The following is a 138,385-nucleotide window of genomic DNA, read 5'->3' as shown; positions in this document are numbered from 1 at the left end:
GGCAAATGTGTTACAGATCCTGTATATGTGTGTGTGTATATATATGTGTGTAGGGCCTGTACAGAAGCAGCAGAGCGTCCACAGCAGACAAGTGGAATGTGAAGTGCTCTCTCTCGCTCTCTTGTTCGGTTCTGCCTCTCTGGAAAGGACGGCGTTGGGCCCTGCAGATCGTGGACGGTTCACAGGGGCATGAACCGGGTGGTGTGCAGCAGCAGGGGGTTCAGGTCCTCTGTGTGTACGGCCCGGTGCAGAGAGGGTTCAGAGGCACTCCGCTCGATTTTTGGCAAGAGGTCCTGGACCTGTTCAATGCCCACTAGGATCTGTGGAGGGCAAAAAAAATAAATAATAAAAATTAAGAAAATGTAAATGTGTGCATTGCAACTAGGGCTCTGAGATATTAACAGTATTCACCAATGGGAGAGATTTTGCGAAAAAAAAAAAATCACAAAACCTACTTTCCTACTTTCAGCATGAGCCATTAGTTTTTGGCGAGAGCACAGAGTGCCCGCGGATCTTTAAAAAAAAGTCCTAAATTACTAGTAATCCATAAATCTTGGGTTTAAATGCTGCAGACACAGTAAATAAAAGCCTTCAATCTGTCAGTAATCCGACGGTCGCTGCGCACTTCCGGATTCACTAAATGGGCACTGACACGCATGTTGCAATCCAGACCACTTGCCCGTTCGGCTCCGCGCAGGTTTTTAAACAATATTTTTAATGTAGATGAGTCTACATGTCTGCAGATGAGTATATAAGGATTAGGATTTTCTGTAATCAATCAATCGCGTTATACAACTACCCAATATTTCACTGGCATTGTGGGTGTGACAAAGTGTGACTTTGGGTGTGACTGAGTAGAATTGCCCAGATATTGTTTTACCTGGTATATGGTTGTGCTATATGTTGACGTATCTGTAAAATGTTTATTATGCAACTTCCTTCTGCAGTTCCTTTGCTATGGTTCTATGTAGTGCTGCACGATTAATCTAATCGCAATCGTAATCGCGATGTCAGTCTGTGCGATTACAAGAACGCAAAAAGCTGCGATTTAAATGATTAGTACATGGATTGGATCGGCAACATATCCGATCCATTCTCTCAAAGTTTGCGAGTCTCACTTCAGTCGGATGTGACGTATTTGGTCACATGACTTTCGATTCAGAGACATATGGTTAGACGCCGCATGACGCGCAGCATCGTACGTCAACGTCGCCGCCATATTGCGACAGGCTCTGCTGTGCCGTGAAGCATATACATGTCTATGGAGAGAAGTGCATAAAAATGCCTCACTCTTGTGCTGCTTGGGGCTGTACAAACCGCTGTATGCTCCAAACCAGGGATTACATTTCATAGGTAAGGCTGGACAATTGTTTTTAATATATTTGGCCATTATAAAAGTCTTAACCTTAGCTAAGATAGGCTCAAGTCAGCCTCCAAACAACGTTTTGGTTAAACGTAAGAACTATAATACGGGATTTTATAATGGCCAAATATAATCAAAACCGTTGTTTAGCCTTACCAGGGTTTGTCGTTCGACAGTAATGTAAAAGAGTTTTTTGTGATTTATTTAATTTTGTAGAATATTGTATTTTGAATATGTCTTTTCCCCCAAATCGTGCAGCCCTAGTTCTATGACTCAATTTTTTTTTAATAATAATATTACTATACTCAAATGATAACACATTCTGTCTGCTTTATAATATTGGTAAATAGCAAATCATTTTCAAAGATTCATTCTTAAACAAATGCCCATCTGTTCAGCAAAACCAGTTTGACCATAGTGCTTCTGGCACCAACCACCAAAACGTCAGAGCAGGGCATCAACTGCCAGATACGAAAACTCATAACGACCCATTTAAAAGCCACATAATGAGAAAGAATCATAGTGGTCAGTTCATCGGCAGGTACGGAACAGACTGAATAATGAATCCTTTACTTAAAAGCATATTGACTAGTAATGTGCTTACAGCATCTAAGGGCTTTTGATTTTTTCCTCATAACAGGCACATGTAGTTAAAGCAGCAAATGCACAAAAAGAGCTGAGGTTCTACCTGTGGGAACAAAGGCCTCTCTTCACGCTTAAACTTCAGACAGTCAATGATGAGCCTCTTCATAGATTTGGGGCAGTTAGCATACAGCTTACTGAGGTCTGGAGACATGTATCCGCGGCCCACCATGAAGATAATCTGTCAGGAAATACACATTCAGTTTGCTGATTTATCCACACTACTTGTCTATTCTAGACTGTGTGTCTTGTTTTGGGGGGTGTTTTGTGTTGAAGGATGGTAAAGACCATTGAGACTGATTTTGAAGAATACAAAAAAATTATTGGTCAATAAAATTCACTCTTCATTTTAACATGGCTTTAAGTTTTGCAAAAAAATTGCAAAACATAGTCCAACTGGATATTTAAAAAAAATAAAATAAAAAATAGTAGCAGTGGTTACTCACCTGATCCCGGTTGTTTATGTTGGAGTATGGAAGAGTGCCAGACATCAACTCGAAAAGCACCACTCCATATCCATACACATCAGACTGGAAGGTGTACGGGTTGCTGTCCTGCATTCTGATCACCTCAGGAGCCTGAACACAAAGAAGATGATTGATTAAAAAAATTAAAATCCAGTAAAAACCTACAAATCTCCACTTTCGCAAAATCATTGTATGTTTGTGAAATTACACACACATTGTTTTTTTGGGTTGTTTTTTTTATTTTTTATTAGGGTGGTAGTAGCCTAGAGGGTAACACACTCGCCTATGGACCAGAAGACCCGGGTTCGAATCCCACTTACTACCATTGTGTCCCTGAGCAAGACACTTAACCCTAAATTGCTCCAGGGAGACTGACCCTGTAACTACTGATTGTAAGTCGCTCTGGATAAGGGCGTCTGATAAAATGCTGTAAATGTAAATGTAAATGTTATTGCCTCAGCCAATTGTGAAAATGCTAAATAACACAGCCGGAAGGCTTTTTGTGCTTTTGACTGTTGCTCTTCGTAACAGAAAATAACCGAGAAGCACTCGGCTAGCAGGTAAGGAGACAGATCCGTAATTGGAAGGCAAAGTACTGTCCCCACGCACTCCTCCCTCAGGGTTAGGGTTGCACATGTTTCACATGTGACAACAAATCACATGAAGCAGCAGCTCACAGACAAAGTCATACGTGGACTCACCATCCACAGAATGGAGCCACTGGGCTGCTCAACCTGCTGGGAGCCACTCCAACGCGACTTCACGGTGGCCAGGCCAAAGTCTCCAATTTTCACCGTCCAGCCCTCATGCAGGAAGATATCTGAGTAAATGAGCTCAGGGGTGCAGCAGAAAATCCTACTAATATGGTTTATTAACAGAGCTGCTAACCAATCCATTCACACTTACACATGGTCACAATTTTAAATGGCAAAATGTTCTAACAATTACATATTAAAATAGTTTTTAGTTACTGTGCACTGATTTCTATTTAAAGGTCATTATTTCAGTGACATTGAAATAGATCTAAAACAGGTACAAGATATTGGTCAGTGAGATTTAGGATTTGTTGCCATACTAAAAAGTGCAAACTAAAGGATACTGTTTGATTTCATGTCACGATGAATGATGTTCTTGGCATGAAGATAACTAGAGGGTGGTTTAAAAAAAAAAATCTTAATTCATGTGCATCCAGACTGCATATGACAGCATAATACAAGGTGTAAGGTAAGAGCTCTTACTCCATGCCTTGCGCCGTCTGCCTGGCTACGTCCGTGCGCCGCATGGTGTCAAATTTGGTCTCTGTTACATGCAGGTGGCGATATAAGCTGCTCCCTTCACACCACTGCGTGATGATGGCAAAGTTAGGCTTAGTCATGAAACCCATGAACAGCAGGATGTTGACGTGGCGTGTCTTTCTGAAAAGGTCAGCCAACAGAGGAAGGGAATGTGTGAAAGGGAGCTAGAGAGTGCTGTATTAGTCATTTATCATGCAGAGTCCAATCTTCTGTCTGGTCGAAACTATATTCTTTTTTTTTTACTTTATCGAAGGCAAAACCACTGCTTCTCACCGTAAGACCTGCATCTCGTTTTTGAAGGCCTGAAGCTGCTCGGGAGTGGGGTCAGTCACTTTGAGGATCTTGATGGCTACATCTCCATGCCACTTGCCTTTGTAAACTGTTCCAAAGGAGCCAGCTCCAATTCTCTTTATCCTGGTCACCTCTGTCGGATGAACCTCCCAGTAATAGCTGGAGTCTCTAAAGCCACGATGCTGAAACCAGTGAATGTTCAATATTCAGTTAAAAGCAGAGATCACAGGGGATTTTTTTTTTATATTTAAAGACACGGACCACTTTCTTTTTCTCATCAGATGATTGTGGCTTGCGCTCCTTGTGCTCTGATGGAGATTTGGGGGGTCTCCTTCCTGGTGAGCCCAGAGATGGAGGACTGGTGGAGGGCTTCGGTGATAGCTCTGGCCCTAGAGGTCGAACAAAATTTAAGTATTTATAACCCAACTTTTGAAATAAATCATTAGCAATACAGCAACCATGAAAAGCCGACCTAGATGAATATGACGGCTGTTAATATCTGACTTACCTGGCATGTTGTTCATTTTTACTGGCTCCTGAAAATAAAAAGGTGGAAAAATAATAGCAGATATAAAAAAAATATAATAATAATAATAATAATGGCAATGTATCTTAAATAAATTTAAAAAAAGAATGTGGAATGGAATGTATCTGTCCAGTGCCCTCACCTCTTTGATTATCATGGAGACGTTTGGGGTGGATGTGGAACGGTGCCTCTGCAGAGAATTCCCATCAGGCCCCAGGAGAGGGAATTGGAAAGAAATATTGGAAAGCAGTCCCTGCCTTTGTAAAATAAAAGATTTATGATTGGAAAAAACAACAAAAAAAGACTTGAAATGAAACTTCATGAAAGTGAAAAATGAACATACCCAGGGGGCTCTGGAGTTACGGTTAATTCACTCTGTGAAATGGAGCTGTCCGTCATGACCAGTATTGGTATCTGTGGGCATTCGTCTTGATCAGGGCTGCTGGGAACACAACTGTTAACAACGAGTACCTTTCCCATTTTTCAGGTTCTGTGAAACTTTTAAATGTCAACCACACATTATATTAAGACAACTGCTTTCCAAGTCAAACTTATGGTATACTGCCCCACAACCTTGGAATAAGTCCAATTTTATTACTGCAGGTTCACGATAGCTAAAAATATAAGTCTGCATCTGTAAATTACACTAATCATGTGTTAAAATATAAAAATAGCACTTTTGGAGTTGGAGGGACTCACCGCTTCATAGTATGCATGTCAAAACAAACTGTAGGAACTTTGCTGCTACAGTGCTGGTGAAACTTGTAGCCACACGTCTGACATCTGAAGCCATTAAACAGAAACTTGTGACAGAAGTCACAGTAGGCTAACTTAAAGAATGTCTTCCGGACCTGCAAGAAAACCAAAGGTAATTAAGCACTAGAACCTCATGGATTATAACCTGACTGAAATGCTTTTTGCTGTTGGTTTGTACACTAGTGATAGCTGCAGGAGTTTTGAGACAACTCGATATCCTTTCAACTAAATCAAAACTGCAGCCATAGACTTGTAATGTGTCCTTGTGTTTTTCAAATTTAGAACAAGTGATCAACTTACATAGTTATGCATGGTGAGGGGAACATCATCAAGCACCTCGACTAACAATTCTTCTCCTACAAGTGGTGTAATGTCCGTGTCCCATTCAGTCAACCTCTTACGGCTGTAAGAGGCCAGAAAAATAAATTCTGTTTTTAACACAAGTTCACTTCAAATGACAGCCTGAACAAAAAGTCCGGGCAAATTTTCATGACCATATGTTCTCTGAAATTTCTGTTCAAATTTGAGACAAGAAAATTATTCATTTTTTATTTATTTAAAAATAGGGCTGCACGATTTGGGGAAAAAGACATATTGCGATTATTGAGATCAATATTGCGATATGATAAAGGACACTTGCTTGTATATCAATGAAAAGTCACATACTAATAGTGAAATGTTTCATTTCAAAGTGAAACATACAAACTACTTATAACAACCTAAAATGCCCAGTTCAAAATACAATATTCTACCAAATTAAATAAATCACAAAAAACTCTTTACATTACTGTCGAACGACAAACCCTGGTAAGGCTGTTTTGATTGTTTTGATTATATTTGGCCATTATAAAATCCCGTATTATAGTTCTTACATTTAACCAAAACGTTGTTTGGAGGCCGACTTGAACACAGGGATGCATAGCTTTGCTAACATAGCTAAGGTTAAGATTTGTAAACTGAGGTGAATTTCTTTAGGAAACCTTCAAAGTTTGAGAAAGTTAACTAAACAGCTAAGAACAGCCTAAATAGTTAATGCCTACGTTTAGCCAAAACGTTGTTTGGAGGCTGACTTGAACACAGGAATGCATAGCTTCGCTAGCTTAGCCTAGCTTAGCTAAGGTTAAGACTTAGAAATAAAAACGGGATTTTATAATGGCCAAATATATTCATAACAATTGTCCCCCGGGATCTGGTTTGGAGCGTACAGCGGTTTGTACAGCCCCAAGTAGCACAAGAGTGATGCATTTTTATGCACTTCTCTCCATAGACATGTATATGCTTCACGCCACAGCAGAGCCAATCGCAATATGGCGGCGACGTTGATGTACAACGTTGACGTACGATGCAGCGTCATGCGGCGTCTAACCATATGTCTCCGAATTGAAAGTCATGTGACCAAACACGTCACATCCGACTGAAGTGAAACCGTCTGCTCGCAAACTTTGAGAGAATGGATCGGATATGTCGCCGATCCAATCCATGTACTAATCATTTAAATCGCAGCTTTTTGCGTTCATGTAATCGCACAGACTGACATCGCGATTACGATTGCGATTAGATTAATCGTGCAGCACTATTTAAAAAGAAACAAATAAATAAATTACAAATTTACCAAATTTGCTGGGAGGTGCTGGAATATGTGAGCAACGCGAGCAAAAATACTATAGACCTGCACCAGTTTGAAATATTGTAGTCGTAAACATTGAAAATCGTTTCTGTTACAGGAACTATGTACTTCATTATACATTCATGTGTCAGATTTCAATGACGTTTCCATAACTTTATATGTTTATTTTGTATTCCAAACTTTTCCAAGACCTGGAAAATTCTCTTTTCAAGTGTTTATTGACCGTAAGAACCCTGTAAAGTGCAAAATGTTGAATTCACAATGTCTAATTAGAACATAATAAGCCCAAATGTCTTTAAATGTAAGGGTGTGTACTTACCCTTCTAAAAGTCGATAAACTGCACAGCAATCCTGGCTTAGACCTCGTACTTTCAGGGCTTTGTCTAGACTGTCATAAACAGTTTGGCCTGGTCGGACATTGACCTATTAGCATAACAATGAAACCAGATTAACAGCCAATCTTAAAAAGGGGTTATTTTTATTGCATTTTTTATGGTTAAATTTACAACGGTCCCATGCCAAACATAACCATGTGTCATAAAACTACTAGGCATGAATTCAACTCTAAATTTGCACATTGGCTCACCACTGTGCGCTGCTTGTTGGGGAGGTAGACGCGAACTGTGCCGCCACCACGGGGCACATCCTCAGGGCTGGTCTCCCCAGAGGAAGAGCAGGAGGAAGAAGAGGACATGACGAGACAACAGAAGCAGGGGAGGCAGTGAAAGAATATTGCTGCAAGACAGCGTCATTCACTATAGCACAGGTGGCATGAGCCCTCACCTGGAATCTGTCAGAAGAGAAAAAAAAAAAAAAAAAAAATCATCATCATCATCATCATTCACATCCAATCACTATGCAATTAAATGAAAGCGTGTCCTCTGCTTTTAACATCAACCTTAGTGAAAAAAGCAGCTGTGATGTGGGTGGGTGATTAAACAATCACAACAATCTTCAAAATTAAACTATAATAAAAAATTAAAATAAAAAAATAGCGGATAAAAAAAAATATATAAGGACGAAAGAGCTTTGGGTTGCAGACCCCTGTGCTAGATCAAGATAAAAAAAATTCCATTAGGGATGTACCAAAATTTTGGATCAAATACCAAAATTAAGACACAAGGAAAGACAGAAATAATAATGAAATAAATAATTTTGTCAGTTTTTGTACCATTGTTGTTATGCCTGGAACTGTTTGCGTACCTCACAAGAGATTGAAAAAGCATAAACCTACACCAACACAATACTACCTAGCTACACTCCTGCACGCTCTCTCAGATCAGCAAACGAAAGAAGACTAAAAATTCCTTCTTCACGGGGTCTCCGATTCCAATCATCTCTGTTCTCCGTTGTTGTCCCTGGCGGGTGGAACAACCTGCCCTCCTCCACATGACTAGCCGAGACTATCACCAAGAAGCAGGTGAAAACCCTCTTGCTCAAAAAATATTACAGACAAATCTAACACTTACACACGCACATGCGTACACATTGCACAAACAATACAAAAATGTATAAATACATTATAATTTTTCTTCGTCTAGCACCTAACAATCTCTGAGCATGCTCTTCACTGACAAGTTTGAGCCTTATCAGGGCTCTTAGTTTGTAAACTCAATATTGTATAGAAATCGAACAAGAATTGCTGGTGTCTTCCTCTTGTAAGTCGCTTTGGATAAAAGTGTCTGCTAAATAAAGTAAAGTAAATTAATTCATACTTCAAAGAAAAAATATATCTAAAATGATTAAAATATATATTGAGCACTGAATGAACAACACACAGTATAAAACAAAATTTCAAATAAAATTCTTGGCCCAACTGTTGCTGACAGGACTGCTTAAAGACTGTAAACGGAAATATCTTCTCATAAAACACGTACACAGTGTGGAAAACAGTGAGTTTCGGAGTGCAGCAGCTTTTAGTGAAGCACCAAGCTTCTGCGTACAACGTGCTCAGAGTTTAATTTTGACCTCTGTGATAAATGCACATTATGTGAGAGATTGTGAAGCTGGTACACAAAGATGGCATAGACCACGCCTACTTTTTGAGCTAAATCCTGTGGCAAGAATGGTGCTTTCACTGCAGTTACTGAGGGAAGAGCAAACCCACTGCCTGCATGTCGCAGCGGGTTTGTTTTGGTGTATAAAAATGCATTGGTACAACTTTTTAAATCACAATGAGCCTTTCTAGCATGGAAAACTGGAAATCTAAAGCACTATCTTTGTTTCCACAAACTTCCACAGAAAAAAAAAAAGATGCAAACAATGTCATAAAAATATCATAGATCGCTGGAAAATAGGATAATAAGGAAAATGGGAACTGGAAAGGCACGTAATCCTATCTAAAGCAGGAAACACCTCAGATCAATGTTGTAGGGGGTGTGGCCTTGTGCGACTACCTCTAAGAACCACCTCCCTTCATATTAATTACAATTTATTGGACCCCTGAACCTAACCATACTACAATTGAATGTGAATTTTAAATTTTGTACCTGTGGTGTATCTTTAAATATCTAATGGTATCCATTATATGACAACACATAATTATACACAATAAAAAATTAAAAAATAAAATCACAAATGACATACTGACTTACTGATATCATCTCTGCTCTGCATTGTGCTTAAAGAATCAGAATATCTTTATTGTCATTGTAACAAGTACAATGAAATTAGGTGCAGTCCCTGAACCAGAGGTGTCTTAAACACTGTGTAGAGGGGAAAATGCTAGCTTAAAAGGATACATAGAATACAAATATAATACAGAATATGACACAAAATATAACATTTAAATTAAAGGGTGAGGTAGAAGTAAAGGGAATTTTTACTTCTACACATATACCACGGTCATAAAAATGGAAATTGAAAGAGAAGAGCCAAATCATTCTCAGTCTGAGCACACTGCATACTGATCCAGACACGAATCAGTCTGCTCTACAGCACTTTATAACTTGCTAATTATTCGTCATACTGCCTCACATCAGTCATCTGCAGCCAAGCCTCACATCAGTCATCTGCAGCACTCGCAGTATATTTATTTAATTGTACATGTGGAGGTTTGTGTCTTATTCTCTACGACGTGTAAAAGCTAATTATACACACACACACACACACACACATATATATATATATATATTCTCCTCTATGACATACAAATGTATAAAAAAAAAATAAAAAAAAAACTGTATAATTGTCTTTTATTGCAGACATCAATCCAAATTCCTCTCACATGGCTGGAAAAGTTGGTTTTGAATTGTAACGATGCTGGCTGCCAGATCGTATAATATTATAATATTAAATTAACACCCCGTTATCGATATTTGTCGGTGTCGATTTAAATCACAAAACTGGCAAACTTAAAACAATTCACATATATTTTACAAATAACACCATAGGTCAATATCAGCCCCCCCCCCCACCCACACTAGAGTCAACTAAGGAAGAAATAACGCATTAATATTCATACTTATCGCAACACAAAGAAACTGACTGACATGACAGCACAGACCATCCTGGTTAGCAAGACAAAGCTAGTGGACGTACCTACTGCGTTACGTTTACGTAAATACGACTACGGACTTCGTGACACGTTGTGACAAATCCGCTAACGCGCCGTTAATTAGAACCGGGACACGTAATATAAACGCGACCAAACGTCGCGCCAGAAAACTCAGCAGAAGTTTCCCTGCAGGCTAGCCTAGTCACCTAGCTAGGCTAGGCTAAACGGGACTTGAACTCCCCGAATCAATATTCGCAACAGAGGCCAAACACAACAGTGTTGCGGGACCAAACAGCTCCGCGCTCCGTCGCGCCACCCCGCCAGAAATACCCGCAGCCCATCGACCGACGTCTTCCCACTTTCCTCACACCTGCCGCGCACTTTTCCCTTCGCCTTTTGGAATGCTATTTTCACAAGGCGGAAAGGGATTAGACGGCTGCCTACTTAGCCAGCTAGCAGAGTGCCGCCGCTGGCGCCAGCAACTCGTTTCAGACCGCTGTTTCGAAATGGCACACAAACCGGCGGAACCCCGGCTGCCCGAACGTAAAACCCCACGGACCGACAGCGGGACGGCCGCGTAACTTTTTAAACACGACACCGCTCACCTGAGGCGACCATCTTGAATCCTCAGCCTGAAGTCGGATCAGTGAAGAATCTCAGGGAAAGCGGAACACCTCCACAACGCGCCCTGATTGGTCAGGAATCTCGCCGCCGGCCTCCTATTGGACGCCTGCTCTCGTCACACCGCAGCAAGGCGGTTATTACGGTATATACATGTTGTACAGCGCGGCCGAAGAGCAGGAACAAGAACTGCATTTGCCAGACATTACATCCAGCGGCCTAATGTGAAACTGCACTGCAAATGCCGTTTTAAACCAAACGAGGTGTCAAAAGAACAAAAAAAATGCAACGGCACCCAAGACTTTTTATAAATGAAGGTAGCTAAAAGCAAACATTGGCTTTTAAGGCGAGCATTAGACAGGAGATCCTTCTTCAGGCATGTCAATAAAAGGCTTTTGCGATGACAATTTTGCAGTTCCACAAGCATGATGTGACATGGTCAACAAGAACTTGATATAATACTAGCATGATTCTAGCAAGTTCTAGCATGATACTAGCAAGTCACAAAAAAAAAAAAAAAAAAAAAAACAACAACTCATATTTCCACGGTACATTTTAAAAATGCTATTACAAAACAGTGTGATCATTCAGGCAGGAATAATGTAAAAACTCAGGATCTTGTCATCGTAATATTCATTGTTTAATTAAAAACGTTACAGAACAGCCAGCAAATGTTTTGTACAAAACACACCTCCACACACACATTCGGTCACTAAAACACTTCTCCCACTATTCCACACTGAGAAATTTCCTCTTCCTGGCAGTGCGTACGTAAGCGTGATGCCGCCACTCCACATCCGCTGTGTTCTCATTCTCCAGCGTGCCAAGCTTGATCATGTACACTAAACAAAAAATGAAATGTTTTTCAACTGAATCCATGACATCACACACACAACCATCATTTCTAAAAACAGGCAGTAAGTGCTGTTACAGAGTTGAGTATCTCTCAACCAATCAGATTTCAGATCTGATTATATGACTACACTTACACTTCATTTCAAACCTGGGTCCAACTTCTGACAGCTCAACATTCTTGTGGTCTGTTTTCTTGTAGGTGTGATGTCTGAAAGAAAGGAAAAAAGAAAAGATTTACACAGATTGCCAGGACTTTAGTGAAACACTGCAGCACGGCATACAGTGATACAAGGAAATGTCCTCTGTACCCATCACCTTAGTGTGCAGAGGGTAGCCAAATTTTACCTGAAAGAGATGAAGTCATCTTTATTGGCAAATGTAATAACACGTTTGCTGTCTTCTTTCGGGACTGGAAACAGATACTTCAGGATGTTGGACACCTGTGTGTGACAGAATACTAGCACTCATCAATAATGCATCTTAGACAGAAATTCTGTCCTGAATGCACCAGTGACATAAGATGACAGTTAAAGGTGCTGTAAGTAATTCTATTTCAAACCCACTAAAAACAAAGCCCCAGTTCTGTAAATGTTCCTATCATGGACAAGCATATCTGTGTTAGAGCTTTGTTATTCTTAATATCCCCAACATAACATTACTACTATTTAACTGTTTTTGATGTTGGTCATTACAGTGGTACTATGATAATAAACCGGATTTCCTGGAAATACCTTTAGGATCAACATCTGGTAAATCTAGCAAAAGCTAATGGGAAGGTGACTGTTTCTGATACACAGCACACAGTGCAGATAACAAAATGTGTCCTCTAGATTTAATCAATCACCCTAAACATGGGCATCCACTGTGCCAGGAAAATGACCTGGACAGTCCACCTGGAGCAACTCAGGGTTAAGTGTCTTGCTCAGGGACACAATGGTAGTAAGCAGGATTTGAACCTGGGTCTTCTGGTTCATAGGCGAGTGTGTTAACCTCTAGGCTACTACCACCATACCAAGGTGCCACTGAGGTGCCCCTGAACAAAGCACCATCCCCACACACTGGTCCCCGGGCGCCTGTCACGGCTGCCCACTGCTCACCAAGGTGATGGGTTAAATGCAGAGGACACATTTCACTGTGTGCACCATGTGCTGTGTATCATAATGACAATCACTTCACTTTTATTTTTTATATATACACACACACACACACATCCCTCCCTCTTTGTTAACAACTGTCATGAAAGCCATTGAGAAGCTTTTGTGCAACAATAACTATTGTGAAATGTTTAGTCTGTGTTGAGGAACTTAAGTTTACCATAAAACAAAATTTCTCACCCGTTTTCCCAAGCGTGATGTAAAATTGTGAAAGATGAGGTGTGGGTAGGCCTCTGACATGGTGCCAATGTCTGGAACATCATGTCTCATTACCACGTTATACAAGGTGAAGTACGCCGTTGGTCCAAAAGGCAGATGACACACAACCAAGCCATCTACAAAATAAAAACTATTTAAGCCAAATTACAATAACAGATGAGACAACTAAACAATGATTACTGCGAGGCCACAGCATAAAAAGTCATTACAGTCATCAGTGATTAGGCTATGCAAATATTCAGAAATGCTGTCAAATCAGTTATTGATCAGAAAAATGAGTCAATTTAAAGGTCAATTTAAAAATTAAATTCAGGCTCATTTGAATTAACATAAATCAATTCTGAAGACACTTAATTTGATCCAGTTACTGTCTTCACGCCTCAGTTGTTCAAAAGGTTATCCAATGGAAGGCATCTCTTTTTTTTTTTTTAATCCAATGGGAGGAATATTTTTATACAATTGTTGAACTACAGGTAGTGCAGAATTATTAGGCAAATTAGTATTTTGTCCACATCATCCTCTTCATGCATGTTGTCTTACTCCAAGCTGTATAGGCTTGAAAGCCTATTACCAATTAAGCATATTAGGTGATGTGCATCTCTGTAATGAGAAGGGGTGTGGTCTAATGACATCAACACCCTATATCAGGAGTGCATAATTATTAGGCAACTTCCTTTCCTTTGGCAAAATGGGTCAAAAGAAGGACTTGACAGGCTCAGAAAAGTCAAAAATAGTGAGAGATCTTGCAGAGGAATGCAGCACTCTTAAAATTGCAAAGCTTCTGAAGCGTGATCATCAAAAAATCAAGCGTTTCATTCAAAATAGTCAACAGGGTCGCAAGAAGCGTGTGGAAAAACCAAGGCGCTGAGAAAAGTCAAGCGTGCAGCTGCCAAGATGCCACTTGCCACCAGTTTGGCCATATTTCAGAGCTGCAACATCACTGGAGTGCCCAAAAGCACAAGGTGTGCAATACTCAGAGACAAGGCCAAGGTAAGAAAGGCTTAAAGACGACCACCACTGAACAAGACACATAAGCTGAAACGTCAAGACTGGGCCAAGAAATATCTCAAGACTGATTTTTCTAAGGTTTTATGGACTGATGAAATGAGAGTGAGTCTTGATGGGCCAGATGGATGGGCTCATGGCTGGATTGGTAAAGGGCAGAGAGCTCCAGTCCGACTCAGACGCCAGCAAGGTGGAGGTGGAGTACTGGTTTGGGCTGGTATCATCAAAGATGAGCTTGTGGGGCCTTTTCGGGTTGAGGATGGAGTCAAGCTCAACTCCCAGTCCTACTGCCAGTTTCTGGAAGACACCTTCTTCAAGCAGTGGTACAGGAAGAAGTCTGCATCCTTCAAGAAAAACATGATTTTCATGCAGGACAATGCTCCATCACACGCGTCCAAGTACTCCACAGCGTGGCTGGCAAGAAAGGGTATAAAAGAAGAAAAACTAATGACATGGCCTCCTTGTTCACCTGATCTGAACCCCATTGAGAACCTGTGGTCCATCATCAAATGTGAGATTTACAAGGAGGGAAAACAGTACACCTCTCTGAACAGTGTCTGGGAGGCTGTGGTTGCTGCTGCACGCAATGTTGATGGGGAACAGATCAAAACACTGACAGAATCCATGGATGTCAGGCTTTTGAGTGTCCTTGCAAAGAAAGGTGGCTATATTGGTCGCTGATTTGTTTTGTTTTTGAATGTCAGAAATGTATATTTGTGAATGTGGAGATGTTATATTGGTTTCACTGGTAAAAATAAATAATTGAAATGGGTATATATTTGTTTTTTGTTAAGTTGCCTAATAATTATGCACAGTAATAGTCACCTGCACACACAGATATCGCCCTAAAATAGCTAAAAATAAAAACAAACTAAAAACTACTTCCAAAAACATTCAGCTTTGATATTAATGAGTTTTTTTGGGTTCATTGAGAACATGGTTGTTCAATAATAAAATTATTCCTCAAAAATACAACTTGCCTTATAATTCTGTACTCCCTGTATGAGAGTGGCAGTGAATATAAAGACATGAGGCCTTCCGGGATAGTAGAGGGGGAATAAGAAAATGCCTGCAAAATATCTGCACTCAAACTAAATTTCAAATGTTTAAAAAATGGTCCATTGTATTGTAATTTATAATGGCTGTATAAAAACGAGTGTGGTGTTTTCTGTTTCTTCCAAACATGATGGATATTTGGCTGCTGGTATTTGTCTGCCTGTTCTTTCCATAGCCAGTAGGCTACACTGTGGGTTTTCATTTAAAACACTAATAAACCGGATTTGGTAATCCTGAAATTTCTGTATCTGGACAACAGTAATTCAATCTGGTGATGCTTTGAAAAACGAGCATGAAAGTAAACTGAATTACAAGATCCAGATAATTTTGAACAACTGGGCCCTGTTTTTGAGGTGAGTGTGATACCCACTAAACTGGTCCTGTAGCCAAAGCTCAGAACAGTTCCTTATGCTAAGGTGTACATTTGTAGTATTTACAGTAGTGGACAAAGTCTCCATTAAATCAAAAGTAGATAATAAAGAAAATCTGGATACCTGGCTGCCCTCTTGTCTCATGGACTATGATGAGATCTGTGACACTGTTTGCTTTGCAGGCATGGACCAGTGCATTAACTTCGTGATTTCCTCTGTTCATTCGCTGTGCTCCAGGAAAAATCAACTTGACTTCCTTTATTGCAGAACATATAATCATCTGTGCTGCTTGCAGAGACGCAGAAACATGGAAAAAACAGAATTCATAGGATACACAGACTTGCCTTGGCAAACATTTTTAGCCTGGAACTGGGATCTCTGGATGTTGTGACCATGATTTTTGGATCCTCCACTCCAGCCCACTTGTATTCATCGTCTACATGGGAGCTAACTCCTGCACAGAACCAACAAACAGTGTGAAGACCATGGAAAAACAAGTGGCAAAAATAAAAAAAACAATTTAATAATGTATTACCATCTCCACCCTCGTCATCAAATTCTACTAATTTCTGTAGTTGCAGGGCATCTTTCCTGACCTCGGTGGGAATCAGACGATTCTCTGCAAAAGAGAAAGAACAAAAACATTAAGAAGAATTAATGACAGTTTTACCCAACATGTTCTGAGGAGAAAGAAAAAGCCATTGGTACAGGCAGGAAGCATCTATATACTTGACTTGATATCCAGTGGTGGTGGCCTAGCAGGTAAGGAAACGTAATCGGAAGGTTACCGGTTCGAATCCCGAGCCACCATGGTACCACCGTCCTGGGTTAAACTCAGAGACCACACCTTCACTGTGTGCTGTCTCATGTGACAACTATGTATTCTTTTCAGTTCATAAGGTTGAATTCTAGGAATTCCACAATCAACAGCATTAGTGGATTATGCAATACATCCTGAGGAAAATAAGCCAGTAAACGCAGAGTTTTTTTTTTTTGGTGATATTAGAGAAGGTTGATGGACAAGGCGATGACTTCCTGAAGTAGAATAGCTAGTGATGCAGACCTGGTGGGGTTGCCAGGAAAGCTGGCACCCCTGCATTGACAGTCTGGTCAGGCATGGCCTGAAGCAGCACTTGATGACTGGCAATGGAGAATCATTCATCACCCCCTGCACCCAAGTGATCAGTGTCTGTGAGATTCCATCTTTATGAAAAGATGAGGTTTTGAGCACAGGTTTTACTAAAAAGAACTTAATGAATTTTTTTTGATGGCGCCGGTGAGGTCAGCAGCCGTAGCGACTGCTCTGACCTCGTTTACTTTGTTTTTGTCTTTTAAGCTTATTTTTAGCAACCCTTCACCGGAAAATCCAAATTAAAGCATTTCACTGCATATCATACCGTGTACGTGACTGAACTGAATTTGAAGTGAAACACTGCAGCACAGCACATGGTGACAACAAAATGTGTCCTCTGCCATCACCCTTGGTGATCAGTGGGCAGCCATGACAGGTCCCCATGGAGCAGTGTGTAGGGACGGTGCTTCGCTCAGTGGCACCTCATCGGGATTCAAACCGGTAACCTTCCGATTACGGGTCCATTTCCTTATCCTTTAGACCACCACTGCCCAACCACATAATCATGGTCGTTCAAATGAACACCAGAACTATTTAGAATAAACTGTGGCTCGGGTCTACCATCAAGAGCAGTTTTCAGCTTCTGTTTTTTGTCTTCAATCGTGTGCAGTCTGTCCTCTTGGGCCTTCCTGTACAGGTACTCCCGTCGCAGTCGAACCTCTCTCCGCAGCTGCAATCACAGATTAAAAACTTCTCTCAATCCTTAAAACAAAGAGCTAAATTAATCTGGCACATTAACGAAAAAAAAAAAACTTTTTACGTTTACATTTATTTACTAAGACAATGAAAGTGCTGGGATAATTAATATTTTAAATCTTTGGGCATTGCACGTATAATAAGGCTATTTTGCGCTTCACGTGACCAGGATCCTTCCGTTAAAATAAAACATTAAAAAGATGTAAAAGGATTCCAGCTGCAGCAAAAAACAATTCCATATTTACGTCGCACAGGAAAGTCGGCATTCCCCCCAAGAAAAAGATGCCACCTCCCGCCTGAACAAAACCCGTATTTCGAAACCCTCCCGTCAACATATTACTCCTCAGATGAGGAGTCTACACTGCCGCAGCTAGCGCGCTAGGCTACAAGCTACCATGCTGTCGGATCAATTAGCCTAGGCATAAATAAAACACAGGCGCAGAACGACACGTAGTCAACTTGTATCGTTTATATATTCGATAAAAAAAGAGGAAACGGGCCGATTCTACAAACACCACAAATGAACGACTAGATCTGAACGTACCATGTCGGCGTTCGCCTACAAAGTAGCCGCTCACGTGGGGACGGCGGAGGCGGCGCGTACGCGTCACGCCAAATAACAACGGTTTTCATTGGACAAGCGACGGACCAATAAGAACCTTTCCAAGTAAAAACTCCGCCACCTGTCTTTGCCTGTTTACGGTTTGTTTTTAATACTCAAAAATACTCTAAAGGGCCCGAACAAGTAAACAGACACCCAGGTTCCTAATTACTTAGACCTCATCAAACAGTTTTTACACTTTCAGTGTACTGTAGAATATCTCAATATGTCAGAATATATCATGATATATAATAGTATTTTAAGATCCTTGCCAATACACAATCCTACTAGCGGGTTAGACCCTTTCCTGCTAGGAACCAAAAGTCCACAAAGTCCCAGGTTCAAACCACACTTACTACCATTGTGTCCCTGAACAAGACACGTAACCCTGAGTGTCTCCAGAGGGATAGTCCCTGTCACTACTGATTGTAAGTCGCCCTATATAAGGGCATCTGATAAAGGCCATGAAGGTGAATACACATGAACCAGTTTTACATTGTGCCCTTGGACAGAAAAACAGAAAGAATGAAGCATGTAAGAACCAGACAGATTAGGTGCAGTTTTACCTTTAAATTTACATTTAAGGCATTTGGCAGATGCCCTTATCCAGAGCAACTTACAATGTGCTTTCATGTTACCATCGATTAAGTGATCAATTCTGGTTCACTAGGACCCCCAACTATGAATACCATCTGTTTATATACTATGTTGTAGTTTCTATACATACATCTAAATATTCTCTAAAGAGAAAGATTGAGGTCTTGATCTGCCGTTTCAAAGTGCTCAGTGACTGTGCTGTTCTGACTTCAAGGGGAAGTTCATTTCACCACAAGGGACAGAGACAGAGAAGAGTCTAGATTTACATTTACATTTACATTTACGGCAATTGGCAGACGCCCTTATCCAGAGCGACTTACAACATGCTTTCAAGTTACCATCGATGAAGAGATCAATTCCGGTTCACTAGGACCCCAACTATGAATACAATCTTTTTATTCACTCTGTTGTAGATTCTGTACACAAGTTCGACAACAAGAAAATTATAATTTAATCGAAATATTCTATAAAGAGGAAGGTCTTGAGCTGTCGTTTGAAGGTGCTCAGTGACTGAGCTGTTCTGACCTCGAGAGGAAGTTCATTCCACCACCGAGGGGCCATGACGGAGAAGAGTCTAGATGAATGTCTTCCTTTTACCTTCAGAGATGGAGGGTGCAGGCGAGCAGTACTGGAGGCTCGGAGTATACGAGGTGCAGTGCGAGGTGTAATAAGGGCTGTGAGGTAGGATTGTGCTACTCCATGATTGGCTTTGTAGGCCAGCATCAGTATTTTGAACCTGATGCGTGCAGCTACTGGGAGCCAGTGGAGGGAACGTAGCAGAGGGGTGTGGGAGAATTTGGGAAGGTTGAAGGTTAGTCGTGCTGCTGCATTTTGTATTAGTTGTAGAGGTTGGATGGTACATAGTGGTAGACCAGCTAGAAGGGAGTTACAGTAGTCCAGTCTTGAGATTACTAAGGACTGAACCAGTAGTTGGGTGGCCTGTGTTGACAGATAAGGGCGGATTCGTCTGATATTGTAGAGAGGAATCTACATGAGCGGGAAAGGTTGCTGATGTGAGTTGAGAAGGAGAGTTGGTTGTCTATTGTTACGCCAAGGTTGCGGGTTGTTGCAGAAGGAGAGAGCTGTGAGTTGTTCAGGTAAATAGCAAGATCCTGATGTGGTGAAGAATCTGCTGGAATGAATATTAGTTCAGTTTTGGTGGGATTGAGTTGGAGGTGATGGGCTGCCATCCAAGACGAGATGTCGGTTAGACATGCAGAGATTTGGAAGCAGCATGTAGATCAGAGGGAGGAAAAGAGAAGATGAGTTGTGTGTCGTCAGCATAGCAGTGGTAGGATAATCCATGTGAGGAAATGACCTCACCAAGTGATCTCGTGTAGAGGGAGAAATGGAGAGGACCTAGCACCGAGCCTTGAGGGACACCAGTGGAGAGTCTACGTGAGGTAGAGGTGGATCCTTTCCAAGTCACTTGGTAAAATTGCTCATCAAGGTAGGAAGCAAACCACTGCCATGCTGAGCCCTGAACTCCAACCCTCTTCAGGATAGACAAGAGAGTCTTGTGGTTAACTGTGTCAAATACTGCAGAGAGGTCAAGAACTGATGACAGTTTTGCTGATCTGGCCGCATGTTACTTCTCAGAAACAGCCAGAAGGACAGTCTCAGTAGAATGAGCTGTCCTGAAGCCAGACTGGCTAGCAGTAGGATTTGTGGTGGAGGACGTCTAACAGATTTGTTCAATCTTCCCTGTGAAGAAGTTGGCAAAATCATCAGCAGTTAGGGAAGATGGGGCAGGGGGAGTCGGAAGGTTGAGTAGAGATGAAAATATGTTGTGGGATTTTGTGGACAGGGGCTTCCAGTTTTGCCTTGTAAAAAGCAGTTTTAGCAGCAGTGAGGTTAGTGGCGAATTTGCTTAGAAGATTCTGATAATACAGAAAGTCTGAGTCAAGTTGTGATTTCTTGTATATTCTCTCCGCTGCTCGAATTACTCTTCGATTGCTGTGCAATGTATCGGAGAGCCAGGGCGCAGGGGAAGAAGTCCTTTTGGGTTTAGAAGATAGAGGACAGAGGTGATCCATAGAAAGGGAAAGAGAGTTGAGGAAAGAGTTAGTGGCTGTCTCTAGTGGAGAAGAATGAGGTAGGGAGATGTAGGATGCAGGAAGATACAGATGAAGGTGAGACAGTGTGAAGGTTGTGTCAAATGAAGTATGGATGGGAGATAGTCATGGATAGGTAGAGTGAGTGAGAAGGTCAGGAAGTGGTGGTCAGAGATGTGAAGTGGAGTGGAAGAAAGGTCGGAAGTTGGAGAAGGACGACTGAAGACAAGGTCCAGGACATTCCCTCCTTTGTGTGTGGGAGAGATGTTGCTGTTGGTCAAGGGGGTGTCTAAGGAGAAAATGCTGTCCAATTAATCAACAAAGGTCCCAAGTGACCCTGGAGGGCGATATATATGACAATGAGAAGGATGTTCACCGGAGAAGAAATTGAGATTGCATGGAAATCAAATGAAGAGCTGTTAAACAAGTGGGAGAAGCAGTGGTGTGAAGGGAATTGTGAGGAAATTGCCATGGGTGGTGTCCAGGGAACCTTACTTCCTCACTACATATGAACGTGCAGATACGGTACTGTGACCACAGTCATCTAGAAGACAGATCTGTGCAATGTGAATGCCTACATTGATGCAATCTTCTTTGCTTGTTGCTGAAGAGTACTTCTGCTCATATCGAGGAGTGAGAAGCTTTATGGGCGCCTTTACAGCCAAGCAGTAACAAAAAACATTTCTTTAAACATTAAAAAGAACCGCTGTGGCTACAGAAATGCATACGTGATGTATGGGTCTGACTACTGAGTTTGCATCGCATGGTTTTCTTTGTAGTCCATGTCATGAATTTATTAAATTCTGTAAGGTTATGCCCATTACCGTCTGTGAAATCCACAGTGTGAAAATTTACTGTGCAACTCATTAATTTAATTTCATGTTACACCCCGCCCATATGATGTCGTTTTATTTGATACGTTTGTGTGCATATGCCATTTTTTAAAATCTTCTTTGACAATAATTGGACAAATTAAAAAAATACAGCTGCGTAAGCATATGGTGTGTAACAGGCAGAAACATGATCAAGTGGTTTAATTTATTTAGAGTTGACTTGTTTAAAAGTTGACTTGTTTATTCAGCCTGAGTGCGGGCATAAGAACTGAAAAACTGCGCAGAAAGTAACTGTTGCGCTTCCTCAGTGACTTTAAGAAACAGTGTAAAGAAAAGTGTGTCTGTGCGTGAGAGAGAGAGAGAGAGAGAATAAACAACAAAAAAAAAAAGAGGTAGTTGCATATACTATTTAAGTATGCAGCATTTCCTGTAAATCTTACTTCCTACCTCTACATGCAGTTCTTTGCCTGAGGGACCGGGGCCATTGGGGTGATATTTGAGTTGTTGCAATGGACACGTTTTTATCTCTGCTCCTGCTTGTACTCACAGGTAGGGCTTTTTATTATATGCATTTTTATAGCGCCACGACTTACAGACTAATATTTGGATTTTACCAAATTCACAGGAACGTGTTATTCAAAGAATTCAAGGGTGATAAACTGCCCCTACAACTCTGCATATGAAGCCCTGCCAAGAGTCTGGTGTAAGCAGGACTCAGAGCTGTGCTGCACCGGCATTGCCTTTTGGTCAGAGGTGGAGTTTGTGGAGGACAATAGTGTGTCGGTCCAGCAGGACAAAAACAGCTTCACAGTGACCGTTGAGAGCCTGCCGCATGGAGAGGGAGTGTACTGGTGTGGTCTGCTGCTTGGGAACCAGACCCTCATGAAACTTAACGAAATGTACTTGGCCCATGGTGAGTGCTGCTCAGTCGTACGATTTTTGCCATTCAAGATTCAAAATCAAAAGTCTGATCGTGGACACCATTGCATTAAACATATATAACATAGATAACATGTAATTAGTTTCTTCAATAATATGAAATGTAATAAACTCTGTGGAGCATTATGTCGTATAACATATAAAAACCACATCTTCATTAACACCATTAACACCATAGAGGAATATTGGGTTAGGATCTATACGTCTACCTTGTTGACCCCACTTCTTGTAAGAATGGAAGATTTGTGCCAGAATCCTCACACGTCCCCCATGGCACATTCAAATCTTCTGTACTACTTCTACTTTCACTGACCTCAAGTACACTACCCTGTCAAAAATGGTCAAGCGTTCTCTATTAGGTAGAACAACGTTTATTTTGAGAGATTTTTTGGGAGAGGCGATCCACTGCACAAAGTGTTCTCCAACGCAGCCCGAAGACAGGGTTACCAATTCATGATGTTTCCTGCTCTGAAGCACCATTACACAAACATTGTCGTCTAGAAATGCCCCCAGGGCCATCAAGAAGGAAATAAAATCGCTGATATAAAAGCCTGAAATTTCTGTACATTCAGGTAGTCAGATGACTTCTTTTGATTGCACACATTGTCAACATATCTGTTGATATGAAGGTTCTCCACTCAAATCTCTAATCATGCATTTGAAAGTTCTTTAATCAATATGTTGATATTTTAGTTTATTATTTATTTATTTATTTGCTTAAATGGGCGAATAATTTGAACCTTCTGAGAAGCAATTAAATCTAAATCTCCACCATGTAATCTTTAAGTCCATCTGAAGGAAAGTCGAAGCTGTGGTCTGCTAACAGAAATGAAACTTCTGCAGCAACTTGACAAAATATCTGTCTTGCTGACCTTGTTGGTGCGTGTTTCTCTGGCAGCCGTTCTGCTGAACATCTGGGACATCCTGCGCTGGGGTGTGTTCCTCCTGCTCCTGCTGGCTCCGATTGCTACATGCTTTTACACAAGCAGTAAGTATATCTGCCTTATGTTTCGTAAAACATTTGATATTTTATTCATATAGTTTCTGCCTGTACACAGAATTATCCCATGAACGGTCAAAGTTCTACTTCATAAATTGTAGAAATCGCTTGTTTTATTGCTTTTAAAACAGTTTAAACATAGGAATAAAACTTATTTATTAAAAAAATAAAAAATGACTGCGTAAGCAGTAGTGCAGAAATTGTGGTTTTGGGGTTTGTGGTTTTTATATAAGCACACACAGACACACACACACACACACACCAACCAGTTGATACATCTGATAAGGTCTGTGCAGAAAACAAGCTGTTTCATAAATATTAATCTGGCAGTAATTTTCAGTAAATTCTATTTCTTTTATTTTTATCTCCCCATCACTCCATCATAAGGCTATTTCCTTCAATATTTCTGCAAATATGCATTATATAGGCATTTAGTCTTTAAGTTTTAAATTGATTGTCAATATAACACGTGCTTATGTATACATGTTAATATACATTATATAACATATATTATTTCATGTAGATTATTTTATGAAAATATAACCTGAATTAGCAAATAGTTAAAATAATTGTCCATTTTGTAATTGTCACGCTGACGGGGTAAGGAAGCGCAGAGGCGGGACATTCTGGGAGAGGGATTTATTAAGAAAACACAAATAAACGCACCCTGGTGGATGAAAAGCAGTGAAACTTAACAGGGGAAAATTACCGCAGGAGTGTGGCGATTGCCAGAACTCAAAACACACAGGAACAGGTCAAGTTCACACACAGAGTCCACGAAAATGCAGTCCCTGCAGAGGGGTGGAGTCACAGGCTTTTCATGGCTGTCCGGATTGGGCACAGGTGATATGTCCAGGTGCCGTCAATCCTGACAGAGTCCCACCCCCAAGGGCTATGTCCTCGGAGCCCCAGTAGTACCATCAGTGGAGGTGGCGGGGCGGGTGGAGGCAACCACAGTGCTCCTGCCCAGCTGTGTCCTCCCCTTGGAGGACCCGATCCCTCAGGCTGGCTCCCCAACGTGGTCCGGCATGGCGGCCCCGGTACCTCAGGCTGGCACCCCGGCGTGGTCCGGCATGGCGGCCCCGGTCCCTCGGGCTGGCTCCCTGGCGTGGTCCGGCATGGCGACCCCGGTCCCTCAGGCTGGCACCCCGGTGTGGTCCGGCATGGCAGCCCCGGTCCCTCCAACCTGCACACATAAATCCAGGTCTTGCATCGTTCCCTGCCCCGTGCAGGGAGGTAGTCCCTCCCATCAGGGCACCCCTGTCTGGTGCGTTCTGGGACCATGCAGCCTCTCTCACTGCACGTCCCCACTGGCAGAGCGGCCAGCTTCTCTCCCTGCACCACGCTGGGAGGCGTTCCCGGAGCCTCCGGAGACCATTCACGGCACCCCTATATGGTGCCTTCTGGAACCATGCAGCCCCTCTTGCTGCACGTCCCCACAGGCAGAGCGGCCAGCTTCTCTCCTGCACCGTGCAGGGAGGTGGTCCCGGAGCCTCCGGAGACCATTCACAGCACTCCAGGCTAATTCCTTCTGGGCACATGCAGCCCCTCTCGCTACACATCCCTGGTGCCAAGGTGGGGGCTTGCCTGTCCCAGCTGGGTCCTCATGCATACCAGTGGGCTCTATGGCACACTGCCCCTCTGGAGACGGACCCAGGCCCATGCCTGGCCTGCCCTCCATACCGGCTACCGGAGGACCCAGCTCTGTTGCTTCCCCACCCACCCTCCCCTCCTGGACCAGCACAGTCGGGTCAGGAATATGGACACATATGGACACATAAACCATACACACACAAACAGACAGAGACAGACAGAAGAGAGGGTCATCTGGCTCCCTCTCTGGGCTCTCCGGGACCTCCTCAGGGGGCACAGTCAGGATCTCGGAGGGCATGACCTTCTCACCACCCACCAGTGCTGGGCCTTCTTACACCGGATCCTGACTGGTGCTGGGTGTTGTGATGGGGCAGAGTTTGATCCCTGGCTCAGGCTCTGGCTCTGGCCGATCAAACTTCGCCCTCAGTCTCCCCAGGAAGTCCCGAAAACTCATTTGGTCCGCCTCTCACTGATGCTAAAGGGCTGCGCCCCAACCCCATGCTGACCCAGTCAGACCTGTGAGGATGGTGGTGATCTTCTCCACGTCTGAAAGGGAGGGAAGAGCAGCAAAGTACACGCAACAGGATGTTATAAAAAACTGGCATGTACCTGCTGCTCCACTGAAGGGTCCCGGGACCATGGGTATGTCCCACAGCGGGCTGGGCGCTTGGTGAAGATGGTGGTGGGTGTGTGGCATGGAGGGTGGTGGACGTCCTCTACAGCAGGCGGGGGAGCTGGTGCTGCGCTGCCGTTCAGCTGGGGAACATCCGGGCAGAGGAAAGGCAGGTTCGTGACTGGAGTTGGGTGGGCAGATTCCCTGCGAGTCAGTCATGGCAGCGCAGTTGCTGGCTGACGACCTCCCGCCGCCTTGTTCCACCAGCTTACCCTTGCGTCGCTGTCGTCTTCCTTGTGGTCCTCACAGCTCTGGAAGGGACTTGGGTCTCCACGAGCCTTGTGACGATCCTGGACGGGCACGATGGGCGGAGCCATCCCGGCCCCAACCGCCCACCAATCCACGTCATCTTCGCTCTCGCTGTCTGTGTCCTCCCACCGGTGCTCCCGAGGGTCGTCCACCCTGCATTGCTCCATTCTGTCTGGAGCCCGCCCATCTCTGAGCTGGCGGAACGCCTCCGTTGCCGCTTCCTGGTTTCGCGGAGTCTCCCGGGGTTGACGTCATCACACGGCGCCGCGCGCCATGGCTCGCTGGGAAGAAAGCATTCAACCGGGACAGGAGGATCATATACCGGCACGTCTCGCTGTGCATCTTCCCGCCTTCCCTTGGCTGAGTTCTTCTCAGTCGTTCTCTTCCTCTGCTTCTTTCCTCTGCTCTTTTGGTGAGAGGGACGGCATTGTGTCACGCCGGCAAGCTGACAGGGGAAGGAGGCGCAGAGGCGGGACATTCTGGTAGAGGGATTGATTAAGAAAACACAAATAAATGAGGCTCGGTGGCCGAAAAACAGTGAAAATGCCTGCAGGCGTGTGGCGATTGCCAGAACTCAAAACACACAGGAACAGGTCAAGTTCACACACAGTCCACGAAAATGCCGTCCCTGCAGAGGGGCAGAGTCACAGGCTTTTCATGGCTGTCCGGATTTGGCACAGGTGATGTGTCCAGGTGTCGTCAATCCTGACAGTAATATAATGTCAGTATCTCTGTTTCTGCTGCACATATAGGAATTGTATACTACAAAGATATTTGGAAAAAAAAATCAATAACTGAAAGTGATCAGTTGTCACATGGGCCACACAACAGCACAGGCACCCAGTGCACACAGGGGAGCAGTGTGTGGAGATGGTACTTTGCATGCACGGTGGACCCTCAGTGGCGGTGCCACTAATATATTTATAACTATTTAAATATATTAGTGTATAAATTATCATATAGTATTGTGTATATTGTGTATATATTAGCATATTATAGTTACATTATATATTTATATAGCTAAATTATTAGGAATTGTCCTAGCAATTTCCTTTCCTTTGACTGTGCTACTGCTGCCAGACTTTCATCAGTGGTCAGTTGGACATGTTTTCATTTGTGGACCTTTGCTGACCAGCAGTGACTGTAAAAATAAGCACCATTATGGAAAGGTGTATAGTTGTTGTCCTGCTTGCACTGTGCTTCTGCTCTGTGCTTTTTATTTTTTCCTGATCTTGTCTTGCTTTGTTTTTACCTGTCCGTAATTGTATGTAATCCTGTTGTCTGTGTTGTGTCATTTTCTGCACTGTTTGTATATAAATTGTGGTTACAGGTAATTTTTACAAACTGAATGCTGGTGTCATTGTGAAACACTGCAGCACAGCTCACAGTGACACAACGAAATGTGTCATTGTGCATTTATCCCATCACCTTGGTGAGCAGTGTGCAGCCAAGAAAGGCGCCCAGAGAGCAGTGTGTGGCCACGGTACCTTGATCAAGGGGACCTCAGTGGCATCTTGGTGGTTCGGGATTTGAACAATCTTCCAGTTATGAATCCACTTCCTTACCCTCTTGTGCCATTTATGTAGTGGCCACATTTGTAGTGGTGGCCAAATTGATAGGGAAGCAGACCCGTAATCGGAAGGTTGCCGGTTTGAATTCCGAACTAGGGGCGTGAACCTTCAGTGGTCTCACAATTCAATTATGATTATCATTGCCTCGATACTGAAGCATCATGATGAATGCCATAAATTGTTTACGATCACATGATGTTTTCAAATACAAGAGTTAAAGCTGTCATACGCCTGTGTGGACTCTTTGATTATCTACAATGAGCAGAAATGTTTGTATTGTTCTCTTCCAAGATAGCTGCCTGTGACCACTAGTAACTTTTCAAAACAACATGTCTAATTTCACTGCAGTGACAGAAGGTAAAAAATTCAACTGACATTAAAATGAAAATGAAGTGATTGTGAAACACTACAGCACAGCACACGGTGACACAACGCAATATGTCCTCTGCTTTTAACCAACACCCTTGGTGAGCAGTGGGCAGCCATGACAGGCGCCCGGGGGGCAGGGTGTGTGTGATGATGCTTTGCTCAGTGGCACCTTGGAAGATCGGGAGTCGAACCGGCAACCTTCTGATTACGCTGGCCAACACTACTAACTACCACTACCAGCACTATACTGCCTATTGTTCTACTATACAAATCGACAGTAAATAAGCATGTAAATGTCAGTTTTTCAGTGTTTTATCAACATCAGAAATTAGACATTTTCTTTGGAAAAATGTTCTCTATTCCTGCTTCGTGTGTGTGTTTCGAAGCCGGCTTGGACTATTTGTCGTGTGAAAATACGGCGCGCAGCGTGAGACTCTCTGTAGATCCTTATGACGTAATCGATTATGTTCTGCATTGTATCCATGCAATATCGATGCACATCTGCATCGCGATGCATCGATTATACAATTAATTTCAACACCCCTAGTCACCACACACTGAACAACAAAGGTGATGGGTTAAATACAGAGGACACATTTCGTTGTGTGCTGTGCTGGAGTTTTTTGCAATGACAATCACTTCACTTTCACTTTAGTGCATCATGGATGATGGATCTTTTACTTCAAATGCAACCTTAAAAGGATGTGGAACTTCAGTACTTTAGTTCCATTTTTGGTCTATGAATGCATAGATTAATGATTCTTCCATATTTATAACAACTAAATGATTTGTTCTTTCTTCATTTTAGGTACTACTAAAAAAGGAAAAGGTAAAACATGCACTTTCAGAATACTCATAAGCATGAAACATATTTCTTATATATATTTTTTATAAAACAATTTAAGAATTCATTTCAGTTTATTCATTTACATGAGTTGATTTTTTTTCTTTGTTTACCTAGATGGAAGAGAATGAAAATGACCACCATGGCTATAAAGGCATTTAATTAATTTATTTGCATGCATTTAATACCAAAAACAACATGCTTGGGAAATATTTTGGACATTTTTTAAAGATGTTTTATGGTGTGCATGAATTAAGGACTTGCCTACATCTTTTAAGGGGTCCATCTTGGGATCCAGGAGATTAAGCTCTTGAGTACAAAGTTACCAAGAAAGCAGTTCCTACACTCCTTCAGATAATAGATTACTTATTTGCACAGAACTAACGACAAGACGCTATAGCAGCATCTAATATGTTTATTTACATTTGGTTTAATCAATCTTGGATACTTATAGTTTATTGTCAAATGCATAAATCATAAACACGAAATCCTCCGATTGCAGACTTCTCATCTTACACTAGATACATTTTATTTGATAATTTGTACTGCATTTCCATTTGAAAAAGAAAAAAGAAAACAAAGAAGCCAGCCAAAAAGTAAAAATTCTATTTATTACACGCTTTGTGCAATTTTATTCACATTGCAGTAGACCAATGGATTTTATGGATGTAAAATAAATACAATGAAACTTTACGTGGCGTATTTTCTTTAGGATGTGAACATACTGAAGTTGCACTAGACAATAGGTAAACAACAAAAATATAGTTGGCTCCTATCAGAGGACAACATTCTCTATAGAACCATATATTTAGCCTGAGGCCATCCTGAAAATCTTTTGGAAGTGTTGGCAACACATTTTAGCTCCATGTATATGTTCAAGTAAAAGAATACAAAAAAAAACAAAAAAAAAATCATTTTTGAATTGATCAACAACTTGTCCATAACTACAAATTACTTCTCAAGATGGATGAGAAAGCGGAGCATTAAATGAGAGTGGTGGCAAAACACAGCAAAAAAAAAAAGTGCATAAGTACAACTCAACAGTTACACTGAGTTTTAGTAAACGCTGCAGTTTGGGTTATTATTGTTCGTATAATACACAGCACTAAAAAAAGAACAGCAGATAATAAAATCAGATTTTAGGTAGGCATGTAGCTATTCTCCGTAGTTTTTCCTTGAGATGGCACATTCAGCAAAAAGTAAAAATACAAACCACCGTGACAGAAGGCAAATGCGGACGCCTCCTGGACTCGTTTCTTTGCAAAACAAAACAATTCATACACGAATAGACAGATAATCTACAGACAGTCTGTTACTTGCACAGTGTCAGATAAAGATGGCGTCCGACAACAACAAACATGCATTACAGTCATTTCCACAGCAGAACTAACAACAGCAGCCAAAAATTGGAGTGATGGACATTAAGAAAGAAAAGACTAGTCATCTTTTTCTGGCAAATTAAAACATTTCCTCTTCTGAAATCAGTCATGAAAAATACTTTAGTCCTCAGTAGCATTAACTTTCTGAAATCCGTGCCCTTTCGCTCGGTCAGACGTGTAACAAACTCGGACAGTGCTGAAGTGAAACGGCGTTGGATGTTCCAGGGTTCCCTGGGTTACAGATTCAATGGCTTCATGACCCTCAGAGGAACCTGGGGTTCTACAGCTCCTCGTAGTCTCCGTCATCCCGCTTCATAGGTCCCTCCCCTCCTGCCAGGAAAGACTCCAGGTCGTCCAAGTCTCCACCTTTCTTGGATCTGGATTTTTTCTTCTTCTTCTCCTCGTCTCCGGTTCCTGTGTCCTCCTTCTCCTTTTTCTTGTGTTTGTGCCGTTTCTTGCTGCTTTTGTCTTCATCCTGGAAAATGTGACATGAACATGTACACAGGCAACCATTTCAATAATCTTCCATCAACGTCTTGACCATATTGTTCTTCTCATGCCAAATTACCTCTTTAGTCTTCTTTTTCTTTTTCTTCTTCTCTTTGCTAGAGTGCTTGCTTTCTTTTACTAGGACAAATGAAACAAAGGGATTCACACATTAAACGAATTCTCTGGATGGCAATCTGTACGATATACAGCAACGCTATTTTCTCACCATCTTGGTCGTCACTGCTGTCTTTGCTTTTGGTGGACTTCTCTTCAAAGCCAAGGTCAAACAGGTCATTCTCGTCCTTGTTTTTAAACGAGAGCATAGTGGGTTTCAGGGGCTCTGGCATCCTGGCAGGAGCATCATCTTCAGAAAGGTCAGACACATCGGCCCTGACTGGGAAAGAGACCTGCGAACGAGAAGCATGCACCCAATCAGATTGAACTAAGGCAGATATTAGTGTGTTTGGAGGGTTAATCTGAAATTCTGCTCTTATCCAATATAATATGTGTGTGGTAGTAGACTAGCATCTATGAATCAGAAGTGAAAGTGAAGTGATAGCAACGAAACATGTCCTCTGCTTTTAACCACCACCCTTGGTGAGCAGTGGGCAGCCATGACAGGCGCCTGGGGAGCAGTGTGTGGGGACGGTTCGGGATTTAAACCTGCAACATTCCGATCGTGAGTCCGCTTCCTTACCCACTAGGGCACCACTGCGACTAGCTGAAGTTCAGAAAGTAAAAACCAGCAAGAGAATTTAGTTTTGAACCTCTTGGCTGAACAATTCTGCTTAAAAGGAACAGAGATCGAGACCGATTTAGTTATTTAAATTTTATGAACCTTAACTATGCTCATGGCACACTTGCATAACGACAGGCATGCAGACAGGACAGAACCACAAGAGCGTGAGCAATGCATGGCCCTAATGCAGTATTTAGTGTTAATTAACCTGAGGTGTTTCAGGAATGGGTGAGGATTGTGAACGGGGTGAACCTTTAACTCTTTGCTTACCGACGTGACCTTTGTGTCTGAGCCTTCACTCTCAAAGTCAGGGTCATCCATGACAAACGAGAGCATTTGCTTTGCAACAGGCACCTCATGGTCGGTGTCGGACGACTCGGCCTCACCACCGGACTCTTTCCTGCTGCGCTGAACAGACTGGCCCAGTGCTGGCAACGGGGTCGAGCTTTCGGTGGTGCGGCTCCGGCCACTCTTGTCTGTCTGATCAGGAGGCACAGGAACAGCACTTTTGGCTTTTTCCTTGACACTCAGAGAATTTATGGCCTTACTGTAAAAAAAAAAGAAAAGAAAACAATGTTAATTCTTTTCAATGTTAAAGCTTTTATATTTTCTTTTATATCAGCCTTAGTGGTTCCCAAATACTGTATCTGAAGAGGGTGGTAAGGGTGGTAATAACCTGGTGGGTAACACACTCGCCTACGAACCAGAAGACCCAGGTTCAAATCCCACTTACTACCATTGTGTCCCGGAGCAAGACACTTAACTCTAAGTTGCTCCGGGGGGAGACTGTCCCTGTAACTACTGATTGTAAGACATCGCTCTGGATAAGGGCGTCTGATAAATGCTGTAAATGTAAAATGTAAATGACTCAAATTTAGTAGTTGTGCTGAATTACAGACACTTTTAGCCAGTCACACATTGAGGAGGAAAGCAGCCTATAGAAGCGAACGGGCATTCACGGAAATTACATCATCAACAGCTCAAGTCAAGTCGTGTCTGTGTTTTTTCAGGAAAAAAAATAAAATGAACCCAATGGTTCTACAGAGTCTCGCGTGACTGAACTAAAAAAAAAAAACATTTGTGCTTGTTTTTACATCCAATCACAGAGCAACTGCGTTTTTGAGCCATGGCGGTCGGTGGAGATAATGTTTTAGGGAAATCCTCTGGGTACACAAAGCATGAGAAACGGTAGGTAACATTTCCCCTTATGACTAATTAAGGGGACAAATTCCAGATATATCAGGACAAACCTGATAAACCTGCTCAAATTTGTTAGTTGAAATTTAAAAAGCTATTAAAAAAATCAGTAGGAATAAAACATAAGGATCTCTAAATATAAACCTTGATGGTTTACAGCAGCTGACAAGGTTTCACTAGACAGCACATTAAAATTAGGCTAAAGTGGACATTACGAAACTTGGTAATTAATCCTTATTTCAAAAAGTTCATAGAAGTAGTGTGGAACAAATTCAAATGATATAAACAAAAATCTACATCCAGTGTTTCTTACCAAATAAATAATTTATTGACAATTTGGCTTTTAAAATCTAACCTTGGTGTAGCTATTTAATACATATGGGCTTAAAATGGGCACAATAGTTAAATGTTTTAAAAGTTTGCAAAACCTGCATGAACTTGCAATTACTCCAGTTAATGTAACCTGCCATTACTCTTGTTTGCGCTTACGTGGGCAGGTCTGACTCAACGACCAGGTCCTCATCCTGGGCTACAGTCAGTCCACGCTCACCAACATCCTCATCGCTGGACAACGTGATGTCTTTACTGGGCGCTGTGATGTCAGGAGGTGGAAGGGGCGAAGTTTCTTCATCGTCGAGATCTAAGTCATCTTGGAATCCTGCAACCATGGGGTTTGCCCCGCGGCCTTCTGCCTCGCTGCGGGCAGACGGCGGCTATGGTTACTGAAATATTTACTGGGCTACTAATTTTGCTTATTGGTCAATGACACATGGTGCACAATTTTAAACATTTTAAAACTAGGGGGAAACAAGTCATTAAAATGAAAGTTTAACTGAAATGCATACATTCAACTGAAGATTAAATCACTTAAAAAGTTATATATCCATGTAGACATAATGCGTGGATTCCATTATTAACAGTAGGTCAAAAGCATTTATTTACATACACACTGACATATTTCTGATTTATATTATTACATTTTTTGTCATGACCTTCTACTGTACCTATCACTGTCCACACCATGGGTCATCTGCGGCTCCACCCTGGCTTTGGCAGGAATGCTGTCTTCTAGAAAACTTCTATCAAGGCTGTCGTCTGGCACGAAATCATCCACGCTCTGGACCTTTTCAGGGCACGCAGAAGGTGGTGGCTCTGAGGAAAAAGAACAGACTTTACATTACATGCTATGTTCATGCAGGAAAACTGCATGACTCAAGTGTCCTTCTGTGCCAGATCATTTTAACAGGCTGACAGCTTGACCACGTTCTTGAATCATTCTGAATGAATCTGATTCAGATGGGGAGTATGGAAATTAAAAATGAAGAGGATCACCTACACATTACTGGCCACTGGTGTACTTTTAAAATTAATTTATTTATATGGTGACCTTTCACTTATTCATATAGCTCTTATTATTAACTAAAAGCACAAACCCAAATCAAAGAAACCCTATTATTTGGAACGATTGTCTCTATAAACGCAATGCAACGTAATTTAATAAAGTAATTTTCAAACAGACAAATACGCAGGGTAACCCACATGAAGGAAGAGCCATCTCTGTAGGCTGCAAGACATTTAGCTTATTTTCTTAAATGCCTTTTGTACAATGAGGACCATTGATCAGCCTCTCTGCTGACTTGGCAAAAGACTGGAATTCTGGGTGGGTGAGGGAAAAAAATTGGACTCACTACAAGAAGCTTAACATTTTCTGTCCCAACAAGTTCTAAAATTCTGCCTAACTGACTGCTGAAAGATAAAGAACCATTAGCTAGTGCTTTGAAGTAGCTGTACTCCTGAATTACAGAAGGCTAAATCTTCTGGAGTCATGTGGCGTCTCTGTTAAATCTTTTACATTCTCATATTCTTCACATATTCCCATTCAGAGGCATAACATTTCCACAGTTTGGGAGAACATTTCTTTAAGATTCCTTTAGGACTCAAGTTAAGGGCGCTTTCACACCTACAGGCTTCAGTGATCTTCAACCTTCCCAAATTCTCCCACACCACCCCTCTGCTACGTTCCCTCCACCTACAATTTGTAACAAGCAGCACCGGTGGTATATTCCTAATCTGCCATAGTTTACGGCATTTTAAAGACACAGACAGGCTGTGTTTAAATTTACCGGATCAGGTTCGCCTTTTATGGATTAAGCCTAAGCCTAGGCCTAGACCTAAAAGGTGTTTTTGAATGGAGAACTTCACTGAAGGTTTAGGTCAGTTTAGGCCTACCGAGTACGAGCCTGGGATGGGATCCAGACTCACCTGGTTTGGCCGCAGGAGGCTCTGGGGTAGAAGCCGAGCCAAATAGCCGAGAAATGAAGCTTCGCTTCTGCGAAGGAGGGGCCTGGGCAGGGGCTGTCGGGGAAGGCATGGCTGCAGATGACGTAGGAGGGTTCTCTGGAGCCTGGGACTCGGGGACAGGAGGAGCCGCTACAGCGCTGATGGGAGGTGGTGGAGGAGGAGGAGAAGGAGAAGATGACGGTGACTGCAGGCCCTGGGAGGGAACGGGAGGCTGAGGGGTCCCGGGGCTGGAGCTGGGGGACTGGGAACCAGAGGAAGGGCTCTGGCCATTAGCAGGCACTGGGGAACTGTAACCTTTACGCACGTCCATCATCTCCAAGAATCTGAGTCAGAAAAAAAAAAAATGTATTACTGCAAATGAATGAGATAATGTTTATGGTCAAGTGCATCTGATGACTTATTGGGAAATATAATTATATTAAGAAGGCCTTTACATGTTGTAGTTCTGGTCCTCTGTCTCCTGCTGCACAGTCAGCTCCTCCAGGGTGGCATCGATGTCCAGCTGGTTTGTCTCAAGCTGCCGCAGCAAAGTCTCTCTCTGCAGCAGTGAGAACAATCAAGTGACTGTGGTGGGGGAGTTATTCCCCACTCTCTCACGCGCATGCACACACACACACACACACACACACAAAAAAAAACGTGATCCAAGCAAATCCACATTGCCATTACAGCCACTACTAACAAACCAGCCAATGCTGGGATCTGAGGCGCAAGAAACTCATAACATCCTGTACACACAACAAGAGAATACGTGCATAACCACAAATACGGCATGATTTACTCCGGTGAGAGCACAGCATACCTGTAGTTGTAAAAACGGGATGTTGAAAAACCTGTGCAGGTATTTTAGGCCAAATCCGTTCTTCATGGATGACTCAGCATAGTGGATGTAAGATGAGCCCAGAGGTCTTGAGAAAGAGAAGGTAACACAGTTCATTCCCAGATATATGGTCCTCTCTCACTGCTCAGGGACCAATCCAGGCCCAGCCGCAGGACTCGTAAGCTACGTATATTATATTTGGTTTGAAACCCTCTGATCAATCGAATTATTTGATTTCTTTATATTTATGCGATTCTGTTCCTTTATATGATTATTTTCCTCAAGTAATTCAGAAATGAGTTTCCCTCTTGTAGTAGTTTGTCTGGCTGCACTACATCATGCTGTGTAGTTTTGTTTCTGTACCTGTTGAGGCCTGCAATGAAGTCTCGTATGTCATCGGGCAGTATGACTCGGTGCTCGCCCATATCCCTGTAGTTGCCTAGGACGCACACCGGGACGTGATTGGGAACTTTGGGCAATTCCCGTAAAATGTAGCTGTATGTCCTGAAGAAGGACGGGAAAAACCCAATAATCATAATGCTGCCGGATGCCAATATTATATTATTAACAAATAAATAAACAAATGTTTTGGTTAAAAATTTTTACCACTGCTTTGTGATGTCGAACATCATGATCACGCCATTGCAGTTCTTGTAAACATCTAGAAACTCGGCGTCCAGGGCCACTTCATTATCAGACTGCTAAAACGTGCGAGCAGAGAATAGGTGAAGAATGCACTCCGCCACTATGTAATATTCGGATTTTCATCGCTACCTCTTTCAAAGACCTCACCTCCTGCGGGTCGTTTTCTACTTTCAAATTGTCACCCCTCTTTTTTCCTCTTCCTGCAAGCAAAGGTACATTTACACACAAAAAGCCGGTGTCGTTGTGCCGACAGGCAAGTCAGAACAAGCACATGACTTTTCTATTACGGTGAGTAGAAAATGGCCTCGGCCAGAGATATACTTGCTTTGAAACCGTGTGTTCAGTTGTAAACGTCGTTCATATTCTTATACCGCACAAGCTTTTGGAGGCTTGCACTAGGGGGCACACCAGAGGACTCTGAATACACTGATTTCTCACCAGCGTGCTAATGTCGGATTTGCATATGTGCCGGTAGAAATGACAGGAGCACGTGTGACTGAAGTTTGTAGTTGATGCAGTCGCAATGCTGTACTGGCACCATACGTGTAATGACACCAGGAAGCCAGACGTTATCCTCGGAATTAAAAGCAAGTACATCTCTGACCTCAAGGTTAAAAGAAAACATAACTAACTTGCCTGAAAAGCATTTTAAACCAGAAAAATCAATACTTTTATATATATATATATATATATATATATATATATATATATATATATATATATGTGTTGACTATGTGTCCCAAATGTGCTCATTAAAATGTATTATCCTGCATAACTGTGTTATTACTAGTACTGATTAATAAAATTGTTGTGCAATGAAAAAAGCCCTGCGCATAACACGTCTGCATTCTGTGGTTTTGATTTAGGCAGCGGGTCCACCACAAAAAAGCGGGTGCTACCTGAATCAAGCAAAGATGCAATAAAAAGAGAATTAAATAATACAAAAAATGGCTGCAGCATGTTTGCATTCAGATACGTCAGCAACACATTAGTAAGGAACACACCCAGTGAACACAAGCAGCTCTAAAAGCTACAGTCAGCCTCACCTACACCTTCAGGGAGAGGGTGTTTTTGGCCTGCATGAGTTGCATGAATGAAACAAGAAAAATAAAGTAAACACTCGCTTGTAAACCATAAACGGGTTCACCTCATACATAAAACCACACCCATAACGGCATCTATTCTCCTGGGCCACTTCAAGAATATATTAACATTGGGTGGACATACAAGCTGTTTATTGGTGTTTCTAATAAAGTGGCCAAAGGATGTATTACGAAGAAAACCAAGAGAAACGTCAACTCACCTTTATCCACCACATCCCATACCTCTACTTTCACCACATCATCAGTTGCTGCAGCAAAAAACATGACATATTTTTCATCAAAGATATGCCACCATTAAAGCCCAGCACTGTATTTAAGTGAGTCTGAAAGGCCCTGATGTTGGGAAGGGTGAATGGGGGGGGGGGTGTGTGTGCATGTGACCCGTGACCATGTCACATGCATCGGTCCGCAATGAAACCCAGCCATAATCCCGAACTTCAGCTGTAGCGCTGCTGTACCGTGCTTTTCATCTAGCAGTCCCCTGCATTGTCAAGAATGCATTATCTGATATCTAATCGATTTGATGGTAGTTGATCGGCAAAATCACCAATCAGGCTCTGAGCAAATGCAAACTGCAAAGGGCTTTAAGTATGTTAAGTATGTAATAATTGTGTGCTGCTGTACTCATGCTGACTGGAGAAAGCTTTAAATAAAGTTACTTTATTATCTGGTTCGATTCACATAGACACTTATAGATGCATCAATCATTTTCAGACATTCTAAAAAAAGGAAGTATACATTTACTTTAAGTGATGACATTTAATATGATCACGAAAACCTGATGACTATAAACAGGCAAAAACATTTCCATACACATACGGTGACGGGCAGGTTAAGCCAAAAGCCGTCTTACTTTTGTAGTTCCAGTGAATGCTGGTGACCTGGATCTCCTGAGTGGGGATATACTCCTCACCAAACTTCTTCCCCTGAAGCCGGTGCCACAGCGTGCTCTTGCCAGTGTTCCGGTCTCCCCGGACCACGATTTTCACTTGAGGGCAATGAAAGAACATTTACATTTACAGCATTTTCCAGACGCCCTTATCCAGAGCGACTTACAATCAGTAGTTACAGGCACAGTCCCCCCCTGGAGCAACTTTGGGTTAAGTGTCTCCAAAGAAATCTTTCAGAAGCACTAATCAGATGACCCGACTGACCACAACTGGCTTCGAACGGAGATACTGCTTCATGCAGAGAGCCTGATGGTATAAAAAAAGGGGGGATGCTCAGTCGAGATGAACTTACTGTTGTACTGCACGCCCTTGGCAAAGCGTCTCTGCAGGCTCTGATTCATGGACTGCAGCCCTGCAGGGATGTTCTTGTCCCTCAGCTGGCCAGGCTCCGAGCCGACCAGCTTCTTCAGGGCAGACAGCATTTCGGACCTTCTGATGACTTAAAACAGGACAGTCGGGTCAGAGCTGCGGGTCTTCAGGCGTGCGGATACCGGGACACCTTGATCTCAGAAAGTTCCCACAGCCTGCAGAGCAGAACACATGATCAAATCGTTTAAATAAGCCATTTCACACTCGCCGGACCAAAGAGACGTGCTGAGTACTTCAAGAACAACCGATGACCCGAAGCCGGCTGTTATTATCCGCGGTGCGAGGACCGCGACTGGCCGCATCCGCAGCGGCTCTGCTCCACCTGCTCACCTTTTTCTGCGGAGGAATTCGAGACGAACGTCGAAAGCATGACAGCCCTTGAATACTCACGCTGGCACGCCGCGGGGAAGTCCCTCGTCCAAACGCTCCTTTTCCATTCCGCTGCCGCCGACCCTGCATCTGATGCTCTTCACATCATTCCCCTACGCCGTGACCATCACACTTCTCACTTCCGGGACCGGAGCTCCACCGCTTCCGGGACTCTGCTGCCCCCTGCGATGAAAGCGTATGACTTCACAAATACCAATACGTCCTCCGGAGTCGTTTATCTTAACATTATATAATGTGCAATATTATATATATATGAATACATACGAATGTGTCTTCGTTTCTTGAAGTATTAATGCGCTCCTCTTACACACCGCTAGGGGGCAGTACTCTCCGCTTCACTACCCGACGCGCACTGCGTCAGGCAGAGGAAGAAGCAGCGCGAACAGTACAGACATGGCCGCGTACTGCGGTGTCGGGAGGTTACGGACTCTCTCCGGACTAATATCTAGAGCGTAAGCGTTTTATTTAAAAAGCGACTTTTATACGATCCATATAAGTCTATAGAATAAAAAAAAAAGAGTCACCCTCTAGTGTGGTCGGTTCTGACGCAGATCGGTCTCTCAGTCTAGTGAACGTCAGGTTAAAGTGTACGGTATAACATATCTATCGTAAAATATAAAAAAAATCAATTGTATGTAATAATATAATATGACTTTTGTATGTTGAAACATATCAGCTCACTTGTTGTAGTCTGATTTCTGTAACATACTCGTTATAATGCTGGTTTAAGATCAGTGTGCGTCTTTTGACAGAATTTCCAACAGTGCGCTCATTAAACGGACGGTGCCGCTGGAAATGAACACGAATGTGTTTGGTGAGTCCAGTTTGGAACGACAAGCTGAGTGCAAACACCCCCATAACATTCCTGCATCCCACTGACATGCATATTTTCCATTCATTCAGTTAGAAACATGTTCATCCAAACACAAGACACGCCAAACCCGAACAGCCTGAAGTTCTTGCCCGGCCGTGCGGTGCTGGAGTCGGGGACGATGGATTTTGCTGCACCCAGGGATGCGTTCTGCTCCCCGCTGGCCAGGTTCGGCACCGCTCGACTTTAATCTGGTGACCGCAGTAAAATTGTCATCATACTGTCTGGATACCAACTTCACCACGAAGGTTATTTGCCGGCAGTGATCTTTATGTAAAACTGCGCTCATCAATATTTCAGCTCCCTTACATTCTAAAACTATCTATTGGAAATGTACTTATCAAAGATAAGTTGCAATAAAATTGCTGTTGCACATTTTGTTGCTGCTTTGTGCCGTGTGTAAGTGGACTCTTTTGTGGCTGTATTGCAGGCAGCTCTTCAGGATTGATGGGGTCAAGGGCGTTTTTCTAGGACCTGATTTCATAACCATAACCAAGGTGACGTGATATTGCAGTTGCACTCGATGCAGTGCCATGATGAATGACGTCAAACGTATTTTCTTTTTCCGCTGTATCGCCGTTGTAGGCTGACACCACTCTGGAGTGGAAATTGATAAAGCCCGACGTCTTTGCTACAATTATGGACTTCTTTACTACGGGACTACCAGTGGTGAATGAAGATGCAACCCCACAGGCAGATACAGGTACTGACGAATATCGTTAAAACCAGAGCATGTAATGATCGAAGTGTATTAATCTGTTTGTCAGACATGATTACAGTTGTTTAAATCGACACTTTCTCCTGGCAGCCCCTTCAGATGATGACGATGAAGTAGTTGAAATGATCAAAGAGCTGCTGGACACTCGTATCAGGTAAATTCTCTGGTATTAAGTGATTAATAAAAAACCTATACAATAGTTGGAACGCTTAATATTGGGCCCTGTGTCATTTTTTTTCTCTACAGGCCCACAGTTCAGGAGGATGGTGGTGATGTGTTATATCGGGGCTTTCAAGATGGTATCGTCAAATTAAAGCTACAGGGATCCTGCACCAGCTGCCCAAGTTCTATTGTCACCCTGAAGAGCGGAATTCAAAACATGCTCCAGTTCTACGTCCCAGAGGTAGAAGGAGTAGAGCAGGTGGGTACAACACATACATTTGAAGGTATAAATGTAGTGAGTGTCATTAGTCAGTGTACAAGGATGGAGATGGTCTGTGCGATTAAAGCTAAAAAAAAATGAAAACGCTCCAAAGACCGTGAACTGATATCATGCAATGGATGTCCAAAAACTACAGAACACTGTCTTATGCAATCTCACGGTTCTTTCTCTTTTCAGGTAAAGGATGAGGATGAGGTGGAGCAAGGAGCAAAGTGCTGAACACAGTGTTTCTTAAAGGCCCATTTTCTGTCTCCAGCCATCTGTCACTCCTTTCTCTCAGTGACACTGATGCTCATTACTCCATGCAGATTTGTAAAATAGGTACACTGTAAAAAATATATATATTTATCTTTGTCTTGTCTATTTTCAACAAATAAATTATAACCGTGTTACTCACAAATACAAAAACTAGTGTTTTTGCGCTTATTTAAATGTACATGATAACAGCACGTGTATGAAAGTGAAAACTATTTCTTTTCTTGTTTGTTACCGCGGTTCCTGAGAAGGAAAGGTGACCCAGGGTGGGACGAGAGGAAGTCTCACCAAACGAACAAAAAAACTGAGCTAAAAATGCAGAACCAGTTGGAGGTGCATGGCCGTTGCGCTATATGGGGAACTGCAGTGCCGTATTATAGCACCTTCTATACACTAAACAAAAGATATGAGGCACAATTGCACAAAATAATAAATGAACAATGAAACAGATAACAGCTCGATGGCCAAAACACAACTGAAATAACAATCTCAGGCGAGGTATAACTGAACAGAAACAGCTAAGACATACTTATGTGAGAGAAGCAACAACGACATGAGTGTGCGTAGGAATTTAAATAACGAAGTCAATGAGTTAGATAATGACACCGATATGAGGATCATGAAGGGTCAGAAGACATAACAGAGATATGGTGCTACCTGGTGGACCAGAGTAACTCCAGACCTCAAAATATTATTCTAAGAATAACATCACAGTACAGTTACGAAATGTACATCTACAGCATTTGGCAGAGTTGTCTCTATCACTGAAAACCCCTCATTTGGTTGATTAGGACCTGATCTGTGTCAGGCACACCTGTCAGACAAAGCAAATATGAAATTTTGGTCAGGATAGCAAGGGGGTGAGTAACAGTGTGTTTTGCTGTCATTTGTGTGATTTCCAGGTTTTTCCTTTCTTAACAATGTTCACTGTTCTAGGTTTATTCATTCCGTAGTTCTTGAGATTCCTGGAATCATATTGACCTGGATGAGCAAATGTGAAATTTAATTAACTCCCCTCATCACCCCCTTGTGTTTGTTATTTATTTATTTAGATATTTTTGCAATTGTACTTATAAAATATTGTTTATTCTACAAGATATAGGATTTTGGAGTTTACATGTTTAATTTGTGTATAAAAAATGAAAAAGGACTAGTAATGTGGCGTATTACCCAGAAATTACTACAGAATTAACATGTATTAGAAGGGAAGAGGCACTGATTTAGCAAAAATAAGCTCCAGGCTTTGGTCCCTCCATCTCGGCCCCCACAGACTCACAGAAATCCTCCAGGCCAGGGGCCACGCTTTCACCTCTTCCTGGTCCGGCGCAGCTTGTGCCTTCTCCAAGCTGGCATCTGCATTACCAGGCTGGGGTGTCAGCATGACCTCATTCAACCGTACCCTGATTGTTGTGTTTACAAAGGTCATTGATTCGATCACCATCTGAGGATGCAGCGCCACCTGCCTGTTACCCTCATGAGACCTGGCCAGCTGGTCCCATGTCGGTCAGCCACTCTCCTAAATCCTAGTTACTCCCGCCACCAGCACCACCTCGTGGTGTATTTTAGCTACTACCTTACATGTGAATAAATGTACTACAGGTACACACACCAATTTAATTCTCTCCTGTGTGTGATGAAGCTTATTCAGTACAAGTTCGTATTTCCCCAACGTAAATACCATTATTACCTATGGCGGTCTATATCTTCTAGTGGTTGAAGGACGTATTGTGGTTTATTGTCAAATCTTATATTTTTTGCGACTATTATTCTTATTTATTTTAATATATTTTAAAGTCCCACCAATAATTATAATTTAAGTATTTTAATATATATATATATATATATATTTAAAAAATAATAATAATTTTAAGCCAATTATATGTTTTCGGATGTGAGTAGGCTCAAAACGTAAAAAAAAGTTGTTCCTTGTATTTAAAGGAAATAATCCAACTTGCTGGACAGTTCAGAATACACGACATTACTGACAGAACTAAAGCAGCATGTTGCTGGACGTTCAGTACGAGTGACTGTAACACGTGACCTTTTATATCAGTTTAAATTCAAACAAAAACAGGCACTTTTCTGGGCTTTACTGCGTTCAGCAACGACAGCGACAGATCAGCGATCTCCAAAATTCCTCACTTTGGAGAGATAGTTCAGCTTTCTCCGTCGAATAATCCCAGCTGTAAACATGGGGCTCTGTTCGAGTAAACTGGTTGGTATAAAAATCTAGTTTTGTGGGCGTCTATCACACAAACCCCGCCGAACTAGTATCCGGTGTAACCGCTGAAATGCGTTTTTATTCTGCTTTTAATGCTTTTACTTCTTACACGGTGTGTTTGAACAGTTTAAGAAGCGGCCGAAGAAGAAGAAGAGCAGAATCGACGCGGAGCCCCCTGCCCCGGGCCGGGCATGTTCCGGGCATCTTCCTCCCGCTCCACCTGCCTCCTCCAGCGGACATGAGGGCGGAGAGGAGGCCACAGAGGACCAGGCAGTCAGGTACCGTGGGAGGCGTCGGATATTATATATATATATTATTATATTATATATAACCCGTGAGGCCTGGCTGTGTAGGATTTATTAGTCAGAGAACAAAGTAAAATGTTAATTTAGGCCCATATTTTCATCCGCACGCCAGAGAATGGCGGCTAATGACGAACGTAGATTTCCTGTAACCTTTTCAGATATCTGGTGATGTCTGGTAATGAAGAAAAGAAAGGAGTAAATGTGCAGCTTTAATGCCAATATGACAAAAACACCTCAATTTGCACTTTTTTAATCCTGTACAGGAATCCTGATCCAGATCCAGACGATCGCGCACAGGCTTTCATCAAAGGTTTCTGCTTTAACAGATTTGACCTTTAATTCACCCTTCAGGCTCCTGTGCTTTACACTGACCTCTCTTAATTTGTTCACAGAGACATACCTGAGACTGCAGGGTCCCGGAGTGTCTCTGGAAGGGTGAGCAGCAGCTTCTATCAGTAGAACATCTGTTTTTAAATTTCTAATATTGGCAGTGGTGGCCTAGTGGTTAAGGAAGTGGCCTCGTAATCAGAGGGTTGCCGGCTCGAATCCCAATCTACTAAGGTGCCACTGAGGGGCCACTGAGCAAAGTTGTGTCACAATGACAATCACTTCACGTCACTTCACTTTACCCTGCTTTAATGTTCACAGCCGTGCTGCATTCCGCCGGCTCAAGGAGTCTTGTAAGGCCTTGAGTATCCCTCCTCCTGAACTGGTCTTCTCCAGGAAGAGCTGTCTGGTTTCCACTGCCTCCATCCCCTTCATTGAAATGCAGAAGCTTGGGTGAGCATTCACCGTATCTGTACAAATACAGTCTTTCAAGCTTTCATTACTGGACTGACGCTCTGCTAACTTCTGAATGTCTTTGCTCTACAGTTTCAGCAATCTGGGCAACTCTTGCTTCATGAACGCCATCCTGCAGAGTTTGCTCAGTCTCAGCTCAGTTTGCAGCGACCTCGCGACACAAGAGTCTGCTGAGCCTGAGGAGAAGTCTGAGGGCAGCCACACATCCTTCAGCCTTCTGAGGTATTGGAGAAGGTCCACCATTGCCAGACTCAGTGACCTTTCAAATGTCCACCCTGCATCAGCATTTGTTCTGAACTTGAACTGTTTTTGTGAGGGTTCGGTTCTGACACTGTTTACTTCTCTGCAGGAGTCTTGCCCAACTGCAACTGTCGAGGAAGGACAGAAACAAGGTCAAGAAGAGCATTCTGAAGGAGATGGAGCAATGGGCATTCAGCTGCTTACCAGATTTCTACGAAGGGAAGGATCAGGTATGGAACACTCAGATGGTCTGCAGAATAAAAAGTCTGCCTAACCTCTATAACAGCAGATTAGGTGGAGCAGTTCTGACTGGTCAGTTGGATGGACAGAATCAGGAAGAATTTCAGGTTCATAATTGACTTTTCTCATTCACAGGACGCTCACGAGTTCCTGATAATGTGCCTGTCCCAAATGAAATCAGAGGGAGAGCAACTAATGTCCAGCAGGGAGTCCTACCGGTGTCCAGTGGCCAACCTTGAGTTCACGGTGGACTCTGTTCGCACCTGCAAGAGGTGAGAGCTCCGAGCCGAGTGGGGATCTTCTTCTACCTGCTGCATGTAGAGCAGATGTGGGGCGTGGGGTGTTTGTGAAGGAGTTCATCTGTTTTTACAGTTGTGGACACCGGAGCACCAGGACAGAAGATTATAACCATCTTTCCCTGGATCTGACCCCAGAGGGCACGCTGCAGGGCAGCCTGGATCTGTTCTTTAAGGTTACAGAGACTCTTTCAGAACGCAGCACTACATTTTTGCTAGACAGGCATTGGGACACTGTGAGGTGAAACGTCTTTCTCTCTGTGACACAGGCTGCAGATCTGGAGTACAGGTGCGGATGCTGTTCTGGTGAACAGGCCTCAGTCACCCTGCAGCTCAGTGCACTGCCTCGGTGAGTGTTTCCTGCAGTCACAGCCATCTCTCCCCTCTCCCCAAATCTTCCCAGTGTAAGCAAAAAGCCGAATTTCTTTCAGAGAATGTAGTTGTTGTAAATGATCTAATTGTTGCTGTTAAAATCCTTTTTTGGGATTAAAACCAGACTGCAAACTCTTGCTGACTGTAACGTTTTCTTTCACAGCGTGCTGGTGCTCAACCTGAAGAGATTCAAGTTCATAAATGGCCGTATGAAGAAACTGAGGAACCCTATGGACGTTCCGACTGAGCTCAGCCTTTCCTGTGGAGAAACAGCACAGCAGCAGCGGTTCGTTCATAATTATGAATATACAATAATATAAAGATTATGTCTATGTAAGACAGTTATTGACAAAAGTAATAGCTCAAAATATTTGAACCACTGGTCACATTTGACATAAAATTCTGCTGGATTGCTACAAAAAATTACCAACAAATTTCTCCCACACTGAAAAAAGTGAACGCTGGCTAAACTTAAAAGAAATTAATGAATCTGTCACACCCAATATTTTAGCATTGATGTAATGTAAATTAACCAATCAAACCTGCTGTAACCTGTTAATTTACGTTACTTCAATGCTAAAATATTAGGTGTGACAGATTCATTCACTTCTGTTAAGTTTCGCCAGCATTCACTTTTTACAGTGTATGAATGCACTGAAAAAGTAAACCACAGCTGTTGTTTGTAGAATTTTTTAAGGTTAGCAAGTGTTCACATTTTTCAGTGCACAACAAAAATTCTAAACAAGATTTATTATGTATTGGCGTTTTAATGTTTTTTTTCAGAGCTCTATATACACAACACTATATATCAAATTCAAAGTCAAAGTCCACTTTATTGTCATGTCACTATATACAAGTACACAAAGAGACGACATTGCCAAGCTTTGGAGATTCACAGTTTGCAAAAAGACAGTTCAAAATGTAACGTAATGTAACGTAACGTATAATGTTACATTATGCAGTAAAGATCCTTAACAACTCAACACGAATCATATAGTCTTAAAATGAAATCAGCTTTGACATTATATCTGAATTCCCCTTCTGTTCCACCAGCTCTCAGTCTCAGGATGGAGGTGCCACATACGAGCTCACCAGTGTGGTGTCACATTCAGGCAGAATGTTTGGTAAGTTGGGCTCAGACAAACATGGGTGTGGCGCAAGATGGATATAATCCCAGTAACTAACAGATCACTCATTCTTTTACAGGTCACTACATCAGTGACATCATCGAAGGGTCTGCTGATGGCTGGCTCTGCCTAAATGACAAATATGCCAGCAGACTGAGTGAGCAGGAGCTTCTGCAGAAAAGAGCAAAAAAATCCTACCTGCTCTTCTATGTGCAAAGGTAGTACTGTTTTTGAGAAGAGCATGTGAACTGCATTTTGATCAATTAGTATCTTTTAGTTTTCATCTTTTCATTTTCATTTTCCCAGAGCACCCAGATGATTCCCAGATGACATCTCACTGCCTTCACGGACCAGGACACCACCAGGACCATCATCCTGTGACATCCAGATCCTAATGCTTGACTTTCATTTTGCCTCATTCCTGCAGATTCTTGAAAGGAAATATAGAACAAAAATTGCAGGAGCCGCCCAAGACTACAAACAAAATTATCGTTTCACTATCTTAGTAGAAAAATGATATTGGTATAATTAATGAAATGTATTTCTTTTCAGGGACAACAAACCAGACAGGAAGCTTTTGGGGGCTCTTTTCCAAAGTGACAGAACCAGTTTGAAGCAGATTCTACATTCATTAATGCTTTTAAAAAAAACTGGTATGTAACAATTTGTTATTGATTGGTTGATTGATTTATCTCCATTTTGAAGAACTCTTAATAACTATTTATCTGTTTTAGGAACAGTCCCACGTAATGAAGTCTCAGGTTCCGGAGCTGTTCAGCCAGAGCTTTCTCCTGTCACGGCTGCCACCATACCGCCGATCCACCAGGGGGCGCTTGACCATCTGCAAGCACAACGAACAGGCAGGAACCCACAAGGAGGACATCAGCTGGAATAAGACGGCCATTCACAATGTAACAAACTGCGAACTCATTCATCAATTCCAATTACATCTAGACTAGGCCTTTTAGATTTTCCCTGTGCCTGCTTCATCCCCATGTTGCCGACCCCTTTTTCTAACCAAGACCATGATTCCAGCGCGTCCTCAGACAATGTATCCGCTGCCAAGACATCCCACGCCCGAAGACCATGAAGACCAGCATCCTTTGATATTTTATATATATTTGATATTATTATAATATTTGATGGTTTATTGTGTGCTTGAGTGTTTTTTCTTTAAAACATTGCTTTTTCAATAATGTTTTTTATGAATTTATGAATACAATTTTATAATGTGAAAATAAATTCCTTTCAAAAACAAATCATAGTATCTGTATGTATATGTTTATATCTATGTATAGATTTTTTATATTTTTAAATTTATTTTTAATGGATTCTAGGATGGGGATTGTTTGAGCTGTTTTCTTTGTAACCTCTTGAGAAAATTGTTATTGCTCATGTTCTAATTCCAATAAACAAACTTAAAAAAAAAACAGTTCATTTTCTTTACGAACTTAACCATTTTCCATCTGGATCACACAGATCACCTATCATTACAGCCTTTACACATTTCTGAAATTATAAATCACAGCATATCACATCAGATATAGGTTTATGTGTCTACTTAATATACTTCACGCTTCGAGATCGAGAAGAAAAAGAACCCCGATAGAGCGTGCGCGCTCACGTGACGCTTGGCCCCGCCCACCCCGAGTCGAGCCGCTATAAAAACGAGGCCGGCGCGCGTTCCCGCAGCGAGACTCCGCCGCCGGCGAGGACACGTTGGTGACCAGCAGCAGGGTGGAGGACGATGTCTCCGAACGCTCGTCTTCGTGTTTATTACGTTCATTACGGGACCATGCCGGCGCTCGCCCTGCTTCCGTTGCTGTTGCTTGAGGGCGGCGCTTCGCAGCTTTCCTGCTACGAGGACTCGGGAGACGCGGTGGACTGGTTTGTGGACGTTCTGTACATTAAGACACTGTTAAAATTCACACTCCTGTGCCAAGGTCTTGTGTATCAAGATCGAGTCGAATTTTTCCTATCTTTAAAAGATCACGTACAGAGAACATCCGTTCCCGGAAATCCAGGTCCATTTTATTTTTATTATAAGAGGTCATTAATATGTTAGTAAGAATGTGAGTGCTCAGGCATTTAGATATTCAAAATGTTTGAATCTTAGTTACTATTAGAAAGATTAAAAACTTTTACAACACTTCTCACAGTGTACTAAGACTTGTGACACCTTACTGTGTGAAAGTGAAGTGATTGTCATTGTGATACACTGCAGCACCGCACACGGTGACACAACGAAATGTGTCCTCTGCTTTTAACCATCACCCATGGTGAGCAGTGTGGTAGCCATAACAGGCGCCCGGGGAGCAGTGTGTGGGGACTGTGCCTTGCTCAGTGGCACTGTGTGTGTGTGTGTGTGTGTGTGTGAGAAATATAGTGCAAATGGTATTAGTCACAACGTGATCATTTGCATTCTATATATGAAATTAGGGAGCTCTTGGAGTTTTTAGCTTTTTAATTTTCCTCCTCTTTGCAGGTTCTACCTGTACAAGCTCCCTCACAATCAGTCGGACATCGATGGGCTGAAGTACTTGTTGATGAGCGGAGGTGATGATGGCTGGGTAGATGGGAACGGACTGGTCAATGAGACGACAGGGGCACTGGGCAGAACCGTAGGCCATTTGTATGAGGTCTGTGGTCAGAATCCACAACTTATTGACAGTTGGGCCTTGCATGTAGTTTTTTTTTTTTTTTTTTTTTTTAAACTGTTCTGTAATCTTCAGAACGGAGATTATGGGTACATCCTGTATAATGACCAACCACCTGAACCAATGGCCAAGACTCTTGGAGGTGTAAGTGCTAGCAGCAGCAGTGGTGGTCATACTAAAGGTAGCTACATCAGCATTTTGTGAACACAAGAACTGCTCTCACTTCCCTATCAATATTTTGTCACATGACTCTTTGTTTTTCTCACATCCATTTTTAAAGTGCTGTCATCAGTCTATACATCTTGCACAACTGGTTAATCTCTTCTAGGTGTAGTTCTGTTCGACAAGAGCCAAGGTTTTTGGTTGGTCCATAGCACGCCACACTTTCCACCCCCCAAATCCGAAGGCCAGTTTTCATACCCAAGCAGTGGTGTTGTAAATGGACAGAATTTCATCTGTGTCACCTATGCACTGGACAAATTTCAAACCATTGGTAAGATGCACCTAGCATGCTGGTAGAATTACATTTTACCCACTCATTTACATTTTCAGGATCCAGAGTGACTTACAATCAGTAGTTACAGGGACAGCCCCCCCCCCCCCCCTGGAGCAACTTGGGGTTAAGGGTCTTGCTCAGGGACACAATGGTAGTAAGTGGGATTTGAACCTGGTTCTTCTGGTTCATAGGCAAGTGTGTCACCCACTAGGCTACTACTACCCCAGTGACTTTATATTCATTGAATGTGTGTATAATAAATAATTATGAATTATACAATTTTAATGTATTCTATACAGTGGTAATTGAATGAGTGATATTATAGAATGAATCTCATAAAACAATACATTTCTCAGTATATTCAGAAATGGCACCAACCGGGTATTTTGGGGGAACCTGGATTACATTGGGAAATTGCACAAGAAAGGGGAAATACTTAAGAGGAAGAAACTAATTCATAAAGAAGTGCATTCCAAATAATCACTCTACAACCAAACAGTACACTAATCTGGATTTCCAGTTTAAAAATGCTTTTTGTGGGCTTATTCAACATTTAATACGAGCTCACCTAGGCTGTCTGGTCCTGCAGTTGCTAGAAATGGCGATTATGCTCAGAAGGTCTGATCTGGAATTTGTCAAAAAGGGAAAGTTTACCTCCCCTTTTTTTTTTTTTTTTTTTTTTTTTTCATGCTTTGTCCCACCCCCTTCAACTTCTATAGGCCGCTCTCTTCCTCAATCCACCTCTCTCCTCCACATTAGCATTTAAAGATAGACACTGAAACTGTGCGTCCTGGGAAAACCTCAGTGTATGACTGGATCAAAATGGCTGTAATTCTGCACCACGGATGAATTTCAGAAAATTACTTCAGATACAGTATTAGGGGACCGATAAGACCGATATAAAAGCAAAGAATGTTCATAATAAGGGACCTTTTAATGCTTGTATGTCTTTCACAGGTGAGCAGCTGAAGATCAACCAGCCACATGTGTATGACTGTCACGTCCCTGAATCCCTTTCTTCCTATGTGCCGTCTTTGGTGCATCTGTGCAAAAAGAATCGGAGAGACAGGAGGAATGCCACCCTCATTCACACATCCCCTACTGCTGCCAATCGGAGTGTAGCTCTCACAACATTGGCTGGAACAGATTTTATTAGCTTTGCCAAAGGACCATCCTTCAGCAATGGTAAGACTGTAGCCATCTTTAAAACAAATATATGAACTTTCTGAACTTTTTCATTTTAAGGCACGCAATCACTTCACATGTGTCTAGATCTCTACCACTCCTGGGTGGCACCGACTCTCCTGTCTAACCTCCTTGTGCAGTTCTGGCATCGGTCCACTGGAATCCTGCCTTCGGACTGTTCCAATAAATGGAAGGTTCTGAACGTGCAGCTTGTCTCTCCGGGACAGAGGTGCACGTTTAGCACTATGGATGATCACTCTAAGTGGGCTGTCAGCGCTGCAGCTGGAGGAAGTTCTGGTGGCTGGGTCTGTGTGGGAGACATTAACCGCAACCAAGCTGAAGAGAGGCGCGGGGGTGGCACTGTTTGCCGACAGGATCCAGTGGTGTGGAAGGCCTATCGAATGGCGGCCCTAGAATGTGAATCGTGTGAGGGGGAAATTGGCAACTGCGGCGCTGAAAACTGAACCCTGGAAGATTTTGTGGTCTTCACAATAATCTGATAAAAGTGAGGGTCATAACTGATTGTGTGTAATGTTCTTATGCACTTTTAAGAATCTCTGCGGTGTGGATGAAAAGCTTTTAACAAAAGAGGCACAAATGGTGCAAATCGTTCTATTGATATTTGTGCAAAAATTATATATATTTTTAAAAGCTTGAATATTTTATTAAATGAAACAATCTGTAAAATATTTTGTGTTTTACTTTAATGTATTTAACTTAAAAATATTCAAGGTGAATATATATATATTTTGATTGGCTGAAACAAGATGTGACGTACTTCCGGTTGTATTTGCTTCCGCATGAGCCTTGTCTTCACTCTCAGGCTGGTTCATTATGAAAATGTGACAGTTTTTGACTCATGGAAGTTACGGCGAAGGTGAACGTCAGTATTTTTTTTATAGCCGATCGTCGTTCAATACAAGCGAACTGCCTAAGTGGGCGGAGTCCTGACATGCCTGGCAATTTATTTATATAAACAAGGAGCAACATCAGCTTCCCTACCTTCAGCCAGGTAAGGTTCTTGTGCTAACACGAATCAGTAGTATTAACTCGCAACATCACGCACTCCTGGACTGGAGAAGCGTGTTTGACTGTAACACCCCGGCGTGTGACCGTCGTTCACGTTTCTACTAAAGCAGTAGTCGGATAAATCTCCAGCGACCTAATTAAATACATACTGAACTGCCTGACATGCTGCTTCATGTCGAAACCTCCTCCACCTCCATAAACACGAGAAAATCCGATTGTGCCTCCGTGCATACTTCAGTGTAGCACGTATCATGTCAGTGATCTGGAATTGTAAATTTTTTTTACGCGAGTGGTTTAGTGCGCATACTCGGATAATAGCCACGCCCCTTTACCAGTACATTAAAAATGAAATGTGCTCTAGATGGTTATATGGCTTTAACCTGCATATCTATACACTACATCAGACTAAACTGACACCATAAGGATGTTAAGTGAAGTCATGTGTAGTTGACCTCACTATTAAATAATTATTAAATTCCAGCATTATGGAATTTAAATTGTAATGATCGTAATTTTCCACGTAAACTTTGAGAAAGAAAATCAGAAAGGTTACACAACAATAGCCTCTACTGTTCATTCTGTTGGTAGGAGTAGACGTCAAGGAAGCCATGGCCCCATGTACCAAAGCAGTGCTGCACGACAGCAGAGTGTGTGTGTGTGTGTGGCATCAGAATGAATGTAATGCTGTGCTGTACACTGCGTGTGGCTTCGTTCCAGGCAAATCCTGTAGTGGTGTGGTGACTCGGCAAGATGCTGGACCACACGGACCCAAGCCTGCCCCCTGAGGAGCGGGTACGTGTCTTAACAAAGAAGGGCAGCGCTGTGGAGGTCAACGACCATGTTCCGGCCCGCCGCTACTTCCGCTCCGGGATGGAGATGATCCGAATGGCCAGTGTTTACGCCGAGGAGGGGAATGTAGAACCTGCTTTCATCCTGTACAACAAATACATCACGTAAGGAAAATTCGTAGTTGTGTATATAATGCTTTGGTGAAGAACGTAAGCACACCCCTCACATTTTATTGTCCTGCAGCTCAGTTTCAGGGTGTGGCAATCTCCTTACAGTCCAGGCCATCTTTATGTAGAGCAACAATCCCTACTTTCAGATCCTCAGAGACTCTCTTTGTCATGAGGTGCCATGTTGAACTACCGTGACACAGCTGCTTCGCATTCACACCGGAAACCTTGTAACACTAATGAAGTCACATGACTAAAATGGCTAATTATGCACAATTTGGACATTGTGGGGTGTACTCACTTTTGTTGCCAGTGGTTTAGACATTAATGTCTGTGTGTGTGTAGTTATTTTTAAGGAAAAGCACATTTTATACTGTTATACAAAATGTACACTGTCTTAAGTATCACATCCTCAGTGTTGTCCCAAGGAAAGATATAATAACTCACTCTTGTGAGATACTGTGAATGAACGGACTTCAAGTTGAATGCACTTAATCAATTGATGCTTGAAAGGAAAGTGCAAGAAATGGTGTGGTATTTTTCTAGGGGGTATAACACTTAACCCTGAGTGTCTCCAGGGGGACTGTCCCTGTAACTACTGCTTGTAAGTTGCTCTGGATAAGGGCATCTGATAAAGGCTGCAAATGTAAAGCTATGACTGATAAAATGAGTCAATTTTCACAGACTTTTCATTGAAAAGCTGCCTCAGCACCCAGAGTTTAAGACTGCAAATTTCCCTGAGAAGAAAGACACCTTAAAGGTAATTTTCTGCATTTCTGCACACCTAACATGTCATCTTTCTGTGATATTTTTCATTTCCACTTCTCACCTTACTTTTCTATGATTAATAACAGAAACTCAAGGAGATTGCGTTCCCTCAGGCAGAAGAGTTGAAAAAGTTGCTTTTTAGGAAATATGAAAAGGAGTATGCTCAATATCTTGTTAAAAAGGTAAATACATTCTTTCTGATTAATACTTAAAATTATATTCACATTCTTTCGAGGCAGGACTATACTGAACAGGAATGATTGATGATTTAGCAGTTTTATGATGCAACAGTAACATTTTGATTATCTCACTCCAGGAAAAGCAGGAGGCTGCCCTGGCCCGGGAGCTTTCCAAGCAGAAGGAGCTGGAGTTGGAGAGGCAGCGGGTGGCGGAGATGCAGAGGCGTCAGCGTGAGCAGGAGCAGTTCTCCGCCTTTGAGGAGATGATCCGGAGGAAAGAGCTGGAGAAGGAGCGCCTGCGAATCATACATGAGTTTGGGACGTCAGATCTGCCACACGGTGATGGCCCACTCATCCCGGGCATCGAGGGGCCACCACTCCCATACCTGGCCTCTCCTTCATCTCCGCAGAACCCTGAGCGTCCCACCAACAATGTCCCCACTCCGGCCGTTCCGAGACCTGGAGCCCCTCCAACGTTCGACCGTTCCCTCAAACCTGCATCACTCATTACACCAAACATCAGTAAAGTAACATTTTTACCCTTCTTCCTAACCCTAGCAGTAGGTGGTAGTAGCCTAGTGGGTAACACACTCGACAGAACCAGGGCTATAATGGCCGAGCACTTAAGGAAGTGGCCCCGTAGTCAAAAGGTTGCCAGTTCAAATCCCGATCTGCCAAGGTGCCAGTAAGGTGCCACTGAGGTGTCACTGAGCAAAGCACCGTCCCCACACACTTCTCCCCGGGCGCCTGTCATGGCTGCCCACTGCTCACTCAGGGTGATGGGTTAAATGCAGAGAACAAATTTCACTGTGTGCTGTGCTGCTGTGTATCACAAGTGACAATCATTTCACTTCTAAGAAGACCCAGGTTCAAATCCTGTAACTGTCCCTGTAACTACTGATTGTAAGACATCGCTCTGGATAAGGGTGTCTGATAAATGCTGTAAATTCATGTAAGGTCTGACCATAATACATTACATATGTATTACATAATACATTACATATCACTTTGAATATGCACGTTAGAACAAAGCCCCTAGTGATCAAGCCAAAGGTGACATGGTCAAGGAAATGGAAATCATCCTCTTCTGGTCAGCACTTTATAACCCTGGGTTGTCTAGTTATACACATCAAGGAAATGATGGCATGGAGAGATTATTGCATCCCATCAGAACAATTGGAAGCCGAAATGCTAATTTCTTTGTAATGTTCTTTGTATGTTTCTAGGGCCTCTATATATATGTAGCCGGCTATTATTCTCATTCTTGTTTGTGTACTGACTTATCATCTTACTTCTTTTTTGTTTCGCTTTGCAGACACTACAGTAGAGGGGCTGCGCCAGTTGGCCGTTCCAGCCGAACTCTGCAGCAAGTTCCTGACACTGGCCAATGCCAACACAATTCGTGCAGTGGAGACCTGCGGTATTTTGTGTGGCAAGCTGGTATGTCTGCTTGGTTCATAAATTTCATGCGATTCGATTTTTTTAATGCTTGCACATAGTAGTAACTTCTTGGTTGGTCTGTTTCAGACAAGGAACGCTTTCACAGTGACCCACCTGATTGTGCCAAAGCAATGCGGTGGCTCGGACTACTGCGATACGGTGAACGAAGAGGAGCTCTTTCTGGTGCAGGACCAGCACAACCTGATCACTCTGGGCTGGATACATGTGAGCGGAAGTGTTATTTATTAGATTAAGCAGGATATCCAGACTCACCATGGCAATACGACCTACACAAGGTTCTGAATCTGAATAACTTGCATGTCATTTTATTGGTGCGTAAGATACATTTATATGCATTGTACTAATATGTCTAGAGGTGATTTGGTCACATTCAGAATACAACGTGTGCAGATACAGATCATATTTTAAACGCTGTGAGAAAATTCCAACATTATTTGTTATTCCTTAGTAAATTTACCATGTTTAATAAAATAAAAGTGCATGTTTAAATGTTTTAGCGGAGATTACATTTACATTTACATTTATGGCATTTATCAGACACCCTTATCCAGAGCGACTTACAATCAGTAGTGACAGGGACAGTCTCCCTGGAGCAATTTAGGGTTAAGTGTCTTGCTCAGGGACACAATGGTAGTAAGCAGGATTTGAACCTGGGTCTTCTGGTTCATAGGCGAGTGTGTTACCCACTAGGCTACTACCACCCTACCAGATTAAAGCCGGTCTACGCCTTTTGTCACAAATTGTATTCTAGAAATTATTATTGATCTAGACAACAACATGGAAATGGCTTCTCGTAATAAAAACTTAACATTCAGGCTTTGTGTGCAACAGACGCACCCAACTCAGACAGCGTTTCTGTCCAGCGTTGACCTGCACACACACTGTTCCTACCAGATGATGCTGCCAGAGGCCATCGCCATTGTCTGCTCTCCAAAATTTAACGAGTGAGTAGTCACACAATCACTCTGGTCTCTATGAAGGCTGTTTATGTGTGCAAAAGGGAAAAAATGATAATAAACAGATCATAAAAATATTAGACTTGATAAAAGATGAGGCTGTTTTTCCTTAGGACTGGATACTTCAGGCTGACCGATTGTGGGATGGAGGAAGTGTCTACCTGTAAAGAGAAGGGCTTTCATCCACACTCCAAACAACCTCCTCTCTTCACAGTGAGTCCTCCTTCTTTTCATTGCTGATAAACGTTCACGGCGCAGCAGGGAGATCTCAACTAAGTAAGTCGATTGGTCAGCCAGGTTAATAGAGTGCAACATTCTTTTGGCATATATGGTAAAATGCTAAAAGTCCCTTTTGTAACCTCAACTATTTGGCTTCTACAGGAAGGAAGCCACATCAATATTACACAAGGGACTGTCACAATGTTGGACCTGCGGTGATCCTTCCCAACTGATGGATAGTACAATGAAACAGATACAAACACTAAACTTTTTCTTCCTTCCTTAATTGAAGACTAGCACTCCAAGAGGTTTTTTTTTTTTGTCTGGGATTTACTGTGCTGGTGATGGTGTTTTAATGGGCAAACCTAAAACATATCGGCTGCTCTAATGCACTTAATTAATAGCATAACAGAAACCTTTAATGATGTCTATGGGGAGCTCAGGGATGGACGCTTGTATACAAAACTACATTGACTGACTGTATAAAAGTGTCTGCTCATTTGCAACTGGTTGTCTCGCTATCATTAAATGAGTGGTTGGGCTACATCTGAACAAACACAAAAACAGTTCTCATTTCTACTCTTATGTGTTGAAGAAAAAAGAACGAGTTGGGAGTCAGTTCCTTTCTATTTATTAATTGAAGTAAATTGCTGTTAGTGAATTTTGTAAAAAGTTTCAGACAAGGTCAAGACAACCGTAATTAACGTAATACCAAAAGATTATTCTTAAATCAACCCATGACTTAAATATATGGCTTTAAAAAAATCCATGTTCAAAATTAAGCCAACCCTATGACATTTGAGATTTAAAAAATTCATCCTTTCCAAATCACCACTTGCAATTTTTTTTTACAGTTTTTGTTTACAAAAGGCATTATGGCAAAACACAAAGTGAAAAAAAAAGTCATGTTTTTACCACCTCTGACAGAAGTTAATGTATGTATGTATGTAATAACAGGGGAAATACTATTACAGCCTGTGTGTAATGTTAATAGTGGAGAAGTAGCCACTTCAGGATCACATTTGTCAGTCAGCAGCAAATTTTTCCTCCCCCAGTTGACTCTGCAGTTCAATAAAGAGCCACGACAGGCCTGATGCTACCTCCCCCTTCTCTTCCTGCTGCAGTCCTTTTTTCAAGTCCAATGTTTTTTCCCGGAATAAACATTGTGCTGGTTAAAGAGTTCATAGAGAACGAGCTCGAATGTAATGAAATCAGTCCAGTGTTTTTCCTGCGAACTGAGATCAGGCCAGCCAATCCAGATCATCGTCGTCCTCGTCATCACCGAACAACGGCGCTGGTGGTGGCCGTCCCTTCAGACTCTGAGAGCATATAAGAGTATCATTAGTCACTGTTAATCACCTCCAAGCATTTGTAGACTAAATGCTTGTTTCTACTTTTGCTTCTCAGTAAGGGGATCCATTTGAATTTTATTTTATGAAAAAAGATATTAACAATGCTGAAAACTGAGTAGAAGCAACATAATACTACCTGACATATTTTCATCATAAGTCAAGGAATTACTCGAAGCATAAATCCAAGCATACCTCCCTCATTTGCCTAAAACTTTTATGAATTTGGGGGTATTGGAGACAATGCACACTACAGGGAGCTGAAAGGTGGAGGTATTTTAAAAACTGGGCATCAGATGCTTTCTTTTTCTTTTGTCATGTCCATGTGATGAGGGTCAACAGCACTATGTATTGAAAGGCAGAAATGAAAAAACAGGGGGGTTCTCAAACTTTGTGCCAAGGCAAGACAAGTGTGTGCTGAATCTGAGAGCAGGCTCCAAGATTCCTCCTCACCAGCTCGTCCTCATCCTCTTCATTGGGGGCTGGTGGGGGTTTTAGTGGGGCTGCATTCTGGAAAAATGGCTCCGCTCCATTTTCCTCTTCTACTCCCTCAGTCAGACTGAGAGAATAGCACAACGAACGTGGATGAGAACGTCCAGAGATGTACATATTCAAACAGACAGACAGACATTCAGGTAGACGGCCAAAAATACAGACAGGCAAGGAGGAAACAGAAATAATCATGGGAGTCTAGGTGGGAGATTATGACAAGCCAGGTTAGTTAACAAATGTGTAGATTGTTGCCATGAAAGTAGTTTTTTATGTCCAAATATGTCTAAGCACTAGCATTTCACATTGCAGCATGATCTGACGTGACAGAAATATGCACATTTTGCACAAAGATGCAGTCAATTATGAAACTACAATATGGTACTGAAATAAAGACAACAATCAATCACATCTGCCGTACATTTAAGTAAAATTATTTCATGCAAAGGGGGATAATTAATAAAAAAAAACTACATATAAATAAATATCCTGTATTTCAGGCAGGTAATGCTGTTGTTAGGCTAAATGTGTTGTATAGTTCATTATGATGTTCCAGCGTACCTGGTGGAACTTGACTTTTCAGGCAGTGCACCTGGGGAAGGTGGGGGTTGGGTTGGTGGTCCAGACCTACACTCCATTGGTTCTGCTTCATCCACAATGTTACTGGTGTTTCCTTTTGGCATACACCCATCCTCACTAGGAGGCTCAATCGTTAATTCAGAGTCACAAACTAGGTCCTCCACGGGCTTTGATTCACTCTGTTGTGCACTTTCTGTCTCTGTCTCGTCACCTGATGCCACATCAACATCAACAGCTACCTCCTTTTTGACTGAAGTTTCAAACTGTTGTGTTTCCTGCTGTGCCTCTTCAATACTTTCCTTGTTTTCTGTGACCACTTCCTTTTCCAACTGTTCCTCCAGGAAAGACTCTTGTCTGGTCTTCTCTAAGACAGTGCTATGCTCCTCCTCCTCCAACTTTTCTTCTTTTGCACTTTGTCCCTCCTCCTGTATTCTCTGCTCCTGCTCATCAGCCTCATTGTTTCCATTCACCTGCACGTCTAGTGGTGCCTCGGATGTCACATGCTTCTCCTCTGCTTGTGGCTGCTCTTCCTCACCCTCCTCCTCCTCTTCCTCCTCTCTTGCACTTTGTTCTGAAGAGGTCCTCTCAGTTGCAGAAAGAAGCTGCAGTGTGACATTCTGTAAAGAACCAAGAAAGACATTTTTCGAATATATAAAAACAGCCATATAGATTAGAATGCAGCAGTCATACCTTAATGGTGTTGACCAGCACTGTGATAACCGTGCTGCCTGAGTATGTCTCATTCAGGTCAAACTCCGCTCGTAATGAATGGAACACACCGTTCATAACCCGCTTGACCTGACAAGAGAAAATCAGATGGCCAGAGGGCTCATAGGGACATGTTGAACAGAAGATGCAATGCCCGTTTTTCTATGTGTAACTTTTCCATCCCACCCAACATTTTGGTGCTTGAAGACATGAATAAATATGATTCAGCATTCAATCTGATGAAGACATAAGCAATAATGATGAAGAAAAAAAAAAAGATATATATATATATTGTAGAGCAACATTAATAATAGCATAAAAAAATATCCTAATTACTTCTACAATGGTGTCTCCCTGTTCCTGCTTTTCCGCAAGCCTCCGCTCCAGGTCAGACACACGCGCCTCAAACTGCTGCCTCATGGACACGGACCGTGACTCAAAAGCAGAGTACTGACAGAAAGAGAGAGAGAAATGTGAAATAGAAAAACAGAATGAGCAATTGGTGTGTAAATTAGGCAGAAAGGTGCAAAGTAATCAATGAATTAAATTGTACCTTCTCTCTCAGAGCCTCTAACTCCTCCCCCTGATCTTGTTGCTGCAGTCGGCTTTGCTCCTCAGAATCACGAGTGTGCTTCAGAGCTGTGAACTGTGGCAAAGGGAGTGAGGAATTAACTGTCCTGGCATCAACCATTGTTACACACAAAATCACAGATATGCCTATAAATTCCAGAATGTGTAGTGACAGAAATAAGCCATTTAAAATATACTGGATTAAATTATATAACCTCAATCTCCAAAATGTGAGATGCTGAGTAAAATAGAATGTGTGTGTGTGTGTAGTTTGTAGTACCTTCTCCTGCAGCTGTGACAGTTTGTGCTGCAGGTTGTCCTTCTGCTCAGTCAGCTCTGTAACCTGTCTGGCCTGCTGCTCCCGTGCCAAAGCTAGAGCCTGATCACACTTCAACTGCCATTCCTGCTGTAGCTCAGCCTGCAACTGGACCATCTGAAATGCACATACAACATTAAACCGCATTTTAAGAACTGTCCATCATTTCTTCATATTCTTCATACCAATACATTTCATGTGGGTTATGAATTGTCATTCATTACTGTGCTAAAAAGCTAACCACAAAGCATATAATTTGCGACGGTGTATACAAGCATTAATAAAATGAATAAACATTCATTCCAACAAGTCATGATTAAATTCCTTCCATTCAGGACATTTATGGTTCTGTGTTACATGTACGGGGTGTTTTGGGATCAGAGATGGTAGAGATTACCCACCTGCTCCTGTGCTGCCTGGTCTGTGCTGGTTCTGGACTTGCGCAGTTGGCTCCTCAGGTTGTCCAGCTCCTGCTGGCTGTTTTTACGCACCTCCTCCAGCTCCTCATCACAACGCTGCCTCTCTGAATGCCACTTACGTTTCCTGTCTGAAAGAGTCTGGGAGAAAAAAACTTCATCATCAGCATCATATTAGCATCACTGGGTACAGAAGTCACATGATCTATGAGCTTTCCTGCTAATTCAGTTTTGTTTGAGGCAGCCTGGCTTTATTTGATCTATGGGCCTCATTCAAATTAATTTCCAATATATCAACTAATACTATTTATTGAAACCAAATAAATTCTCTGTTTTTTTTTGTTTTTTTACAACAAAAGGGCTGTATTTTAAGACAGTATAGGATGTTTAGGGCCATGCAGTGGTGTAGTGGCTTCTGAAGTAGGTTCAACATAGGTTTGAATGGCTTTTTTTTAATGGATTTTGAGTTTGCATGCTCTTTTTAAATAATGTGTGAATGCTGTGTGCACCCTGCCCTCTGACCAATGTCCTGGTATGGGCTCCGGTAGTCAAAACCCTGATAAGGATGTCTATTACATTGCTATACTAAGAGACCAGTTATTACTGAAAAGATGTCCATTATTAACAGGAAATCAAACTTCAGACGTCTAAAAGAGAGAAAAAAATCTAAGTGCAATGACAACACTCACTCGTTCTAGACTGTCTTTTTCGGTCTTCAGATCTTGCAGCTCCTCCTCCATGTTGGTGAGTTTAATCTCAAGCTCTTTGCGTTTTTGCTTTTCAGTTTTGTACTGAGCCTGAGACCGGTCCCCAGCCTCCTTACACTCTATAGACACACAAAAAGCCACATTATATATATATATGCACACGTGCACACACACACACACACACACACACACACACACACTTCTGCAATCTACATACAAGTACAACAGTCCAATGCATCAGTTCTGTAAGAATAAAAAAACTGTAACATACACCTATATGCATAGGCAGTGGTGGCCGCCAAGGTGCCACTGAGCAAGGCACTGTCCCCACACACTGCACCCCCTGGCTGTCCACTGCTCACCAAGGGTGTTGGTTAAAAGCAGAGGACACATTTCGTTGTGTCACCGTGAACTTTGCTGCAGTGTTTCACAATGACAATCACTTCACTTTCACTTCACTTCATATGTCTCCATAAGAACACAGTGGTGGCCTAGCGGTTAAGGAAGCGGACCCGTAATCAGTTGTGCCACTGAGCAAAGTACCATCCCCACACTCTGCTCCCTGGGCGCCTTTCATGGCTGCCCACTGCTCACCACTTCACCTCATTTTCACTTAAGAAGTAAGAAGCAGTAAGAAGCATTTGGGGCTACATTTTAACCGCAGTCTTAGGTCAAAGGCACATTCTGGCGCATCGATAATACAATGTGCAAAACCAGCCATTTAAATAAGGACTGGTCTCTTCAGCACTACATCACCGTTTCTGAAGGCTGCTAGGGATAGCATTGCACAAGACATGCACACTGACTCACTGTCCACTGCTCTGTAACACTAGTCCATGCTGACAGCTGTTTCTATGGGAACCTAATGGTTCATGAAGACCTTGTCTGTGGGAAATGCACAAATATTCTGAAAAACATCTAGTCAGCATCTGAAAAGTTTATTGTGCCTGTGTGAAACAGGCCAACGTTTGCGGAGCAGAGGACAGCACCGACCTTCCAGCTGCGTCTGCAAGGTGGAGATCTGGGCGCCGGACTGCTCGCCGTCCTGCAGGGTGGAGTTCAGCTTGGCCTGAAGCGCTGCAGCCTTCTGGTGCTGAGTGCTCGCCTCTAGCTGCAGCTCAGAGAGCCGCGCAGTCAGGCTTGCAAGCTCCTCCGTTAACCGCGCCTGGGGGTGCGGACACAAAGAGTCAGAGAGAGAAGCTGCGGTGAACTTAGCTACGCATACGCAGCTGAGGAAAACCACAAACAAGGAAAGACAAGAACTGGTCGAGCTTTTGAGGCAAATGACACAGAAACCAAAGGGCATTAAACAGCGATGAGAACCCTGTGAAGGGAAATGGATTGACGGCATGATGATGGTGGGAAACAAAAAAGAAAATTAGTTCACAAATGAACTCTGCTGGATTGATGTAATTAAACAGGATGACGTCAGACAGCCAGACAACACACAAGGCAGGTACAGAAGACAGCAAAGCGCCTTACCTGGTCCCCTCCCATGTCCTGTTGCAGTGCATGCTGGGAAAAGAAAGCAGTCACGACTAAAAGCCCTAAAACTAGTCCAGCAGGAAAAACACACCAGAGGACAGCAGGTATCATTATTTAGTAATACAACTAAGTTCGTCTGGCTTATGCAAGTCATTTAGTAAGAAATTTACAAAGAAGTGGGCCTGCAGAATGATGTGCGAGCCTGAAAGGTTAAGAATTATATATAGAAAAAGCATGTAAAGCTTCTGAGGCAGCTGGAGCACAGAAACCCATTTGGGGTCTGGACAGCATGCAGAGCACAGGGCTCACAGTCCACGGGTTAAAATTCAGAGGGAAAAGGCAGAAGGGGTTTTCTTCCTGAACAGACACGCCTGCCACGTTTCTGTAAAGCCAACTGAAAAGTGTCTCAACAACAGAGCCGACCAGACGATTTTATTAAAAACACAAAGAACTTGTCTTTATATTAACAACATATTCTGACTGATATTTTGAATACATTTAAGCATATTAGTTCATCAAAAGAAAACGGGTTATGAAAAATTGCTTCCACCAATTAACTGAATCACTAATTACTGTGATAAATATCAGATGATTCTCTGGAAAAGCCGTGTATTTGGAATCCCAATATGATATTTGTAATGTGGGTTTTAGTATAATCTTATATTCAGTCCAATTCAGTATTTATATTGTTCGAAATGAGGGACGAAAGATCATCACAATGTGTTCGCAGCTCACACAGAGCCGTGCCGGGCTTCAGGACATCAGAAGATTAAGGCTTCTGCAGATCCTCTGCTAACTGTGCTCATGTTAGTAGCCAGGGACCAGCAAAATTAAGACTACAGCAGATTCCAGGCCAAGACGGCAAGACTCGTTACCTTATCCTGTTCCGCCTGCAGAACCCGAGCCTGATTCTGCTCGCTGGAGTTCTTCATCGAATTGTTCCTCTCCTCCATCAGCAGGTTGCTGTGCTCCATGTACCTGCAGGGGAAACAATAAATAAAGCAATGAAACAACCTGCGCTGTCACCTTCTCTCTTCCACTGCATTTACAGACCTCTGGTTCTGGTTGATCAGTTCCCCTATTTTGCGGTTTTGCTCTTCTATGCGTGAACTCTTCTCAAACACTTCTTTCTTCAAACACTCATTTTCCTACGTGGAAAATGAGTCAAACCATTTTAGTAATCAGTGTAATATAATTCAGTTCGATTGATTTTTAAAAGATTTTCCTACCTGTATGATTCGCTGAATATTATGCATAATCATAGCAGTTTCCATAGAGACATTAGACAGGCCACTGGTGATGCCACCTTGTTTCTGCATGTCGTCCACCTGAGTGAACAAATGAGTCAAATTTACAACGGAGGACATTTGCTACCTAGGCTGTATAATATCAACAGACCTTGGAAGCCAACTGGTCTATTTTGTCAGCCACTTTTCCCACAGCCAGACGAATCTCAGTATTGTGCTGCCGAGCCTCGGTCATCAGGAAAGAAGTGACGTCTCCAGGCGCTTTAAGAAGATTAGACTTCCATCATTTTCCCCCATGTCACATGATTGGGGAGGATGGATGCAGTGTACTTAGTGTTTGTTACCTTGGTAGGGCACAGTCTGACTCTGGTACACCTGGTTAACAGGCTGCAAATGAGAAGGAGTCACTTAAAATAATATATTAATATATTATAATATATTTACTAATAAATTTACACACACACACACACACACACACACCTCACATGGCAAATAACATGTATGAGTATTCTGGCAAAAAATATTTAACAACCACTACACCAATATAAGGTTCTGCAGATAAAAGGAGGCAATTTTAAGTTGAAATATCACTTGAAAAGCATGGAGAGAACTCTGCATCAGCGGCTGGGGATTGGTGGGTGCCATGGACACAGGCATCAGTGCTGCGGTTGGATTAGCATGAGCATGTGTAGTCACTGCAGAAGTAAAGCACAGAACACAAACTGTTAAATGAGATAGATGATGCATTAGCTTTCATGGTGTTTGCCGGTCCATTGCATTTGTGTATTGACTTGTGATCTTAATTTTATGAAGAATGAAACATTTAGTGATAGTTAAACCCTGTACTGATCTCACCTTGCAAAGGGCATAGAGGTGCACTTGTGATGTGCACAGGTTGTGGAGAAGGTAACACAGGGTGGTCTTTCACACGGGAAACACTGTGGTCCTGAAGAGGACACGATGATTGTGTGGTTACTACTTACAAATCTGCACAGCACCGGTAAAATCTGCCTACATCTCACCTCAAGTTCAGAATCACTGGAGTCTGCTTGAGAGGATGAGGATGCTGGGCCAGCCAGAAAAGGCAACATGGGCTGACCCATTTTGGCCATGCGGGAGATCAACTTTGCTTTGGTGGCATCAGGATTCTAAAGAGATGGTGCAATTAACAACAACTGATACAAAAGCACATACAACAACAAAAAAACTAATTTGTTAGTATGTAGGGTGCATTTCTACTCACTGTTAACTGTTCACTGAGAGAATTGGACTTTGCACGAAGTGGTGGGTCACTGAGGGGAAAAATTGCATTCAATTCAAATACTGAAACCATTCAATTAGCTTATTTCTGAAAGTCAATTTTACTACCCAGGCTTTCCTGTAGCCACAGATGGGACCTGTGTAGTAATGTCAGGACCAAGATTCTCCACGCTGGGGGCTGGTGAAGGAGCGGAAGAGTCATGGGACCCAACACTGAGACGCTCTGAGCAACCATCTTTTGCTAACTTCACCTAATTTGATTACATAGTACTAATTAGGTTACGTTGCAGACATGTATTATATGTCATCCTGTTTAATCAACTAAAAAATGCTTCCCATCACTTTATAAGAAGTTGTTACTCCTCACCCGGCGAACCTCTGCCTCAAAGACCAGTGTGCTGTCTGGTGGGATGCAGTTGGGAACGCCCTGAGACCCGTAAGCATGCATGGGAGGAATCACCAAGATACGATGGCCCCCCTTTCTCATACCCAGCATTCCTTCCTCCCAGCCCTAAAGAAAATGAAAGGAGATGGAGGGGGAAATGGGACAACTAAATAAAAACTCGAGTAAATTGAGAATGATCCTCTAAAAGAATTGTACCTTTATGACCTTCCCAGCACCCAGTTTCATCTTCAGAAGCTTATCTTTGTTCAGATTCGAATCAAACAACTGTAAGGATGATGTTAAAAAAAAAAAAAAAAAAAAAAAAAGGAACTTTTGGTTATTTACTTTCAGGTTTAATATATATGGTGAGCTATTTTTGGTGTAATCTGGTAAAAAGCCACTACCTGTCCGATGACCTGATTCTGGAGTAGCCATCCAGTGTATGCCACCTCCAATAAGTCCCCATTCTCAACAGCCTGACCCTCTCCTAACGCCAGATCCTGGACAACAACATTGTCCAGTGGAGCCGTGCTGTTAGCTTTAGCCAAGCACACCTGCAATAGGATACGATTCAGCTGAAGGGAAGTCCAACGCTACTTTCACATTTCAAGCTTTGACTTTATGTTTGGCCAAATCCTCTAATGACAAATTCAGGAAGATTTTAATTGTGCCTTCTAAAAGAGCGACAGTTGCTAGTTGTATCCCTTCTATTTACACATATGATGAATGGAGCTGTGGCCTAACAATCGCATTCAATCAATACACAGGTAAATAAACAAATACTAAATCAGTAAATTATATATAAAAAAAAAAATCTTATAATATTGAGGAACCCTCCTACCTCCCTACAGAAGTCCACTGCTGACTTTTCAGAGTCAAACATCACAGACCAGTTCTGGCGCTGGTCATCATAAAATGTACAGTAATTGCTGGGCTGAACCTGACAGACAAGAACGTAGTTAGCCGATGCCGAGACACCATGTCTGTCAGCGGCTTTGTGTTGCAACTCACAGTGAAGATGAACCCTGCATGAATCTTGGCCGATGTGACGGGTTTCTGCTGACTGGCATATAGCAGAAGTTTATACTGAAAAAGGACCAAAAATAAAAAAAATCCGATAAACTAAATTAACTCATCTAAACTACTGTTTCATCCCGAAATGAACCCTACCTCCTTAGTTGCGTGGGTTCCCAGGACTGCGGCTCCCAGCTTGCCTTGCTTCATATACTGCCCGTTAACACTGAAAGGGACACATAGATCGTTATGGCAGGCCTATTCGTAAGGAAATGTACACTCTGCATATGGGGGGAATACCTAACAAATTGTTACTCACTATCGATAAGCATGGACTGCGGTAGCCAGGAGAACAGCAGGAGATCCGGTGGGTGGAGCTGGCTTCTGTGTTGGTGGTCCTAGAAAATGAAAATGCTAGAAATATTATTGAATAAATATTATAGCATTAAATTATCCACACACACACACACACACACACACACACACACACACACACACACACACACACACATACATGTGTGTGTGTGTGTGTGTGTGTATATATATATATATATATATATATATATGCGCGCATACCATGCTTTGAACAGAGCAGTGCCATGTTGCAAACATCAGATTTTTCATGTCAAACATATTTTACACACTATTTCTGCAATATTTAATGATCCTTTACCTGAGTTTGTGGAAGTCTTCTTCGGCTGTTTCGGTGCAGTGTACTGGAAGGATTCATTGCCTTGGTTTGCTGCCTGATCAAGTCCAAAGAGGGAGGCTAACTTTGCCCTGAAAGAAAATCAGACACACACAGACTTCAGGGAACAAAGCCCTTACTGAATGCATTGTTCTGCACCGCAGACTGCGCGTTTCTGTGACGGGTGGATATCTAATTCAGACGCAGTATCTTGTGTGTAGAATTATGTATAGTCTTCATCTCCATACTTGTTGCAAAGCTTTAAATTGTCCAGCTCGGAGAATTGATTTGACAAGGATTTATAAGTAACATTCTTATCTTTAGTTAAAACCTGGAATCTATAGCTAAATATATATTTTGTCATTGGCATTCAGACATTCAGTGTTTTTCCAACTCCAAACCGCATAGGCAGGACAATAACGCACGTAAAAGGTAAAACCAAATCATTCAGGTTATCATAAAAGACAGAGCAATGTGTTTCTGCCACATACTGACCCGTGCACCTCTCGCCATTGGTAATCATTGTCCCACAGCGAATACATGCTGTCTATCCTCCAAATCGGACCAGCGTCCTGCACGCGGTGCTGGCCAGCCCCACCAGCTGAGGGTTCAAAACGAGTTTCCTTCAGCACGTGCTCCGACTCCCTCACCTTGCCAGACCAGTACGGTTACACCTCCATGGCACATTTAACACTGCACCCCGGCACTGAAGGCCTGCGGCAGCAAAGCTGTCCCCACAGTCATCTGCCCGGGCAGACAAGCCAGCGCATGGACAAGCCAGCTTTGACTCAACTCCTGTAACCACTACCATGTGAGAGGAATTAGAGGGCAGCCCCCGGGCTTTTTCTAGCCTTTGTTCCTGCCTTCTTAGACCTCAGTCCTAATGACATTTCATGCTGGAGTCGCTGCTGTTAAATAAAAGTTAGGGCTCACAATAGAGTTTATTATTAAGCAAAATGAACTCCTAATTTCAGTGGTGAATAATGGCCTGTCCTCCTTCCTGTCAAGCAATTGTTATTTTTCTCACATTAACTACTGCAACAAAAGTATCTATCCTTTTAAATATCTATATCTATGTGCATCACAGTCCTTATCACATAATAAACATGGCACTTTACTTATGCATTGTGGTGATTAAAAGCCAGACTAAGGGGGGTGGGGTACTTGAATCACATGATGAGTGTCTACTGACTCTTCTGAGTCTAAAGGTTGGCATGTCACGTGAAGAAGAAAAAACAACTGACCAGTGATCGAATGGTGGCAAGTGCTTCTTATTGCAACAGCGAGGAAAAATTACTGTGCCGCCCAATCCAATGCATTGGTGACATGCACGTCAACCCTGGTCTTTGATGGTGACTCTCTCTAAACGCGTCCAGCGTGGCCACGGCGGCGACATAAGGGGCTGGAGTTAGCAGGACTCACTGACAGACACTCACCCTCCAGTGGGAGACATGAAATCCCCATCTTCATCATCTGTAGCGAACATTCTTTTCCTTCTTGGGTGTCTTTTGCTTGTACCAATAAATTAAAGCTACTTTGGAGTTTTGGGGTAAAGAATGATGCCGTGACAGGCAGAACGCATCTAAATCTGAGCTGTTCTCCCGTAGCTAGCTAGCCCGCCGGCTAACGTGCAACCCACTTCCTGTTTCCCCCGAAATCAGCTGACCCCGCCGCCATCTGATTGGTGTATTGGCCGGGTCGTGCCACTCCGGCCTACCCGTGAAACAACGCTACCCTTCGGACAAACTTTCATGTGAGACAATGAAAGTAGTAAAAACCCTTCACGGAGTATTGCATAATTAAGAAATGCGTTTGAATTATTATAACATCGGTAAGAGTTTTAAATTAGGTTTAAATTGCTAGTGGTGAAAGATTATTACGCAGTTGCAGGGAATGTCGGGAATATCACATGAGAAACGAAATTAAAAGCGTGAAGTGAAAAGTGTTGGGTTGCTTCCCAAATGAGAAGTATGAAACAAAGGTTTCTATAAATGATACAAATGGCAAAAAAATCCTTTAAATGTATAATTTCAGCAACCCTAAAAGAAAGTCAAAAAATTGTATTTGCTATTACGATGGGACGACTGTGTAAAAATTGGGTAAAATGTTGGCGATGCGGAGAGCCACCGACGGGTGGCGATAAAACACACAAAAGTAGAAGCGCCACAGGCAGGTTGAAGTTGCCAAGCAGCAGCAAGTTTGTGGTTTGGTCGAGGTTTCCCATTGCAAAAAGAAGCAGGTTTCGGTAGGTGAGGCAAAATTTTGCTGCACTGGTTTGGGTGGTGTGCGGCATTAGCATGAATATTTGTTCCATGTTTTGTACTGGTGACCAGCATTATTTCTTGTGGTCTGGACACTGGCTTTGCGGGTGAGCCAGTTGGATATTTCTAAAACATATACGGATCCCTTACATACCAGTTACGCTGAAATAATAATTGCCCTAATTAGGCAGTGCTGTTTCATTTAAGTGTTTGCTAAGATTTTTTTCATAGCTTCATTTAACCATTAAATTGTGTTTCATAGGCGTGTCAACTTGAATAAGATGGTGCTGAGAGTGACACTGAGCCAAGGAGACGTCTTTCGCAGGTCCGCAGCTACGATGGGCAGTTTTACTGACAATCTGGGTGAACCCCACTGTTTGTGGGCCATGTGTCAACACCCATGCTGCTGGGAGGCGGTGTACAGGGTCGCTAAAGGCATTCAACGGCCTGTGCTCACGCCATCTCCCAAGGAGCGTGAACCCAAACAGGGTACAGTGCCGTTAAGGCTTCTGCTGCATAATTTAATTTGTTTGCATTTCGGTCTATAAAATGATTTGTTTGATACGGTTTGCTTTTGTGGTGTTTGCAGAAGGGCTCCCAAGGCTGAGTGTTGTGAATGTTTCTGAGTGGGCCGAGTGCAAGCGTAAGGCTAAGCGTTTGGAGAGAACCGAAGCTTCTGTGCGAAGGCAGTCCTACCAAAGTCAAAAAAAAGAAGAAGATGATAAAGCAGCACAAGGGTAAGGTGGATCATTGACATACTGATTAAATTCTTTTAATCCATGACGCTATGTCATTTTTGCAAGGTGAAATCATTTCTAATGCCATCCAATATTAGCCCACACCTACACCCACAGTTGGGCTCAAGACATAAGAGTCCAGATCCTAACTGCACTGAACTCAGAAAGGTAGTTAAGGTTGGTTTTTCTTTTATTATTCCAGTAGGTTTTCTTTGTATGTCAATGTCTTACATGTATAATGCTTTATTCAGTGTATTCAGTGCCTTCCTATTCTTTATTCTCCCTCGTTTAAAATATGAGCAGCTAAATACAGCGTTGATCAACCCACTTGTCACATGCTCAAGTTCATTTTGGGGATCCAATTCTGCACCACTGCGGATGGTGGGGGATCCACGTAAATCTCCTCAAAAGGACTCAGAGAACAGGTATCGTTTTACCTTATGCAAAATATGTAAAATGCATAATACGGGAAACTAGCAAAAAACAAAATGCAATTCATGCTTAATAGGTTAATGTAATGTTTGCATTCTGTATGAAACCAGAATAAAATCTTCTCAGATGTCTGTAACAGAACTTCGTCTACCATCCTTTAATGCAATGAATCCCAAAGTAAGTTGTTTAAAAGATGTTTCTTACATAAAAAAAAAGTTTTACGAAGTACACAATATAAAGTGTTTTTATATATATTAATGTCTGATGAAATAGATCAGGAAGAAATCCAGACGAATGATGAATAGGCTTCAAATGCAGAGGCTTTGCTCGTCAACAGTTTCAGGGAACAGAGCTTCATTTGTGCCATGGTGCTATGTCCAGACTTTAGACACTGGGCTGCACAGGACTGACACAAAGTCCCAGGTACACAGAATGGGGAAAACTGCCATCACAGCTGACAAGGACCTTGTAGCTACAGAGGCTGGTTTGGCCATTGAGGTCGGTAGCCCCTTCCTGCTGAGGAACAAAACAGCCAGTTTTCACAATTGTGAAGAGAAAAGGCTGAAGATGATTTCAGATGCTTACCTTTCAGTGTATAAACTGGATATGGTGAGTAAAGCAGCAGGGTAGCATTTTTCTTTTTTTTACCTTCACATTTCTTCATTGGGCAATACAAGTAAATGCTGGTTATCTTTTATATTTTATGGAAATGTTGTATTGTTGTTCAGTGTCATATTTCCTTTGTCATATAATTAACTTCTTTTTTTTATTATTATCTTAGACTGCTAAAGAAGGGGTTGACTGGTCTAACCTCAGGGCACAACCCTACCTGTGGAAGAAATGTAATCCCATGAGCAGCATAGAGAGATTGGCGCTCAGGCCTTTAGAGGGCGCTGTCTCTTCGCAGCTCAGACAGCCAGTGGATTGTGTTGATATGTGTCGTGTCCCCAATGGTAAACCAGACCACTGCAAAAAGAGCTTGCTGTCAATAGGTCTATACATTTAAATGTATTAATTTAATCTATTCTACAAGACACAATGTTAGTAGCATGATCTTGACAGCTTGACAACAACCCTGCTAGTAATGTTTAACATATCATACATTTACAGCTGTCTAAATAAATATTTTCATGACACACTGTAACATTTTAGAATTTGTGTGTTTATGTGTGTGTGTAGGTTTGGTGTGTGGTGAGAGGATGTCCCATCATCTTCACAGCCCAACAGTAACCCAGAGGAGAAGTCTTCAGAACCAGCAGAGGAAATGCAGCACCTCTGTTTATGGTAGCAAACGTCATAATGTATGTACAGCTGCTAACACCAAAAAGCTGAGCCCTTTATTAATATTAGATATTAGATGGTTATTGTTGCTTTATTATATGTTGTTGAACAGCTGCCCAGACATGATATGAATGATGCACAACAGAAACAACTATACAATACCAGACTGTGCCTGCAGGATGAGTTCCATAGAGAACCCCAAAGAACACCCTGTTGTATGTAATAAGACCATTTATTTCGTTAATGAAAGCTTTTTGTCAAAAGATGTCAATAAAATGTCAATAAAAAGTTTAGATGTCAAAGAGGGGGCAAAGGGCAATTAACATATATTTTTTTGTGACAGTATACTTGTGACCTCTAAATGTGGCCAATCTACTCCAAGTACACTTTTTGTGTTTGTCTATGTTTATATTCAGATGGTAAGGAGGATAAAGCACAAGTTGAGGTGCTACAATGCTGTGAAGCTCTGCGGCTTGCTAGCTCCAGACCCCAGACAAGACCACAGTCTTCAGCGTTGGACTGTGGAGAAAAGGAATCTGAACCAAAGCATCATCCATCAACTCCACCACCAAGCCTCATCTCTCTTTAGGCAATGATGCCCTGTCCAGTATTGCAGATGCATGATACACTCCAACAACCACTGCACTACCTGTCACCTGCACTATCAATAGAAGGTCAGAACGAAAATATAATGACTGCAAGGCATTAAAGGTTACTACAAATCTAGCAGTGTGATTTGATCAATGTGACTGTGAACAAAATAGCAGCTTTTCAGTCATTATTTTCATCATATTCATGTATACTGGGAACATTCTAAGGTTTCTGGATGTACAAGTGGTATTTTTAGCAAAGTAAATGGAGGAAGAGACTGGATTGCTTCGCTCAGCATTGCCAGATTGGTATATTTTTGATATTTGATATTGCCAGATTTGATATTTAAAAAAAAAAAAAAACAAGAAAAAAAAAATCAGGAACCCAATTCTTAAATGACTTATCGAATAGTTTTGGCTCTTTTTTTTGTGTTTTTTTTTTTTTCTTTTTGTATTTGGGCTGAAACAACCACATATCTGACGACTCAGCTTAGGCTCCTCCCTTTTTAAACGATAATAACGTTCATGTCCTGGTGCCAGGAATAATATCAACAAAAAGGGTAGTCAGTTCCTCCTCTTCAAGATACATATTGCTAGTCTTGTTTCTTTTTTAATTAAATAAATGCTTTCTGTGACATTAGCGAGCCTCAACTGTCATAGCACTTCAAAAATGCCAATTCTTCCACTCTCACCCTAAGCCTCACTCAGTGACTAAATCACAAAAGCTTGGTGGGGTCTACCTGTGTCTGCACAGATTTGCCTCTGGTTTCTACCTGTTCCCTCCCTTGGCTCAATGTCAGAGCTCTGCCAGCCAGCTGTGATGGCCGGGCAAACGCTATTCTCACACCCAGGCCTTGTCCATGTGCCAGAGGACATCCAGTGGTACCACACATTGTGTGTCATGAAGGAAAAAACGTAGAACAACACTCCCACCCTTTTTCCAGAGTGAGGGGTCAAACGGATGTTGCTGCAGAAACGCTCTGCAACAAGTGGACATTTCCAGAGCTGACAACCAGAAGCGTGTCCCCCCCGCTGTGGCCGCAGATGGCCTTGTGTGAAAGCAGTGGCCATAACTGCTACAAACCACTGAGCCTATTTGTTCAGGCTTTGCAGGGCATTTGGCTTTCGGCAGGCATCAAGCTCAATGTCAAAGGTGACGACGGCATTTGAAGACAGTTAACTTGTTTGCTGAGTGGCCTATGGGATGACGTCAGCTTCGGGTCGTAGCCTCAGCAACAGCTGCCCTCACATTTCTATACGTTTGCGTATTTCTCCTACGTACTTTTTTTTTTTTTTTAAAGGTCTGGGACTTAATTACTTTGACCCAGTTACAGGTATGATCTACCCTGCAAAAGATCCCCGCTCCGCATAAAGCCGCTTTTGATCAGGAATGACTAAGGGAAAAAGTGAAGGCCGGTCTAGGCTAAGTCACTTCATTTGAGATGACATGAGGCGCTGTGTGGAAGAGGAGGGGTGTGTTTGGGTCATAAAACAAACATATGACCTGGCGGTTCGATCGGACGATGTGCACGTTACACAAATACAAGTCGCTATGTCCTTACGATCTACAGTTTTGATTTAACTGATGCCCAGCCGGCAGGATTCACAAGCAACTACTGAACCTGGCCGCACAGTCTCACTCTTGTTTGCTGGACTGTGTTTTGTTTGTGTCACTTTTCCTCGCGGGATATTCTGGAACTTTCTGAGATAACATTTTCCCTGCAAAATCACAGGCAGGGCTCTGTAACGGAGCCACGTTGGCGCCCACCTCCTCACCTCCATGCTAACAGAACAGCCTGTGTTAGCGCGCCGCCAGTCGCAACACTTAGCTTCTTATTCAAGATGTTGTTTTTCTCATTTGTGTGTGCCCTGCCCACCCTGCCCTGAATATTGAGCCGACCAAGATTCACCTGTGAAAGATTCACCGAACTTGGTTTATTGTGACTTCAAAATACAGCCCATCCCCTTAAAAAAAAGAAAGATATTTTACTGGATTTGTTTCATAGCAGTGTTGTAATGTTCTCCATGAATGTGTGTAGTGGGTGGTTCTTCTCAAGCAAAATATTAGAGAATATTTAGATTAACTTGTAACCTTCTTATTGTCTGACTTATGTATAGAAACTACAACAAAGTGAATAAAAAGATTGCATTCATAGTTGGGGGTCCTAGTGAACCAGAACTGATCACTTCATTGATGGAAACATGAAAGCACGTTGGATAAGGGTGTCTACCAAATGCCTTGTTAATGTAAATGTAAATGTAAGCTGGACGTGAAAGTGAAAGCATTATAATAGCTTTCTAGAGTATATGTTATGTACCAAACCACAAATACACACACACACACACACACACACACACACACACACACAAAAGCCATGACTTGTGACTGGCACATTCTCAGACATGCCTGTCCTTCTGCACCGGCTTTTAATATGAGGCCTGCGAATTTGCAGCATGACATATTAGTGGGGGGCTGGCGGGGAAGGGTGTGGGCGGCGGGCTGCTCCTGCACACCTGCTCGTGGCTGGAACAATGGCCAATTTATTGGCCTGCAGTGAAAGGGAGTGCTGAGGGGGGTCTCTCTAGTGGCTTTCATCGCTGCTATTAAGGAGAGTGGAGGAATTCGCGGTCCACGCTTTCCCAGCAGCCTCTGCTCCTCCGTGCACAGAGCGTGCCAGTTTAAATGAAGCCCATTGTACCTGGGTGAAGGGGAGACACACCTGCATTACTGCATCAGCGGTGCTGTGACTTATACCCCGTAAGGTATTTTTCAGCCAGTTGCTACATCCAGAATGATGTTGTTTCCAAAAAGAAATTTGGATATGATCATCGCTATATGTAATTTGAACAATTTAATGCAAATATTAAACAAAACATACAATGAATTCTGGCATCAGCTGCACCTTTCTTAGCAGTCCATACTAGAAATCCTTTGTCCTATTTAAATGTAGTTCTCGTAGCCTCTTCCTCCCTAGCCCACTGTGGTAGGTCATATGAGGAATGTAGCTGCTCTCTGACCTGTGTTGGGGGCACCAGGATTTGGGTGAAAGAGCAAGAAGATGGACACAGCTGATTCTACACACACTGCATTCTGTACATGTAGCTACACAAAAGTGGGTGAGAGCTGCACCCTCGTCAATCAGGCGCCACTGTCTGACTCTTCTCATTTTCAAAAACATGAGTAACTGTGTCTAGTGGTGAAGAATCTTCAGGTATGTTCCTTACCTAAAAAAAAAAAAAAAGAGAATACAAATAGAGAATACGTTAGAAAATACAGCACAGGCCAAAAATGATCTGGAAATAACTGTGGATGAGTGTATTAAAATTTAAATTTATGTACAGTACAGGCCAAAAGTTTGGACACACCATCTCATTCAATGTGTTTTCTTTATTTTCACGACCATTTACATTGGTAAATTCTCACTGAAGGCATCAAAACTATGAATGAACATGTGGAGTTATGTACTTATCAAAAAGTGGAGACCAGGCCTCCACAGTCACCGGACCTGAACCCAATCGAGATGGTTTGGGGTGAGCTGGACCGCAGAGTGAAGGCAAAGGGGCCAACAAGTGCTAAACACCTCTGGGAACTCCTTCAAGACTGTTGGAAAAGCATTTCAGGTGGTGACCTCTTGAAGTTCATCGAGAGAATGCCAAGAGTTTGCAAAGCAGTAATCAGACCAAAGGGTGGCGGTTTTGAAGGAATTAGAATATAAACACGTTTTCAGTTACTTCACCTTTTTTTCGTTAAGTACATAACTCCACATGTGTTCATTCCTAGTTTTGATGCCTTCAGTGAGAATCTACCAATGTAAATGGTCATGAAATAAAGAAAACATATTTAATGAGAAGGTGTTTCCAAACTTTTGACCTGTACTGTATATATTTTTTATTTTTCTGTATTTACCAATGACACTTATATATTGCATGCTGTTAAACAACACAAATGCTCATCATCTGTAATCGGTCATCACCATTTTATTGGTATTTTTCTGTTATTAATTGACAGATTTAAATTTTCCATTTTGGATTAAGAAAACAAAGTAACCAAGGGGGGAAAATGAGTGCACAAATGTGCACTTGTTCTGCAGTCGGTTGAGTTCCTATTGAGTCAGGCATTGGAATGGTGTTCTCATGACATCTCAGAGGAAAAAACAAGCCTGGCCTACCCAAACATTCCATCCACTTCCTATTTGCCCACTTTTGCTAATGTGAGAAGAGCGCACTGAGCTGTGTGTCACCTTCTTGGCACAACACCTTGAGAGCAGCAGAAACTGCCAAATAATCCCAGGATCTGATGCGTACTTTCTACTGGCGCTGTCTAACAAACGTCATCCTTTCCACATGATGCTTTTCTAACGTTGCAACATGAAGGAGCTCAGTAATTCATTTATTCACGCTGTGATGTGTGTACAACGTCAATGCACTCAATCACGGAACACCGAAATGAGAAATTGCTGCCAGCATTCTCTTAAATGGCATTTTATAAAATACTGTACCATCATGCATTATCATTAACACGCATCTGCAGATCAAATGCTCTAATTCGCTGTGCGTTCTCATTGCCTGGAGTAGCCATAGATATAGATATGAAAAGATGAGTGTCAAGGGTGGACGCTTAAACTGTTGGCAGGTGCCGACTTTATTGTGTCGACTCTGATGTAATGAACGTCAGCACCATACAGCAGTAGAGGAGTGTGAGGCTGTAGCAATGCATCGCCTAGGCCCTCAGACCTGCCCTTCTCTGGAAATGTTTGTCTGACTGACAAACAATGGCTGGGAACGGGCCAGTCAGACGGTTGCCAACCCCAACCCCCCCCCCCCCCTTCCACCAGGCTGTGATGTGAGATGGCCAGCACACACATCCTGCCTTTGTGGGCCAGGAATCTCAGGAATCCCAACGTCTTTGCCCTCCTCTTCTCCACCTCTCCATCACTAGGTGCTCCCAAACATCGTGGAGATTCTTAGGGGGGGGGCTGCTTCATTTCCAGCCTAATTTTGAGGTTTCGCGTAGTTGTGCAAACTAGCTTGGGTACAGTAGTACCATTCATTTAATTCTGATATAATTCGTTTGGCCAATATAATTTTGGCCCATGATTAACAGTGCTATTCACTGTTTTATTTTTATTTTTTTTGCTTTTAGAGTAAACCTATTCTAGTAAGAATAATATCAGTATCAGATGGAGTTATGGAATAGAAAAAAAACATTGGTATAGATAATATATACACTAACAAAGTCCGATGGTGCTGATGAACAAAGAAACTTGCCAGGATCTGGTCTTAGCAGGTAGACCAGCACAACCAGCATGAAAACACAACAGAAGCTGGTCAAGCATGTGGGCCCATCCAGTCTTATCACATTAATCTAGTCCTGTTGATTCTTTCAGCCGGCTGTTAAGGCATCAAATCAAAGCCTGACCCTCTGGCCTGTGTTTCAGTGCTCCTGTTGGGGCACAAACACATCGTAACATTTGCCAGACTGTCGTTGAAGACCATCTTCTGAAAAGTGAATGCTTGTGTTAGCAGAGGAGCAAAATCAAGACTGTGGCAAATATGTCTGGCTTTGCTGATTTCTTATACACACACATATGTATTCCCTGTTATTTTACAATGCACATTTAGTTAGTCCACAGAGAATTAAAGCTCGATGCTCCAGACATACTGTGGCCTCGTTAAAAAAGCGCTAAATTCCTTTTCCTGTTATGCATTTCATAACACTTAGCCAAGGCCTGATGCGAAAGAAATAAAAAAAACATGTCATGTTCTTAGAAAATGACAATGGGGGTATTTGGGTTTTCCTACAAAAACACGGGAACCTGTCTGAACAGCTTGTGTTTCCTGAAGTGTGGTTGTTAGGAAAGAGTTTGAGGGACCACCGGCACTGGGCAGGAAGTGCTGTGAGCAGAAGGTGTTTCAGGATAGGAGAGGCTCTCTGTTGGGTGGGTGCGCGCATGGGAATTATTGTTTGGAGGGATTTTCTCGGTTCATTGTTTGCATCACCATTTCCTAATCTAAAAACTGTGTGCATAGGATGGGATTTCCCTTTTCTGTTTTGTGTTTCTGAGTGCTTGCTTTTATGTCAATCTGCCGTTACACATTAGTTATGTCAGAGATCCAGATCCTCTATTTTTGGTAAGACTGGCATCTTACTTGTTTAAATTCTGTTGAAACTAATGTAAAGTAAAAAAAATGTAAATATATTTTTTTATATATACAATATATACACACACACACACACACACACACATATATACATATATATATATATTGTATAATATCCACAATTTTGTACAGCATTGCCTTGTGCAAACATTCATCACCTCCTTCTTCAGACCCTCCCCATCCCTCTTTCTTCTGGGGAGGTCTGCTGATGTCACAGGGGGGCTGCCTCACAGCCTGTATAAGGTGAAACGCTGGACAGATTTCTCAGCGGAGCTGTGTTGAGCTGAGGGCAGAAAAAAAGACCGGTGGACACCTGAGCGCACTCGCCTCAAACCTCAGACCCCCTCTTGCATAGACAGACAGAGGCAGACAGTGGCTGATGCACAGATAACAGAATCTGTGGGTAAAAACTAGACTTGAGTCTTAGACTCCCGAGTGGATCTACTGAGCGGCGGCACCCAGTTACTCAACTCGGCATCTGGATCTGAGCATTTCCCCAGAAGCCTTTGCTCAGAGATAAAAGGATGTTATCTTTGTGGACTCAAATGAGGAGGCCTGTCATTGCAATTGTGCTGCTCCTCAGCATGACAGAAATGGTGAGTTCACTGTGTTCTTTTTCTCTCATCGATTATCTTTTAAGTGCCATTGATTGAGTATTGCAAACATATAGTCGACTGTGATTTAAAAATTATTTATAAAAGAATTATCTGTTTATAAATATCTAAATAAAACTTGAATATAATTATAACTTGAGTTATAATTAGTTGTACTGGATGTTTGCAGATAAAAAGTGATGCCTAAACCGTCATTAGCAAGTTGGTGAAGTAATGCACTATACATCTAAAATAATACATTAGCTCATAAACCTAAATAGGCAATATAACGTCAGTACTGTTTTGATGTTGCAATACTATTCCCATAATATTACTGTACAGGAACGTCTTTTTCATTTTAGAACATTTCATATGTTTTTGCTCCTCAAAATGTGATGGCAGTTGATGGCTTAATGACTGGCACAGTGTGGCTTTGTGTCCTGTGACCTCATCTCAGTCCTTCCTCCACCCATGGTGCATTCTAGGTGGAGGGCAGTTGCCCCGCTCGGTGCTCCTGCCCCCCTTCCCCTCCTTCCTGCCCTATGGGTGTGAGTTGGGTGATGGATGCATGTGGCTGTTGTAAGGTGTGCGCCCAGCAGTTCAACCAAGACTGTGGCCCTGACCTGCCCTGTGACCACATCAAGGGCCTGCGCTGTCACCTGGGAGCTGGAGGGAACCCAGAGCATGGCCTGTGCCGAGGTGACAAGATTATTTCACACTTTAAAATGTGTCATATCATTTAGAATAACACTCACGACTTATTGCTTCCTTCCCTGTTCAGCCGAGGTTCAGGGTCGGCCCTGTGAGTTTGGGGGCCGCATCTACCAGCACGGGGAAGACTTCCAACCCAGCTGCCAGCACCAGTGCAGCTGCATGGACGGGGTTGTGGGCTGCATGCCACTGTGCCCGCATGAGGTGCCCCTATCCGACTGGCACTGCTCCAGCCCCCGGCTGGCCAGGCTTCCTGGCCACTGCTGCCAGGAGTGGGTCTGTGATGACAGCAACCACATCAGCGAGGAGACTGTGGAGCCCGTGCAGACGGCCCTCCCAAACCACATCAGCAAGCAGCTCCAGACACGCCCGCGCCTGCAGGCCAGCTCTCACGTTACCTTTCAGGGTACCCATTCTTATTTTATGCATTTATACCAGAGAGCCTCTCCTATCCTGAAACACCTTCTGCTCACAGCACTTCCTGCCCAGTGCCGGTGGTCCCTCAAACTCATTTATATTTTTGCTTTTTGAATGTAGAATGTAGAACATCTGCAATCTCTCAAACTGCTTAGGTCATTTTATTTCAATCTTTTCCCCCAGAATGGCAGTCTCTGCCCCTGTCCACTTCAGACAGCATTTCTAGTACATGTTTCCCTCAAACCACGGACTGGTCAGAATGTTCCGCTACATGTGGCTACGGCGTCTCCTCTCGTATAACCAACAGCAATCCAGATTGCCGCCTGGTCAAGGAAACGAGATTTTGCCAGATAAGGGAGTGTGGTGAAGCCCCTGTGATTAAAGTAAGAGCACACTTAACTGTCTATAAAACACTATATTAAAAAATATATATATATACATACATACATACACACACACACACATATATAATATGTTTAATTTCGTGCTTTCAGCGTGGAAAGAAGTGTCGGCGTGCATTTCGACCCAGAGAGCCGACCAGCATCACATTTGCCGGCTGCTCTACAGCTCGGAGGTATCGGCCGCGATTCTGCGGCTCCTGCACAGACGGCCGTTGCTGCTGGCCTTCTGAGACACGCACCATCCGCCTGCGCTTCCACTGTCCAGACGGAGACAGCGTAACACGCAGTGTCATGTGGATCCAGCGCTGCCGCTGCAATGACAGCTGCCAGGCTGACAGTGGCGCCTCTGGGCCCTCTGTCAGCCTGCACAATGACATACACACCTTCAGAAGTTCTCCATCTCTAGACTAAAGAGCCATATCTGCCACTCCTCATCCTAAATTAGCTACAGTAGGACGTTCCTGGACCATTGGGAGAATTATGTCACACCACCACCATAGAGGTGCTTTCCATGGTGGTCATCACGAGCCCCCAGCTAGGCTATCATTTAGTTAAATGCAAAATAGTACATTAGTACATTTGCTTGCACTTTACATGTCTTGATAATTGAAGGTCTTATAGTCCACCCTGCATGGGACATTTTCTGTGTGGAATCAAGACCTTGTTTTACATCACTGGCGGCCAACTGGTGAAACTGGATTTTCTATTACAGAGGCAGTCTGACGTAGTACAGGCTGTGTTATATGTGTTTGATGTTTGTGTGTTATGCGTCTCTGTTCCAAGTTCAGGGGCAATGAGAATTTTTTTTTAGATGATTCCTGACCGCCTGTCAGTGTGGATAGGTAATGTGCACTAAAAAATGTTTTCCTGTTGAATCTGCCCTGTGATTTATTGGTGTAGATCTTTCATATTTATTTTCAATGTTAGTACTAGGAGGATTGATGGACAAAGCACACAGATTATTATTTACTGACTTCAAGTCCATCACGGTTTTCCCTTTAAACATTCTTTTAATTACAAACTAAAGTAGGCAACTTTCCCTTATGCTGTGAGTGTGTTGTTAACACATGTGTAGTATATGTGTGTGGTGGAGAAACAAAAGACGAGATATGAGAGCAAGATGTCTAAGTGTTTAGTCTACAGGCTTCATTCAGTGGAGTGACAAAAATTTAAAATTGCCTCATTTTTGGGGGCAAGATTTATTTCTGATTTATTTTTCTTTTGACGCTCACCTGTACTGGAATGAAAGTTATTTGGATATTTATAACTTTTAATAAATGGCTTCTTTGGTGTTAACTACAAAAATACATACCAAGTCTAATGTAAATTTTTGTTATGGTACATTCTGTCAGATCCCTTATCAACACTGCAGAAACCGCATTTCCCGGGGCTCCCATATACATTAACAAGAGAACAGAAACATATGACCATCTCTCCGACTATACGTGCATGCGACAAAACAAGATGTCAGCACAATAAAGGCCATAGTCATATTTCTGCAACTGCTCACTTTGCTAGTGATGTGAAGTAAGGTAAGGAGCAGGGCAGGTCAGAGACTGCGGCCCAGGTTCATGATCCTTCAGCATCTGAGCACACAGCCTGGATCTCCAGAGCAAATATAGCAGTCACCTCCTAAATTCCATGAGATGCCCTTTCCTGCTAACAGCACACCCCATGTCTGATGGTTCTTCCGCTCCCTGCTTCTTGGAGCTGTGTGACTGCGAACTTCTTAAAATGTTATCCCAACAGTAATGAAGGGAAGCAAAGTTTAGTCCATGCAGTTCTGATCACAGACAGATACATGCCATGGATCATTTCATATATTGCACATGTGAACACAGTTACAAGCAAACCAATGACAACAGTAGACAGAGTGAACTAAAGTACACTGTAAATGAATGCAGAAACTCAGTCTGAGCACAACACATGCATTCAAAGTCTGACATAACCATGACACTATAAAGAAACCTTTCTGTGGTAATATGAGCGCTATCTTCCAGGATGATGATGCTCCCATCCTCAGAGGCCAAAACCATTAATAACACAATTCATGTAAGTTCCTTTTGTGTTGCCTGTGCACTTTGAGCATTCCTCAGTCACCATGGACATGACTTTACCATGCACCACTAACGTCAGAGGTATAGAAAAGATCTTAATTTTGCCCTATATTTACACAAAGTGTAGTGTAGTTCTTGGAAAAGTACGGTCCCTGTGTTTGCAAAGTCTATGCCACCTTGAATGGGTTTTTTTTTCAGCTAGAAGTGCCTTTTTGTGAGTTAATGCACACACTCTTTGGTATCCCTTGACAACAAGGAGCTCTGAAAACAAATGACATTAATAGACACAGAAAAAATGAAAAAAAAAAAAAATACGACAGTGATGGATGCTCTTCATAGTTGCTGAGTGACTGTTTTTATTAAAAGAATTTTGGCTGTTTATTACCTGGTTTGTAACCTGTTACCTCTCATTTATTGAAGTTTGTTATTCATTAGGTGTCCTTGAGTTATTCACCAAAATGGGAAAGTGGGAGGATTTGTTAAATGTAAGTGCCTTGTCCCGCATGGCAAGCCTTTTTTTTTTTTATGTTTTTTACTCTCTCGGAATAGCTTAGAAGACAGGAAACTACAGATTTTGCCTCGTGTCACATGGAAGTGTCAGGTTGAGGGGCAGTGGCCTGACAGAGGCACAGGAAACATACAGGAAACTGCTGTTGGCCTCAGCGTGTAGAGAGCATGGGGACTAATTTACCATAATCTATCTAGTGTACATGACCGTGCACACAGTGGGACACAAGCACTGACAGCAATTCCATAATAACAACAACAATTAATTATATTTATAGTATATAATATGTCTCATTTTCTGCTTTCAGCATGGAAAGAAGTTTCGACCCAGAGAGCCGACCAGCATCACATTTGCCAGCTGCAAAATAGTACATCAGTACATTTGCTTGCACTTTACATTTCTTGTTAATTGAAGGTCTTATAGTCCACCCTGCATGGGACATTTTCTGTGTGGAATCAAGACCTTGTTTTACATCACTGGCGGCCAACTGGTGAAACTGGATTTTCTATTACAGAGGCAGTCTGACGTAGTACAGGCTGTGTTATATGTGTTTGATGTTTGTATGTTATGCGTCTCTGTTCGAAGTTCATGGGCAATGGGAAATTCAGTAGGGCTGCAGGGTCTCACTCATCCAGGGTTGTTGGTGTGAATACCATCTCAGTCCTTGTGTGTGTACATGCTCTTCCCGTGTTGGCATGGGCTTCCCCTGGGATTGGTGACTCTGAATTGCCTGTAGGTGTGAATGTGTGAGTTTATGGTGTGTGTGTGTGTGTGTGTGTGTATGCACGCTGGGTGAGTCCCCGTCCTCCCCCTGAGCGGGTAAGGAAGTGGACTTCTGAGCGAATGGTTGTCGGTTTTAATGGCAAGTCGTTAAGTTTCCACTGAGGTCCCTTTGAGCAAAGTATCGTACCAACACACCGCCTTTCATGGCTGCCCACTGCTGACTGAAGGACACATTTTGTTGTGTGCCCCGCATATATCACAATGAATCAATTTCAGTCACTTTCAGTTAAGTGATCGAGTGAGTGAAAAACTAATAAGAGTCATTCAAATGATACACAAAAGGACACACAAAGACAACTTCAAACCACAGTAGTGAATTATCAATACATAGATATGTTAATTTAATTAATAACAACATTATGACATTTCAGCTATTGTTAATGGTTTTTAAACTACACCACGCTACACTACAGCTCTGACCTCATTTACCCCATCATGGCCTCCAGGTCTTTAAGGTCAGACAGTATGGGTGTCCTGAATGTACACTGCTCCCATCTGAGACTTTTGACAAATGCGGTGCCCCCACAAGCCCAAGATTGAAATCAAGGTTCAAAACCTACCAGTGCTCCCTGGACTTCTTGGCCCTCTAACATCTGTCTTGATATGTCTGTCTCTGTTTGACCCTAATTAATTCTCATTTATATTTAAGTGTGTGTGTGTGTATATATATATATATATATATATATATATATGTCAGGATTGCCTGCAGCTGGGCTCCACACCGGAACCCAATCCTGACGCCCCATAAATGCCGGAAGTTTCCGCCCGTTCGGGGTCGCTGGCATTTTCGTGGACTCTGCACGAACTTGACCTGGTTTTGTTATGAGTGTTTTGAGTTCTGGCAATCGCCACACGCCTACGGGTTAGTTTCACTTCGTTATTTAAGTTAAATCGTTTTCGGCCACCGCGCCGCTGTTTATTTGTATTTCTTTATTGTTTGTATTAATAAAACCCCGTTCCCAACATGTCAAACCTCTGCGCTTCCTTCCCTCGTAAGTCCGTAGTCGTGACAGAATGCCAGCGACCCCCCCAAAAGCGCAGAGGTAGAAAACAGAGGAGAAGAAACGCCGCGAAAGACGCAGCCCGGCGCGGCGAACGCGGACGGCAGGGGAGAGACGCGCCGCCCGTTCTGGTGGAGCGTTTTCTCCCCGAGAAGCCGTGGTACGCGGCGCCGCGTGATGACGTCACCCCCGGGAAACTCCGCGAAACCCGGAAGCGACAACGTCGGCGGGTGAGTGGGCGGAGTGAGGACGTTGGCGTCGGCAGCAGCGAGGAAGTGACGTGGGCAGCGAGCGCAGAAGATGCGACCCCCACGATCTTCGCCATGTCGAGCCAAGAACTCTGCGCTCTGCTGGCAAGGCACCCCGTGGACTGGGACGACACGGACGACGACGAGAGCACGGGAGACGAGAGTTGGGCTCCGCCCATCGCGCCAGTCTGCGATCGTCGCAAGGTCCGTGGGGACCCACGTCACTTCCAGGGGGGTGAGAAGCGGCAACAACGGCGGCGTTCCTCCAGCGAGGAGGTGGGCAGCCTCCAGCCCGAATGGCCAGAGTACTGCCCATGGGAGCTTATCGCGCCATGGGTCCAGGATGTCCGCAGGGTGGACGACCCTCGGAGTCACCGGTGGGAGGACACGGATGACGAAAGCGATGATGACGTGGATTTTCGGTGGGCGGTCGGTGCCTGGATGGCTCCGCCCAGCGTGCGCGTCCGAGATCATCGCGGCGTCCGTGATGACCCATGTGACTTCCGGGGGTACGAGGTTGACACGGACGACGACCAGGATGACGCCGTTTGGGCAGTCGGTGCCGGGATGGCTCCGCCCATTGCGCCCATCCAGGATCGTCACGAGGTCCGTGGAGACCCACGTCCCTCCCAGCAGTGTGAGGAAAGCTGGTGGAAGAGGGCGACGGGAGGTCGCCAGCCAGCAACTGCGCTGCCGGGACTGCCTCGCAGGGAATCCTCCATTCCTGCTCCAGTCGCCGACCCGCCTTCCCTCTGCCCGGACGTTCCCCAGCGAAATGGCAGCGCAGCACCAGCGCCCACACCTGCTGGAGAAGACGTCCACCCCCCTCCACACCACACACCTACCACCATCTCCAGCGACGTGCCCAGCCCCGTGTGGGACAGCCCAATTGTCCCGGGACCCTTCAGTGGGGCAGCAGACACAGACGAGATCACTACCATCCTCACGTGTCTGACTGGATCAGCATGGGGCTGGAGCACAACCCTCTGGCAGCAGGGAGAGACAGACAGGAGTTTTCGGGACTTCCAACAGAGACTGAGGGCGGAGTTTGATCGGCCTGAGCCAGGGATCGAACTCTGCCCCTCCACCACATCCAGTGCCAGTCAGGATCCGGGGCAAGAAGACCCAGCACTGGTGGGCGACGAGAAGGTCGCTCCTCCCGAGATCCTGGCTGTGCCCCCTGAGGAGGTCCCGGAGAGCCCAGAGAGGGAGCCAGACGACCCTCTCTTCTGTCTGTCTCTGTCTGTGTGTGTCTGTGTGGCATATGTGTCCGTATGTTGCCCCCACTTCCCCTCTTTGTGTCCACCAGATGGTGACCCAGCAGCAGAGCCGAACCCCAGGGAGGGAGTTCCCAACCTGACTGCACCGGTCCAAGGCGAGGTGGACGAGCCCCAAGGTACCCCTAAGTCCAGCCGGGGGGGGTGCTCCCCCAAAGAATTTTTTGGGGGGGTGCAGTTCGGGTTGGGGACTCCTCCTGAGGGGAGGGGAGGTGGGGAAGCGATGGAGCTGGGTCCTCCGGTAGCCAGTAAGGAGGGCGGGCCAGGCATGGGCCTGCGTCTGCCTCCAGAGGGGTGGAGCGCCATAGAGCCCCCGGGTAGGCATGAGGACCCAGCTGGGACAGACAGGAAGAGGGCCTGCTTGTCCCAACGGACGCAGAAGGGGCTAGCCGGATGGTCTGGCAATGCCCCCCCCTTGGCACCAGGGCCGTGCAGCGAGAGGGGCTGCATAGTCCCAGAAGGCACCAGCCTGGGGTGCCTGGAACAGTCGCCGGAGGCTCTGGGACAATCTCCCTGCGCGGTGCAGGGGGTGACACAAGACGTGTCAGAGGGGACATGTGGAGACAGGGCCCACACGTACCCAGATGGATCGGCCCTGATTATTGTGTGCAGGTACGGGAGTCCGGGGCCGCCATGCGGGACCACGCCGGGGAGCCAGGCCGAGGGTCCGGGGCCGCCAAGCGGGACCACGCCGGGGAGCCAGGCCGAGGGTCCGGGGCCGCCAAGCGGGACCACGCCGGGGAGCCAGGCCGAGGGTCCGGGGCCGCCAAGCGGGACCACGCCGGGGAGCCAGGCCGAGGGTCCGGGGCCGCCAAGCGGGACCACGCCGGGGAGCCAGGCCGAGGGTCCGGGGCCGCCAAGCGGGACCACGCCGGGGAGCCAGGCCGAGGGACCGGGGCCGCCACGCCTGACCACGCCGGGGAGCCAGCCCGAGGGACCGGGGCCGCCACGCCTGACCACGCCGGGGAGCCAGCCCGAGGGACCGGGGCCGCCACGCCTGACCACGCCGGGGAGCCAGCCCGAGGGACCGGGTCCTCCAAGGGGAGGATACAGCAGGGCAGGAGCCCTGTGGTTGCCGCCGTCCGCCCCGCCGCCTCCACTGATTGTACTGTTGGGGCTCCGAGGACGTAGCCCTTGGAGGGGGGGCTCTGTCAGGATTGCCTGCAGCTGGGCTCCACACCGGAACCCAATCCTGACGCCCCATAAATGCCGGAAGTTTCCGCCCGTTCGGGGTCGCTGGCATTTTCGTGGACTCTGCACGAACTTGACCTGGTTTTGTTATGAGTGTTTTGAGTTCTGGCAATCGCCACACGCCTACGGGTTAGTTTCACTTCGTTATTTAAGTTAAATCGTTTTCGGCCACCGCGCCGCTGTTTATTTGTATTTCTTTATTGTTTGTATTAATAAAACCCCGTTCCCAACATGTCAAACCTCTGCGCTTCCTTCCCTCGTAAGTCCGTAGTCGTGACAATATATATATATATATATATATATATATATATATATATATATATATATATTATTATTATTATTATTATTATTTTCTTTCTATCCCAGCACTGTGGTCAGTATAAACTGTGGATAAATTACTTAACGTAGTTACTGTCATATTTAATCCGTTTGAAAGCAACCAATGTGCTGACAGAAAGAGGTTTGCCTGCCATCTGGTGGTGTTTGAGCAAAATTTGCACATTTACTTTAATACTATATTGGTCTTAATGCTTAATGCCCTCCATTAGTAGCATTAGTAGAAGAATCAGAAAATCTGACATTACAGAGTCAACGGAACAAAAGGATTTAGGAAACATGAAGAACGTGATACATTCCTCTTTCAGAGGAATTGAAATAAATTTAATGTCTCAACTAAACAAACAGTACGTTACACGCCATAATCTGTTTTACGTGGCTAGGGCTCACGTCCACTCTTTTGTCTATGTAGTTCGGAAAAAATGTAATTAGCTGGGTTTATGTTTAAAATTTCCTTTAAGGAAAAAAAACAAACTGCGCAATAATGTGGTTTAATCTGCTATCCGTGACTTCGCACCGGCCACGTTAATAACTAAAGGATGGCCGCTCCCCGGATAATTCCTCCCATTTGGATGATGGGGGGCGATTAGTCAATTATTTCCTCCGCACACATCCATCATCCTGTCAGCGGCCACGCCCACCGGGCGCTGATTGGCCGCGCAGGGGCCGGGCCTCGCCACGTGACCGCGGGGCCGCCTTAAAGGCGCCCGGGCCGCGCGTCCGCGCCAGCTCCGCGTGCGCGCGCGCGTCAGTGCGGTAACGGGGGCCTGTCTGCCGCGCGTAATGGTGGCTCTGAACGCCCAGCACGTCCGTGAGCCGCGCAGCGCTTAGTGGAGAGAGGGCTACAGGGAGCTAACTTTCTACACTCCGCCAGCCTGGGAGCTGTGGATCTTACCAGAAGTTGGCCGTGCTGTCCGAAGCAGCCGGGACGCCAGGGTAAGGCGTTTCATTCCCTCTCGGCCATTTGGCATTAAAGTAATGGCTTTCGCGTACATTATAAATTGCAGCAATGTTCCGTTCGGTGCGAAGCCACGCCACCACCCCATCAGACATTTTATTACATATATATTATATAATAGTTGCAGGTTATTCAAATTAATTTCTGATCAAAACTCCTGTTACAAGGCAGTATATTAACACATGCCATACCAATACATAATACATCATAAGTCATCTTTTCTCGGGCGGGATGATATGAATTATAAAACTGGCCTAATTTCGTAGCCTATTAAATCTGACCTTCAACTATGGCTGACTTGGACAAATAGTGTCGTTTAGCGTTGGGAATCCTTGTAAACTAACTGTACAAGGTTGTCTACTTGACATGCTTTCAGTTGTACAATTTATTGATGTTGTTACAGTGTTACTACAATGTTACATCGTTACTTGCATTGTTTGTGTCGCATGCATTGATGCTTTGCTTTATACAGTGTTAAAACAGAAATATAAGAACACATCACCGCCGCGCTTTTGATCTTTCGGAGTTTAAAAGTCCTCTCTCCTTAAACCAGTCGCTCGATCCCCTGTATAAATATTTCTGTTAGGGAGGAGGGGGGAGTTGCGACCGCCGAGTGCGCCCGGCATGTCCATTCATGAACTTTTGGGCTTCAACTTCGCTTAACCCTGCTCCTTTTACATACACCACAGTCTAGATAATAAAAAAAGAAAGAAAAGTCTGCCTTTTGGGCTTAAGCCCTCCAGTTGGCATGTTGGGGCTGTTTCATGGGTGAATAAAAGGGGACCTTTGGTGAGGGTTTGAGAGATTTGAGTAATGGGGGTATTTTGTTATGGTGAGCCCAGTCTGGAATGCTTTTATTGTCTGGCAGCAGTGGTGGTGATCATTTAAAAAAAAAAAAAAAACACACACACACACACAGCCCACACATTTTGTTCTCGTTCCGCCGGGTAAGATTAGATAATCGCTAGCAGCGATCTTTGTTTGCACTGTGCTAATTAATAGGTTATGCCGCAAACCCAGGGATCACTTTCAACGATGTCTTCACTGATCTGTGGCTGAAAACAATAAAGTAGTTTTTTTTTTTTGTGCATATTAATCACTACATATAACCACAACCACTTAATAAAAAAAAATTAAGTGGTACAGCTTATTGATTTTTTTATATATACTTTTAAATATATTAGTTAAATGTTAGGGACATTTGATGGGCTGCTGCATTTACACGGTTTTATTAGCACTAGCTGATTTAGTGGTTGAGTGTGAAGTCCATATCTGGACTCCCCTGAGCATTAGTCACTTAAGTGTATTTATGAGAGCGCAATTATGGTAATGTGACATCCATTAATCTCGACAGGCTTTTTGCCCACTGGACATTAATGGATGGCGCGTGAAGTGTGGTTCCTCCCACAGTTTTTCCTTTCTTTTTCTTAAAACTCATTTTTTTTCTGCATGTCCATTGTTGATAAGTGGGTCTCTGTCTCTAAATTTATTATAATGCAGTTGAAGTGCATGCATCCTTTGTGTTTGAGAATCTTGCCGATTTTGTGCCTTTTTAAGGCGGTATTTGCGTGTGGCAAGTATACACACTCACACACACTAGGTAATGTCCTATAATGTTTATTCTACGGCGTCAACAGAACACTGCAGAGAACTGCTCGTTGCCCTGTTCAAACAGGGAATCAAAGTGCAACCACCTCAAATGTGGTATTATTGCTGTTGCCACTTGTATGAAACGAGTGCCTACCGTCCTCACCACGTACATCTCTTAGCATGGCCTGACACTCTAGAACAATCCGTGAAACCTTTTGCTTCTGTTGCGTGATCTACTTCCGCAGTTGTGCCATGGTGAACAGTCAGGTCCCCGGCAGCGGGTCTCCACCCAGGTCGTGCGCCGGGTGCGGCGGGCGGATTGCAGATCGCTTCCTACTCTTCTCCATGGACAGATACTGGCACACACGGTGCCTGAAGTGCTCCTGTTGCCAGGCCCCACTGGGCGAGATCGGTACCACCTGCTACAGCAAAGGGGGCATGATCCTGTGCAGAAACGACTACATCAGGTGAGAAATGCATCTGGCTGTGGCACCGTGCCGCACAGGCATGCGTGCAGACGTAATTGAAGACAGACACAGAAGAGGCTTCGGGGGGCAGCGATAATTTAGATGGCAGGAATGTTATGGGGGGCTGGGGTCAAGGGGTCTCGCGGTGATGTTTCTCCAGCTGCTCTTCTGTGGCATCTGAAATCTGTGAATTCAGATGCACTACAGGAAATCCTTGCATTAGACTCCAGCTCTAGGGCCTCAGTACTGAGGACCTCCCGTTGAGTCCAACTGAGCAGAAACAGACAGGTTTTACATGAATTTGCAGCAGTAAAAAACCTGCATAAAAAATGCATGTGACTGTGTAAAAGGGTGTCTAGCAGGCCGGATCTGACTGATGGAATATTGTACTAAAGGGTTGGAATGTTTACCACCACACATTGTTTGCCTATATGAAAATGGGAAAACTCTCGAACATCTTTCACCTTGGCATTCATGTCGACTGTCTCCTTAATATGGATGGATCTGGTAAAACTTTGTACAAATTAGATCAGATGATCACAGGACTGACATTATGTATGAGACACTACACTAATGCCCGTGATTCTAACATGTGCTGTTGAATTGCTGTTGTCTTTAGATTTGGCTACATTTCGCAGTGTTTTAATTAGTCTTTAATAAAGGGGGTCGTCTTCTGTTCAGGCCAATACAGCGTGTAGTACATTTGCCACAAAAGAAATTCACAGTGAAATTTCTAGGCCTGTTATGAAATACTCTTGTTCATCTCAAACGCTCATTTGACTTTCATTATCAATTAATGCTGATAAGTTGTCCCTACTCTGTTCATCCTCCCATCCTCTTCCTCTGGGTTCTGTTTTTACAGTTAGTTTGCTTATGGTGCACCAATTCCACTGGGTTCCAGTATTTGGTGTGGTGCTGGATTGAAATGTAAAAAAGCTAAATGTTTTTTTTTAACTATGTTCTTTCACAGGCTGTTCGGCCATACAGGGGCATGCAGTGCTTGTGGTCAGTCCATCCCTGCCAGTGAGATGGTGATGAGGGCACAGGGGAACGTGTACCACCTGAAGGTGAGCATTTATTTTTTTTTTCTTTCTGAATCATGGACCAGGTCTAATGGTTCTGTTTGCTCACCCTAAGCAACCGGCCTTGTATTGGACTCCCTTTGCAGTGCTTCACCTGTGCAACGTGCAGAAACCGGTTGGTGCCTGGTGACCGCTTTCACTACGTGAACGGCACCATCTTCTGCGAACATGATCGCCCCGGCGGGCCCTTGCTGGCTGGCCACCTGCCCCCATTGCAGAGCAACCCTGTGCTGCCTGATCAAAAGGTGAGCCATGGCCTTGTCATGTTTCACCCGCTGAACTCTTCATCGCTCTTGTAGGTGGGCCATAATCAGAGTTCCATCAGTAATCTGCAAATGTTGTGGTTTCATGCATATTGCTCTCTCCTTCTGTGTCTAAAGGTCTGCTGAATGCGGCATCGGTCAGCATCTTCCCATTCGTCTTGCACTTCATTCAAGCAACAGTATCAGCTCCCGAATTTCGTATCGTATTGTACCATACCATTGGATTTGAAGCACTGACTTTTTAAAGATTCCACCTTGTGGTATGTTTTCAGGTGTTGCCTGGATAGCAGCATAATGGCCTTAAATGGCTGTTTTACTATTATTATTATTCAGACAGTATGGTAATAGATCTGTGAACATTAGCTTTTGTCTAAGGCCCGTGGAACCTTTTGTATAGTCTTCTTTTTGTTGACTTTTAACAAGTACAAGTTCCCTTGCGGTTACCCAGGCTCACAGGAAATAGTTTTTTTCTTCCATGTTGTATGTACAGCCTCCTTTAAATGCTTTCATCAATGCTCTCTTTAATTGTTTTCTAATATTAAATTCATCAGGTTTTTTTTTTTTGTTTCATAGCAAGCAGAATAATCGAGCTTGTGTACATGAAAATGTCTAGAGCCCTGTTGAAGGCTGATAAACTGTAAATATTTTTTTATGATGGTATTGTGTGCTACGTTAGAATTATATTGCCTGAAATGTAACATCCTCTTTTACTGGGTGTCTATTTAAGATGTGGATTATCAAAAGAAAACAATAAATAAACAAAACCATAGAGCTGCTGTACTGCATTCATTGTACCAAGCGCTGAATGGAACTTTGTAAGAAACCCCGTTCATTTCCGAACGCTTCCTCCCTCTGGCTCTCGCTGGTGCAGGCATGATTACCCGTAGGAATGGAATTAAAGGGCTCGAGCTCTGACCATTACTGAAGCAATTAAATGTGAGCACGGTATCTCTTCTGCGTTTGCACATGGGAGGTTGAACTTTGGTCTGATCCCATGTCTGAATTTAATAAGGCCTAATCTGGAGCCAGGCTAATTAAGAGGGTGCAGCTCGTTTCCATTCAGTGCTTCAAAACAATCAGATGCATTAACTGTTTACCATGTTGCAATTAAAAAATGCCACACAGCTTCACCCACACACAGCCACCCCCTTCCCACCAGCAACCCCCGACATGGCCCCCTCACTCCAACCCTCGTTGCCCTTGAGTTTATTGGCATCCACTTCAAGTCGGCTTCAGAATTTCATGTCTGTGTTTAGCGAGATTTTTAAGCGGTTATGTAAAAGCCCAGTACATTATTTCCCTCACTATAGAGCGAAGCAGCAAATGAAATGTTTATGCCTTCATGTGCCACTTTAAAGAAGCCTTTTTATACAGAGGATGTCCCTGTATGAGATCTTTATTTCATCTTTGTCTAATAATAGCATCATTTTAGACATACTGAGTGTATGCAGGGCAAATTGTAACAAGAATCGCTGACTTAATTTAGAGACTAGTGAAATGGTGATATGGAGGGTGTGGAACCCTCAATGACACCATAATCTGTTCATACTTTAAGAAGAAAAGAATTTAATAGAGTTGCTGTCTTGGTGCTGATACTGCATCTGTTTTTTATGCAACGTCTGATTGAAAAAGCATCAGGCAAATTCATTAACGTATGCAAATGATCCCTATTACAAATATCCTCATATCGTGATAAGTAAGGAAATAAAAACCTTGGCAGAATTTGAATCCCATGGCGCCACAAGTTACACTTTGCATTCAAACCAATCAAGCCTCATCTGCATATTACTAATTAGCTGAGCATATTCAAATGCCAATTAGCAGGTCTCAGAGAAAAAGCGATTCTACCAGGGAGGCTTTATCTTCTATCAGAAAAGTTTGCAGGTGTATGGGATGCTATGTGGCTTCTGTCAGAAAAGTGTTTATATTCACTAATTAATCAAATTAACACATGCAAATGAGTCTAATTGCTTTAGCTTTCACGCCTCATGCTGTGTGGAAAATAGGGGGGGGAAATGAGCTGAAAAGATATTTTTACTAGCTGACGAGGAATGATGAGACCTAGAGATGTCTATGCCATGCCTGTGATCTGAATCCAGAAAACTGACAATGAGGCCCAAAGTTTGCCCCTGTGGACTTGGGGAAGGTAGAAAGCGGTGGCACAAAACGAGCATGCTGAAGATATGCCTCTAAATTGGAACATTGTGAGCCTGCCAGAACGATTTACTTTTATGTATTCAAGGATTCCAAACAAAGCTGAGTGTAAGTAGGCACTCACGTGAAATGTGACTGGAGCAGCGTTTGCACTGCATGATATGTGACATTATCATACGACTTCATGTCGATCTGATCCATACACGACCACACAATAAATGGAGAAAATAAGGAAAACAAATACTACATACCGACTGAAAATTGTAAATTAGAAAAATATAAATGCTAGACTAGTCATGACAGATAATGAATAACAATAATGACCAGTGACAAACAGACCTGTCAAGATACAATTATTTAGTTGATATATTGCTTAACCCTAGTTCACTGTTCTTGTATTGGTAGGACATGCCTGATTTGATATATATACCTGATTTGATATATCATGTTTTAATGAAATATACAAAATGTGTGTCAGTTTGGTCCAGGGCACAAAATGTTTAGAAGGAAGCAATAGTGTGTTAAAGTAGTATAGATTGCAGTTATCTCCCAAAAGTTCCTCACTGTTTGGGAGAAATCATAATCACATCATCCGGCATGGCTGAACTAAAATGTTATCAATGGATTGCACTGTAATTCAGTCCTTTACATCATCCAGTTGGCTTTTTGCTGCAATTCACACCTCATCACAGAAACTCAAATCTCAGCTCCTTAGGCCACGCATTAAAGGAGTGTTTTTATGGGGTATGATTTCTAACTCAGTTAAATGAAACATGAATTCAGGGGAACATTCCATGCTTTGCCATAATAAAGCACTGCTCTGCAGGCGAAGCAGGAAGCTTGATGACAAAGAGATGGAGCTGACAACTGCGAACATAACAGAGGGGAATGAAGGAGAAGATGAGCGAGGGAGAGATAGGGGGAAAAAGTTCCCTGCCCAATCAGAATTCTTTGAATAATTAAACTGATCGGCTTAATTAGCTCAATTAAGTTAATTTGACCACGGAACATGGCCATATGGTGAAAGGAAACAAAAGAGGGGGGAACTAATTAAAAGTAAAATAATGAGCATTTTAATTAACTGGTTCCCCAGACGTCAGCGAGCAGGGATCTGGAGCTGGGAAGCATAATTAAAGTACTGTAACGCTGGCAACATTTCTCTTCTCTTTCTTAGAACTGTGAGGGCTCTATCCAGCTAATTAAATCTGTAAATAAATTAGCTACATGGAGGGCTCCTGCTTGACTTAACACCCCCACTGTTCCAATAGACACACTCACCTTCTCTTCCACACCGTCTCCTACTTCTAAGTGCATTTGCTCTGCTAAAGGTTATACCAAAGTCTGCTGTCTGATTTTAAAATATGTTGATTGAGGACTGTGTGTGTGTGTGTGCTGAGTTAATTGCATAATGGGGACCAACTGACAAAAATTATTTAGTTGGTCCCCACCTTTTTAAACACTATTGTTACATTTTATGATAGCATTACACATTTCATATTAATGAAATTAATTGCATGCTTATTAATCAAGGTTCATTAACCTGAGTGTGTGTGTGTGTGTGTGGTGTTATTGGAATGACTGGGAACAAATGACATTTTTTGGTTACCCGAAAAAATTTGATAAAATAGGCAAAATGTGTGTCCAGATGTGTGTGCGTGTATGTGAGTGCTCATTTGCTTGCTCAGGCAAATGTTTATATTTGTTCCCCTTCATCCCTATTTAAAATGGCCTGTGGCCTAACCTGTGTCTGTGTATAATTTTGGGTCACATGGGTCTAATATTCATATATTTATATCTCTGAAAAGCATCTGGTTCACATCTCTCTTTGTCCTTGTAGTAACACGTCCTCCGGTTCCCTTAAATGCAAGTTTAGACCTTCATCCTGTCCTTTCCACTGAATTATCTCCTGGTCACCCCACTCTTCACCAAATCTATTCTCCGTCATCATATGTCTTTCTGTCTTCTCTGTACCCACTCATGCTCTCTTTGGTACCACGTTTTTAATTAAAAATGCATTCAGACTGATAACAGAGTCATTTGCATATTAAATTAACAGCCACTTAAGTTTCTGAGCGCACTGCAATGCAGGCAGCCCTACAAAGAGGAGAGAATGGCACTCCCACTTTTTAGTGAGGAACACAGACAATTGAAAGAAGTAAGTCAGCAACGCAATCGTTTCTCCGCAGCAGTCGGCGTAGCTTGCTGCATTGCCTTTATTCACTGCTATATCGAAGACGTACTGCTCACTGGCCAGATGGGTTTCAGGTGATTCATCCAAGGCCACTGGGACTGTCATTGTCACAGCAGTTGTAATCCATGTCAGGTGCGTCTGTTGGGGCGACGTATCAACACAAAGGCAAGGCAGAGCGTCGACTCGTGGGAGCACTGTCCTCTTATGACGCCCCTGAGGGAGGCCAGATGCTCCTCTGTTCTCCACCTCAGGACTTGAACGCTGTTCAGGCTTTTCCACAGATGCCCTTGCGACGCCCGGGGAGACCCACAGTCACAGATGCGCATGTGTCTGACAGCTTCTGGTGGTCCTGACCTCACATCAGACAACAAGTGACAAAATGCCACAGCCCAGCTATGATGTGTAGTCACCCAGTACAATGGCACCACTATGCAGGCCAGACAGGCTTGGTTTGATGATGGGCACAGTTTAGTATCGGTAATAAGAGTGCATTTTTCTGCAATGGAAAGGAAATCCCATACTGTACCCCTGAGTGTTATGATTTTCTTAGCCTTAGGACCTCACCAGGCTGCATTAATGCAAACAATGCACCAAAGGATAAATGCACATTTCTGCCTACCATTCACATTTTGTAAAGAAGAAGTGTGTTGGCCGCTGATAATGCAAAGAACTGCTACATTTTAGAGATTTTATCCAAAGCACTATGCAAAGAGCATGAGTCCCTCCTAAGCACTGAAGAAGGCAGTTGTAACCCGTGTATATAGAACAATAGAGCCAGACAGTTTTCATCTGTTGATATGTCACATTATATGATTGTGTAGTTAAATGTTTGAAGGGTACACTGGCTGTGTTTGTGTGTCTCTAGGACACAGTAATAGAACAAAGCCATTAATAATGTTAATAATAATTAAATAATGTTCTACTTTTAGGTGACCATCTACACATGTGATGGTCACCTGCCCAATAAGTATAGAAAAACCGGACACAAAACCACCAAATATGATCTTGGAGGCAACTATAACAGTACTTGGAATCTGGAGTCTGCGTTAGATGTTAAAACACGTTGCCAGATTGGGTGATTTTGAGCAGAATACATACAAACAGATTTATAACAGTCATTTGCATTTTAAATTAACAACCACTTTAGTTTCTGAGCGCACAGCAATGCAAGCAGCCCTACAAAGAGGAGAGAATGGCGTTTCCATTTTTTTAGGGAGGAACAAAGATAATTGAAAGAAGTCATCAACGCAATTGTTGGTGTAGCTTGCTGCATTGTTTTTATTCACTGATATATAAAAGATGTACTGCTCACTGGTCTGATGAAATTCAGGTGATTCATCCAAGGCCAGTGAGACTGTCATTGTCACAGCAGTTGTGATACATGTCAGCAGGGGCGGTCCTAGCCTGTTTGCTGCGCTGTGTGAACACATCCTCTGACCCCATACACTGAGACACATAAAACATATTAAGTATTGTACATTACCATATTTTATTGTAAAAACTGTTGTCGGAACATACTGAATTCAACTACATATACATACACATTGGGGATGTGCCCCCATAATCAGAAGGTTGTCGGTTCGAATCTCGATCCACCAAAGTGACACTGAGCAAAGCACCATCCCCACACACTGCTCCCCGGGAGCAGGCCAAAATGTTGCACATTTTGTATCACAATGACAAATCACTTCACTTTCACATATACACACACATATACACATACATATATATGCATGCAATCCCCAAAATGTGCTGCCATGATGTCGCCCTGGGCAATGGCATATGTTGCCCACATCATAAACCACCACTGCATGTCAGGTGTGTCTGTGTGGGGTGACGTATCAACACTAAACAAGTTTTGCTTTGCGGAAGCAAATACAAACACAGTTTGACAGCTAAAAACAACTAAATGACAAATGCATGTTTAATAAAAAAAAAAACACAGATGAAATGAGACCGTAGCAAAATACCCTAAACTACATATAGTGAAGTGCATGTAGTGGAGTGCAGTGGTTGGCAGGGCAAATGCAGCTTCATTATTTAATACCCTGCAAAGATTGTCTTTAGGCTGCTTTCAGACGACGGGCGTATTGTTAAAATAAGTTGCTCTTAACCCAGTTTGTAAAGCCAAGCACACCCTGTCATCGAATGGCTTTGTGTTGGTTGGCTGCTGTTGTTAGTTGTATGTAGGCTATACTTTGACTTCATTACTTTAATATATGCTACAGTGGCCTCAAATGATACGTTTTATATATTATGTAAATTCCAGCAATTTATTTGACTGGGAACCATCAGCCGTATCTGGCAACACTGGTGCTAACTGCTGAGATCATTACAAAATAACTCTGGAAATGGCACAGTCCTTTTGCAGACACTCACAGTAGGTTGGCATTGCGTCTCTCCTATCCAGTGTCCTACCAATACATTCATTAGCAACATTTAGTCAGGAGCAAATGCAAACAAAAAGCTGTCACCTGCTGCTTCATGTGGCACATTTTGCCTCAGAAGAAGGTCCATCTCAGACAGTAGAAGCTTTTCGCTCACATCAAATGTTCTCTCAGGAACAAGGAACGGCGTAGACTGGATAACGATGCCATTCACAGCGGGAACTTGGGGTTAAAACTCCAGATGCAATGCAGCAGACGTGCCGAAAAGGCCTTGTGTTGTATACAAGCATGCTGTCCAACTTACAGCCCTGCGGCTCTTTTATCACACCACTGCAAACACACAGTAGTGTTTAGCTGTTCATGGACAAGTGAGGCTTACTAATGAATAAATGGCTTTATCAGGGTAGGACACCTATAACATTTTGCCACTTTATTTCCTCTTGTTTCACGTGTCGATCAAATCAGGGTTGTGATAGCAGAAATGTCAGCTGGTGAGATGACATTTCACTGCCAAGATAGGTTGGAGGCCCTCAGGCCTCGGTCAGACCAGGCTGAGATGGTGGGGTTTAGAGGTCGGCCTGATTGTGGCGGGATCTCTCCGGGACGAGCTCTCCGAGGGCCATGGTGAGAATGAGGCAGGAGCACGCGGGATCAGGCAGCGGGCCGTGCTCGTGGGGGTCTGTGCCCTGGTCTGGACTGCCGATAAGCGCGGCGGCGGCATCCCCGGTCGCAATGCCAGGCCGCTGCGGAAATGCCAGAGCAGGGAGCCACACCTCGCTGAACCACAAAGCACCCTTCCCTTTTATCAACTCTCACACACCTGCACAGAGGCCAAGGGACAACCTGTGTGTGTGTGTGTGTGTGTGTGTGTGTGTGTGTGTGTGTGTGTGTGTGTGTGTGTGTGTGTGTGTGTGTGTGTGAATCTTTATGTAGACAGACAATTCCAGTCAATGACAGGAAGTGTCTGTCTGTGTGTGTGTGCGTGAAGAACCTCAAGCACAAATGACTTTTTCTTAACCCAGCTGAACTGTTGGTCCACGTTCTTCCTGCCTGTCGCTTGGTTTCCTAGTCAAACTGATGTTCAACAGAACTTTCTGGCAGATGTAGAGGTGAGAGAAAAGTGTAAAGATAAGAGGGCTGATGACAAACAGTCACTCTGCTATCTCTTCCCCCGATCTCTCAGGCCCTTCCCTGTAAGCTGTCCTTCCTGACTCACTTGAGATAAGCTCATCTGAAAGTTAGCAGCTCATGTGTGTTGTGGCATCTGTGTTCATCTGTTTCTATGTGTGTCGGAGAAAAGTGACAGAGAACAGAACGTTCCAAAAGTATTGGTGTTGTTCAGTCCTAGTGAACAACAGGCTTTTAGCAGACATAGTTTTTTATTTATTTATTTGATTACAACTGACTTCCAGCCAGCATTTCATTTCTCGTTTGCACTGATATTGAAAAGTGCTGAAGATGCACATCACATACTTGATGCATTGCTGGCAAACATACCCTCTGCTCTGCTCTGAGAATGCAGCAAAATGCTACTTCAGCAACAGTTACAATGTTACAACATGATTACTTTAAAGGTACTATTATGACATTTTCCTTTTGTGAGATTACTAATATTAATATGAAATCCTGTCTGTGGTCCTGCAGTGGCTTGAGATGGCGATGGGGTATAAAGAGTGCTTTGGCCATTCTGCTTCACCGTTCAGAGAGCAGCAGCTCAGATGACCGGATCTGAAATTTTCCCATCATGTTGTCATAAGGGGAAAGATTACTTCCCCTTTCTCATCCACTGAAGAACCAGTGTGTTCATTTAATTTTTTCGGGAAAAACTCTGACTCAAATCCCTCTCTGCACTTAACATTGTGGTTGGTGAATGGTGTTGATGACGTAATTTCCACCAATGCCCACTCACTTCTATAGGTCGCTCTCCTCCTCGTCCCGCCTCTCTCCTCCGTGTTAGCATTTAAAGCTACAGACACGGAAATGGCGCATCCTGGGGAAATCTCATTGTGGGACTGGACCAAAGTGGCTGTAATTCTGCACCACAGCTGAATTTTGGAAAGAGACTACAGATACAGTATTAGGGAACAATAAGGCCGATATAAAAGCAAAAAAAAACATATAGACATGCATATCTGAACCTGTAATGTACATGACAAGCAACAAAGAAAAATAATAACCACATGTATGACCACATCTAAATATGGCATATGCAAGGCTCACATGCCGAGCAGTAGTGCAACAGGTAGTTATAAATCACAGTTTACAGACCTTCATAGAAGAAAAATGTGTTTTAATCTGCTCGACATTTCAGCAAGAAATACATTCTTTTAATTTGTTTTAACCAAGACGTGTGGGAAGAATGTGCTTGCAGAACTCTCTCTCTGTCCTTTCACTGAATTTTCACTCAGACTGCAGTTAGATTCAGTTGAGGCATTATAGAAACATTGTGAGAAAATGTACTTTTCATGCATTTTTCATCAGACTGAAGTTAACTGAATTTGAATTCAATCTATGGAAATGTATTAGGTTTTACTTTTTATATCACTCTCTTTATCATCAGACAGTTTAAACAAATCCATGATAATAATCCTGCATAAACAACAAGTCACTACAAAACCAGTACAACAACCATGTTATTCCAAAAACTCTGCAATCTCTTCCATTAATAATAATTTTCCTGCCAACAGAATTGTTCCGGCTAAAAGTATCGGAGAAAATTAAGCTATCAGGGTGAAATGAATAATGAATGGCCATTCCTGGGTAAATGGTTCACTTGTGGGACATTATGGCTGCCTTGTGTGTCTTTCTCAGTGAAATTGTCTCTGAGCTCACATCCTTTTGTGCTTTGATACTGATCTGCAGGAATCGGATCACAGCGCGGACTGAGCAGAAGAACTCTGGATCTGAGACTGTGAGAAATGTCGGCTCTTAGTTTGCCAAGCGCAGTGGAAATGATTGTGGATTACATATGATTAGCTGCATTCTGGAGTTATTAAAATTGCCAGACACAAGCAACCTCTGAAGCCTTTTAGCATGTCTACATGTCTCATAATTTGCTGGAACTCATAAATTATACATATTTGTTATTTTATTATTTCCTTGTCTTTAGCTCTGTGTGTTCCTTGCTTGTGGCTCTTTGCTGCATTCTGTTGGTGTGCTTGTGTGTGTGTGTGTGTGTGTGTGTGATTATGTATAATTGTTTAAGTCACCCAAGAACCCAGATAAGCCTTATGGAGCCAGACTGCAGACACCATGCTGTACACATGCAGATGACTGGGCTGATAGTGGAGGGGGATGGTAATAGCAGACCACCCCCCCATTCAGCCTGTTCGGCCTAATGTTCAAGTTATCATGTCTCACAGTACTGCATCTATTTCGTATCTATAAGCCATCGTCTACCACACTGTTCTCGGGCTAAAACGCGCTGAGGATTTATGTGACCCACCTCCAAATCTGGGGCGCGTACCATCGGCGTGGCGCTATTCCTCTAAAGCTGCTGCTAAAAAGATGCGATCTTCTGAAAACTCTGCTCATAAGTTCCCCTAAACATGATAGACATCTCAAGAGGACATTAAAGGATATGGGGCCGCGAATGTTTTTAGATAAACAGCGTCGCTGAGGCAGTGTCTCTTTTCATCCACAGAGGAAAGAGCGCGGGTAAATTACTCCATTATTACTCGCCTCGTGTCATATTCATTGTCACGTGCCCATGTCCCTGCTGTGCTTTAGATCCTCTTTTATCAATATTATTAAACAAAAAACTGCACGAAGGGGACTATGTCCCTCATCCTCATATTTGTAGTGCGGATTTGTTGTTGAAGAAAACGGCTATTTGTGTGGCTGTGTTTGTCTGTGTGTGTCAGGCTCTCTTGTCACATCCTCCTGCCTCTGTAGTTCGTGAGCTCAGACATGGAGCCATCTGCACTCATCTCAGGAGATCTCCAGGCTCTGCTCACCTCTGACTCCCTCTCTGTTTCTGCCGCTGTTCTAATGTGAAAATTGCCCCGTCTTTCCGCTCCACTTCAGACTGGCTGTGCCGATTAGCATGACAGGGACAATTAGAGGCAGTTTTACCAAGGATGGCTGAAAATTAAAACCGAACTGAACTGAACGTCATTATGGGGTTTTTGTGCTTTGGACAAGGCAGCTCACCTGAACTCATTTGTGGTGCGTGCACTGGGCTTATTATCTTTCACCTTAATGTCATTGTGCATTACATAAAATATTACACATCCTATACATATTTTTATTTCACACACCATATTAGGCATGTCGTTTTTCAGGTTAACCTTGGCCACAGAGTAATATATTTATTTTATTGCATTTACTGTAAACATGTGTTGCGTACATATTAGCATTAGCATTGGTAAAATGCTAAAATTATCCATCCAGCTATTTTCTACACTGCTTATCCAGTCTTCCCAGAAATCTTCAGACACTGTGCAGAGACAACCCCTGGAGACAGTGCCAGTGAGCTGGACGAGCACACAACAGGGGCAATTTATCCTACACCAGCGCCAAATTCTCCATACCTGGATACAACTGGACTGTCGGGGAAAACAGAGAACCTGGTAGAACCTCACAGATACACAGAGAGAACTTTCAAATGCCACCAGCCTGAAATCAAAACCGGGACCCTCTGATGCAAGGTTGCTAAAAAGATCTCTAGACCCTTGGTCCTCAATGTTTGGTGTGTATCCTTGGGTTACCAGCAGTGGTACTGGCCTGGAGTCTCTCAGATTATTGTTAATATTGTCTCAGCTGCTGTGTATTTACATGCTTTGTAGCTATTAGTCGTATGATAAATAATATTCACATTAGGAATGAAAGCTAGTTAAATTGAATTTTAATGCCTGTCATTATGGCATTAGAGACAATTGTTTCTGGAGGTGGAACCTGTTGTGACAACAACTGCACAATTCACTAGATTGCCAGAAGTGTGAGAGTCGGGAGCATTGTTTAGGGCTGGAGTGAAGTGGACCATCACAAAAGGAGTCAAGCAAGAGAGATGGAAAGAGTGATTGCACAAGAAAGAGAGAGAGAGGGGAGAGAAGTAGGCGCCACCACTGCATTCCTCTTCGTTGGCCAGACTCTTCGCTATGCGAAGACAAACCCGGCCTCACCTTTACTCAACATTACCAGCAGTCAGCTGGTGTTCTGGAGAAACATGCTTGAAGTTCAAATGTTGACATGACTGATGGAAGGTTGATGCAGACCCAGAAGTTGAGTTGGGAAGATAATACGTCATTTATAACATACTTTTTAACTCAGGCATATGTGTTATCTACTCCTTACGCTTTCAAAACAAGATTGTTATTCAGTTACTTTGAACCGATTATCAGGCTTTTTTTAGCCTATTTTGCTTCATTGGACGACATCCAGACATTAAATCCTATTTCAACCTAATTGGATGGGGCTTAGAAACACCTAGAAAACACAATCCCATTGGTGCATCCATCTTTGCAAATGATGCTCAACAAAGCCACAGGCATAGAACAAATGGAAACGGCAACTGTTTCAGTGTGATGTGCCTCAAAGCCGTTACCATGTATAAAAAGGTGAAAGCAATTATTTTGTCATCATGATGGCGCAGAGAAGCACACAGTGCACACAACCCAACATGTCCTCTGCACTTAACCCATCAGCCTTTTGAGAGCAGTGTGAAGGTATGGAACCTTGCTCAAGGGCATCTCAGTGGCACCTGGACCAGTTGGGACTTACCCACCACTGCCCATAATGCAGGCAAAGTTTTTTCTTTCTCTCTGCTTGTCTTCAGTATTTTTATTCAATTTTCTATGTGTTTGCAATTGTATTAGTATGAGTTAGAGCCCGGTTGGCTTTGCCCCGTAAGGGTTTCTTTAGACCTTTATGCTTTAATTATATACAAATACGATTCTGATTCTGATATACTTACAAATAGTATATACTTTAAAATATACTTACATGAAAATATGAAGGAATAAAAGAATGGTCGTGATTATTTTGTCTAATCTTTAGACAAAATATTATGACATGATGTTCTGGTCGAGGCTATTGAGATGAGTTGCAGACAGCAGTGTTGAAAAAAGTGGACTTTCCAAATAAATCGATAAGCAAAAGCCAAAAATGGGCAAAACATGTGAAAGCTCTGTTCCTTAATGGTCCAAACTAAGAAATACTCCTGGTTTGATAAAGCAAAACAGCAAAATACAGGGCTGTATTAGAGGTTTTTTAGCTAGTGCCTGGAAGTACGAGAAATTATCTAGGACACTGGAAGTGCAAAAATAGGATTCTTGATTATAAAATCTGCCATTCGCATAATTGTCAAAGGGAATGATACATTCACACCTCACATGGAGCCAAGTGATGTGTGGAGCTGAAAATTAGTGACATGATTAGTGGATGAACACATTTTTCATCTTCACTAATGTCATCTTTGTCAATAGCATGCTGGTCTTCATCCCAACTCCTTAACACCTAAGACCATTTCTGGCAGGATCACATGCTGACTTTGAAGCCGTTTATGATTCTGTGGAAAGATATTTTTACTAATGGGGTAATTTTTTTCCCTCCACTTTGATAGTCCACTACAAGTAACTAATTACTTCAGACAAAATAGCCCAGTTAATTTTAACCATTTTCCCCCTAACCTGCAAAGTGCTATTAGGCCACACGTGCTCTTTTCTCGGCCTCCACTGCCCACTCTTAAACTCTTCACACATAATCCCCTAATTTCCTGGAACATTCCAGGCTGCGGTTTTCCATTTCCCAGTTTCTGTTTGCTTCGGGCTTGGATCTGTCCTCCATGACCTCCTATTCTATGATCTTTATTTTCCATAAACTAGGTCATCCCGGTGGAGGCACATATGATTAAATGTATCGTCTCATTTTTCACAACTTGCAATCATTACTCTGGGGTGACCTTGGTTTCTCTCTTTGGACATAATGTTTGTCCTGTTAGTCACCATATGTTCACATGTTTTATAACTTTATAACTTTAAATTTATAACCTAACTAAGCTGCAAAAGCAGGACGTAGTTTATGATCACTGAGTCGGTTCTTTTCAAAGGATCTTTTTTCTAAGGATACTGAATGGGTGTATCTGCTCTAATGTCAGTCATCTCAAAACATGACTTTTGCTCAAGAATTCATTTTTTCCCATATAAGTCTGTCAAGAAGCAAGCTCACTTGTTCAGACATAGTGTAGCTATAATGTGTAGCTTAATTTTTTGCTTTTCCCAAAGCTCCTTGTTGCTTTGCTCCCATCTGCAGGCAGTGGTGGGGGTTCGACAGATGCATCACCCATTGATTTTGATGCTGTTGGCAGAGATTTTTTTTTTATAAAAACTTTAATTGCTTAGGTGAGGCTGCACTTAAAGTGCTAGAGCTAATTGGCTGTAAACGAGCCCATCTGGTTTGATTTGGAGCACAGTGAGACAGCAGGAACAACAGAATCACTGCTACATCTCCATCTTCTGCCATATGGCCCCAGGGGGTCTTCGGGGGCCATAATCATCAAAGAGGCATAACCTTAGAGTACCTTGTGGGTGTTCACACAAACAGCCTGTTATGACCATCCCTTTATCATATGTACTTTAGACAAGTAGACAAACTGACAGAGTGAAGAAAAAAAGGCAAGGCGCCTCAGAGCAAAATCCTACCTGCAAGACCCCCGTGCACCTTTTACCCCTCTGTTCTTGTGTTATCTAAGCTTGCAGTGGCCTTGGCCGTCGCTTTTCTCACTGTACTATCGGTCACTGTGTTTGAGCAGGTTGTTGTCAAAAGCAATGAGGTGCAGCCAGAGCAGCAGCAGAGGGTGAAGCATGGCTGCCCCTTCAACACAGGGGTGCTGTGTGCTCATGAGAGGTATGCAACCCTGTACTCTGAACAAAAACACCATATTTCACCAATACATGAATAAACATCAACCAGCGACATGACAGAATGATAAATATTCATACAAATTATTGCTTTGCTGAACTTCAACTCTTCATTAATGGGACTGTCATCCCATTAAAGCACAAAAAAAGCCCCCGAATATATTTGTAGATTCCAACAGCTTACAAAAACACATTTCAGCAAAAATGTATGACATATAGACTAAAGCTTGAGCTTGATGACACTTAAGGAAATGCAGGCGCTAAAAATGTGAAAGCGCTCTCCTTATCTTCACAATGTAACCGCGCAGTAAAACAGAAGGTGACAGAAGTGTTGAGAGATGGAGGGATATGCAATATGTACCATATGTAGCAACGGCTGAGATCATGGGGGTGGGCTGAGGGTGGGAGGGAGTAAGTGAGAAAATCAGGGGGAGGAACTGTGCGGCAATTTTTCCATTGTAATTAATTCGTTAATTAGTGTGTTGCTTGCCTCCATTACAGATACAGCACTCTAGATCCTCGGCGCGATGCAATCAATTTGTACCCCGTGTACAATGAGTACATTTCCAGATATCAGATGCCCTTGAATGTCCTCGTTGCATGTGCTTGCATACGAGTGTTTATGCATGTTTTGTGTGTGTGTGTGTGTGTGTGTGTGTCATGTCAATGAGAGTGTGGGCTAATTTAGAAGAGGTTCTTGTTATATAAATAACAGGTACATTTTCTATTGAGCTTTAAACACTCTGAAGGACAACATATTCAATACTGGAGTGTGTCAGATAGGAGAGGGTTGGAAACTGTCGGAGGCTTTCAATTATGCAACCTTCACTCATGGAACATTTCCATAAAACTCTACCAGTGAAACGCATAGGTTCTGATGATAGAGAATAGATCATTATAACGTAATATAATGTAATTTTATCTATGGTATGTGATACTCCACCGAAACGTTCAAGGTCATTTAGAAATGTTCTTGTTTTCTGTGAGCTTGAAAATAAATTTGTGCAATAATAATTGATTATTTCATGTTTAACTTCATAAAAAATCCTCCATTTTACAGCTTAGCAGACCTTGGGCATTTTCTTTATGTCAATTTGTTGAATTAATTCTAATAATCAATGAAGCTTTTAAAGTGGCTGACTTGCATTAGTAAACACAGCATTCCGTTGGAATGCAAGACTAACTGCTGCTGATAATGGTCTTCTCTACATTTACGCAGATATTGCATTGATTAGCAGCCATGTCCAGGTACCAGAGCAATTTACAGCATCCACAGCGTCTGGACAGGAGTTTTGAATTTGAAGGTAAAATAATTGTTTTCTATCAACAATAACAATATCAGCCCTAAACCACTGAACAGTTCTACGCATCGTTTATTTCCTGTAGTACACTACTGTGAAAAATTTGCAGTTATTATTTGCCAGGGGCATGCTGCATGTTAAATGTTTGTCCACTCAAAGCCCCAGTGAGGAAACTAGCAGTCTGAAAACTGAACAATTTGGGTTTGTGTTGGGATTCTGTGGTTGATGTGAAATGGGTTGGGTAATGGTTTTGACTTTGAATGGGCCAGACATGCTTACTAGCCTCGGCGGCAAAACCGGTTTGAATAAAAGTGTGGAGTCTGGCCAGCGGTCGCAGAGCATGACAAAATTGAGAGCTACATAAATCGATAAAAAGCCTGCTGCAGCCAGTGGCCGATTTCCCCCAAACTGCTGCACCCGCTGTGCAGCCACACAATGGCAGAGGCATCAATACCTGCAATCTTGAGCGGGAGTGGGGTGGAAGATTTTGGGCACCCCAGCCCACATGTGGGTCACCTCTCAACCAGACTGTAATTGGGACACCACCGGCTTGTATCAATTCAATCCCGTGGGGGATTAAAGACACGGCGGGTGAGGCGGCGCCATTAGTCGTATTCCAGAATAAACGCCAGTCTTTGTTGCTGCCGGTGTGTATGCACCTCTGTGTGTGAGGCAAGCCGTCTGCGTTTCTGCCTGTGGGTGTTTTGTGCCTTTGCTTCCGCGAGGAGGCTGCACCAGAGGGTGGCATTGGTATTTTCAATTACAAGCCAATTCTGAGCAATTTCATCCACTCCCTGACCTGGCCCCAGACTGCGAAAGTAATGGGAGTGTCAAAGATGGAGCCACCCAATGAGCATCGTTTTTTCAGCTGTTTTACTGTGATGTGTGAAGAAAATATGGATTTTACACAAAGTAGGTGTGCAACATTCTCACGTGACATTCGCTTAGCATCCTGGTCTCTATCTTGACTTTTAAAGGCTCTGTCTGTTGTGGTTTCTGGAGGCTCATGGCTTACTTTCTCACCTGGTGCCCATGTCTTCCAAATATTCAATGATTCTGTTTATGCGTTTGTTGGAGTGGTGTTCTAAAAATTAGGTGCTGGACATACACATCTCAACATGGCAGTGGAAGGCATGATCTTACATCAGGATGTGGATCAGTTTTGGTTGATGTTCATTCTTTTTTATTGCAAATATTACTTTAAATTGACCATTTAAAAAAAGCTGACCTGTTCATATCCAATACAGTTTTCCCCAAAACTTACATTTATTGCATAGATGCTGGAAATGATTCACTGTCATAGTTTAGGTGAACATTTATCAGCATTTATCAGACAAGCAACTTAGGGTTAAGTGTCTAGTATGTAGGAACCTGGGTCTTTTGGTGTATAGGCAAATATCTAGGCTACTACCACCATGCAACATGTCTGAGACAGGGAAGAACTTATTACACTGAAATACTCTTCATATTCTGTGCTTCCAGACACGTAAACTCCATTTGCTCCTTTAGTTCTCAGTCAACGCTTTAATTGCTTTTAACAGTCTTGTCCTGTCCAAAACGTCAGTCTCGCAATTCCGCATTTCTGCCCTTTGTCTCACGCTGCACTCCTCAACGTCTCAACTCTCACAGCTGATCTCACCGCGCCGTAGGCCTGCGCTCCAATCCTCGGTAATAAAGCGCCGGACATTGTTAAAGCCTTTTTGCGCAAAAGGACATGTCCAACATGTTGAAGCCATTACAAGAGCAGCACGTCAGGCAGCCAAATTACAGTCCGGCGAGCCCCTTCCAGAAATGCCCCGCTGAGCCCCCCCCCCCCCCCCCCCCTATCCATTTCTCATGATAATAATACCGGAGCAATTTACCTCCCTTTCCCCTGCTCAATAACCCTCTCTGGGTGTGTGGGCATGAAAGGGGGAGAAGGGGGGTTGTCTAGTGAGGGACAAAAGGAGAGTAAGATTGTTGAAGGGGTGTGTGCAGTGGGGGCTGGATAAGTGGTATCTGGACAAGAGAAATGAAATTGAATGCCGCCTTTAGCAAAAATACAATAAAAACATCCTGTAATTTAGCACTAACTCCACTCCTCGATTGCCCATGCTCTGCTGGCTCTGTTTACAGGCTGTTCTATCGCTCTTCCTTGTCTGGCACCCGGGGAGGCCGTGGATGACTGCCGCGTCCTTTCTTTCCGCATGTTTAACGCACACGTGAGAACCCCTGCCAGAGAACAAATTTACGATACGTACCCTGGAAATACCTAGAACCCGTAGAATTCTCCATTGTCATTATCACTTCTTCTGTGTTTTTGTTCTGACCCTTGTGTGGAGATAAAAGCTTGCCTCGTTTAATTCATTTTTCTCCTCCCGTTCCAAAGCGATTGACAGACTACGGTGTAGAACAGGGGAGGAAACCCTTGGTGGGCCTGCAAGATCCGTTCCAAAAAAAAAAAGGGAAAAAAGGTAAAACCTTTTAGCCTTTTAATGCAAAGCAGAGCAGAGCCGGCCAGTGCAAACTTAATAAAGATGTGACAGGCATGCCGACACGGTTCAGCCACAGAATTAAGGTCTGCACCCAAGGCCGAGTGGAAAATTTATCTGACACGAGGGCGACAGTGTGGGGTCCGGGACCACAGCGTTTGGATCTACACCTGCAGAGGGGTTAGGCCCAACGGAGGAGATGGCGGGAGAGGCGCCTTTGATCCCAATCTGCGGCCAAGCCGGAAATGAGCTGCGCATTAAACTCCTACGTGGCACACGACCCCAAAGCTGAGAACACTCTGCTGAAAAAACAAAAACACACACAGACACACACTCGACATCTGAAAAGTTTGCACTCGAGACAGGAAATTAAAAACCTTTTAAAATTATCCGTAAACCACAGGGGCTTCAAAATGAGAAAATAATCGCTGATTATTCGCGGGGTTTAAAGAGGGCGCGGGATGGAATTGAGCTCACGCTCCTCTCGGTCTCCCACTTCGTTTCTCTTCCTGCCCCACTGACTAATGCATTTTAAGTTTCATCTTTGCTTATATTCAAATCTTTAATAGAGTCAGTCACTACTGGGGTCGATGGTGAAAGAGTGAAAAACAGATGCCTCTGAGGACACCTCTTGAAAGAGCAAACAGCTCAGATCACAAACACACACAGAAGGTTTTGGAACATGTTTGGTTTTTCAGTAGCTATGAATAGAATCAGCGTGTCAAGCATCAGTTCCTGGATGTGGAGCATGGATACAATTAATAAAGGAACCCCATAAAACATAAATTGGTCTCAGGTATTTGTACCCACAAAAAATAAAACCAACAACTTTCGAACATGACTCAAACAGATCAAATTGGATCCTTTGTCTGTCTCTGAAAATGTGGGTCTCAATTTGAACTTTTGTTTATTTATTCTCAGCATATCACACTCAATTGAAGTCCTTTATCAGCACTAAGAAGGTTTTAGCGCTGGAAGATCTAAAAGAAATGCTATTTTTATGAACTGCTTGAGAAGATTTGGTAAAAGGACATTATTTCATTGTGACCACGACTCTCCAGATTTTGTTCTCCGGGACCAGGCCTCTAAGAGCTCTTCACTTTAGAAGCCCACCACTGTCACCTAGTGGACCACGTTCCTATTACAGAAGAGTGGTGGCTCTTTCCAAGTTCTATTCTTGGGGGATCGACAGCAATGAAAAATGATCTCACATCTAAATCAGGTCTGACTGGTTTTATCAAACCATATACTTAATATTCCTGTACGCTTTTGGGCAAGTTAATCAAAAGGATGTAAACCTGTGTGGTTCAACAAATGCTGTGTGCAACACTTATGTTATTAACACAGAATGAAAAAAGCCTGCTCTCACATTATTCTGTTTTTACTGCTTTTATGATTAAAATAAGAAATTTAAGAAATGAACACAAATCCATCTGGTAAGTAAACATTGTGATGAACCTTCTCACCACCAAGGACAAAAAGAGCATTTCTAAAATTGTTCACATATCTGACAAAAACATAAAAAATTAACATATTTTAAATCAGTGTATAGCAGCTCAGCCAGAATCACCATTAAGATCATGAATATAAACGCAGGTATATAAACACCATGTTATGTACAGGACTACCATTGCCCAAGTGCTCACGCTGGCTTATATTTAGCCATGCCATGATATGTGTGTTGGCTGTGCGAGTGCCGGCTCGGTTTCCAGCCAGCTTGTTAAATTTAGCTCGTGCAGGACAAGCGATCAGGAGCACTCGCTCAGCGACCTGCAGCACAGTCCGCCTGAAAAGCGCCTGTTGCCCGGTCACCTGCTCCTTAATCCTTTGCCTGTTGGTTTTGTAGCAACTGCTCTGCTTATTGGACCGCGGTGAGTAATCGCAGGCATTCAACTCGATCTAGTTATTTTCAGCCTGTTGCCAAGTGTTCTGCCGTGGAATTTAATAATAATTTCAGTGTTTCTCTATCATTCCAGGTGTCTTATCCTTTTGACCATGAGTGGTTGGAGGCTTTAAATGGCTGAGCCTTCACTTTGCGGACATCCGGCTAAATTTGCTGGGGAGATGGATTCCCACTAAGCGCGGCCGAGGGATGGTCATGTCAGAAAAGCCTGCAGGCGGCCATGGGCTCCACAGCACAGACCGGCTGGTGAGGGAGGGCTACCAAATGGCCTATGACTATGTCAACTACGTCACAGCCAAGCCCGGCTTCCCGCCACCACCCGCTCCATGTCCAGCTGCAGCTGCTTTGAGGCACGCCGGGGATGAGCTCCTCGCCCGCTTCCCCATCCTGGGTTTTCTAGGACGTCAACGTGAACTCAGCTTGCTCAACGCTCGTCGCCATTCTGGATGAACACTTTGCCCCCACCTCCAGAGGGCGCCGTAGAGACCTGGCTTGGAGCGCCGTGCTATCTGTGTACGTCCTGGCTGGGCAGATGGCCCTGCATTGTCATAACAGTGGCATGGAAGCGGTTCTGCCCCAGATACAGGAGTGTGTGGGAGGGTATGTGGAGAGTGATATGCCCCGAGCTCCGGGATAAGGGAGGATGGGTGAGTGTCACTACACTTGCGTACTGCTGTCATTCTTTCATCTTTGTGAAGAATGTGTTTCACCTGGATCATAACTACACACATTACATTAGTCTACATAAAAGTATGAATAACTCATTTTAACATATTCTCTCCTTGTTTCTGATTATCTGGTTTTGTGACTCGTTTCGGAGAGAAAACTAATTTGGAAGGAGAAGTGAAGAAGGTGTGCTGCTGGACTTCGCTTCAGCATTCTCATTTATTTCTTATGGAGGAAAAAAGATTGACATTTTGCCCCCAATGTTACACTCCGGGTTGTAGGTAATATCGTAGTGGGTAACAAACTCGATTATAAACCAGAAGTCCACAAAGTCCCAGGTTCAAACCCCACTTACTGCCATTGTGTCCCTGAGCAAGACACTTACATTTACATTTACGGCATTTGGCAGACGCCCTTATCCAGAGCGACTTACAACGTGCTTAAGTTACCATCGGACTGTCCCTGTAACTACTGTTTGATAAATGCCGTAAATGTAAATAAATGTAAATGAAAACTGAACTGAAACTGTAATACAATTCTTCTTGCTTACAGATATTTATTGAATGTTGGTTGCACGTCGTGCTAAATTCTGGTGAAACAGGCAGGCACTTCGGTTATGACGAACACAAAAATTATAATAGTGCTTCCAAGTACAGAACTGCACACTTAAAAAAAAAGCGCCATACGTCGAAACTGTCAAAAACTCACACACTCAGTTACATGACGAGGCGCTTTCAGCATCACGCCTGAACCTGGTCAAGAAACGGGGAGCATCACGCTGCGGTGACGTACTACGGAGCGGCCGCTATTGGCTACGTGAGCTGTCATGGGCGTGGCCAAAAATAGAGTGCACGCCCACAAAGCGTTGATGAGTGTTGAGCTTGATCACGTGTTCGTTGGGCTTGCTTTAAAAATTAAATAAACTGAAAACTACACTGCAGTTATGATTGTGCGCCGCCATTTTAAAGAATTGGCCTAGTTTGAGTTTCACAACACAACGAAGTGTGTCCTCTGCTTTTAACCCAACACAATTAGTGAGCAGCCATGAAACGGGAACAGTGAGTGAGGATGGTGCATTGCTCAGTGGATCAGGATTCTAACCGGCAACCTTCTAATTTCGGGGCCACTTCCTTAAATTAAACCACACAACTTCAATCATGGTTTTAAAGACTGTTGCGCTATTTATTTTTACAACAGTATAACTAAAAGTTAGTGACTTAAAAAGCCAGACAAAAGAAGAAACGTGAAAATGCTTTTATTGAACACCTCTGTACAGACAAGGAAAGGAAAAAACAAGAACAGGAAAGCACAAGACTGGTTTGTGAATCATATTTACAGGACAGCTCAAGCAACCTCCTCTTCACCCTCTTCCTCAAATTCACCCTCTTCCTCAGCAGTGGCATCCTGGTATTGCTGGTACTCGGACACCAGGTCGTTCATGTTGCTCTCGGCTTCTGTGAACTCCATCTCATCCATGCCCTCGCCGGTGTACCAGTGGAGGAAAGCTTTGCGCCGGAACATGGCGGTGAACTGCTCAGAGATGCGCTTGAAGAGCTCCTGGATGGCAGTGCTGTTACCAATGAAAGTGGCGGCCATCTTGAGGCCACGGGGTGGAATGTCACAGACGGCGGTTTTGACGTTGTTGGGGATCCATTCGACGAAGTAGCTGCTGTTCTTGTTCTGCACATTCAGCATCTGCTCGTCAACTTCCTTCATGGACATGCGACCACGGAAGATGGCTGCAACCGTGAGGTAGCGGCCATGACGTGGGTCGCAGGCAGCCATCATGTTTTTGGCATCAAACATCTGCTGTGTCAGCTCAGGCACAGTGAGCGAGCGGTACTGCTGGCTACCTCTGCTGGTGAGTGGGGCAAAGCCTGGCATGAAGAAATGCAGACGGGGGAAGGGCACCATGTTTACGGCAAGCTTGCGCAGATCTGCGTTCAGCTGGCCAGGGAACCGCAGGCAGGTGGTCACGCCACTCATGGTGGCAGACACCAGGTGATTGAGATCACCATATGAGGGTGTGGTGAGTTTGAGGGTGCGGAAGCAGATATCGTACAGGGCCTCGTTGTCAATGCAGTAGGTTTCATCTGTGTTCTCGACCAGCTGGTGCACAGACAGGGTGGCATTGTACGGTTCGACAACGGTATCGGAAACTTTGGGTGAGGGTACAACACTGAATGTGTTCATGATGCGGTCAGGGTATTCTTCACGGATCTTGCTGATTAGCAGGGTACCCATGCCAGACCCGGTGCCACCACCGAGGGAGTGGGTGAGCTGGAAGCCCTGCAGGCAGTCGCAGCTCTCCGCCTCCTTCCGCACGACGTCAAGGACCGAGTCAACCAACTCCGCCCCCTCAGTGTAGTGGCCCTTTGCCCAGTTGTTACCAGCACCACTCTGGCCTGTAGAGAGAACACACATTCAATGTGTAGCCTACAAATCAAAACTGAACTAATAACACAGATAGACATAAAACTTTACCTACCAAAAACAAAGTTGTCAGGTCTAAAGACCTGCCCAAAGGGCCCAGACCTCACAGAGTCCATGGTTCCAGGCTCCAAGTCCACCAACACAGCACGAGGTACATATTTACCACCTATTTGATTTAAAGTTGATATTTAATAACACATAAAATAATTTGTAATAGTGAAATAGGAAAAAAGGACACCCACCTGATGCCTCATTGTAGTAAACATTGATGCGGTCAAGTTGGAGGTCACTATCTCCATGGTATGTTCCAGTTGGGTCAATGCCATGCTCATCGCTTATAACCTCCCAAAACTGGGAAAGAAGGAAAAAATAAATAAAACCAAGCTGCTAAACGTGTTATTGGACTAACTATTTGCTTTATTTGGATGAAGGGGCAGGAGAAGCTAAGCGATTAGCTAATTTTAAAAAAATGCTACAAACATGTTTGCCGGTGCGATTGGAATTATGATCATAACGATAATGGTCAAAAGCCAAAGCGCGCGAAACCCACTGTTCAAAATGCGGCGCCCGCGCGCGCCACGAGCGCTGATTGGCTGGCCTGCCGCCGCTCATCGCGTTTCGAAAATTCAACATGGCCGACGTCACACCCCAGACTCCACCCCCCTCCGCCAAAAGGCGCGGCGTGCTCGTGTGGCTTTATTCATGGGCCTCGTTTTTTTTCCTCGGTTAGATCGAAGTCTAATCGGTAATAAATGAAAATAATAAATACAAAATAATGCGTCGACGGTAAAATATGTATTTCAGCCGGAGATGCCGGGACTGTACAAAGGCCTTTTTAGAAGCACTTCAGTTTTCTGCCGCACTGCGGATGCTTTGTCAAAGAAAAATCCCCCCCCCCCCCCCAATTCACCCACAGCCGAAAGAGAATTTCACTAAAAAAATGGGTAAAAGAGAAATTGCACATTTAAAACTAATAAAAAATAATATACATTTACCAATCATGAATCCGGCACAACAGCGATGTTTTTATGAAAACTCGACCCATTATTGGAGGACATTCGAACCCTAAGCGAATCAGTAATTTTACTCGCAATTATGAAACAGTAGCAGGTAAATTGACAATCTTACGGAAATACAGGCTGCGATTTAATCTACGACTAAAAAAAAAAATCCCAAAAAAATCTATAAAATTTAGTAATAGGTTACGTAAAACATTACAATAGACAACTTACCTTGGCACCAATCTGGTTACCACACTGTCCAGCTTGAAGATGCACGATTTCTCTCATTTTTGGTCAATAACTTTGCTTGATGCTTCCCAGATGAATTTCCGTCTCCGCTTGAGCGTGCCGACAGGCGGTATCGCTTTAAATACTCTGATATACCCGCCCTCTAAGAAAACGCTCTTGCCATTGGCTGATTTTGAACTTCCGCCTTTGAGGGCCCTCAAACTAACATCCCATTGGCCTTTAATGTTGTCAATCCAATTACTTAGACCATGTGATCTTTCCCTCTCCGCCATAGGCTTGAAGCCTCGCCGCTTACTTCCTGTCCGAAAAATGCTGTGTAACACTCAAAGTAAAATATGATTTGCTACAAACTCGTTGTACGGCTTGCATGTATTTTTTTTTTTTAGATGTCGCGCATCGGGTATTCCTCTTTTGTTTTTTTTTACTTTAAATCTTTACGTTTATACGTTAAATATTACGTTTGCATTCTCATCGAATTTTTTTTATAATTAATTTTGCTTATTTTTTGTGTACGTGCCCACCAGCATCACTTCACTGCAGAGAGAATGACTCGCATCGCAGCGCACTGTAGAAATAAGGGCGCCTTTATTAGCTTATAATAACAGCCTAAAGGACAAAGGTTAAGCATTGCCGCATATCCTGCTGTCCCCATGGACGTTATCCGATTACAAAGCGAACTGTACAGTAATCAGTCGACGCCACTGTGCTACGATTACGCCCTGTGCTTTTGCCATGTTCTTTCTTTTAACTGAAGAGCCACTGAAGTCCAGCTTGCCAGCAGAAAACCAGGGAACACCACCCCCTTATGTCAGTCAGGCTTTTGCCTCTGATATCAGAATCTCTCCCTCAGAACAGGATCTCAGTTCACACCATCGCATTGTGTGGCGCGATGCAAATACAAATGGTGTGTGGATTTATTTTATGCTTGTTTAAATGGAAGTGAATCCGCCGGATCTTGTGTTTGTCTTACTCCTTACTTCCTCGTCGGTGCACGCCACTGAAGGCCACCAATCTGACTAACAATGCAGATATACTGGGGAGCAAAGTGATGTGAAACAGAGCTGTCAGCCTGGGAGCCGTGCACGGCAGGAGGTCTGCTGTATCCAGGGGAAGGCTTGAATTGCGCTGCCTTTGTAATAATCCAGTGTAAAGCTCAGAAAATGGCTTAGTAGAGATGTATTGGGTGTAGGTCTGAGTGCGGAAGGAGGAATGATGTGGAAATGATACCGCCCGCTGTGGCCCAGCTGGAATGAGGAGTAGAATGAAGGGTTCCAGTCTGCAATGTCATGCAGGTTCCCAGCAAAAAGACGTCTAAGGATTATCCAGAAAACATTTACATTGACAGCATTTATCAGACACATTAATCCAGAGCAATTTATAATCAGTATTTACAGGGACAGACACTCAGGGTTACGTCTCTTGCTCAATGGTTGGCCAGTGGCTACTAACACCCTGATCAGGGAATGAAAAAGTAACAAAGAAATACTAAAGTGTTTTCCTATTTTCCTCTCATGAATAGCTATAACCTCAGACCCAGAAGAATTTAAATGGCTTGTTTGCTGACCAAAGGGCTTTTCCGGTCCATGTGCGTTGGAGCTGTTCCAGCAGAGCCAGCGGATAACAGTGCTGTGCTTTCTGTGGATCTATGTAGCCCTCAGCTTTGTCTTGTAACTCATTACAGTTGAATGCATGTCTTCTCCTGCATAGGCATCCCTGTGAAGACTGCAGCAACATTAAAGTAGGTCATCTTCAATGGCCATTTAAACAAGATGCAACATAAATTCAGGCCACCGTAAGAGACAGTTCCATCATGCAGCTCACATAAAATCATTTTTGAAAGTCACTGCTACATTGGCTGATGAAATCATTCTCACTACACTATCGTTTCTCTATGAGCTAAATTCTGAAAGGGTTCATATGACTTGAGGCAGCTGTAGATCTTTTTGGCAGGAAAATGAATAATTTATCACCAGTTGGTGTGGCCACTGTAACAGTAGCAACGCAGGCTCAATATTTCTGCATCATTGCAGCTGGGAGGAAAGTAGACATGGGCGGGGTCATCTGAGGACTCTTGTCCTTTGTGCAGACACGGTGGCTGCTCTGTCATAGCGCAGTGCGAATGGATATTGTCTCTGCAGTTTTTGCTGTATTGATTGTGATGATCCCTCGATGGGTGTGTGTGCGCATGCTAATGGGATACCTGCCCCCACAGGGATCCCTGAAGGGGGGACATTAGCAGCTATTTCCCCTGTCAGCATAATCATGCCCCGCAAAAATTTACATTCCACTCGGCCTGTTAAGTGTCCCACAGAATAAGGAAGGGTGTGCTTGTGAGAATAAAGCTCTAAAAAAGCTGCACGCTTCCCCAAAGCCATTATAACTTCAGACCTACTGAACTGACACTGCTAATCTAGTTCTGTCTCTAATACTTTAGCACAATGCTTTATAATTATTTTTAATAATCTGAGATTATGTGGATGGATGCATATGAGATTCTGTTTTATCTGCATGATGGTAGTAATTTAGTGGTCGTCCATCAATCAGCTAATCCACTAAATTCTATATAAAGATTGTAAATAGCAGTACGCATACACTGTATATATTATTTTATAAAAGATAACAGATGTGAATATGTAGAGAAAATAAGTAGATACTTTCTCTGTGAATGAGCGTAATATTGATTGCTGTGCCTCTTTGTTCAGGCTGGATCTGATCTGGTGGGGGGAAGCAGGTGTCCTGCAGCAACAGGGACAGCTGGGCCTGTCACTGAGCACATGCACTGGGGAATACATGCGCACGGGGGCAAATGCTGACTTCCATTCATTACTCATGCTTTCATTTACATTGCTGGAGGACTTACAGAGTGAGACTGGATTATATATCATTAGCATTTGACTGCATTTCTGTGCAAAACATGTGACATTTGGAAAAAACGATCTGAGAGTAATGGTGTTTGTTGCTCAGTGAGAGATTATGAAATGTCTTCCGGAGAGTCGTGTCTCACTGCTGGATTACTCAGGATGCAGTTGTTAGTTTACAGCCTGTGTGTAACATACACTGTGTTATAATGACAGAATTGTGTTTGAACCATTTTATTATTACAGCTGACAATGAATCAGCAGTTTTATCTTTACTGATTTTTATTTCTTCATCATTCATGTAAAATCTGGTTCACTGTTATACAGTGCTTCAGCAATTTGTCATGTATAAATAATACAAATAATAATAACAAGAACATGAGTGTGAATGTATATGAGTATATTTCAATTTCTATGACATATTTTAGACAAATGTTCGTGCTGACAGGAATTCTGTAGGAACAGTAGCTCTGCAGAGGCTGTGAATAATTTAATTATAATGCAGAGAAACAAAGGGCGTGGTCAGAATTTTCCAGCACTTTCCTGTGTACGACTGCAGCATAGCAGAGTACAGTGAAAAGGAAAAAGGCCTGATGCTAATGGCCGCAGACACGCCCGTCTACTGACAAAGATGAAGACCCCCATTATAAACCCAGGGGAGGAAGAAACAGCTACGATATTGTAACCACCGCCTTTTACATGAAGGAAAATGCAACACTGACCTATTCAGCATGTAAGGGAACCACAAGAGGAAATTATGTGCCCCGATCCCACTGAATGTACATATTTCTTCCCCTAAATGTCACAGTCTCCTTTCTTTCTGTCTGTCTTCCTCTTCCTCAACGTGAAATGGAGTTTCATGTACCATGGCGCTCCCTACTGGCCATTAGGATCATGCTGCGGTGGGAACCAGTTCTTACTGGTTTGTCTTCAACATCCATGGTGCTCAGGTCGGTATTAAAATACAGTAAGACAAGCCTATTTAACTACAAACATAAGAGGAATTATTATTCCTAACATGAAAAGTATTTATTATTGGTCACAGTCAGAAAAAAAGAGAAAATTGATTGTTTTTGTCATTAGCGTTCTTCAGTCCCGCTCTGTGAGTGCCGCCAGGTTTTGACTCCAGCTTCATCTTGAAAGTGAAGTGATTGTCATTGTGAAACACTGCACCACAGCACACAGTGACACAGTGAAATCTATCCTCTGCTTATCAGAGAGCAGAGGGAGCGTTGCTCAGATGCACCTCAATGGACCTCCGTAGCAGATCAGGATTTGAACCGGCTACCTTAACCTCTTTAATGTACATTTAAAACCTCTTAATTAGCCCCAGATGTTTCTTAATGTCCTAAATATTAAAACCCTCCGGGGCTACTCAAAAAGCACGGTACTTTGCTCAGTGGCACCTCAGTGGCACCTTGGAAGCTCGGGATTCGAACCGGCAACTTTCTGATTCCGGGGCTGCTATGCCACCACTGCCCCTGGATGTATATTAATTAATTAAAGCACCCTGTACACCATAATCAGAATATGCTTATCAATACTTATCAATACCAAGATGTTAGCACCTGATTCTTTAAATCCTGTAGTTTGTGAGATGGTGCATCCATGTATCTGGTATCTTCGGTGGTCAACACCTTGAACAAGATGTTACATTTACATTTACATAATTTATCAGATGCCCTTATCCAGAGCAACTTACAATCAGTAGTTACAGGGGACAGTCTCCCCTGGAGAAATTTAGGATTAAGAGTCTTGCTCAGGGACATAATGGTAGTAAGTGGGATTTGAACCTGGGTCTTCTGGTTCATAGGCGAGTGTGTTACCCACTAGGCTACTACCACCCTATGTTGTGTTCCAGGGTGTCGGGGAGCATTATCTCAACAATATTGCGGCTGTTTGACACACTGAGACTTTACTCAGCTTCCCTTTCCAAGCAAACTGTTATTGAAATATGGACTTACTATTTCTATTTCTACCCAATGAGCTCACTAATGTTACCCCCTCATGCTGTAGGAGATATTGAGTTCTCATCGGCTTCTAATCTCATTTTGAGCTGCTAAGGCCACTCAGCCCACATGCAGTGACATGGTGTGACAGGAGCCAGCAGCTGGGGGCTGGATGTGGCAGCGAACTGAAGAAAAGCCTCGACCTGAGCCCACATAATGTCCAGGCATCAACCCTGATGCACGTCAGACATTTCAATTAAAAGGATTACAGGGTGACCAGAGGGATGAGAAGCAACTGGAATCCTTCCTCAGTCCCCAGCACTAAGCTGAGAGAATGTAAAGAGGAACTGATCTCAGAGTTAAGGACCTGAGAACAAGACTGCATCCCGCCCTCCAAAAGAAGCGCAAACAAGCGCTTCAGGCACACAAATAAAATGCCTTTGATTGTAATATTATTATCTTTTACATTACATTGGGTTTTTAAACGAGTTATTTTGCAGGCTCTAACCTGTAGGTTTTGCAGAGATGGTCTGTTCCACCAGGGGGTGGGAGCTCACCTGTTTTAATGAGAAGACAGCGGCATGTTTACCTGCCTCAGTGCAACAGAGACCCCTTCTCGGAACCCATCGCCACCATAGTACAGTAAACTCTATACTGAGAGGTGGTCAGCTTGCTAGTAAAATGGTAGATTTTTTATGGAGTGCCATCGGTTAATCAAGAAGGGGCTCCTTGCACCTGCTGCCTACAAGGGTTCGTTTTTACGACTCTCAGCTCGCCACCATGGTTTGAAGAACATGCAACGCTAAATAAAGTGAAGCAGACGCAATAACGTGTTAAAAATACATTTAAAAGGGGACTTACAGACTGTTACACAAGCTAATAAAAGGCAGAGCTCAAATTTCATTTATTCTTACAATACAGTCAACGAAACGTAGATCTGACTCAGTTCTCGGGGTACAGAAAGTCTCCACTGTTGGGGTCGTGTTTAATGCATGAGACAATTCAAAGGGCACAAATCTGTATTGTGTGTCATTGTCCTCACTTCATTGCCTTACACATAAACTCACTGATTCAACCGATAGTTTGCGTCTATGAGGTGACCACATGGGATCAGCTGCGGGAGTTAATGTTACTGGAGGAATTTAAGAACTGTATTCCTGAAGCAGTGTACACTCTTCATTAGGAATGTCTTGTTGTGATGGGTAGTTGGTTACTTGCACCATCCATGGACGTGCCAAGAAATTGGTGTGTTTTGGGGTGGGTGGCACGCCTCCAGTTTTGGGAGAGGCTTCTGCTAGGTTGGGTGGGGTGGGGCCTTGTTTTTTATTTTAGTTATTTATTTTTCCCTTTTGCTTTACTATACTTTTTTAGTTTTATTTTTCACTCAGCTTACTTCACTTCCCACTTTATTGCAGAGTTCCCCTTTTTTTTTTTATTATGACCAAGGCTGATTCTGTATCGATGACAGGTGGGGGCAACATTTTATTCACTAGTCTCAATTGTAGGGGACTTAACATTCCTATAAAACGTAGTAAGATTTTTCATTATCTTCATCACGTAGGTGCCCATGTAATATTTTTACAAGAAACACATCTCAAACCCTCAGACCATGTCAGACTTAAGAAGGGCTGGATCAATCAAACCTACCACTCTCCCTTTTCAGGGAAAGCAAGAGGAGTGGCCATACTACTGCGTAAATCTGTTCCTTTTGTGCATACAAGTGTAAAATCTGACCCTAATGAGAGATTTGTTATTGTTACTGGCCAAATTACGACGATGAGGGTTTCTTCAAACGTCTATTTTCAATGATTCCTGATTTGTCTACACATTATTTTATATTAGGGGGTGACTTCAATTGCTGGCTTAATCCCCACTTGTTCTGCAGTTTGTGCTCCTTCTATGTCAGGTAAAGGTTGTTTGATCTTTTATGAAAGAATATGCCGTTTCTGATGTCTGGCGCTTCTTTAATCCTACTAAACAGGAATATTCCTTTTTTTCACCATATTTTTACACGTATTGATCTTTTCTTGGTGGATAATAGATTACTCGCATCTATATCAGACTGTAAATATGATGCCTTATCAGACCATGCATCAATCTCAATGAATATATTTTTCAAGAAATATAATTATACAAGAACACCGTGGTGACTTAATACTCGGCTTCTTTTGAAGAGTTTAATACATTTATTTCACGACAGATGGACTTATTTGTTAACAGTGTCTCTGTTGTGGGAAACCCTGAACGCTTATATAAGGGGGGAGATTATCTCCTACCTGGGCTATGAGAAGAAACTGAGTTGTTGCAGCGTATTTCTTATTTGGATAATGAATATGCCATCAATCAATCCCCAGATTGATTATACAAGGAGTATGACACTCTTATGACATAAATTTACAGAAATGATACTTCAGTCCAGATCTAACTATTATGAACATGGAGACGTGGCCAGCAAGTTATTGGCAAATACTAGAGATTCAAACCGTATAAGCCAAAACTTCTGATCCCCTGGAAATTAACAAAGCTTTTAAGGAATTTTATATGTCCCTTTACTCCTCTGATCTCCCTCCATAGACCAATCCGTTGCTGAGGATCTAGAGAAACTAATTACTATTGTAGAACTTAGCACTGATGTCTCAACAAAGCGGAAACTGTCCTTGACCTGATGGATTTCCTTGTGAATTTTATAGAAAGTTCTGGGATAAACTGGCCCCATTATTACTAGACATGTATAATGAATCGTTTGACTCTGGCTGCCATCCTCAAACCCTTTCACAAGCCACCATCTCACTGCTTTTAAAAAAAGGGCAAAGATCCTTTGTGCTATTTGTCCTACCGCCGAGTCAGCTTGTTGAATGCGGATTTTAAACTGTTATCAAAACTGTTGGCTTTAAGACTAGAATCTAGCCTTCCGAGCATCATCTCTGCAGACCGAACAGGATTTTTCCGAATAGACACTCTTTCTCTAACCTTAGATGTCTGTTTAATACACTTTATAACTCTCTGGATCCCAAAGCTCAGGAGGCCCTCATATCACTGGAATATACTTTACTCCTCACCGCAAGCATCTGTTAGAACAATTAATACTCAATCTGAATATTTCCCCCTCTATCGTTCGACTAGGCAGCGTTGCCCCTTAAACCCATTATTATTTGCGCTTGCAGTTGAACATCTTTCAATTGCACTTAAGTCTAACTCAGTCTAACACTCAGATTACTGGAATTGTTAGGAATGGGCGGGAGGTGAGAGAGTCCCTTTATGCAGATGATCTCTTGTTATATATCTCTAACCTACCGGTTTCAATGCCTGCTCTTACTACCCTTCAATCATTCTCTCAGATTTCTGGTTATAAACTGAATTTGAATAAAAGTTAAAAGTTATTTCCCATTAGTACTGCTGCTATAAATTACCCTCTTCATAGTTTACACTTCAAAATTGCCCATCATAACTTTACATATCTTGGTATCTGTGTCACTAGTAAATCTGAGGATCTTTTAAAGGCTAATTTTGTTTCCTTGCTGTCCAAGGTTCATGAGGATTGTGAACGGTGGTCCATTCTTAATCTGTCCCTGACTGCATGTGTTAATACGGTGAAAACGAATATTTTACTTATTTCAATGCATACCAATATTTCTGCCTCAGTCATTTTTTGAGAAAGTTGACTCTGTGATCTCTGAGTTTATCTGGAAAAAGAAGGTTTCGCAACTATGCATACAGTACTTACAAAGACCAAGAAAACTTGGGTGGGTTAGCCTTACCACATTTTAGGTTTTATTATTGGGCATTAAATATTAGGATCCTCAAATAATGGCTTCAGTCCGAAGCATCAAATGCTCAAATCAATTGGTTGGCAATAGAAGCAAATTCGGTCAAACCTGCATCTCTGAAAGCTTTAGTGTACTCTCCTATTCTGTCTTCCACTTCGCCTTGTTACTTTGGGTTACAAACTTCTATGCCCCGCTGTCTGCAAATCACCAGTTCCTATATCTTTGGTTGATGATCTGTTCGCTATGTGGTCAAAAGCTGGCATTCACTGTTTAAAGATCTATTCATAGATAAGGTCTTTGTCTCTTTCTCACAACTGCTTCATAAATATTCTCTTGCAGTGGTGGTTGTTTTTATTTATTTACTTATTTATTTTTGTATAGGTTGATTGCGGGGGTGATTGTAGGCTGGTTTCTTTTTGGTGTAGTATCTATATGTATATATATGTATGTATATATATTTTTATTTTCCTTTTGTTTGTTTTTTCATGTATTTATTTATTCATTTTTATTTGTAACCTTTGAGAATAATGTTATTGCTCACGTTCTAATTCCAATAAAGAGAGCGTCATGTCTCTGCCTCTCCACAAGATGGTGCTCACGCACCGTTGCGCGCCGTGTGGACAGCTGGCGCGCATGCGTAGTCCACACTTGGGTCCTGGCGACGGTAGGAAAAAGTTACAGACTGCAGTTTGCGGCACGACCCGCCGCGTTCAGCGGAGTGGTTCCCTCGCTTGTAACTGGCGACTTGGCTCAGGTTTTGGAGGCAAAACGAGCGATAAGGCCCGTCCCCGTGGAGGAAATGCAGCGGGTTTTTTTTCGCTCGGTCCGTCACGGCGGGGGACTGTCCCTGTAACTACATGATTGTAAGTTGCTCTGGATAAGGGCGTCTGATAAATGCTGTAAATGTAAAATGTAAATGTAAGTACTCATACTTGTTACTATTATTAACTTGTTTGTTAAACTGTCCAATGAAATCAGTGGCACATTTTCAATCGTGAGGTGACGGTAAATTAAGTCATGGTCAATTGTCAGCTGTCTTGGTCATCAGGTTGTGTGTTTATGTTGCTGAACTGTATTCAAATGTTTACATTTACATTTACAGCATTTACCAGACGCCCTTATCCAGAGCGACTTACAATCAGTAGTTACAGGGACAGTCTCCCTGGAGCAACTTCGGGTTAAGTGTCTTGCTCAGGGACACAATGGTAGTAAGTGGGATTTGAACCTGGGTCTTCTCAAAGTGAAGTGATTGTCACATGTGATACACAGCAGCACAGCACACGGTGCACACAGTGAAATTTGTCCTCTGCATTTAACCCATCACCCTGAGTGAGCAGTGGGCAGCCATGACCGGCGCCCGGGGAGCAGTGTGTGGGGACGGTGCTTTGCTCAGTGGCACCTCAGTGGCACCTTGGCGGATCGGGATTCGAACCGGCAACCTTCTGATTACGGGGCCGCTTCCTTAACCGCTAGGCCACCACTGCCCCAAAAATATGGAACGCTTCACGAATTTGCGTGTCATCCTTGCGCAGGGGCCATGCTAATCTTCTCTGTATCGTTCCAATTTTAGTATATGTGCTGCCGAAGCGAGTGTGTTATCCACTAGGCTACTACTACCCTGTTATACTACCAATGTTATAACGGTGAGCTGACGAGGGAGGGAAGAGCAAAGTCGGGACATTCTGGTAAAGGGATTTTATTTAAGGGAGGCGATCCCGGATTCTCCGGCGACTGTTCCCAGCACCCCTGTCTGGTGCCTTCTGGGATCATGCAGCCCTTCTCGCTGCACGTCCTCGCTGGCAGAGCGGCCAGCTTCTCTCCCTGCACTGTGCAGGGAGGCGGTCCCGGATCCTCCGGCGACTGTTCACGACACCCCTGTCTGGTGCCTTTTGGGACGATGCAGCCCCTCTCACTGCACGTCCCCACTGGCAGAGTGGCCAGCTTCTCTCCCTGCACCGCACAGGGAAGCGGTCCCGGAGCCTCCAGCGACCATTCACGTTACTCCAGGCTAATGCCTTCTGGGCTGCAGGCCCCTGGTGTATCCAGCTAGCCCCTTCTGCATCCGTTGGGACAAGCAGGTCCTCTTCCTGCCTGTCCCAGCTGGGTCTATGGCACACCGCCCCTCTGGAGACGGACCCAGGCCCATGCCTGGCCCGTCCTCCGTACCGGCTACCGGAGGTCCCAGCTCCATCACTTCCCAACCCACCCTCCCCTTAGGAGGAGCCCCCAACCTGAACTGCATCCCCCCAAAACATTATTTGGGTGAGCCCCCCACCCCCCGGCTGGACATAGGGGTATCTTGGACCAGCACAGTCGGGTCAAGGACCCCTTCCTTGGTGTTCGGCTCCGCTGCTGGGTCGCCATCTGGTGGACATAAAGAGGGGAAGTCGGGGCGACATACGGACACAAAACAAATCCGGCCAAGGATTTCTTTGTGATTCAGAGCTGCAGGGCTCGTGTTCATGCTCAGTTGATGCAGCTCTGGGTCCATGTTGAATGTCTCGTCTACCAGCTCGTGCTGCTAACTGACGCGCTCCGCCATCATTGGAGCTAATAAAGCCTGATTGGTTGGAAATGGCAAACAACAGATTTTGCAAGATTTTGAGGAAATTGTGCTCATAAAATGTAACGAGTAACGGCATGAATTGTAGAAATGTAGTGGAGTAGAAAGTACAGATAATTGCCGCAAAATGTAATGGAGTAAAATAAAAAGTATGCATTATTATTTGGAGCCTGAGGGCTTTATATTGCCTCAAACCTTGCGGCAAAATATGAACCACTTCCCAAAGCCGTCACGTGGTACAGCAGGCAGCGAGGCTTTTGACATCATAATTTTTGACATCATAATTAAATGAAGCAAGCCTCAATATGTGCTTTGCGGAGACGCCCCCTCCACTACTCGATACATGCTCCGAAGCCTCGATACGTCCCGTAACATCACTAGTGCCACGTTAAGTTGGCTATTGTAATATTTTACATAACTTTAGATTAGTAAATTGTAGTTTTTTTTGCTAATATTTTTAGACGTGGATGAAATCGCTGCCTGTATTTCCGAAAGATTGTCAATTTACCTGCTACCATTTCATAATTGCAAGTAAATTAGTGATGCGCTTACAGTTCGAATGTCCTTTTGGCGCGTGCTTTGGCTTTTGACCGTGATTGTTATGATCCTAATTCCAACCGCACCGGCCAACATGTTTGTAGCTTTTTTAAAATTAGCTTAGTATGTAGCTAAAAAAAAAAAAAAATAGTTTGTCCGATAACATGTTCAGCAGCCTGGTTTTATTAATTATTTCCTTCCTCTCTTTCCCAGTTTTGGGAGGTTATAAGCGATGAGCATGGCATTGACCCAAATGGAACATACCATGGAGATAGTCAACTCCAACTTTACCGCATCAATGTTTACTACAATGAGGGATCAGGTGTCCTTTTTTTCCTATTTCACTATATTATAATTTTTTTTAAATTCTATTTAATATCAACTTTAAATCAAGTATAGGTGGTTAATATGTACCTTGTGCCGTGATGGTGGACTTGGAGCCTGGAACCATGGATTTTAGACCTGACAACTTTGTGTATCTGTTATTAATTCAGTTTTGATTTGTAGGCTACACATTAAGTGTGTGTTCTCTCTGCAGGCCAGAGTGGTGCTGGTAACAACTGGGCAAAAGGCCACTACACTGAGGGGGCGGAGTTGGTTGACTCTGTACTTGACGTTGTGCGGAAAGAGGCGGAGAGCTGCGACTCACCCACTCCGGCGGGGGTGAGGGGGCACTGGGCCTGGCACGGACACCCTGATAATCAACAAGATCTGCGAAGAATACCCTGACCGCATCATGAACACCTTCGGTGTTGTGCCCTAACCCAAAGTTTCCGACCCCGTTGTCGAACCATACAATCTGCTTCCGCATCCTCAAACTCACCACACCACCATGAGTGGTGTGACCACCTGCCTGCGCTTCCCTGGCCAGCTGAACACAGATCTGTGCAAGCGTGCTGTAAACATGGTGCCCTTCCCTCGTCTAAATATGATCTACAAAGCAGTTTTGTGCTTTCCTGCTCTTGTTTTAGCTGTTTTTTTCCCCATTCTTTGTCTATACATAGTTTTCAATAAAATCATTTTCACGTTTATTCTTTTGACAGATTTGACATATGGCATGTTTCCTTGAAGTGTACAGATCTGTGGAAGCACTATTATAATTTTTGTGTTCGTCATAACCGAAGTGCCTGCCTGTTTCACCAGAATGTAGCACAACGTGCAACCAACATTCAATAAATATCTGTAAGCAAGAAGAATTGTATTACAGTTTCAGTTACTGAATGGAAGCAGTAATTTACATTTATTTACATTTACAGCATTTATCAAACAGTAGTTACAGGGACAGTCCCCCTGGAGACACTCAGGGTTAAGTGTCTTGCTCAGGGACACAATGGCAGTAAGTGGGGTTTGAACCTGGGACTTTGTGGACTTCTGGTTTATAATCGAGTTTGTTACCCACTACGATATTACCTACAACCCGGAGTGTAACATTGGGGGCAAAATGTCAATCTCTTCTCCATAAGAAATAAATGAGAATGCCGGTGCTGAAGATGAGCAAAGTCCAGCAGCACACCTTCTTCACTTCTCCTTCCAAATTAGGTTTCTCTCCGAAACGAGTCACAAATCCAGACTAGCAGAAACAAGGAGAGAATATGTTAAAATGAGTTATTCATACTTTTATGAAGACAAATTTGTGTAGTTATGATCCAGGTAAAACACATTCTTCACAAAGATGAAAGAATGACAGCAGTACGCAAGTGTAGTGACACTCACCCATCCTCCCTTATCCCGGAGCTCGGGGCATATCACTCTCTCCACATACCCTCCCACACACTCCTGTATCTGGGGCAGAACCGCTTCCATGCCACTGTTATGACAATGCAGGGCCATCTGCCCAGCCAGGACGTACACAGATAGCACAGCGCTCCAAGCCAGGTCTCTACGGCGCCCTCTGGAGGTGGTGGGGGCAAAGTGTTCATCCAGAATGGCAATGAGCGTTGAGCAAGCTGAGTTCTCGTTGACGTCCTGGAAAACCCGGGGCCATCGGCGGAAGAAGATGGGGAAGCGGGCGAGGAGCTCATCCCCGGCGTGCCTCAAAGCAGCTGCAGCTGGACATGGAGCGGGTGGTGGCGGGAAGCCGGGCTTGGCTGTGACGTAGTTGACATAGTCATAGGCCATTTGGTAGCCCTCCCTCACCAGCCGGTCTGTGCTGTGGAGCCCATGGCTGCCTGCAGGCTTTTCTGACATGACCATCCCTCGGCCGCGCTTAGTGGGAATCCATCTCCCCAGCAAATTTAGCCGGATGTCCACAAAGTGAAGGCTCAGCCATTTAAAGCCTCCAACCACTCATGGTCAAAAGGATAAGACACCTGGAATGATAGAGAAACACTGAAATTATTATAAAATTCGGCAGAACACTTGGCAACAGGCTGAAAATAACTAGATCGAGTTGAATGCCTGCGATTACTCACCGCGGTCCAATAAGCAGAGCAGTTGCTACAAAACCAACAGGCAAAGGATTAAGGAGCAGGTGACCGGGCAACAGGCGCTTTTCAGGCGGACTGTGCTGCAGGTCGCTGAGCGAGTGCTCCTGATCGCTTGTCCTGCACGAGCTAAATTTAACAAGCTGGCTGGAAACCGAGCCGGCACTCGCACAGCCAACACACATATCATGGCATGGCTAAATATAAGCCAGCGTGAGCACTTGGGCAATGGTAGTCCTGTACATAACATGGTGTTTATATACCTGCGTTTATATTCATGATCTTAATGGTGATTCTGGCTGAGCTGCTAAACACTGATTTAAAATATGTTCATTTTTTTATGTTTTTGTCAGATATGGGAACAATTTTCTAAGTTAGAAACGCTCTTTTTGTCCTAGGTGGTGAGCAGGTTCATCACAATGTTTACATTTACATTTACAGCATTTATCAGACACCCTTAACCAGAGCGACTTACAATCAGTAGTTACAGGCATAGCCCCCCTAGAACAACTTAGGGTTAAGTGTCTTGCTCAGGGACACAATGCTAGTAAGTGGGATTTGAACCTGGGTCTTCTGGTTCATAGGCGAGTGTGTTACCCACTAGTCTACTACTTTCCAGATGGATTTGTGTTCATTTCTTAAATTTCTTATGTTAATCATAAAAGTGTTTATTGTAGGCATGCAGTTGGCAAATTAAGAGCAGGCTTTTTTCATTCTGTGTTTATAACATATGTGTTGCACACAGTATTTGTTAAAACCACACAGGTTAACATCCTTTTGATTAACTTGCCAAAAAACGTACAGGAATATATGTATATGGTTAAGTATATGGTTTTATAAAACAAGACAGACCTGATTTAGATGTGAGAACGTTTTTCATTGTTGTCGGTCCCCCAAGCACAGAACTTGGAAAGAGCCACCCCTCTTCTGTAATAGGAACGTGGTCCACTAGGTGACAGTGGTTGACTTCTAAAGTGAAGAGCTCTTAGAGGCCTGGTCCCAGAGAACAAAATCTGGAGAGTCGTGGTCACAATGAAATAATTGCGCTAAAACCTTCTTAGTACTGATAAAGGACTTAAATTGAGTGTGATATGCTGAGAATAAATAAACAAAAGTTCAAATTGAGACCCACGTTTTCAGAGACAGACAAAGTTCCTTTATTAATTGTATGCACTGTCCAGCAATATCCATGCTCCACATCCAGGAACTGATGCTTGACACGCTGATTCTATTCATAGCTACTGAAAAACCAAACATGTTCCAAAACCTTCTGTGTGTGTTTGTGATCTGAGCTGTTTGATCTTTTGAGTGGTGTCCTCAGAGGCATCTGTTTTTTGCTCTTTTGCACCAGAAGTGACTGTTACGTCCTGTGATCATGTGATGTGTGGACTGAATGTTCTGTCTTGTTTCTGTTTTTCCTTTTTGTAGGAGGAGCCTGTTATTATGGAACTCCTCCCAGACCTGACGCTGATTTGATTAAAGATGTAGGGGAGAGAAAGAAGAAGGAGGAGAGAGGGGAGGAAAGGGAGGTAAATTGCTCCGGTATTATTGTCATGAGAAATTGATAGGGGGGGGGAGCTCAGAGGGGCATTTCTGGAAGGGGCTCACCAGACTGTAATTTGGCTGCCTGACGTGCTGCTCTTGTAATGGCTTCAACATGTTGGACATGTCCTTTTGCGCAAAAAGGCTTTAACAATGTCCGGCGCTTTATTACCGAGGATTGGAGCGCAGGCCTAAGGCACGGCGAGATCAGCTGTGAGAGTTGAGACGTTGAGGAGTGCAGCGTGAGACAAAGGGCAGAAATGCGGAATTGCGAGACATTTTGGACAGGACAAGACTGTTTAAAGCTGTCAGGGTTGACTGCAGCTGGGCTCATCACCTGTGGCCAATTCTGACGACTCATAAAAGCCGGAGATATCCGCCTCTTCGGGAGGGACGGCATTTTCGTGAACTCGGTCATGAACTTGACTTCCATTAGTGTATGTGTTTATGTTATGAATTCTGGCAATCGCCACACGCCTGCGGGCAAGTTTAAATTGATACCATTGGTTCCCATTTTTTGGCCACCGAGCCACGTTTATTTGTATTTATTGTTTGTTTATAGTAAAACCCCCTTCCCAGCATGTCCTGCTTCTGTACTTCCTTCCCCCCACAGCAAGCAGGAGCGTCGTGACAGAATGCCGTCCCTCCACCCAAAAGCGCAGAGGAAAAAAGAAGCAATGGGGAGGAAACACGGCGAAGGACTCAGCCCAGAGCGACGAGCGCGGGCGCTGGAGGAGAGACACGCCGCCTGTTCTAGTGGAGCGGTTTCTCCCCGATGAGCCATGGCGCGCGGCGCTGCGTGATGACGTCACCCCCGGGAGAATCCGCGAAACCCGGAAGCGATGACGTGGATTTTCTTTGAGCGGTCGGTGCCGGGATGGCTCCGCCCATCGCGTGAGTCCGAGATCGTCGCGATATCCGTGATGACCCACGTGACTTCCGGGGGTATGAGGAAGACGAGGGAGACACGGATGACGACAAGAGTGATGAAGACAGTGTGCCATTCCCTGATCGCCGCAAGGTCCGTGGAGACCCACGTCCCTCCCAGCAGTGTGAGGACAGCTGGTGGAAGAGGGCGACGGGAGGTCGCCAGCCAGCAACTGCGCTGCCGGGACTGCCTCGCGGGGAGTACGCCTTCCCAGCTCCAGTCGCCGACCCGCCTTGGGGCAGCAGACACGGATGAGATCACCACCATCCTCGCGTGTCTGACTGGATCAGCATGGGGCTGGGGTGCAGCCCTCTGGCAGCAGGGAGAGACAGATAGGAGCTGTCGGGACTTCCTGCAGAGACTGAGGGCAGAGTTTGATCGGCCAGAGCCGATCCGGGGCAAGAAGACCCAGCACTGGTGGGCGACGAGCAGGTCGCGCCTCCCAAGATCCTGGCTGTGCCCCCTGAGGAGGTCCCGGAGTGCCAGAAAGGGAGCCAGATGACCCTCTGTTCTGTTTGTTTCTGTCTGTGTGTGTGTGCGTGGCATTTGTGTCCATATGTCGCCCCCACTTCTCCTCTTTGTGTCCACCAGATGCGACCCAGCAGCGGAGCTGAATCCCAGGCAGGGAGTTCCTAACCTGACTGCACTGGTCCAAGGCGAGGTGGACGAGATCACTGTGGTGGGGGTGCTCATCCAAATAATTTTTATGGGGGGTGCAGTTCGGTTTGGGGGCTCCTCCAGAGGGGAGGGTGGGTGGGGAAGCAATGGAGCTGGGTCCTCCAGTAGCTGGTGAGGAGGGCGGGCCAGGCATGCGTGCGCCTCAATCTCCCTGCGCGGTGCAGGGGGTGACACAAGACGTGTCAGAGGGGACATGTGGAGACAGGGCCCACACGTACCCAGATGGATCGGCCCTGATTATTGTGTGCAGGTACGGGAGTCCGGGGCCGCCATGCGGGACCACGCCGGGGAGCCAGGCCGAGGGTCCGGGGCCGCCATGCGGGACCACGCCGGGGAGCCAGGCCGAGGGTCCGGGGCCGTCATGCGGGACCACGCCGGGGAGCCAGGCCGAGGGTCCGGGGCCGTCATGCGGGACCACGCCGGGGAGCCAGGCCGAGGGTCCGGGGCCGCCATGCGGGACCACGCCGGGGAGCCAGGCCGAGGGTCCGGGGCCGCCAAGCGGGACCACGCCGGGGAGCCAGGCCGAGGGTCCGGGGCCGCCAAGCGGGACCACGCCGGGGAGCCAGGCCGAGGGTCCGGGGCCGCCAAGCCTGACCACGCCGGGGAGCCAGCCCGAGGCACCGGGGCCGCCACGCCTGACCACGCCGGGGAGCCAGCCCGAGGGACCGGGGCCGCCACGCCTGACCACGCCGGGGAGCCAGCCCGAGGGACCGGGGCCGCCACGCCTGACCACGCCGGGGAGCCAGCCCGAGGGACCGGGTCCTCCAAGGGGAGGATACAGCAGGGCAGGAGCCCTGTGGTTGCCGCCGTCCGCCCCGCCGCCTCCACTGATGGTACTGTTGGGGCTCCGAGGACGTAGCCCTTGGAGGGGGGGCTCTGTCAGGATTGCCTGCAGCTGGGCTCCACACCGGAATGCAATCCTGACGCCCCATAAATGCCGGAAGTTTCCGCCCGTTCGGGGTCGCTGGCATTTTCGTGAACTTTAGTTGGTAACACTGTTCGTAATTTGAGTTCTGGCAATCGCCACACGCCTACGGGTTAGTTTCAGTTCCTTATTTAAGTTAAATCGTTTTCGGCCACCGCGCCAGTCTTTATTTGTGTTTCTTTATTGTTTATTTGTTAATAAAAACCCCTTCCCAACATGTCAAACCTCTGCGCTTCCTTCCCCCGTAAGTCCGTAGACGTGACAGCCTGCAGAATATAATGATTCCTCCACCGGAGGCGGGACCGAACCGAAACTAATAACACCCTGCTCTACCAGGCTGATTTTTACAGCTTTTAACACCGTATCTTTTAACCGTTTATCCGCTACCCCCACAAACTGGTCTTTGGTAAAACTGTCCAAAAATTCCTCTGACGGACTCTCAAAAAAACCCCATGAATTCCGAAGCCATGTTGATCAATTTAAAGTCGTAACGTCTACCCTATTAACAAAATGGCACAGATAAAATGAAACCAACTATACGCTACAGTAAACAACACTGCCTATCGCCTCGCTAGTCTTCGAGGAAGTACTGGTTTTAGGCCACTTTAAACACGGAACTCGCGACTTCTCCGTAGAGAGACACCCAATGCGTACCTCTACCCGGGGTTTTCCCCTAAAATAAGAAAGGCAAAATAACAAAGAAAAACAAGAAAACAGCGCCCGAAGGAAGGATCGGTGCTCGGCACGACCCAGCAGGACGCGTCTTTCTAACCCGAGTTCCCCGAGAAAAGAGGCAGAAAGAGGGAAACATCAAAACCGTTTGAACAAGGTGATTTTTAATAAAATGAAACAATACAAGTCACGCCTTGAAATACAGTCAGGCCATGAAAAATCATTGGGTAGACTAATGGGAACAGGGAATCTGTCTGGCATATTTTCCCATTCCCTATTTCCTCCCCTCTCTCCTTTTTTCTAAAGTGAAGTGATTGTCACATGTGATATGCAGCTGCACAGCACACGGTGCACACAGTGAAATTTGTCCTCTGCATTTATCCCATCACCCTGAGTGAGCAGTGGGCAGCCATGACAGGTGCCCGGGGAGCAGTGTGCGGGGACAGTGCTTTGCTCAGTGGCACCTCAGTGGCACCTTGGCGGATCGGGATTCGAACCGGCAACCTTCTGATTACAGGACCGCTTCCTTAACCGCTAGGCCACCACTGCCCCTCCTTCTCTCCCCTTCTTAAATGGCCTAACTCTGATGGGAGCGCAAATCAGCCTCAGGTCTGGGATAATAATAATAAATTAAGTGAAGTGATTGTCACATGTGATACACAGCAGCACAGCACACGATGCACACAGTGAAGTTTGTCCTCTGCATTTAACCCATCACCCTGAGTGAGCAGTGGGCAGCCATGACAGGTGCCCGGGGTGTGTGGTTTGCTCAGTGGCACCTCAGTGGCACCTTGGCGGATCGGGATTCGAACCGGCAACCTTCTGATTACGGGGCCGCTTCCTTAACAGCTAGGCCATCACTGCCCCGCTAGGCCACCGCGTCCTGCTGGGAGGAGTTCCGTAATTACAGGCTCCTCCTACAAAAAGGAAAAACGCAAACAAGACAGAAAACACATCACATGAGAACGGGACGTAACAGCGTGAGAGAAATTTAATAGTGTTTAAGTGTTTCTCCTGCAGAACTAGTAAACAAGAATTTAAATTGTCGTAGTCAACACAGAAAAACACCAGTTGCGAAATCACTTATTTATACATATACCATATATATACACGTCACTGTGTTCAGACCTTTGGAGATTCTAATAGCAAGTCTCATGCGTGCATGTAAATAAAGCCTGACTAAATTCATTTAACTGTTTCTCATTGTGGCTCCTCAGACGCTCAGTGATGGGAATAATTTCCACGACAATTTGGTGTCAGAAGTGGGATCGGTCATGATGGCCAAGACCTGATCAGAG

The 138,385-nt window shown here is 43.7% G+C and overlaps 13 protein-coding genes, 1 long non-coding RNA gene and 1 other non-coding gene across 28 annotated transcripts in view; 8 read left to right on the top strand and 7 right to left on the bottom strand.

Annotated features, from left to right (window-relative positions):
* Window positions 1-11,171, bottom strand: part of araf (A-Raf proto-oncogene, serine/threonine kinase) — a 14,841-nt gene extending 3,670 nt beyond the window's left edge. Inside the window, exons 1-17 of one of the 3 annotated variants that reach the window (XM_028995664.1) lie at window positions 11,069-11,119; window positions 7,751-7,757; window positions 7,554-7,620; window positions 7,287-7,390; window positions 5,641-5,743; window positions 5,284-5,435; window positions 4,928-5,026; window positions 4,727-4,841; window positions 4,567-4,594; window positions 4,320-4,447; window positions 4,041-4,240; window positions 3,711-3,887; window positions 3,572-3,618; window positions 3,174-3,292; window positions 2,452-2,583; window positions 2,052-2,186; window positions 180-320 (exon numbers count right to left, since the gene is read on the bottom strand). In XM_028995664.1, the coding sequence (XP_028851497.1) occupies window positions 180-320; window positions 2,052-2,186; window positions 2,452-2,583; window positions 3,174-3,292; window positions 3,572-3,618; window positions 3,711-3,887; window positions 4,041-4,240; window positions 4,320-4,447; window positions 4,567-4,594; window positions 4,727-4,841; window positions 4,928-5,026; window positions 5,284-5,435; window positions 5,641-5,743; window positions 7,287-7,390; window positions 7,554-7,620; window positions 7,751-7,757; window positions 11,069-11,081 (1,767 nt within the window). In that variant the 5' untranslated portion in view covers window positions 11,082-11,119. Of the gene's footprint in view, window positions 321-2,051; window positions 2,187-2,451; window positions 2,584-3,173; window positions 3,293-3,571; window positions 3,619-3,710; window positions 3,888-4,040; window positions 4,241-4,319; window positions 4,448-4,566; window positions 4,595-4,726; window positions 4,842-4,927; window positions 5,027-5,283; window positions 5,436-5,640; window positions 5,744-7,286; window positions 7,391-7,553; window positions 7,758-11,068 lie in introns of all 3 variants that reach the window. The other 2 variants (XM_028995661.1, XM_028995663.1) reach the window with 2 other exon arrangements.
* A 531-nt stretch (window positions 11,172-11,702) lies between these two features.
* On the bottom strand, window positions 11,703-18,190 carry imp4 (IMP U3 small nucleolar ribonucleoprotein 4). The gene is made up of 9 exons (XM_028995668.1): window positions 18,117-18,190; window positions 17,438-17,546; window positions 16,280-16,363; window positions 16,089-16,198; window positions 15,868-16,000; window positions 13,274-13,428; window positions 12,285-12,379; window positions 12,074-12,147; window positions 11,703-11,926 (listed from the first exon to the last, which is right to left on the bottom strand). Exons 1-9 carry the CDS (start codon window positions 18,117-18,119, stop codon window positions 11,814-11,816), a joined length of 876 nt encoding a protein of 291 aa, XP_028851501.1. The 5' UTR covers window positions 18,120-18,190; the 3' UTR covers window positions 11,703-11,813.
* An 11,295-nt stretch (window positions 18,191-29,485) lies between these two features.
* On the bottom strand, window positions 29,486-39,416 carry rabl6b (RAB, member RAS oncogene family-like 6b). Of its 4 annotated transcripts, none has more exons than XM_028995657.1 (17): window positions 39,278-39,416; window positions 38,811-39,042; window positions 38,422-38,556; window positions 37,769-37,816; window positions 37,512-37,541; window positions 36,613-36,665; window positions 36,427-36,521; window positions 36,184-36,324; window positions 35,803-35,908; window positions 35,435-35,538; window positions 34,962-35,323; window positions 33,704-33,851; window positions 33,189-33,395; window positions 31,773-32,049; window positions 30,990-31,170; window positions 30,843-30,901; window positions 29,486-30,749 (listed from the first exon to the last, which is right to left on the bottom strand). In XM_028995657.1, the coding sequence occupies exons 2-17, from the start codon at window positions 38,938-38,940 to the stop codon at window positions 30,555-30,557; spliced, it is 2,271 nt and encodes a 756-aa protein (XP_028851490.1). In that variant the 5' UTR covers window positions 38,941-39,042; window positions 39,278-39,416; the 3' UTR covers window positions 29,486-30,554. The 4 variants fall into 4 exon arrangements, with proteins under 4 accessions (XP_028851490.1, XP_028851491.1, XP_028851492.1 ...); XM_028995658.1 differs by having other exon boundaries at window positions 36,427-36,518; XM_028995659.1 differs by lacking the exon at window positions 37,512-37,541.
* Window positions 39,417-39,429: 13 nt separating this feature from the next.
* On the top strand, window positions 39,430-41,716 carry nfu1 (NFU1 iron-sulfur cluster scaffold homolog (S. cerevisiae)). The gene is made up of 9 exons (XM_028995669.1): window positions 39,430-39,452; window positions 39,595-39,729; window positions 40,030-40,091; window positions 40,181-40,316; window positions 40,579-40,645; window positions 40,734-40,851; window positions 40,957-41,020; window positions 41,113-41,287; window positions 41,486-41,716. The coding sequence occupies exons 1-9, from the start codon at window positions 39,445-39,447 to the stop codon at window positions 41,525-41,527; spliced, it is 807 nt and encodes a 268-aa protein (XP_028851502.1). The 5' UTR covers window positions 39,430-39,444; the 3' UTR covers window positions 41,528-41,716.
* A 2,038-nt stretch (window positions 41,717-43,754) lies between these two features.
* Window positions 43,755-48,424, top strand: LOC114799637 (ubiquitin carboxyl-terminal hydrolase 29-like). The gene is made up of 15 exons (XM_028996430.1): window positions 43,755-43,778; window positions 43,911-44,062; window positions 44,353-44,399; window positions 44,482-44,524; window positions 44,738-44,869; window positions 44,963-45,112; window positions 45,240-45,360; window positions 45,506-45,642; window positions 45,743-45,842; window positions 45,936-46,015; window positions 46,202-46,324; window positions 47,092-47,162; window positions 47,245-47,383; window positions 47,472-47,818; window positions 47,900-48,424. Exons 1-14 carry the CDS (start codon window positions 43,755-43,757, stop codon window positions 47,482-47,484), a joined length of 1,332 nt encoding a protein of 443 aa, XP_028852263.1. The 3' UTR covers window positions 47,485-47,818; window positions 47,900-48,424.
* Window positions 48,425-48,827: 403 nt separating this feature from the next.
* Window positions 48,828-52,190, top strand: LOC114799216 (deoxyribonuclease-2-alpha-like). The gene is made up of 6 exons (XM_028995667.1): window positions 48,828-49,052; window positions 49,651-49,804; window positions 49,898-50,003; window positions 50,151-50,315; window positions 51,276-51,503; window positions 51,591-52,190. The coding sequence occupies exons 1-6, from the start codon at window positions 48,913-48,915 to the stop codon at window positions 51,965-51,967; spliced, it is 1,170 nt and encodes a 389-aa protein (XP_028851500.1). The 5' UTR covers window positions 48,828-48,912; the 3' UTR covers window positions 51,968-52,190.
* A 110-nt stretch (window positions 52,191-52,300) lies between these two features.
* stambpb (STAM binding protein b) lies at window positions 52,301-59,377 on the top strand. Of its 2 annotated transcripts, none has more exons than XM_028995666.1 (10): window positions 52,301-52,515; window positions 53,250-53,485; window positions 54,173-54,248; window positions 54,343-54,438; window positions 54,573-54,957; window positions 55,751-55,875; window positions 55,963-56,100; window positions 56,728-56,840; window positions 56,966-57,128; window positions 57,234-59,377. In XM_028995666.1, exons 2-9 carry the CDS (start codon window positions 53,283-53,285, stop codon window positions 57,090-57,092), a joined length of 1,263 nt encoding a protein of 420 aa, XP_028851499.1. In that variant the 5' UTR covers window positions 52,301-52,515; window positions 53,250-53,282; the 3' UTR covers window positions 57,093-57,128; window positions 57,234-59,377. The 2 variants fall into 2 exon arrangements, with proteins under 2 accessions (XP_028851499.1, XP_028851498.1); XM_028995665.1 differs by having other exon boundaries at window positions 52,305-52,515; window positions 56,966-57,065; window positions 57,234-59,376.
* On the bottom strand, window positions 57,687-69,930 carry fkbp15b (FKBP prolyl isomerase family member 15b). Of its 2 annotated transcripts, XM_028995655.1 has the most exons (30): window positions 69,721-69,930; window positions 68,270-68,376; window positions 67,916-67,994; window positions 67,753-67,822; window positions 67,594-67,668; window positions 67,424-67,522; window positions 66,987-67,136; window positions 66,799-66,867; window positions 66,565-66,708; window positions 66,306-66,448; window positions 66,181-66,229; window positions 65,960-66,085; window positions 65,793-65,883; window positions 65,529-65,632; window positions 65,282-65,324; window positions 65,089-65,198; window positions 64,920-65,018; window positions 64,744-64,838; window positions 64,566-64,668; window positions 63,688-63,720; window positions 63,199-63,370; window positions 62,188-62,324; window positions 61,484-61,639; window positions 61,047-61,199; window positions 60,750-60,842; window positions 60,533-60,646; window positions 60,179-60,286; window positions 59,471-60,105; window positions 58,874-58,979; window positions 57,687-58,390 (listed from the first exon to the last, which is right to left on the bottom strand). In XM_028995655.1, the coding sequence occupies exons 1-30, from the start codon at window positions 69,768-69,770 to the stop codon at window positions 58,313-58,315; spliced, it is 3,591 nt and encodes a 1,196-aa protein (XP_028851488.1). In that variant the 5' UTR covers window positions 69,771-69,930; the 3' UTR covers window positions 57,687-58,312. The 2 variants fall into 2 exon arrangements, with proteins under 2 accessions (XP_028851488.1, XP_028851489.1); XM_028995656.1 differs by lacking the exon at window positions 63,688-63,720.
* A 594-nt stretch (window positions 69,931-70,524) lies between these two features.
* Window positions 70,525-73,957, top strand: LOC114799852 (uncharacterized). Its single transcript, XM_028996752.1, has 11 exons — window positions 70,525-70,529; window positions 70,871-71,034; window positions 71,135-71,282; window positions 71,381-71,459; window positions 71,586-71,707; window positions 71,825-71,891; window positions 71,988-72,323; window positions 72,496-72,667; window positions 72,894-73,015; window positions 73,108-73,210; window positions 73,412-73,957. Exons 2-11 carry the CDS (start codon window positions 70,884-70,886, stop codon window positions 73,582-73,584), a joined length of 1,473 nt encoding a protein of 490 aa, XP_028852585.1. The 5' UTR covers window positions 70,525-70,529; window positions 70,871-70,883; the 3' UTR covers window positions 73,585-73,957.
* Window positions 73,958-80,028: 6,071 nt separating this feature from the next.
* On the top strand, window positions 80,029-83,178 carry ccn1l2 (cellular communication network factor 1, like 2). Its single transcript, XM_028996146.1, has 5 exons — window positions 80,029-80,343; window positions 80,826-81,039; window positions 81,122-81,457; window positions 81,652-81,851; window positions 81,963-83,178. The coding sequence occupies exons 1-5, from the start codon at window positions 80,272-80,274 to the stop codon at window positions 82,278-82,280; spliced, it is 1,140 nt and encodes a 379-aa protein (XP_028851979.1). The 5' UTR covers window positions 80,029-80,271; the 3' UTR covers window positions 82,281-83,178.
* Window positions 83,179-89,988: 6,810 nt separating this feature from the next.
* On the top strand, window positions 89,989-94,399 carry LOC114799543 (LIM domain transcription factor LMO4-B). The gene is made up of 5 exons (XM_028996287.1): window positions 89,989-90,206; window positions 92,064-92,285; window positions 93,256-93,352; window positions 93,454-93,612; window positions 93,748-94,399. The coding sequence occupies exons 2-5, from the start codon at window positions 92,071-92,073 to the stop codon at window positions 93,754-93,756; spliced, it is 480 nt and encodes a 159-aa protein (XP_028852120.1). The 5' UTR covers window positions 89,989-90,206; window positions 92,064-92,070; the 3' UTR covers window positions 93,757-94,399.
* An 18,800-nt stretch (window positions 94,400-113,199) lies between these two features.
* On the top strand, window positions 113,200-133,811 carry LOC114799105 (uncharacterized). 5 transcript variants are annotated; one of them, XR_003751186.1, is made up of 4 exons: window positions 113,200-113,215; window positions 113,733-113,864; window positions 113,970-114,543; window positions 130,458-131,109. It is a non-coding gene; the product is annotated as an uncharacterized LOC114799105 (long non-coding RNA). The 5 variants fall into 5 exon arrangements; XR_003751189.1 differs by lacking the exons at window positions 113,200-113,215; window positions 130,458-131,109 and adding an exon at window positions 133,771-133,811 and having other exon boundaries at window positions 113,652-113,864; XR_003751185.1 differs by lacking the exon at window positions 113,200-113,215 and having other exon boundaries at window positions 113,652-113,864.
* On the bottom strand, window positions 115,802-118,373 carry LOC114799103 (tubulin beta-1 chain). The gene is made up of 4 exons (XM_028995328.1): window positions 118,228-118,373; window positions 117,238-117,346; window positions 117,051-117,161; window positions 115,802-116,967 (listed from the first exon to the last, which is right to left on the bottom strand). The coding sequence occupies exons 1-4, from the start codon at window positions 118,282-118,284 to the stop codon at window positions 115,907-115,909; spliced, it is 1,338 nt and encodes a 445-aa protein (XP_028851161.1). The 5' UTR covers window positions 118,285-118,373; the 3' UTR covers window positions 115,802-115,906.
* Window positions 128,307-128,409, bottom strand: LOC114800201 (U6 spliceosomal RNA). The gene has a single exon (XR_003751353.1). It is a non-coding gene; the product is annotated as a U6 spliceosomal RNA (small nuclear RNA).
* On the bottom strand, window positions 130,924-133,213 carry bcl2l16 (BCL2 like 16). 3 transcript variants are annotated; one of them, XM_028995331.1, is made up of 4 exons: window positions 133,195-133,213; window positions 132,331-132,462; window positions 131,633-132,228; window positions 130,924-131,489 (listed from the first exon to the last, which is right to left on the bottom strand). In XM_028995331.1, the coding sequence occupies exons 3-4, from the start codon at window positions 132,110-132,112 to the stop codon at window positions 131,364-131,366; spliced, it is 606 nt and encodes a 201-aa protein (XP_028851164.1). In that variant the 5' UTR covers window positions 132,113-132,228; window positions 132,331-132,462; window positions 133,195-133,213; the 3' UTR covers window positions 130,924-131,363. The 3 variants fall into 3 exon arrangements, with proteins under 3 accessions (XP_028851164.1, XP_028851162.1, XP_028851163.1); XM_028995329.1 differs by having other exon boundaries at window positions 132,331-132,471; window positions 133,195-133,212; XM_028995330.1 differs by lacking the exon at window positions 133,195-133,213 and having other exon boundaries at window positions 132,331-132,532.
* Window positions 133,812-138,385: the final 4,574 nt, after the last annotated feature.

Source organism: Denticeps clupeoides, chromosome 11 (genome assembly GCF_900700375.1).
Source record: "Denticeps clupeoides chromosome 11, fDenClu1.1, whole genome shotgun sequence".
Classification (NCBI taxonomy): domain Eukaryota; kingdom Metazoa; phylum Chordata; class Actinopteri; order Clupeiformes; family Denticipitidae; genus Denticeps; species Denticeps clupeoides.
This window is presented reverse-complemented; position numbering and strand designations above follow the sequence as displayed.

Bases quoted from the DNA above. Each gene is read 5' to 3' on its own strand.
- imp4 (XM_028995668.1), bottom strand. The intron at 16,001-16,088 runs GCAAGTCTGTGT...TCTGCAATAAAG, and splicing joins GGCTAAAAATGTTTGCCAAG to GAAGTCAAGTTGATTTTTCC. The intron at 13,429-15,867 runs GTATCCAGATTT...TTTATTTTGTAG, and splicing joins TGAGACAAGAGGGCAGCCAG to ATGGCTTGGTTGTGTGTCAT.
- rabl6b (XM_028995657.1), bottom strand. From the start codon at position 38,940: ATGCTGTCTGCCCTGAAGAAGCTGGTCGGCTCGGAGCCTGGCCAGCTG. The intron at 38,557-38,810 runs GTAAGTTCATCT...ATTGCCCTCAAG, and splicing joins CAAGGGCGTGCAGTACAACA to TGAAAATCGTGGTCCGGGGA. The intron at 35,539-35,802 runs GTATGCTGTGCT...TCACTGCTGCAG, and splicing joins TCCCGTTTTTACAACTACAG to AGAGAGACTTTGCTGCGGCA.
- nfu1 (XM_028995669.1), top strand. The intron at 39,730-40,029 runs GTAAGCGTTTTA...GTCTTTTGACAG, and splicing joins TCCGGACTAATATCTAGAGC to AATTTCCAACAGTGCGCTCA. The intron at 41,021-41,112 runs GTAAATTCTCTG...TTTTCTCTACAG, and splicing joins CTGCTGGACACTCGTATCAG to GCCCACAGTTCAGGAGGATG.
- LOC114799637 (XM_028996430.1), top strand. From the start codon at position 43,755: ATGGGGCTCTGTTCGAGTAAACTG. The intron at 44,400-44,481 runs GTTTCTGCTTTA...ATTTGTTCACAG, and splicing joins CGCACAGGCTTTCATCAAAG to AGACATACCTGAGACTGCAG. The intron at 46,016-46,201 runs GTGAGTGTTTCC...TTTCTTTCACAG, and splicing joins CAGCTCAGTGCACTGCCTCG to CGTGCTGGTGCTCAACCTGA.
- LOC114799216 (XM_028995667.1), top strand. From the start codon at position 48,913: ATGTCTCCGAACGCTCGTCTTCGTGTTTATTACGTTCATTACGGGACC. The intron at 49,053-49,650 runs GTTTGTGGACGT...TCCTCTTTGCAG, and splicing joins TCGGGAGACGCGGTGGACTG to GTTCTACCTGTACAAGCTCC. The intron at 50,004-50,150 runs GTAGCTACATCA...AATCTCTTCTAG, and splicing joins CAGTGGTGGTCATACTAAAG to GTGTAGTTCTGTTCGACAAG.
- stambpb (XM_028995665.1), top strand. From the start codon at position 53,283: ATGCTGGACCACACGGACCCAAGCCTGCCCCCTGAGGAGCGGGTACGT. The intron at 54,439-54,572 runs GTAAATACATTC...ATCTCACTCCAG, and splicing joins CTCAATATCTTGTTAAAAAG to GAAAAGCAGGAGGCTGCCCT. The intron at 56,101-56,727 runs GTGAGCGGAAGT...TGTGTGCAACAG, and splicing joins TCACTCTGGGCTGGATACAT to ACGCACCCAACTCAGACAGC.
- fkbp15b (XM_028995655.1), bottom strand. From the start codon at position 69,770: ATGTTCGCTACAGATGATGAAGATGGGGATTTCATGTCTCCCACTGGA. The intron at 65,325-65,528 runs GTGATATTTCAA...TCTCATTTGCAG, and splicing joins GTTCTCTCCATGCTTTTCAA to CCTGTTAACCAGGTGTACCA. The intron at 63,721-64,565 runs GTAACGAGTCTT...TTCTTTTCCCAG, and splicing joins TGCAGGCGGAACAGGATAAG to CATGCACTGCAACAGGACAT.
- LOC114799852 (XM_028996752.1), top strand. From the start codon at position 70,884: ATGGGCAGTTTTACTGACAATCTGGGTGAACCCCACTGTTTGTGGGCC. The intron at 71,283-71,380 runs GTAAGGTGGATC...ATCCAATATTAG, and splicing joins GATGATAAAGCAGCACAAGG to CCCACACCTACACCCACAGT. The intron at 71,708-71,824 runs GTATCGTTTTAC...GTATGAAACCAG, and splicing joins CAAAAGGACTCAGAGAACAG to AATAAAATCTTCTCAGATGT.
- ccn1l2 (XM_028996146.1), top strand. From the start codon at position 80,272: ATGTTATCTTTGTGGACTCAAATGAGGAGGCCTGTCATTGCAATTGTG. The intron at 81,458-81,651 runs GTACCCATTCTT...CTTTTCCCCCAG, and splicing joins CTCTCACGTTACCTTTCAGG to AATGGCAGTCTCTGCCCCTG. The intron at 81,852-81,962 runs GTAAGAGCACAC...TCGTGCTTTCAG, and splicing joins GTGAAGCCCCTGTGATTAAA to CGTGGAAAGAAGTGTCGGCG.
- LOC114799543 (XM_028996287.1), top strand. From the start codon at position 92,071: ATGGTGAACAGTCAGGTCCCCGGCAGCGGGTCTCCACCCAGGTCGTGC. The intron at 92,286-93,255 runs GTGAGAAATGCA...GTTCTTTCACAG, and splicing joins TGCAGAAACGACTACATCAG to GCTGTTCGGCCATACAGGGG. The intron at 93,353-93,453 runs GTGAGCATTTAT...CTCCCTTTGCAG, and splicing joins GGAACGTGTACCACCTGAAG to TGCTTCACCTGTGCAACGTG.
- LOC114799103 (XM_028995328.1), bottom strand. From the start codon at position 118,284: ATGAGAGAAATCGTGCATCTTCAAGCTGGACAGTGTGGTAACCAGATT. The intron at 117,347-118,227 runs GTAAGTTGTCTA...CTTCTTTCCCAG, and splicing joins GTAACCAGATTGGTGCCAAG to TTTTGGGAGGTTATAAGCGA. The intron at 117,162-117,237 runs GTGGGTGTCCTT...TAAATCAAATAG, and splicing joins TTACTACAATGAGGCATCAG to GTGGTAAATATGTACCTCGT.
- bcl2l16 (XM_028995331.1), bottom strand. From the start codon at position 132,112: ATGGTCATGTCAGAAAAGCCTGCAGGCAGCCATGGGCTCCACAGCACA. The intron at 131,490-131,632 runs GTGAGTGTCACT...TGTTTCTGCTAG, and splicing joins TCCGGGATAAGGGAGGATGG to TCTGGATTTGTGACTCGTTT.